Below are 142,964 nucleotides of genomic sequence, written 5' to 3' on the forward strand. Positions count from 1 at the left end.
TAGTTAATATTTTAATGGACTTTATGGGGCCTCAACTTTCCTGCCTTTACAAGTGCATGGGAACTACAATTAACTGAAATGTCTTTGCCTACAGATGTAAAGGAATGTGGGCAATGAAAGTGGGAAGAAAAAATACTTTGATCTTGATTCTGTATCAGTGAAATCTTGTGAACATGGTCTTGAAAGACAGAAAACGTAGGGAAAGGATGTCCAGTGAAAAAAGATCTGGAAATGATGACCTAAAATCATCAGTCACAAGAGTAGAGCATGGAAAGGATCTTTAAAGTCTCCTTAAGGATCAGCCCTGTGAAAACTGCTAAAATTGTCCCAGTCAGGAATGTGTTTCCCTGCTCCAAAGCAGTGTTTCTGTTTCAGATGTTGTTTTCCAGTGGCTCCCTGGAACATTCCAGCATTCCCATCTGCTGCTTGTCAAAATTGGCTGCACTCTGTGCATGGCAAGAGACTCCTCAGGCTCCACTGACGGTGTTAATTCACATTCAGGGCAGTTTTCACTCTCAAATACTTCAAAGGAGATTACTCCTAGGACTGGGTGAGCCAGCACAGGTATTAAATTGGAACTAAGTCTAATTACCTGTGTTGTAACAATTTTGTAATAATGAGCATATTTTTGCATTTCAATGATATTTATCTAATAGTTAATAATATTTATTTCATTGGTCTCTTTTAGGCTTTCATAAATATCAATATATTCCTTAAATTATTTCCCTGTTCTGATCTTCTGTACACCTTTGAATTTCACCCCTTATATTGGTTTGCAAGCCCATAAAACCACAGCAATAAACTCCAGCATATGAAGCTCAGTGTTCAATTTTCCCCTCTTCCTTTCATTTAAAAAAAAAAAAAATCAATTGCTATCCACATTTATCTAATGAAAGAGAGCACCACAGGGCACAGAATCCAGTTCTGGTCCTGCTTGTTAGAGATCACAACCTGAAGCCATCTGTCTGATTAAAATACATTTTCCCTGTTCTTTCTTGTCACCATTTGCTTGTGACTCAGAGTATGGTTCAGGGTTTGCAACAGACAATGATTAAGGATGGGTGAGCCCCAAAAGATAAAACAAGAACAGGCCTGAACTCTTACCTGAATCTCATCTCCTATGGCTTTTTTTTTTTTTTTAAGGCAGGTAAGTGGGTGGAGAATTTTTGGAGGAAAAAAAAATAGTTTAAATTTTGATTCAGCAACTGCTGGCAGAAAAGATTTGGCAGAAAAGCTGCTATTAGCAAATGCTCCCAAAATAAAGCCCACAGGTTGCTCTCCATGGTTTCACTCCAAGTATTTTGTGTAGATTCTTCTGTGTGGACAATGAAATTAAGTGTTTTGCAATTGTTTGTTTTGCAATTGTTTGTGAAAGAACTACGGGATGAGGAACTCTCTTTTCCTGAGTCCCATTCTGCTTTTATTGGAAAAATTGTGTTACATCTCACGTGCAGGTTTTGGTCTCGAGTACACATTTAATTGAATTATAAATCATCCCTAAATCACAGAATCCTCTGAGTTGGAAGGGACCCCCAAGGATCATCGAGTCCAGCTCTTCAGTGAATGGCCCCTGTGGGATCAAACCATCCCAGGGGTGTTCCACAGCACTCTACAACTGGGGCAGAGGTGACACGGGCTGGTTCCAGGACCAGCTGCAGAATATTCTGAGAATTACACACAAAAATTTGAAGACTTACTCATGAGTCCATTCAATAATCCCATTACACGTGAGAGTGGTGGATACGTCGGGAACAAGATGTGCTTGTTATAAATCAGCAATCCAAGAGGGTCCAAAGCCTTTACCAGGAATTAGGAAACATTTCCGACCCTCTCTCCACCACAGGCTCATTTCTCCTCTCAGGGCATGAATGTTATGAAACACAGCATGGCAAAAAATTAACAGAGAAATTGGAAATGAGCGTTCATATTCGGAAATAAGTGAAATTTGTGCCGTGTGCTGAGGGAGGGAGCTCGGTGTGAGCTCAGAGATACTGCTGGACATAAGAGAAAGCACACATGGGGTCAGTGTTATAAATGAAAGCCACAGCAAAGAAAATTTAAGGAGTTCAGTGGGCAAAAGAGCTCTACATTTTACGGTCTCCAAAAATAGCCATTCTGAAAGAGTGAGTCAGAATTTCAGGGCCAGGAATTCCTCCATCCTTTTCTAAACGTGTAGGATGGGCCGAACCTTCCTGGGAGTGCTGGGCTTGTGAAGCAGCAAAAAGGAAAAAATCCTGAACCACGGCATCAGAGAATGTCCTGAGTTGGAAGGGACACACAAGGATCATCAAATCCAACTCCTGGACACCCCAACAATCCCAGGAGTGTTGTCCAAACCCTCCTGGAGCTCTGGCAGCCTTGGGGCTGTGCCCACTGCCCTGGGGAGCCTGGTCAGTGCCAACCACCCTCTGGGGGAAGAACCTTTTGCTGAGATCCAACCTGAGCCTGCCCTGGCACAGTTTTGTGCTATCCCCTCAGGAAGTGCTGTGTGAGCCCCTGGAGCCTGGGAAAGGCCAGTTGGGAGGAGATTCCTTCAGAGTGAATGATCCAAAAGGCCCAGGCAATCAGATTTTATCCTTATGAGTATCTTTGCTCCTGAGTAGGATCCCAGGAGTGGTGGGTTGTGTTTTGAGAGTTCTCAGAGACGTTTTGGGAAAACCTTGCTTTCTAAATCATCCAACACCAGAGCAATTCCATCCTTTGTCTAGAAGACAGACCTGAAAGTTAAAGATTCATCTTCCTCTCTCCCCCTGTGCCACCCACCCCACAACTAAAAAAACTCAAGAGGGACCCCAGCAGTGGGGGGTAGGCAAGGGAGAGGCAGGTTTTTAGTGTCAGGTAGGAGGGAAACCGGTGTTAATGAGGATCCTTTAACTGGGATCTTTTCCTTTTGCCACCAGCCTGAGGTTCAAGGGTAGTCAGAGACAACAAAGAGCCCTGCCAAGGTCCCAGCTGAGCTCTCCGTGTGTCACTGACAGCTCTGGGATGGGAAGCAGGGAAACCAGGAGCCTCACAAAAGTGTTGGGTTATCTTTACACACGGACAGCCAAGTAATCTCTCTTTTTATCAGGTCTGAGAAGAAAGGGAATCCCTCCTGTGTGTTCCCTACAGGCTTTTATCTCTCCTTTTCCTTTTTTTTTTTTTTTTTTTTTTTTCCACAAAGACTCAGGCTACAACTCTGCTCACCAGACTTTTCTCTTGATTTCTGTACTCTTCTCCCTATGGAGTGAAAAAGGATGCAAAGGAGATCACAGGTTTGAAACGATGGGGATATGCCAGACCCTGTGTTTGTGTAAATCTGGATTTTTCAGCTGATTCCAGTGGAGTGGGGTCAATTTACAGTAACCTAACCAAAACCTGCACATGAAATGTAACACACTAATTTGTGTAGGAGTTACTAGAATTTAAACCCTGCCTGTGATTCCCCTGGTTTGATGTAAATTCGCTACTATTTCACAACGCTAAAATAATGGGGATGAGGGGGATTAAAACTCCTGCTAACGTGCTCTGCTGATGCCGTCAGGAAAATATTCTGCTTTCTGAGTCATTCGCCCCGGGCTGACTTTCTCTTTGAATGGTTCAGGGGTTTCCTTCTTTAGCCATAAATTGCATGCAAATTCTTTTTCTCTGCGTGTGTGTGTGCCGTGTATGACAGCGTGTGTCTGGGAGGGTGCGTGTGCCTCTTTCAGAAGCAAAGCCAAAGCGAGGGGCTGTTCCTTTAAAGCAACACCGAAAGAAAAAAAAAATGCCTTCAGGCGTCCTATTACAGTGGAAGGAGCCAAGGATCAGGATTTGCAGCTCAGCTATATAAACCCGGCAGGATCGGGCTGATGTGACCAGTTGGCTTTGCTGTCAAAGCTCTCCGTAAGCACCCGGCATCAGGCAGCGCAACTTCGCCGAGTTCTGACAGGACGGCAACAAAGTCGGGAGCCGGGAGCTGATTGAACATCTTATTTATTTCATGGAGACTGCTCCCAGCGGGATCTAAGCTCCGGCAGAGGCTGGAAGGTAAGGCTGCTTCCTTCCTGAATAACAAAAAATCAGGAGGTCTTCTCCCCCAGTGACCCAGTGTTCTGTCATGACCCTCATCAGGCTGAACCGTCAGGGATCCTCTCAGGGAATGCTTTGGAATGGGAGCACGCCTGGCTTTGAGTTTGTCTTTATTATCCGGTGTAACAATGTCAGAAATGTCCCAGTCTGACCCAATGAATGAATGGAGCAGGAGTCAGATCAGTGCTGGACACCCACAGAAATACAGAGGGAAACCTAATTGACAGGAAGGGTAGGAAAGCAGATTTGGGGCTTCCTCTTGGCTGCTGGAGTGATAGAAATATTTCCCCCATCCTCGCTTCATGAACCAGACGAAACCCACGTGCAGGTCCTCACTCTCCCAGGTAACTCTTCCTGCTGAGCTCTTTGCGACCAGATGAGAGTCGGGCCCTTTTCTGTGTTAATTTACTCTCTGCACACTCCTTTTCACCGAAGCCTTTGTCACCTTCCTCCCCACCCCCTCGGGGCTCCAGTTGCTTTTAAAACTCCGGTAACATCAGCCTGGAGTGGGGAGCAAAAGACAAAGGAAGGTTCAACTGGTATCTTGTTGCCGGTACTTTACCGGGAGGGTTCTGGGAGCAGGGGGGTGAATTGCCCATCATCGTGGAAAAACAGACACTTATTTTATGTCTTGGCTACTTGCTCCCTGGTGCTCTGAGATTTTCTGCATGACTGTGTCTGCACTTACCACTCAGGCTCAAATTGGCTTAAAAAGGAGAAGCTGACTGGGAGAAGGTGAGCACAGGCAGACTCATTTAGCAGCTAAGCCCACTTATTGAAGACTTCGTGTTACATCACCTTTGCAGAGTTTTCCCTGCCTGATTTCCTCTCCTGGCTACCCGGAGAGAGAGTTTTTGGCAGTTATTCTAAACTTCTGTAAAGTCTGTGTGATACAGTGGAGGAGAGTGATATGTTCACATTGAAATGATGGTGACGTGTCCTCTTGGCCAGTGGAGATGTTGTAAAATTAAAAAGCATCATAAAGATACTTAGCAAATTTTTCTTCATGAAAAATTATAAACCAATGAGGTGGATGTGATTCTATAGACTGGGTAAAAGCCATATTGTCCAGCTGTTGTGTTTGGTTTCCTCTCCCAGTTTATTTTTTTTAATCATATTGGGGATTCATTTTACACGCTTCCTGATGAATGTTATACTTGGGGTTTGTTTTATTGTGCTGGGGTTGTGCTTTTGCCTTTTAAAGACGTTTCTCTTGATTTGTGAGACTTGAGTTTAAAGAGTTTTCTCTATGATTTGTGAAATCATAGAATCATAGAATGGTTTGGGTTGGAAGGGACCTTCGAGTTCCTCCAGCTCCAACCCCCTGCCATGGGCAGGGACACCACTAGACCTAGACCAGGTTGCACAGTTTAAGGGTGGGCTGTGGTCTGAGGATGAGCTGGGCAGTGGGGAGCAGTGACAGCCCTTGGAATCCTTGGAACTCTTGCAGAAATGTGTTGTGGTGTGTTTTGGGGTGTTCCTCACTGCTACAGGGAACTCAGGAGCAAATCCAAGCAAATGGACTTTGATCAAATGACACCATTCAGCCAAAGGAGTAGAATTGGTCTGTGGGCAGTTCATCTTCTCTGGGAGTGACTTTGGAAAGTGGCTGGAAGAGTTCTCAGGGTGTTGCCAGTGCAGGTGCCGCACCTGTGCCCAGGTACCCAGGGAAGGATGTTCACCTGAGCAGGGCAGGGACAGGCAGAGTGAGAGGCACTGCCTGCCCCCCTCACTGACCTGTCACACTCACTATCCTCAAGCAGCAAAATTAGCATTATTTTCCCATATTTTTTCCTCATTAATTTTATCCTCTGGCTCCTTTCAGCCCAGAGAAAATTCTTTGCAAGTTCCAGCCCTTAATCCTCTAACCACAGTTACTCTATCAGCATTTCCAAAGCTGAGGGAAAGCCAAAGGATCTGCTGAAAAGCCCCCAGCCTGCAGATGAGAATTTCATGTCTCAACTGGAGAGGAAGCAGAAATTCTGCTAAAGAAATCTCTTCCAGGTACATGGTGGTCACAGGGAGAGAGAATCAACCAGTTCCAATTCCCCTTGTTGAAATAATGATGCCTAAAGATGCTAAAACTTACTGGGAATATCCCTAAGCACAACCTAAAATGTGCTCCATGGATTCTGAGCAACTTAGCTGGAGACTTTTTGTTAGTGGAAATCTATTCTCTTTTTTTATCATTATCATTTCTCCTCAGTGTTCACTTAAACTTAACTATCGTGTTGCTATAACAGCATTTCTAAAGGTCTTTGACATTCAGCTCAGGTGGCTTATTTTTCATATCACTTCTTTTTATAAAATATCTAAAAAAAGCCAAAGTCTATTCATGTATCAAGATGTTCTGACTTGCTATAAAGAGACTGTCAAAGTTTGTTCTTGAGTATTGTTTCACGTTTTGATAAGAAAATGAGATTAAATGGCAGAGTCTGTTCTTCTCGGGACTTTTTCATCCTTTTCAGGAGTGAAGCAGAACCAAAAAGCAAATGTGCAGTGAAACAGTGGTGTTTAAAGCCAGAATTTTAACCCTTTCATCCCTGCTGGTAAAACCATTTGGAAAACTAGACCTTCTTGGGCAGTTCTGTGGTTATTTTCCTGGTACAACCCAATGGTACCTCTGTCCATCCAGCTTTGTGTCCAGAGGTTTGAGTGGTGCTAAATGGCATTTAATGGTACCGGGTTGTATAAGGAGTATCTGATGTAAATGGTTGTCCTATAAGGGAGAAACAGCTCCCATTCAGTGGGATATTTCCATCAGGGAACCCTGGTGTCTGTGGTTGAATACTGAATTTGGAAATAAGCTGGAATGCAGGGAGGGTGGTGTCTGCTTCATTATCAGCCACACATTTACCTCTCCTAACTCTGGGACATGTATTGAAGCATGAGAAATTCAGATTGGTTGAAAAACAGATTAGTTTGAAGCCTGTGGGTTGATAGATTTGTCTTTGGACAGGTGCCATCACAGTCTGCTGAGCTGAGGGGCCATTGACAGTTTTAAGGTCCAGTGGCTCATAAAACTCGAGGCTTAGGAATGGCTGATTTACATCACTGCAAAGTTAGAAATCTCAGCTTTCCAGTAATAAAAAGGGATTTGTTTTGAACAGTGGCAGTTTGAGATATAGGGCTTTAAAACTGGGCTCTGATTTACCAACAGGCACTTTCTCAGACTTAATTTCTGGTGTGAGTTTAGCACACCCTTCTCAAAGACTGAGCTCTGGACCAAACCCCGTGGTTATAAACTACAGGAGTCTGAAACTACTGTGAAATGTAATAGCTCCCCTTAGTTGTTTTAAGGAATTTGCTGATGTAATATTGCAGAAGGATCATTGATGCTGAAGTAGGAAACTAAGGAAAACAGCAATCAGAGGGAATTGAGTAAGTATTTGATCCTCATCCAAGCTCAGAAATTGCAAAACTGGTGCAATTGTAGGACTAGTGAGCTCTGGACAGAAAACATCATAACTTGAGCTCAAGAGCTGAAAAATAAGGCACGTGCACAGATTACTTATGAATGTATAAGGTGCAATTTAATTAATTAAACTGCTTGATATCAAGGTGGACTTGCTGTCCATGGCTTTGGTTGGTTTGTGCAGGGGTTTATGAGGTGTTGATGTAAATGTTACTTCAGCATTTTAGGGCTTTGTTCTATTAGAAGTTTAGACATAATAAGTGATGCTCCCTGCCACAGAGAGCTTACAATTCCTATTATGAGCTGTTCAAAACAAGTTCTTTGCATGGTGGAGAGAAAAAAGGAGGAAGAAGCAGGAGAATGAACAACCCCAAGAGACAATTTTGAGCCGTCGCGGTTTCCAAGTGTGAAACCAACCCCTCACTCAGTGCTCGCTGTCCACTCATGTGTTCAACCTCTGTCCAGTCTGAGCTGAAGTTAAGTACCTTCCACATGTGGGAAAAGTTAGAAACTGGGCATTCTTCCAGCTCCTGAAATCCTTCTGAAATCCTTCAATGGCTGATGTAACCGAGCGGCGTGGAATGGGCAGACGGGGAGGAGGAGTCAGGGAGGGATCCTGCCTGACAAGGGCTGGCTCTTGATCCTGCAGAAAGAGTTTGGGCATTGAGAGAAGGAAGTTTGAATCACTTAATGTCTCTTTTGGACATTGAATGAATGATATGTGCGCCCTTATAACCAGACATGGCCCTGCTATAACATTTTCTGGATTTCTTTATGCATCGTTTCTCTCTCTCTTATATCCTCTCTATCCTGTCGCTGGCAAAACAGCAGCAAAAAATCCCCACCTTAGAGATATCTAGATGTAGAATTGAAAGAATACTAGTCAATATAAACACATGAATTGTATTCCATAGCATGCCCCTCACAAACCAGTGTGAGATTTTGCTGCTCAGCTCGTGGAGTCAATGGGAATAACTCTCCACTTCTGATTTTTGTTTGGCTTCTGCATGAGCGACTCACCCAAGATAAATCCACCCTGAGCTGATCTCGTCACGAGAAATTTCTCCAGATTCACATCCTTAATTGTCTGTAGCTTCAATTAAACCAAGGTGGGATGTTGCCAAGTTTTCAGAACTTCCAACTGGAGCGTCCCAGGGCACGAATAGCCCGTGGCATTTTGTATTCTTTGGGCAGCAGGGGACAAGGTTGCCAAGTTTGCATTCAGTCATCCATCACATATTAGCCCACTGGAGGTCCATTCTTCCCTAGCAATGGGGGAGCTCTGCTTCCTACTTAGAAAGATTACTCACACAGAAAGCCCTTTCCCCCAAACCAGGCAAGAGAAAGGGACCTTTCTTCAATTCACAGAAACGCTCCCTTTCCAAACTCTCCACAAAAATGATATTGTTTCATGCTTAGAAAACATATTCTTTTTAGTAATTGAGTCGAAAGTGCAGGGTGGCAGGACAGAAATCTTTAATACAGATTTTCAAAACAATTCCTTGAATCACAGGCACAACAAAGGTCTATTGTAGTGGGCTGGCTCTTCCCATGCCAGGCTGTGGCATTGACTATATGTGTGCATAGATACTGGCCAGGATACTCCCAGGGCTCTGAAATGGAGAGCCTGGGGAAATTCCACTTTAGTGGTTTTCCTTTAACTGTGCCCAACACGCACCAGAACTTGACAAATCCATAAAGTTAAAATCACAAATGCTAATTTTGTGATTGGGATATATTTCAAATTAAGATATTTACCATAATATTAATCTAAACTGTCACGATTCTTCTTGAAATTGATGTTCTTTTACACCATTCTGGCAGCACAAAGCTAAAAGGGGATATAAATTCTTCTGAATATACATGAAAATTCAACTGTGAGACCGTTTCCCTGTGCGCCCATCAGAACTGGCTAAAGAGTTATTTCCACCATTAAGGAACTCCTGCTGGAAAGGGACTATAAAAAGCTTTATTTCCAAGAAAGGAGGTAACTTTCCACTCCCAAAAAATCAAAAGAACTGGAAGCAGACAGACGTTTTTCAGTGAGTTTTGAGCTTATCTCAGGTGCAGGATGCAGAGTGAGCAGGTGAGAAGAGGCAGCTGGGAGCTGAGCACTCTTGGGACTGTGGTTTTCTGCCTCTTTGGTCTGATGAAAAGCCTTTCTTTGGACAGGAAAGGGTCTCTCTGAGTGTGTGCTGTGCACTTCAGCACAAGCCCTCGGTGGTTATCTGCCCTCTTGGCCAGGCATGATTTCATCTTGGCAGAAGCCAGTTTGTCAGGCTTTCCAAAGGAGCTCAGTGGCCACTTTGCCCCGGGCTCTTTGTTTTTCCTGCTCCTTTGGGAAAGCCAACCTCCTCTGGGTGTGCTGAATCCTCCTAAATGGCTTCTCTGTGCTGTGTGACAAAGGCCTGTGCCAAGAAAGATATAAAGGTAGCTTGTGATGTGTGGGCAACCCATTCCTCTTAGTGAGACCCAGTGTAATGCATATTTTCCCTTTACTTGTGGCTTGTACTTCCCTCCTGCATTGCTTGTACCACAGTAATTCAGGGCTGACTCCCAGTGAATGCTGCACACTGTGGGCTACAAGTCAGAGGAGAACAGGATACATATTAAGGGAAAGGTCCCAGATCATTTTTCTTATTGAAATATTTTGGCAGTGGAAAGAGTTTCCAGGAAAAAAAAAAAAAAGGCTGGCATTTCCCATGGAGAGCACTCCTTATGAATGTCCTATCTATTTTTCCAGTTTGGTGGCCAAGCAGAGTGTTTATAGGAGGATATACCATCTACAAGCCAGGGGATTTATATTTCCACTGCCAAGTGTTAATTATGATGTAGACTCACACACTTTACAGGTTAGCAAGTCAATCATAGGGACCCAGCACTCCAAGTGCTGCACTTCCAGGCAGGATGGAAAGACTGCAGCACCCAGACAGTGCCATTCTCAACTGCATTAATATTATTTGTGCTTTATTGGCATTCTCAGGCTGTTATTTCATGTACTGTTTGTTTGTCTTAGCAATAGTACATTGGGATTTGGCAGGGGTCAAATAGGAAATATAGTTTACTACCAGCCAGAGGTGTGTCTATCCATGTTTTCCCCATCCCTGGATGTGGTGCCTGGGCTCTGGCAACTCTGGGAGCTCAGTGTCACTGTCCTGCCTGTGCTCCCAAAAGCCCCATGCTGAGGGAAGGTCATTTTGGACACAGTTCATTGGCTTTGGTTTGGTTTGGAACCCTCCAGATTTGGGTGATGGTCCCACTGGCATCATGCAAATGGGCAAAGTCTCATCCATAAGAGAAGGGAACTGATCCTGGATAAATACAGTGCTCTCCAGGTTGTGTCCTGCCTCTTTTGTATTGTTTATGCTGCTCAGAACACGTGCAAGAACCCTTAAACTGTGCTGCTGTGTATATACATAAAACTCCCACTTGAGGTGAGAAAAGTGCAATTCCCGTAAATAGAATTGTAAATCATGGAATCCCAGAATGGTTTGGGTTGGAAAGGACTTTTAGATCATCTCATTCCAACTCCCTGCCACAGGCAGGGACACCTCCCACTATCCCAGGTTGCTCCAAGCCCTGTCCAACCCGACCTTGGACACTTCTAGGGATGGAGATCCCACAACCTCTGTGGGCAACCTGGGCATATGCCTGCCTGGGTTATATATGCCCTATATATATATCCTATAATCCTGAATTCTAATATCCTAGCACTAAAAAACAAAAAAAGGGGGCCTTACTGTAAATAAAAACTGAGTTTATGGTGTCCAACTCCAATGGTTTCACCTGGGGAAAGAAATTTTTCTGCTTTCATGAACAATTATTAATTCCCTTTGACATAGGGTATCAAATATACATACAGTACACATGCTTGGTATTGCCTGAGTTGTCCAGCAGAGCCATTTCTTTCTGCAGAGGATGCCTCAGCCTGATCCAGTTTGGTCTGTGCTCATATAGGTCAGGAGTGCTGCTCATGGAGTAACTGGGGATAAACCCAGTGTGCCAGAGGGGGAATTAGAACCCAGCGAGCGTTTTTCATGCCCAGAGTGGCACTTCATTGTCTGCATTGTTCCCTGTCCCCTTCCCTTGGGCTGGCAGTGCTGAGGGGATGGGTTTCTCCCCTGCAGACTCTGGGGGCTGGCAGCCAAATTCCCATGTGACACAATCGCATTGATTTCACCGGGGATCCGCCGCTGGATAATTGAGCTCCACAGCCCTGCTTTTATTCCAGGGCTCCAATTGCTGTCAGCTCAGGCAGGTCTCAAGTCACTGTGGGTTAAGAGAACGAGGTCAGATGTTGGTGGAGGTCTCCTGAGCCTCCCATTAGTGTGCCAGTGCCCAATTTGCTGACGTTTGAAGCGGCAGCTCGGATTTTTGTCCGAGTTCAGTCACCATTGCCACTAATCACTTGCTCAGGGCTGTGTTTATGGCTGTATTTTCCATTACATTACATAAGTTTACATTACATACTCTGTTTTACATCAGACCACTGAGAAACACCCTCAGACTGGACTTTTCAGAAACACTCTCTCTTCTTTATTTTTCCCAAATGCCTCGCTCTCAATTTGTCTCATAGTTTGCAAATCTGATTTCTATTTCATTTTGTCTCGCCAAGATTGATTTTATTCCGTCTTCTCTTCATTACATATTTTGTTCTGTGATGAGTTTACTCTACCCCAGGTTGCCAAAGATGCAAATTCTTGATGCTACCACATGTGACAGAACTAGGCCACGGCAGATCTGTAGCCTGGGGGCGATTACTGGAAGTCAGATTTCAAGGAACTCCTTCTGTGGTCTTAAAAATGTGCACATTCCTGAGTGTTTTGAGTGTTAGTACCAAGGACAGAGGAGTTCCAGCAGGGAGGAAAAGCCGCCTGAGGAAACTAATAATTGGTTTAAAAGCAAAGGATTGCCTGGTGAAGGGTCACCCATGTTTCCTCAGCTTCTTTTAGAACAGGGATGATCTAAGTCTACTCATAACCAGCAATAATATTTCTGGTCCCCAAGAATAGTGCAGGTTTTTATGGCTGAGTTCTGAGGTGTCTTTAGAGATGTCATTTCAGTGCTTTAATAAGTATATTGTTAAACCAAATTAAAATTATAAACGCATGCAAATGTCCATAATTAATTCTGGAATTATCCTGCTGCCTGCTGACCAATGTCATCTGCAGCAGTTCATACCCCCTCAACACTTTTTATTATTCCACACCAATATAAATGTAAATTGTTCATGCTCCTAGTTACAGTAAAGTCATTAAAACAGAAGAATTCCACATCACTCGCCTCTGGACGTGACATTCCTTCGGCTAAAATAATTTCAAGTATGGAAAAGTGTGGTGCTGGGTGTGTGGGGGAGAGTTTTGGCTGACCTCCTCCTCCTGACCTCCTGGAGAAATTGAAAAAACAGCTTCCTTAGAGATGCTGTCTCAGTGCCATTCACTCTTACACTATTAATATGTCAGTAATTTATGGTTCTGACAAAAGTTCCTTATTTCTACCGTGCAGTTTTCACCAATATTTTTGGTAAATACATTCATTTGACATCTGCTTTTTATGGCAGGTCATTTATTTATTCACCTATTCTAATTGTATTTATCAAGAGTATTGATGGCTCATTTCCTACCCCTCATTATCTGATGTTTGATACCTCAATCATGAATTTTTGGGACAAATAAAACTGTCCAAGAGCTGCTTTGTTCTCAGAAATCTTGCTCAGCACGAAAAGAGGGAGAAGAAAACCCAGAAATCCTGAATTTCTGCTCTTCTCATCTCATCACAAAACCACCTAGAACTTTGTGAAAGGGGCTCTGGAAAACCTATAGGTGGTTTTGGAAGAAATGCTGCGGGGAAGGGCCTGGAACCGGAGCCGAGCTTTGCCCGTGGCACGAACACGAGTCGCTGTGATTCATGAGAGCACACAAACCTCATGGCTTGAGGCTGCATCAGCAAAGCCCTCAGAACATTTCAAAGTGAAGCCTACCCAGAAAATAACGAGCTCCCGACAAAGTGTAGCTTGGCACAGAAACTTTCCAAAGGCGAGTTTAGAAAACCGTCGATCTTTTCCAGCTCCGCGTCTTTGGCGGGAGGAGGGAAGAGCCAAGAGCCCGAGCGAATGCTTTTGCTATTAGGAAAGGCTTTATTAAAAGGTACAGGACGTCCTGGAGAGGCAGGAGTGATTTCTGCTGTGAGATTATGCACAGAAGTTGCTTTTGCTGTGAAAGGTTGTTTTTTTTTTTATGTTGGTAAAAGGACTAATTGAGGCTTCTGTGTCCGTGGCCCAGAGTTCTTTTGCCTTCAGAGACTAGGGGGGGAAAGCCACTTCTGTGCTGGAAATGCAAACTGGGGTTTCAGGCAGAAACTTAGTGAAAGGAAGGTGTGAACCATCCCTTCTGCTTTCCGTGGAGTCCCTCAGAGATAACCCATTTCCACAGCTCTGCTGCTGTTTTTAGGACAGTGAGTTTTTCTGAATCCATTGTTGCCTTTGCCGTTCCCATCTCTGGTGTGTCCTGCTGTTCCTAATCCACAGGTTTTGTCTGGGCTGTTACTGCTCGTGGCTTTTTCTTCTTTTTCTTCTACTTTTTTTTGCAGTAGCCCCTCTGACAGCTACTGAGAAACCAGAGATCGCCTTGCAGATGTGAGAAAACAGTACGTAGGAGATGCATAGTCCTGTCTTTGCTTTTTCCCTCCCGAGTTTGTAGCAAATTGCTCTACTTGGCTGATTGCTGTGCCCCCTGCCAGGAGCCTGAATGCAGCTCAAAGGCACCCCACTGACCTGCTTGTTTTGTTTCTCTTTTCCGAGTTCCCATTTCCAGAAACTGATGCTCAAGTGTAGGAGCTCTTAACAAAAAACCAAGCTCCAAGGACAGGCTGAATCCCCTGTTAACTTGTGCCTCGGCTCAGTCACTGCTAGACCAGATGGTCTTGGTGCTTGTTCTCCCATAGTTACCTCTTCTAACTCTCTTTCTCTTTTTAAGTTTACATGTAACGCATTTGAATAATTCTCCTTGTAAAATAACCAGGCTTTATACGAAAACCCTGCTGTGGTCTGAGCTGGATTCTTCTCACTTCCCATCTGCAGGAGTGAATCACTTGAGTTGTGTAAGAGCAGGAGACATTGCTACACAAACAGGGTGTGCAAATGTGTGTGTGAATGATTCCCCTCATTTCATGAAACCTCTAGAGCCTGTTCAAGATGAAAGGCCAATCTACAGACATAAGATAATTAGCTGGACTCTTGTATTTTGGGTCACTTGCAGGATTTTTTTGAATTCTCTGGTGTCTTTCTCTGTGGGTTTTGGTAACCTTATAATTTATTTCCATGGATTCATCTTCTTATTCTGGTAATTAGCTTGGCACATCCTCTGGTTTGGCTTCAGAATAAGTCTGCAATTTTCTGTTGTTACCCTAGAATTTCAAGCAGTTGTGCAGCTCTGTGTGTGTGTGTGTGCTGCACATCTGGGCAGACTTTCTGCTTCAGAGCAAAAGATACTTCAGAGAGTCAGGGAATCACAGAAGGGTTTGGTTGGAAGGGACCTTAAAGATCACCCAGTTCCACCCCCTGCCATGGGCAGGGACACCTTCCACTAGCCCAGGTTGCTCCAAGCCCTGTCCAACCTGGCCTTGGACACTTCCAGGGATCCAGGGGCAGCCACAGCTTCTCTGGGCAACCTGTGCCAGGGCCTCACTGCCCTCACAGGGAAGATTTTCATCCTAATATATAATCAAAACCTACTCTCTGTCAGTATGAAACCATCATTCCTTGTCCTGTCACTCCAGGCCCCTGTAAATAGTCTCTCTCCATCTTTCTTGTTGCTCCTTCATGTCCTAGAAGGCCACAGTCAGGTCACCCCAAAGCTTCTCCTCTCCAGGCTGAACAATCCCACCTCTCCCAGCCTTTCCTCCCAGCAGAGCTGCTCCAGCCCTCTGCTCATCCTGGTGCCTCCTCTGGACTCTCTCCAGCAGCTCCATGTCCTCTCTGTGCTGTTCCCCAGGGCTGGAGCAGCTCTGCAGATTCCCCTGTTTGGGATTCACTTTCTCCCTCCCATTGCAGGGGGCAACACTCCAGCTCTTTGCTTTTTAATTAGGTATTTTCTGACAATTTTACAGCACTCCTCAGGAAGAGGCTTAATTATGGAAATGAGGATTTGACAGTACCTTTCCTGTGAGGTCCTTGGAATACTTAATTCACAGAGACCTCCATTCCCTCTGTGAGGTTTTACCAGTGGTTAATCTGAGACAGAGCAGATGATTTATAAAATAATTTCAGACTGAGTTTCAGTCCTCAGTTCTTACCACAAGGCCACACTATTAATCCCAGGGCTGTGGGCACTTTCTGGAGTCTGCTGAGAGCACAGATTTCTGTGGGAACTCCATGGGCCCAACTCCATTTAGCTTCTTTTCTCATTATGGTTCAGAAGATTTGGATATGGCAGACCCTTGGTCAGGGAGATTTTGTCTCAGCTGCTGTTGAAATGTCATTTTTCCAGGTCTGGGGAATCCATTCAGTGTGAAACCTGTTCATTTCCCACTTTGCAATGACACTCCAAGTCCGTGTCTCACCATTCCACTGAACTATAACTCCCAGGTGAACACATTCCTTGCCTGCCTTATGTGTTGGTTCACCTCAGACTTTATTTTCCTTTCTAATTTCCCATCAATCAGCAGACTTCCACCTGGCAGTTTGTATTCCCAGTTTTCCTAAAGGAGAGTTTGTCCTCTCCACAAAGGTCCATCCTCCCAGCCCCACAAACCAGGGCTCTGTGGTACAGCAGAGGGGAGCTGGGCACTCCCTTACCTGCCATCACCTTCCACATGGCCCTGCAGGTCAAATCCAGGATTTACTCCAGAAGATATTGCTCCTTTCCTAGTGCTGCCTGAGTAGCAGGACCCAAATCACACCAACATACATGGCACTGCTGGAAACATTAGCTAAAACATATTTTAAAAATGGGATTACTCCAAATGAGCATTTATTTGCCTTTTTCAGCTCAGCATCCAGAGTTTCACCTCTTCCCACACTTAAGGGAATAAATCTAATTTGTAAGAAAAACCCTTTGCATTTTATAGATGCAGCTCTTTCATTTCCTGGCCTTTGCACCTCTAAGAAACAGCAACACAAACCATGCAAGAGATTACTGCTCCAGCCTGGGTTATTGCCTTGAACTCCTCATTTTACATGGTCTTGTCTTTACTTTGCCTCCAACAAAAGCCATATTTAAAAAAAAATAATAATAAAGAGACATATTTTTAGCTGTGAATCCCTGCAGTGCCACAGGTCAAATCCACCAGCTGGTCTAACATGCTTTGGAGGAAAAGAGAAAGTGGAGTTGGGTAATAACCCCCAACAGCACAATCCAATCTGAAAACTGGGAAATCTTGGTGTCTGTCCCCTCTGCTGCCCCTCCCCAGCCCTGCTTTCCTCTCTTTTCCCAGTCTTTTCAAGCTGTTTTATATCTCCAGCCAGGATGGTTTCCAGCCAAACATTCTGTGGGGTGCAGGGGGAGTGTTATTTATCTGTAGTTACAATAGTTTTGTGCATAATAGACACGAGTGTATAAATATATATATATAATATATAGTATAATAATAATAGTTTAACATGCTCCTTGGGAACAGGAGAATCTGTGTCCTCAGGGATGGTCATTGGACAGTCAGACATCAAGAAGAAGCTTTTTGGCTCTTGGACCACTATTTTGGAAGTATTTTACTACCTGACTAATTCAGTTTGGTGTTTTAAATGCACTTCAATAACGTGTCCCTCATGGGCACAGCTCTGCACTTTGAGAGGTGTGAGTGGACAGAAGATGAATTCTTTCTCCTCCTGTGCTGGGGTGGAGCAGAGAACCAGCACTGTGGGTTCACTTGCATGACTTTTCACTCAGTAATTGAAGTCCAGCTCTGGATTTTATTAGAAAAAGGAGCAGAAATCCTCTGAAGAAATGATTGAGGTGGTTATTCTTTAAATAGGCCACTTTTTTTCAAAGCAAGCCATTACTGGTTTCAAAGATTTCCTCAAAATGGTTTGTCAGGGATTTTTTTTTTTTCCTTGAGAAAGGGAACTCCTGAAATGCTGCTGACTCTCTCTTAGTTTTCTTTTTTGCTGAGTTTTCAGAATCAAAGGAAAAAAGGGCATCTTTCAATGGCTAAATATGTGTTGGGAAAAACTTTCAACCACTTGCACCTGTTACTTTATCATCACAGTTCTTTTGTAGAGACAACCTTGATACAGTATTTTTGGTTACTCAGACATCCAGTGGAGAACACAGGGAAAAACTGAATGAAACAATCCAGAATGAGAGGAAACAATTTAATGTTTTGTTTTGGTTTTGTTTTTAAATATAGGGGATGGGATCACTGATGCCACCAAATAATTCATCTGAAATAATGTAATTCTAGTAAGTACAGGTATTTATAAGCATCTTGGAATGCTTGCAGATAAATCAGTGCAAACCAGCCAAGTCTTTCTTCAAGTCAAATAAAAATTAGGGGCACATTTATTTTATTTAATGGACCAAAAGCCCCATGTTTTGGGGAAGGAATTCTCTCCTACAGAAGGTGGGCACTGGATCTCTCCAGCAGTGAGAGGCATGGGATGGCTTTTAGGAGGATTGTGCTATTTGGAGAGTACACTGTGGTCCTCCAAGGTGATATCTGCCCCATGGATGTGGATAACTGGTCCCTGCCCCGGGGTTGGGCTCTGTAGAAAATTTGAAAAGAGATGAAGACTTTTGCCTGTCATCTGAGAACAATGAACCCCTTTTTTGTGCCCCTTTCCCATCTTATTCCTCTCCCCTTTTCCTGTGGGGAAAAATGAAAGAGGGGGAAAAAAAAACCCCAAACCCAATGTATTTATTCACTTCTCAATTCTGCCTTGAGACTGTTTTTTAGAGCCCCTTCTTTGTGAGTTTAATCAGATGCTTGATAAGAGAAAAAGCGTTGCTAACTAACCCGGGGTACAAAGAGGGCCCTTCAGGGAACACATGACCTCATCCCCAGGATTACTCTATCACATGAATTCAGACTCCACAGCACACCCAAAATAAATGTTGGGCTCTGTTGGCAGCAAAGGCCTTTATCCACCTCCATATGCTTTGCCAACGTCTTCCTCGGTCGCTGGGATTAAACACGGATGGAAATTCAGCACAAGAGGCAGCTTTTCCTGGTCCCAAACAGCCTCAAAAGCTGCTGGCTGGCCCTGCCTTTGGGCCATTGCCCTCCTGGCACCAGCCAGCCCTGGCACAGCTTTGCAGTCGTGGAGCAGGGCTGGTTTTCACTCCCAGCTCCCATTGTCTGCCCGGGTTTTGTTGGGTGCTGAGAGCTGGGAGCTGACTCTGCGAATGCCTGGGGGGCTCCCAAAACTAACCCTTTGCCAGGAGAGGGCACAAATCCCTCCCTAAGGTATAAGAAGTGCCACCATTGGGTTGTCTTGGTGCTCTGAGGGCCTCTAGCACCTAATACTGGATAGCATCAATATCCTCAGGATATCCCTGTGGTAGGCACTTCTCGGGAAGTTGGTGAATTCCAGCTTGGACATCTCAGTTTGGGTGTCAAGACACAGTTTTTACGGCCCTTGGGATGAAGAGGAGGATGTGTTGGCCAGCTCTGGCACAGGTTTGCAGTCATGGAGCAGGGCTGGTGTTCACTCCCAGCTCCCACTGCCTGCCTGGGTTTTATTGGGTGCTCAGAGCCTTGGGAGCTGGAGCTGATTCTGGGAAAGCTCATGGGGTCACACACAGCACTCCCCAAAGCAACCCTTTGCCAGGAGAGGCACAAATTCCTCCCTGATATCTAAGTGACACCATTTTATTGTCTGGATGCTCTCAGGGCCTCTAGCACCAAACATAGGACAGCATAATTTTCCTCAGGGTATCCCTGTGGTAGGAACTTCCCGGGAAATTGGTGGGTTTCCAGCTCAGAGATCTCAGTTTGGGGTGTCAAGGCATAGCTTTTATGGCCCTTGGGATGAAGAGGAGGATGTGTTGGCACAGGTTTGCTGGTGTGGAGCAGGACTGGTGTTCACTCCCAGCTCCCACTGCCTGCCTGGGTTTTGTTGGGTGCTCACAGCCTTGGGAGCTGGAGCTGATTCTGGGAAAGCTCGTGGGGTCACACACAGCACTCCCCAAAGCAACCCTTTGCCAGGAGAGGCACAAATCCCTCCCTGATATCTAAGAAGTGACACCATTTTATTGTCTGGATGCTCTCAGCACCAAACATAGGACAGCATTATTTTCCTCAGGGTATCCCTGTAGTAGGAACTTCTTGGGAATTTGGTGGGTTTCCAGCTTGGAGATCTCAGTTTGGGTGTCAAAACATAATTTTTACTGAGACTGTGTTTCTTCCCACCCTGGCACACTTTTGCTGGACAAGGTATAGCAGCAGAGACCTTTTAATGCAGGAAAAGCTCCTGCAGTTCTTGAAGTAGAATTAACTAAAATTAACTGTCAAATCCCAAGCTGGACATGCATTCAATATAATTCACATTATCCACAGCCAGGATCTCATAACCATGCTGGAAGGAGACACATCTGCAGCTCCCACTGAGATGTAGCATGTATTTATTTCTGATTAAGCACATTTAGCAGTAAATTACATGAAAGATTAAACAGCACATTATGAACATGGTCTGATTAACTCTGCATTACACATCTAAGTCACTCAGCAATTACCTTCATTCCTTTATAACTTGGGTAATTTTATTAATCCTGGTGTAGCAAAAATGAATTCAGAGCTTTTGATTCCTGTTTTTAGGGTGGGTCTCTTCCTGAGGATGGTTGGATATATGTAACTTACCTAGTGTCATGTTGGATGCTTCTCATTTAAACAACTGCCTAAATAGCTGCAAGGCTCTGACACAGGCCAGGAGAAACTGGGATTTCCTAGGATTTAGCAGATGCCACTTCCTCAGGGGTTGATCCTGTAAATGTGAATTCTGCACAACACTTGTGATACCTGTTGATGGAACAACACATGTTGGAAATCCTTGTTCTTCACCATCAACCCTGTCAGCCTGTGGCCTGATTAGAAGGTGACTGTGATTAAACCTTATTAAGAGCTGTAGCCACTTGGCTCCTCTTGTTTAACACACTTGGGTCTTCCTCTAATACAGGTACTGTAGAAAAGCATGAAGATACAACTTGTAGTATGAAGATCATAGAATTTGAGCAGAAAAATTGAGAGCAAGGAAAGCATTTTCACAGGGGTGAGCTAAAGAATCTCTCTCTAGAGAAACTACTGGAAGCATAAAAAGAAATAGGAAGTTTAGTTTGGTTATTTGTACTTTGTTTAGGGTGAAAATCTCCCATAGACTTGTTAGAAATCAGGGTGATAACGGGCTGGGCTGTAATGTCAGAACTGAGGGGTGATCCCAGATCCCACAGGTGCCAGCACGGTGCCATTCCCACACTCCTGGTTCTCCTGTGAGCTCTTGCCCCTCTGCTCCTGATGGAACAGCAACAGTAATGCTATGCTCAGGCAGAATTTCTTTGTTTTTCTCATCAGCAGCCAGGTAATTCCTAAGAAACATAAATCAAAAGAGCCTGTAGGACACAGGAACTGGAAGGCACCTCTTGTTTGCTGAGCTCAATATCCTGTTATTGCAGGCCCCTCGTCACATAATCTGTTTTTCACTTCTGTTTAATTATTGCATGTTTTCAGCAGTCATTTTCTCCCAGTTGTATCTCTGCCAGCTGACTTAATTTTTCATTTGATTCATGAGATTTGCTCATTATATTTAATACTCCATTGATCAAAGGTGTTACTGATACTGGGAGAAGACCACCTCTGATCCCTGAACTTTTACTCTGCTTTGAAAAACAGCCAAACTCATTGTTTAGCTTGGAAAGGTCTGTTCTCTCCCTGAGATCCTGAACAAGGATAGACCTGGAGAGATTTTCCATGGCTAAGAGCACAAAATTTCTGAAACAAAGTCGTTTATAATGGAATAATCATGCTAATTTAACTCAAAATAGTCACTGTACAACAGAAGGTTTAGTCTCTCATGGGTCTCCTTTTATGCTTATCATTCAGAATTTACCATAGCTCTTTCACATTTTTATGGATGTTGGCTTCAGTGGGTTATTTCTCCTTCCCCTTTGTGGCACTGTCATGCTGATGGCTTTGAAATATGAGCCTTTGCTAAATTCTAAATTGTACACAAAGCAATTAATTAAAATTCCTTCCAAAACAGCCTTGGCAAAGCCCCGTGTATGTGCTGCTTTTCAGCCAAGGTAGGATGGGTGGAGGCTAAAATGCATCCAAATGGTTTTATTTAAAGATGATGTACAGTAGGATCTGTGAACCAGAAATTATCCACTTTCTCCAAAGCAGGAATATCATCTAAGAGCTGAAGCCAAAGATGAAAACTGAGCTGGAGTGAAGAGTTCAGGCTCAGCTGAGTGATGTTTAATGCAGGACCTCAGGGGCTGGATGGGGCAAAAAATATCCATGGATTTGTTTTAATTGCTGCTCTTTGAAAGGGTCTGAGGGATAAATGTGATCACAGTTCTAGTGACCACCAAGATCTCTCGTAGGGTTCATTTGAGATCTAAAACTTCTTTTGTTTTCATTACTAATTCCAGTGGCATGGGTAAGGCCTTTGGAATGGGTGATGGATGCAATCTGGGCTGGAAAACTCTAATCTGTGACAGCTGAGAAATCAATCATGAGTTCACTGTGCAAACCAGTTCCCTTCTCTGCACTCAGAGTGCCCTCAGCTGTGATTGTTCTCAGGCCCAGGAAGGGCAGCTCCCAAATGTGCAGTGCCAGCAGCAGATGAAACACAGGTGGCTCCAGGGGCTTCCATCCCACATCAAACACAAACTGCCAGTCTGCCCCGGAACAGAAGGGATTGAAGTCATAAAGGCAGACACATCCAGAGGAAAGTCTGCTGCTGGAAGTGCTATAAATGCCTTCTGGGAGGTGCTGGGGTTTGAACTGCTGTGGTGGGACTCAGCAAAGCTGGACCAGCTTCCTCAGCCTTGCAGTGGGTAAAATACCTCTGCCTAAAGGCACGGGCTCCTGCGAGCTTGTGACTCAGTGCCAGGCTCTCCATGTCTCAGTTTTCCAAATTTGAAGTGGAGGAATGGCTCCACTATTGTTTGTCCACTACAATTACAAAATCTTTTGAAGAAGGGGCTCTTTGCCACTTCTCCAGCACATGTGGATACCGTGGAGCTCTTGCTCTGGGGCTGTGGGCATCACTGAGTCACTTCTGTGACAGCAAGTGGATTTGTGTAACTTGTACCTTGAGAATTCCTCCTTCTGTAGTTAAACAGAAGTTCTAAATCTTCCTTCCCAGTTGTTTCCTCTCTGCCTCTTTCTCCATGCAGTTGTTCCAGAGGGTGCTTTCCCCCTCTTTTTCACTGCATTGGACTTCCACAGACAACAAGATTATTTTGGTTAATGTTTCTCTGTCTTTTTGACTTCCAGCAGCAGGTTCAGTTTGCAAATCTGGAGCAGGGTGAGGTGGCGAAGTCTTTTAAATCAGTGCCTTTGCATTTTGCTATTTATTAAAGGAGGGTCACCCAGTCTGGATCCTAAGTTGTTTGTGGGATTTCCAGATGGGGGATTTCTCATCTAGAAAACTGCAGAGTATTTGCAGGATGTTTTTCCATTATGACCTGGCCATGGAGGTGGAAGTGAAGTTGTTTGACTGTAGATCAGAGGTGAGTCTTCCCAGTGCAACTGGGTGGATTCCTGCTTGTCACACTGCACTGTATCTGTTGGAAGAAGGTAATCACCTTCTTTCTGTCTTCTTTGAAAGTTGTGACCCTCATTTCACCTCTTCATGAATTTAAGACTTCGAAGAAAATCTCTGAATTATGAAAATTTCCCTTTGGAGCTTCCCACCCTAAGGGCCTTTATTTCATATCCATGGTGTCTAATTAGGGTGAAACAATTCCAACACTTCTTTACACACGTGTTCTCTGGGAGCCTCGGGGAACACAATGGATTTTTCTGAATTACTCTGAATTCAAGCTGCCTTAAAATTCCTCTCCTTAGAATGAATACAATGTAAATAAAGAAGGGGGGGAAAATAAGGCCACAGTCTGGCTTTGATCATTTCTGCTGAAAAGATTCAGGACTGATGGTTTAGGACTGTTATGAATTTCTGCTCTCCGCTGTGATTTAATGTAGTTTGACCTACACTGAGTATCCCTGCTGATTCCTTTGCCCTGCTGGAATTGGGAATGGAAAGAAAATGATTTTGTGCAGTTATGAATGTGTGGAAACAGCAGTGAAAGACGACAAAGTCAGAACTGTTGGTGTTTTTGTCCTGCCATGTCCAAACTTTCAGGGCCACCCCCCCAGATTCTTTCTTTGAGAACATTTCAATTTACTTCAGACTTAATCCATTTTTGCTGGAGAAGGTGCCCGGAGCCTCAGGAATCACATGCTCCTGGTAAAGCCACACGAGCACTTTTGCTTTAAAAGGTTGCATCTTTTGAAGCCTTGCCTTGTAAAAACGCACTTTGGCAGACGGTTTTAATTTATTAATCCTCTGTAAGGGCACTGCTTGTGTTCCTTGTAGCAAATGCACCAATTCTGCAGGGAGAGAGTATTCCAGGTCAGATCTCATCCCTGCTGTGGCCCTTTTGTGTGTATGGCAGGGGATAAAGAGAGGAGGGCTGTGATACCACGACACACGTGCTTTGCTGGGCTCCCCAGGCTGGAGGGAGCAGATGGGCAGATCAAGCCTTGGTGGAAACTCTGAAGTTCCTTCAGTTACCAGATCACAGAAAACTATTTTGGGGGCAGCAATTCACAAACCTCAAAGTGCTCCTCGTTGTGTTCTCCAGGGAGGGCCCTGGCTCTTCTCCAGCTGAGTTTTCCTCTCTGTCACAATCCAGCCCGTTGCTATTTTATGCAGATTTTACACAAGATGTGCTCGAATCCAATATGTGCTGACAATATTTGATCCCCTCCTGCTGTAATGTTGGAAGTATCTGCTTAGAGAGGAATTGTTTCCTTTTTTCCTCTCTCTTTTTAGTCTAATTTCCAAGTCATGACATGTAGAGGGTGTCTGAGCAAATCTAATCAGCCTTCTGCCTCGTTTGAGAAGGACAGCTGAGATCCTCTTTAACACCTCCATTTCTTCATTGCTGCAATCTGTTTTGATTAAAATTGCACAGGGCTCTCATCTGCATATTTATCACTCCACATACCCAGAAATCATCTCCCAGCTCTGCCACTCCTCAATATTCAGGACAGACTAAAGTGCTACACCAGGACTCTCAGCTATGCAGACGTTAATTTAGTTTCTCACACCTGCTGGTTTCCAGTAAATATGTCTTCAGGGGAAGGAAAATATTCACACATTACCTTTGCTTAATATTCCCCAGGAGTCAGAATTACTGGAGGGTTGTTTTTTTTTTTTTTTAGGATTGATTAAAAATTTCCTATTAAGAAACAAATTTCAAATTAAACGGGAAGGTCTTTAAAAAGTTCTGATGCCAGGAGGAGGCCAAGGGGAAGGGGGAATGTCTGAACAAAGAAATAACCCTTTTTAATAACATTTTTGCAGCTTTTGACAGCCAGACTCTGACATGTTTTCAGATCCTCAGATGAAAGGGCTGCAGTGGAAATGAAAATTATTCCTTCCCTTTGTGCTATTGACAGGCCATCTTATTCCCACCACATATTATTAAGAGTATTACTAGCCACTGATCAAGTTTTTAAGGAGTGTTTTCCTGAAACAGTATTTTCCTTCTCTTTGGTTACATCTCACTTTTACATTTAGTGTCTATACAAGGAAATTTTTTTTGCCTGAGTCTCCTTCTGCCCCAGCTGCTGCAGGGATGCCATGATTTGCTTCTCAATTCAAAGTCTCTAATTTTTAATAGTCCAAAGAAAGTCTAAATTGAAGAATAACATACTCTGAGCCAGCCAGGACTGAGAGGAGACTGCAATGAAAATATGTGTGTTATCTTCATACTTTTCTGACTTGAACTTGAATCCAGCTCTCCCTGCAGAGCTTCCAAACTTCCAATACCTCAGTGGCTGAGCCATTGCCAAACATCCTCTTTCCATGTCACATTGATATGGAAATATTTATCAGGGAGAGCCTGACACCTCTGTCCCGAGCATCTGTGTCAGATATACCACTCCTTAGGTTTGTGTACTCTGAAGAAGATTTAAAATGTAATTTTAATTTTAATTTAAAAAAAAAAAAAAAGAAGTAGAACTTGAAAGTACAATGTCAACTGGTGCATCCAAGAGATACACTCTGGGGTCTATTTTTTTTTACCTGGTGCCCATAAGCAACTATTAAGTGACAGGCCTGCAAAATTCAGCCCTGCAGGAAGTCAGGAAATCTCAGATGTGTGAGAGGCCACAGCACCTTTTGTTCTTCTTTATATTGTGGTTGTGCCTCAGGGAGCAGGAGAGAGCAAGACAGAAGTGTTGCCCAAGGAGGGTGATGGCTGTGGGGAGATGCCAATGACCAGATGGGAAGAACATGAGCTCGAGACTTTATTGTTCTGCATGACAAGCTGAACATTTTGCAGACCAGCCACACAGTCACTGCCAAGCTTTTTGAAGCAGTTGGGTTGTAGTCAGGGTGGCATGAGGGGCACAGATCATTAGGATGAGTAATATCCTGTCTTAGACAAACTGCCTGTAAAAAACTGACACATTCCTGGTCATCCAAACCTCTCAACATACCTGAGAGATGTGGTACAGACCTCACCCAGCTCCTCTTATATCCTACAAGGCCAAACTCATGCTGAGAAGGGTCATCTTTTGCAAACCCTTGCTCAAAGGCTTTTATGTGCCTGTAAATTATCCAGCAGCTGATGTCTACAAAGAAAATATAGAGAGGTTTAAAATACAATCTACATGGGCTGTTCTGAAAGGAAGGTGAGGGAAAATGAAGGAATAACAGAGCCTGACAGTTGCTGTGGCTTCCATTTCTCTCCAGGACCTGCTCCAGGGTGGTCCATTGTGGCCCGAGCTGTTGTTTAGATGTGCTTGAGGAATTGGGGTTGGAAAGAAGGTTGTCATCTTTGTTCTTCCAGCCAAAATTATGGCTAATGTATAAATAATTGCCTGAAGCTGCCTTGTTTTGTAGATGTCAGATCCAGGAGTGGAGCTCAGCTGATCCTGCTGGGTCCTTGGCAGGTCGGATGAGAAACACCTGATCTGGGTGGATTAGCTCAGACATCACAGGAGGTGTCACAACACAGAGGTCACAGGGCAGACATGGAATGCTGCCTCTAGACCACCACAATGCTTCTTCATAAACTCCAAAAGGATGTCAGCCAAGAGACATTAAGTCTTCCAGTATCATCTGTAAGCTGAGAGGTTTGGCTGCCTCTAATGCAGGGAGTATCCAGGAAAAATCCTGGTGTTCCTGTGGCTTTCATCAGTAGCAAAGGTAATAGTGTCAGGGCATGACTTGCATGAAGCAGTTTCTTCATTTTCCAGGCTGAAATAACAGTTTGTGCCACCATTAAGTGATCTGTAAACACACCGGTCGGCAGGAAAAAGTGCAATCCCTTTTCTTGGTTTGGGCAAGGCCCATATTCTTGTAGGTTGGGATTTACAAAAGCCATAAGGAAATCGATGCTCAACTCTCACTAAAATTCAGTGAGAATTAGATGCAGAGCTGCTTCCAGTTTGTTCCACTCTCCATTGGTGATCCATCTGCCAAGCAGCCTGTCCCCTGCTCGGGGGTTAGGCACCCATTTTTGCTGCATGACCTTGTCTTGAGCACATGGAATCCCATTTCATGGCAATCAATCTGCAAACCCCGAGTGGGAGCGTTTTGAGAGTAAAATCCCACTTCAAATACAGCCCTGAACATGTTTCATGAGCTGGCAACCCAATTTAGAGATTGGCCTGAGTCGCAAACGAGACCTGGGCCATGTCTGTCTCTGTTATTCTTTATTAACAACCTTGTGATCTCTTCTGGTGCAGACAGGGCTTGCAGACATATTTGAGCAAATGGGGTAAGTGTTAGAAATAGCTTAAAGCTGAATACTTTTCCATGTCAAGAAAAAAGCCTTCCCTGCTGCTTGTTTACTTCTGATTTATTCCCCAGTAAAAAGGGGTGAAGTTTGCTCTTTGTGAGCTCAGCACTGTCTACAAAAAACACCGATTTCAGTGAAGTGTCTGATGTATTGTTGTCATTCTCCCACAAAAGCAGCTGGGGCAGCATGGGAAAAATGATCTCTATGCTTTGGAGGAAGCAGAAGGGTGGGAGAAGCTGGTCTCTCATCTGACAAATGAATTATCATCAAATCAGGGCTATATAGAGAATAAACTGCTGTTTCCCCCATTACTGGCATTTCACTACCTTACAGTCACTGGCCTGACCATTTAACCAAGTTTTGCTGGGAATGGGAAGGAAAACAAATGCTGGGATGACATTTATTAGGTGTGCTTGTTCAGTCAGTCCGTTTGCTGCTCGGGGTTCTCGCTCTACGTGCTGAAGGGCTGATCCTGCATGGAAGTCAGTGGATGTATTTCTGCTCCCTTGGCTCATTCCATTTAAAAGGAACATGAACAGGCTGAGGAGGAAGAGGAAAGATTGAAGCTAATGAAAGGAATGGGTTTCAGGCAGAGCTGTACAGCCCAGCCAGCTTGTGACCATAAGCAGGTTGTGGCACAGCTGAGGAAAGATCAGGCAGTGGGAAATGTTGCCTAGAGAAAAGGTGTGTTGGCTACTGAAAAGACATTTCCACACATGCATTTTTATTGCTGTTTCTGTTGTGTGTCTCCCTTGGTGGAGTCTCTTCTTCTTATGTCTCACTGCCTGTCTGCTAAACTGACACCAGAACCTTCAGCCTGCAGAGCTCTCCAGAGAGATCCATTTGCCTTCATGCTGTACATAAATAATCAGGGTAGCAAAAGTTATTATTGGGCTACAAGGCCTGGAGCTCAGATTCCCAAGCAATTGCTGTCATTTAAAGCACATTAAAAAGGGATGGAATGAGCTTTGTGGTGTTGATAAACCTTTTGACAACGACTTGAGTTTCTCACATGATCCAGCCTCCAGCAGCCTTCAAGCAGTGAAGCAAATGCAGGATTTAACATTAGTTGTATCATAACAGAACATATATTTATTTTACCTACCACAGTCTGACAGTAGTATTTTGAATGGAGATGAGGCTCAGCAGGCTTCTTCACCTTGGTCTTCTGCTTGAGGCAGTTAAACCTTCTGTAATCCACTCAATGTGTTCTAAACCTGATATAACAGTAGTTTTCTCCATGTCTGGTGATGTTTTGTTCACAACCACACTGAGATGCTGGAAAACCAGGTTATTATATATAAACTACTGTTATTATATATATAAGAGCAAGCTCAGCAGCTTGGGGGAGCTTGGGTGGTACACTGGGCAGCACCTCAGCCCTGTTCTCCAAGGGTGCAGCACATGAGCAGTGTCACAGGTTGGGTGGTGTGGCTGTGGTTCACCCCTTACACTGTTCCTTCTTCCTTTAGGGACCAAGTGTGCCAGCAAAGAAAAGGATACCCAGCTCGGCTTGAAGTGGCTCTCCAATTTCTGCTCCAGATTACAAAGGCCAAACAGACATAAGACTCTCCCAGCTGGAAACAGGACCCGAGCAGCGCCATGGCACTGCCCAGCCGGGTTTTGGCCTGTGCCATCCTCGCTCTGCTGTGCCAGCACGTCAGGGGGGGGCTCATCAAGAGAATCATCCGGCACAAGCGGGAGACCGGGCTCAACGTGACCCTGCCAGAGGACAACCAGCCCGTGGTTTTTAACCACGTCTACAACATCAAGCTGCCCGTGGGCTCCCTCTGCTCCGTGGACCTGGACGCGGCGAGCGGCGACACGGACCTGAAGGCGGAAATCGAGCCGGTCCGGAATTCCGAGGAGCACACGGTGAACGAGGGGAACCAGATCGTCTTCACGCACCGGATTAACATTCCCCGGCGGGCCTGCGGCTGTGCAGCTGCCCCAGACATTAAGGATCTGCTGAGCAGACTAGAGGAGCTGGAGGGGCTGGTATCCTCCCTCCGGGAGCAGTGTGCCAGCGGCGCTGGATGCTGTCCCAATTCCCAGGCAGCAGAAGGTAAGGCAGGCCGGGGAGCTGCTCTTGGGGAAACTCTCGTGCTGGCTGTCCAAGTTGTTTAGAGTAGACACTCAAATCTGTTTAAAGAATGAGCGCAAGTCAACCTGTTAAATTTGAAACATAATCAAAACTGGGAATGTGTTTGGCCCGCGTGCAGGGAACATTCATTCACAGTTTCACGGGTTTGTGGATCTGTGGGTCAGAAGTTGGCCTGGGACACTTTGTAGCTGTGGCACTGAGCATGGACAGCACTTGGGCACGGTGACAGCCTGAGTCGAGATTAAAACTCACACAGTCCAAGCTCTTGGCTCCAGGTTTTGTCCCCTTGAGGAAGCTGCCAATGTAACCATCTTCCTTTCCAAGTTTTCTTTATTAGAGACCAATAAAAATACAGCAGGACATAAGGCAGCAGACAAGCACAAATAGTTAGAGAAGTGGGAAAAAAGGTGTCTGTCCAGCTGGTTTTTAAACTGAGGGAAAAGTCTGGTCATACAGGAGAGGAAACACAGGTCTTCTCGGGAGTGATGTCCCTCTGAGCACAGAGCTGCTCTCACAGCTGCTGATACTGACTGTTGTCTGGCTTTTTATGTTCTGGAGTGAATGGATGAGTAACATTTCATGGTGTATTCCCTAATGAAGTGGTCAGGAAAGCTGCTCAGTCAGTGGAAAGAGGATTTTGAGATGGGAGGAGGAATCCAGCATGCTCATTTACCAAGCAGTTGGCAGGGGCTCTTCCCTGGCATTAAGGGATTCCCAGTAAAACAAATCTCGCTGGAGAAAAAAAGAGATAGTGTCTTTCAAAAACTTTGGTGATTCTGGAAATTATATCCTGTGGGGAGTGATAAAAGCAGCAGAAACAAACTTCTTAACACCAATTTGTAGGGGTTAAAAAGGGCATCCTTTATTCAGCACGCTGGACGTTCAGAGGAGAGCTCCTCTAATCAAAGCTACCAAATGACAGATGGACAGGGCTTTTTATTACACATACTCTTTACATGATCATTAGATATTCTTCCTTGCTTTATATGTTTTCATTAGTTTGTTTACATAGTCACACCCCTGTTGGAAGTCCTTCTGGGTCATCTTCCTTGTCTTGACCTCAGTTCTTGAGCAGCCACAGCATCATTGTGCTTCACCACCAAAATTGTAACATTTGTTCTTGATCTGGGCACACAGAGCTTAGTTTACATCCTGTCTGTTTGAGTTACATCCCTTATCTAATTCTCGAGGACTTCTCTAAGGTTATATTGTTCCTTATTTGGCCATTCCGGGCTACTGTGAATGAAGTTTCAATTTTTCCCATCAGGAGTCAGGAAAATCAGAGCCTTTTTAGGTCCTGTGTGTCACGCTGGCCTAAGGCATCCCAGGGCCAAGAGAGTAATGGCTTGTAAGGCTAAATACCCTTTTTGCCAGAAGAGTTCACTTCAAGGAGGCAGGTGTCACGTAGGAAGTCTTCTCTGCCTGGAAAGTGCCTTTCTCAAAGGAATTAGACGGGGTTTATTTTGTTTCCCTCCTGTATTCCAGAGACAGTTGAAAAGCTCTGTGTCTCTGGTATGCAGAGAGATAAGCAGATGTTGCAGGTCTCTGAAGCCAGTGGGGAGAGCTGGGGGGGGAAGAGGGACCAGCAGGCGAGTCTTGCTCAGGCCCAGCGCTGCTTTGCAGCCCGGTGCAGCTTTTCCTTTGGAAGCTTTTACCGTTCTCGTCTTCAGAACAAACCTTTTTGGGATTCCTTCCGCTGCCTCGGGCATTTCTGGGGGGTACCCATGTACACCTCACCCCTCATGGGTTTTCTGGCTCGTTCTACAGGTCGCCTGGACACCACCCCCTACTGCAGCGGGCACGGCAACTGGAGCGTGGAGATCTGCGGCTGCGTGTGCGAGCCGGGCTGGAAGGGCCCCAACTGCAGCCAGGCCTCGTGTCCCTCCGACTGCAACGACCAGGGCAAGTGCGTGGACGGGCTCTGCGTGTGCTTCGAGGGCTACACGGGCCCGGCCTGCGGCGAGGAGCTCTGCCCCTGGGGGTGCGGCGCCCACGGGCGCTGCGTGGGCGGGCGCTGCCTGTGCCACGAGGGGTTCACCGGCGAGGACTGCGGCGAGCCCCTGTGCCCCCACAACTGCCACGGCCGCGGGCGCTGCGTGGACAGCGAGTGCGTGTGCGAGGAGGGCTACACCGGGGAGGACTGCGGGGAGCTCATCTGCCCCAACGACTGCTTCGACCGCGGGCGCTGCCTCAACGGGACGTGCCTGTGCGAGGAGGGCTTCACCGGGGACGACTGCGGGGAGCTCGCCTGCCCCAGCGACTGCCACGGCCACGGGCGCTGCGAGAACGGGCTGTGCGTGTGCCACGAGGGCTTCGTGGGCGACGACTGCGGCGAGAAGAGGTGCCCCAACGACTGCCACCACCGCGGGCGCTGCGTGGGCGGGCAGTGCCAGTGCCACGAGGGGTACCTGGGCGAGGACTGCGCCGAGCTGCGCTGCCCCGGCGACTGCCGCGGGCGCGGGCGCTGCGTGGACGGGCAGTGCGTGTGCGACGAGGGCTTCGTCGGGGAGGACTGCGGGGAGCTGCGGTGCCCCCAGGACTGCAGCAACCGCGGGCTCTGCGTGAACGGGCAGTGCCAGTGCCACGAGGGCTTCACCGGGGACGACTGCGGGCAGCTGTGGTGCCCCAACGACTGCCAGGGCCACGGGCTGTGCGTGAACGGGCAGTGCGTGTGCGACGAGGGCTTCACCGGCGAGGACTGCGCCGAGCTGCGCTGCCCCCAGGACTGCCACCACCGCGGGCGCTGCGTGGAGGGGCGTTGTGAGTGCGACAACGGCTTCACCGGGGAGGACTGCGGCGAGCTGGCCTGTCCCAACGACTGCCACCAGCGCGGGCTCTGCGTGGACGGGCGCTGCGTGTGCCAGGAGGGCTTCGTGGGCGAGGACTGCCGGGAGCGGGCCTGTCCCAGCGACTGCAGCAACGCCGGGCGCTGCGTGGACGGGCGGTGTGTCTGCGAGGACGGGTACATGGGCGAGGACTGCGCCGATGGTAGGTGGCGATGTCCCTTCAGAACCACTTGGATGCACACACTGCCTGTGTCCATCCAGCAGCTTTGGAGGTTCTGTGAATCTTCTCCATAAAGCCGGGCCCTGTTGCTGCTTTTCTTCAGCGTAGTCCAGACACTTGACTCAGGGTTGTAACAACACCATTGCACCCCTTAATTGTCAGGGTTACACAGTGTGGCAGTTTGTGGCGACTTCAGGTGATCAGAAGACAACAGGATGATAATGGTGTTGCTGTGCAATTGTTATCTCCATTTCTGGAGACCTTATCATTCATTTGTGACCTTCTCACTCTCTGCAACTCCCTGCCAGGAGGGGGGAGCCGGGGGGGGTCGGGCTCTGCTGCCAGGAACCAGCAGCAGGACAAGAGGGCACAGCCTTGAGCTGCCCCAGGGCAGGTTTAGGTTGGCCATGGGGCAGAAGTTGTTTGCAGAGAGAGGGATCAGCCCTTGGAATGGGCTGCCCAGGGAGGGGGTGGAGTCCCCGTCCCTGGAGGGGTTTGAGCAGAGCCTGGATGTGGCATCAGTGCCATGGGCTGGGTGACAAGGTGGGGTTGGGTCACAGGTTGGACTCGATGATCTCAGAGGTCTTTTCCAACCCAGTTCATTCTGTGATTCTGCTCCCACCACAGGGTGACTGGAGCTGTAACCAGCCATGCCTGGGATTTGTCACCATGATATTTCACCTTCTAATGGTATCTCTTGATGCTAAAAAAAAGGGCATCTGAAAGAAACTGTTCTAGCTATGGAGGAGAGGGAGATGTATCCAGAGTCTTCTTAATACACAGATGTGTGTGTATTTTACATATATATATATATGTAATATATATATTTGTTTATACCTATACTTATTTATACATATAGATTTATATATAACATATATTTGTTTTATACCTATATTTATATTTATTTATTTATATATATATAATTTATTCATTTTTTTATATGGAGGTTTTATATATACATTTCTATATTTATATGGAGGAGTGTGTATCAGATCTGACAGAAGCTTAGAGGAAAATCATGGAATAGGCTGGAATGGAAACTCAGCTCTAAAGTCCCATGCTGAGTTTCCCACTACCACTTACTCCATGGAAATTGATAGAGGATTTTGGCAGTTGGATAATGACAGGCTTTACACTATAAATGAGGTAGTTTTCTTTAGCAGATCCCAGGGGAGAAATTTGGAAACTAAATTTTTGTAGGGTAATCAAAGAATGCTTTGGGGTTGAGAACACCATAAAAGACAATGAATACCCTTAAAAAGAAATTTCCCATCTTTCATCTCCTCCTTCCAGAAGAGGCCTAAGCTCCATTTTGTGCTCTTGCACGTGGAGATCTATTGGCAGTATTTACTAAAATAACAACGCTTGGTTTTACTTTGGAAAATCTGCGCAAGTCCCAGGACTTGCAGCTCTACAATCACGTGTTGCTGGCAGTTGAATGAACCATCTGAGCCCCTGGGGACGCAGCTCTAACAGTCTTGTGCTGCAGCCACGAGAGGAGGAGCTGGAACACAGTCAGCCAGAGGTTGTGTGCAAGTGTGAGGGTAGGAATTGGCCCCGTGATTTTGGAAATGTCTGTGGTCTTCATCAGCCGAACGTTCCTCTCCTCAGCAGTTAATTTGTGGGCCGTGGCTTCCCCAGCCCCTGTTAGATAATTCTCATGAAATCCCTGGGAAAATGGGAAAACTGGGGAAGTCATTATTTTCCGAGCCATGAAAACTTCTTATAACTTTATTTTCTTTCCCCCTCCACCTCCCAGTGTCTCCTCCAACCGAGCTGACGGTGACCAACGTGACGGATAAAACTGTCAACCTGGAATGGAAACACGAGAATCCTGTCAATGAGTACCTGGTCACCTACGTCCCCACCAGCACCGGGGGCTTGGACATGCAGTTCACTGTGCCAGGAAACCAGACAGCTGCCACCATCCACGAGCTGGAGCCGGGGGTGGAATATTTTATCCGTGTCTTTGCCATCCTTAAAAACAAGAAGAGCATCCCAGTCAGTGCCAGGGTAGCCACATGTGAGTTTAACATTCCCTCAATCCATCCATTCCATAGCATGCATTGATTTGCACCCCTCATTTTGGGGTATTATTATGTATTTTGTGTTTTCTATTTTCAAATAATTTGTATTGATTCACATCCATCTTGTGGGACATTTTATTTTTTATTTTCTATTTTCAATTCATTTATGTTGATTTGCCTCCCTTTTTGGGAACTTTATTTCTTTTTGACTTCTATTTGCAATTTATTTGTATTGATTTGCCTCCTTCTCTTGGAGATATTATTTCTTTTGTATTTTCTAGTTTCAATTCATCTGTTCTGGACAGAGACAGCCTTTTGCACTTTCATTTTTTATTCTTTTCCAGTGCCAATAACTGTGTTAAAAATACAGTTCACAGGCTCTTCTGCTCTTTGCTGTGCCTCCCAATTAACACCATGGGGTCTTTGCAAATTAAGAACCTTGGCTTCTCGATTATAATGTACATTTTAAAATTCTGGTCATTATTCCTGAAAAAAAACTGATAAAAAATGTACAGTGTGTAAAAAAGCAATATGAAATCACTTGAATTCAAACTGGTTTGGTTAAAAGGAGGTTATATTTTATTTTGCATCTTTAGTTTTACCACAACTAGACTTTTATCTGCCTGTCTGTCCTTTTGTTGTTCATCTTCCTCTATATTTTGTGCACATCACAGAGCTTCAAAAGGTGCTCTTTGACTTCTGTCCCTGAGCTCGTTTTTAGAGACCTGGGTCAGGATTCAGCTCACCTGCCTGCAAATGTCCACACCAGGGACAGTCAAGAGGGCACAAAAAAAGAGGTTTCTAGGTCAAAATTCATTTTACTTCAAGGTGACATCCAAACCAGCTCAGAGGAAAGCCTCTCCAAAGACAGAATAACTGGTTGGGAGGTGGTTTGACCAGCTCAGCTGCACTTCCCTACACAGCAGACACTTCTAGTGGTGGAAAGATGTCCCACCCTGTGCCCTATTTATGAGAACTTGTTGCTCATGTGAGGATTTCCCTTTTTTCTGCCCCAGATCTCCCTGCTCCAGAGGGTTTGAGGTTCAAATCTGTTCGAGAAACGTCCGTCCAGGTGGAGTGGGACCCTCTGAACTTTTCCTTTGATGGCTGGGAGCTGGTCTTCCACAACATGGTGAGGAAGCAGCTTCCTGTGTGTTCATGTGGAGTGAAAAATCCTGGCTTTTTTTCTGTTATCCTGACAGATTGTTGTTCCATGTGTTGCAGAAAAAGGATGATAATGGAGATATAACCAGCAGCTTGAAAAGGCCAGAGACATCTTACATGCAGCCAGGTTTGGCACCTGGGCAACAGTACAATGTGTCCATTCATGTAGTGAAAAACAACACCAGAGGACCTGGACTGTCCAAAGTGATAACAACAAGTAAGGACAACCTGTATTTGGCCTGTATTTTTTTGGCCAACAGCAAACGTTGTTTTTTTTTAAAACCAAACTTTTAAATAGAGAGAAACCCAAGCTCTATCCTGTGAATTCATAGGGGTGAAAAGGAAGTAGTGGAGCTGCTAATGAAAAATTAATTTCATGAGGGAGATTTAATTCCTTTCCAAATTACCTACAGAGGAAAGGAAATTTATGTTCAGAGAGAAGGGAGCAGGCAGAATGCACTTTTACTCTTTTTCAAAATGTACATCAACAGGAACTAAAATTTTTTTCATCCTGGTGATGTTTGTATGGAGCTGGAGAAGCTCTCAGGGTTCCTCCTTGCCTTTCCTCTGGCAGCTTCTGATGTGAATGAATGTTGATGAATTTGCTTCTGATGAAATGATTCCATTTGGAGTCTAAACCTATTGGAAGAGAGTAAAGGAAAATAATAAAACTTGGTCAAAGTCACTAATTTTAATTTTGCTCTGAATCAGCAATTAAAAGCATAAGGATGTCTGTGGTTTTTATGGCAAGATTTCTTTCAAAAACCACCTTTTTCTGTCTATTTTTTTTTTATGACAGAGCTTGATGCCCCCAGCCAGGTCGAGGCAAAAGACGTCACGGACACCACAGCCCTCATCACATGGTCCAAACCCCTGGCTGAAGTTGAAGACATAGAGCTCACCTATGGCCCCAAGGACATCCCAGGGGACAGGACAACCATTGAGCTCTCTGAAGATGAAAACCAATATTCCATTGGAAACCTGAGGCCACACACAGAGTATGAAGTGACACTTGTCTCTCGTCGAGGGGACATGGAAAGTGACCCTGTGAAAGAAGTGTTTGTCACAGGTGAGAGGCTGGAGACCAGCATGGAATCAGCACGTTTATAGAGGGACAGGAAAGTGGAGAATGGGTTTTTTCTGTGCCTCATATGCTTTCCTGGCTCGACAAAATATTTAAAATCTAAATATATTTTGAAAATGGGATTTAGGTCATTGTGTCTCGTACCCTAAATCTCTCAGAAACAAGTTCCTCTGGATTATTTTTCTGTCTGCTGAGCTAAAGGTCTTCCATGGCTCCTGTTCCATCTAAGACCTTGTTTCTTGTCTAAATATGTATCAGATTAGCAAAGAACTGGTTTTTTTCCTCCTTCAGTTCTGCAAATGTTTTCTGTCGTGCTTTTATAAATTGACTTTGCTCCTCAGTGCCCCTGGGAATGTTTTTTGAAAGTGTGGGTCCTGTTGCATGTTATCAAGGTTTGATGCATTAAGGGACAAAATGGTACATAGAGAATTATCTCTCTTTTCGTCCTAAAATACAGTTGTTCCTTCAGAGCAGGATTTGAGGTGTGAACAGTGAAGAGCCCATTGAATTTCTACATAATATTCACCCTTTTTTTTTGAGACTCAGAGTTTCTTTCAGCCACAAATGCAAGATATTTACTGAACAGAAACTCTAGAAATGATCAGTTCTTTGTTCTTAGCAGCATTTTTCCTTTTGAAAGCTGAGGCATTTATAAAGGACAATAGTGTTTTCATCCAAATACATTTTTCCACAAGCCTATTTTGTAATAAAAAATATTTATTACCGTTGAAAATGTTATTTTAGTCTGAGGAGACAAAAGTTTAATTTCTTGAAGTGATGTTTTCTCCAAAGCTGGTGAACTCTCCATTTTATGCCAAAAGAAATCTGCTTGGTGTAGTTAAGTCATATCAGGTGAAGAGAAACTTAACTTCAGTGTTGTGGGTCATTTTTAAAAGTACTGTTAGAAGAGACTGTTGTCATAAGAGAAATATTCCTATTTATGTATTTATGTATGTATGTATGTATGTATTTATTTATTTATTTATTTATTTATTTATTTATTTATGGCTTACAGACTTGGATGCTCCCAGAAACCTGAAGCCAGTGTCCCAGACAGACAACAGCATCACTCTGGAGTGGAGAAACAGCCACGCCAACGTTGACAACTACAGAATCAAGTTTGCCCCCATCTCTGGTGGAGACCACGTGGAGATCACGGTGCCAAAGGGCAACCAAGCCACAACCAGAGCTACACTCACAGGTGGGTCACACAGTGTAGAGCAGATGTACTGAAGGAATTGTTCCCTGTGAAGGTGGGGAGGCCCTGGCACAGGTTACCCAGAGAAGTTGTGGCTGCCCCATCCCTGGGAGTGTCCAAGGCCAGGTTGGAGCAACCTGGGCCAGTGGAAGGTGTCCCTGCCCATGGCAGGGGGTTGGATGATCTTTAAGGTCCCTTCCAACCCAAACCATTCTGTGATTCTCTGATTTTTAAGTGCACCCAGTTAAATTAAAACCCCTGGGATGTGTCTGTCCACGCCTGCAGGTGGATGACCAGCCAGCAGAAGGGTTTGTAGCCATTTCCCTTCCACGTGCATCCTTCAATCCCACCAGGCAGTTCCCTGAGTTCTGGGCAGCTCCACATCTCTGGGGAGGGGGCTTCACACCCTGAGTTCCAAAGGTGTTTGCATGTGCCAGGGATGGTATTTACTGGTGCCAGTCTGCAGCTTCTCTGTGTACCTGCAAGTTGCTTTCCCAGCCTGCAAGGCCAGGTCATGGTTCTTCCTCCATGTTGTGTAGGTGCCAACCTGCTTTTCTTTGGCAGAGCTACTCCCACTGCCAGCTCTGGAAAGTAGAAGCTATCTCTGATTGTGCATTTGCAGTGTCCAAAATGCAATGTCAGTCAGCCATAATCTTTGTCCTTTGGTATATAAGTGGAATAAAGATTTATTAACATTAGGTCAGGGTTAGCTGAAACCTCAATTCCCTGCACACTCAGGAAAGCATCCATCTTACCTTGCACACATTGAGCCTTCCTTGTTAAAACAAATGCCTGTAGGTGTATTCCATGCACAGGAACTCATATTCCTTTTCCTCATCTCTTAGGTTTGAGGCCTGGAACTGAGTATGGCATTGGAGTGACAGCAGTGAGGAACAACAGGGAAAGTGCCCCCGCTACCATCAACGCTGGCACTGGTGAGTGCCTGACCTACCTGACCCCCCTTTCTGCTCTGGAGGAAGCACCAAGTCCTGTGGAGCCACTCTTTCATTTCCAAATGATGGAATAAATACTATTTTAGAAAGTTCTTAATTTCAGTTTGCTCCCAATGGGGCATTTTCCCTCAAGGGAAAAATCTTTCCCCTAAAGATCTTGACCTCTGAGTGTGGCTTCTTTTTCCTGTACGAGGATTTCTCAGTGTTCTGGGATTTTCATCTCCAGGTGAGCTCCTCAGTGGTAATTATGCTTACACTGATTTGGCCATCCTCTAGTTGTGAGGGTTTCTGGCAGGAAGTGATGGCCAAAATGTTGATCTGGCCATGAGTGCAGCCTTGGTGATTGCAAGTCCTGACTGACCTTCAAATCCATAATTTTTCTCACAACTCCCCCCTTTTCCCAGGTGAATTCTCTGAAGGCTTTAATTCTGCCTCTCCTGCATGTGAAGTGAGTGTCAGTCGGGGAAATCTGTCCTAGTGTGGTTTGTTTGTAAAGGAGAACTTCATCACCCTCTACCCACCTGGGCTTCACAAACTCCAGAAGGTGGACAAGACCCTGAGCTGTGCCCAGACACCCAGTGGGGATGTTATTCTGTCTGTGCCTGTCCTGGGGCAGTTCAGAGACATCTCAGCTGTGCTTTTTTTCAACTCTTAGATCTTGATAACCCCAAGGACTTGGAAGTCAGTGACCCCACTGAAACCACCTTGGCCCTTCGCTGGAGGAGGCCGGTGGCCAAGTTCGACCGCTACCGCCTCGCTTACACCAGTCCCTCTGGCAAGAGGAGCGAAGTGGAGATCCCAGTGGACAGCACCTCCTTCATCCTCAGGGGGCTGGATGCAGGCACAGAGTACACCATCAGCCTGGTGGCAGAGAAGGGCAGGCACAAAAGCAAACCCACGACTGTCAAGGGTTCCACTGGTGAGTAACAGCTTTTGGTGGGTGCCCTGCACAGGACCAGCCCAAGGACAACCTCACCTGATTTTCTAAGCTGTGTCTGAGGCTTAGAAAATCTGTCTCAGACTTAACTCTGCTTACAACGCCACACTGTGCATTTCCCTGCCTACTGTGTTTAGCTTCATGTTCTCAAGGATTTCTTGCTTATTTTTTGAGAGGCTTCACAAAGAACAGCCACTGGTCCTGCATGAAATGCAGAGCTCCTTTGTTTTACATGAGGCTGGGTTTTTTTGTGTGTTATAACTTGCTTTGTTTTCTACAGCCAAAATCTGAGAGGAAGAGCAACCAGAATGTGTTTAACACTGCTTGTTCCTGCCTAATGAATTCTCTTCACAGCAATCCCTCCACCCATCATGCTTCAGCAGGGTCAGCAGGGCTCTGATGCTGCCCTTTTTCAGTTTTCTCATCCAAAAGTGGGAAAGGTGACTGCCCCAAATCTGGTTCCAGCCACCATTTCCACTGGATACTGTGACTTATATTTATCTTTAAAAAGAGGTCCATTTCTACCATCTCTATTTGTCCAAACCACCCCAACTGACCAGTGGCAGTGGACTCACTGAACAAGATTTTATTTTTTGTGAAACATTTTGACCCAAAGTTTGTTGCACACAGAGTTACACCTTGGTGCAGAACACAAATAAATCCTGAATCTTTATGTGCCTTCACCTCAAACTCTGTGAGGCAAAGCTTGAACTGCTCTAAGTGAGCAGAGACTAAAATCAGGATCAGCTGGGCTACAATTATTGTCTTTAGCAGATATCAAGGTGTTTATCCTTTTCTTCCCAAACACCATCTATGAGGTAAACACATGCCAGACATTGTGGATTTTACAAATTAATTAACTATACTATATACAATTACTATTATTATAAATAAATAAACTATATATAAATATAATAACTATTTGAACTGATCAAAACTAGGCTCATATTCCCTGGCAGTTCATGCCAGCACCACCTCTGATGCTTTATAGAGACAGTAATCCAGGACAGCAGAGGGTTGTATGGAGTGGTGTAAACTACAGGAGACCATCAGCACTGAATTAGTTGTTTGATGCCTCAGGCAGGCAGGGAAATGCAGTCCAAGGCAGGGAAAAAATAGGAAGTCTTTGAGGCACAACATACAAAAGGCTCTGAAGGTTTATGTGGCAGGAGTGAGCAGGCTGCAGTTTTCCCAAAGTTCTCTGTTTCCCTGTCTGTCTGAAGGCTCAGAGGTCTCAAAAGAATTCTGCACAGATGGTGAAAAGGCAGCAACAACCTGCTGTGGAATTTCACAGTCTGCTCTTTCCACCAGGAGCTTGCAAAGCTTCACAAGGTGGCTGCTTTTCCCCGGTTTGGTTTCTTATTTTTTTCTTATTTTTCTTTAGAAATACCTTCATCTGGCCAGTGCATTTGTTTTATGTCTTTGCTCAGAGCAGCCAGTAAACACAGAGCTCCCTGCAAGGGAGCAGCAGTTGAATAACCTGTCTCTGTGACCTCCCTCCTACGTAGGAATGGACAAATCCAAACACGAGCACGGGGAGCAGAAGTGCTCTGGAAGCCTGAGCTGTACAACACAAGTGGGCTCTTCAGTTTGCTTTTCCATCTTCCTTCAAGTCAGTCTTCTTTTTCCAGCACTTGGGAGGTCCTGGAGTCCTCAGGCTGAGCCAAACAAACTCGTTTCTCTTGCAGAGCCCTGGGGGACCTCAGATCCTTTGCACTGCTGAGGAAAGTCCTTGGAGCAACCAGGGGGAGAGAGAGAGAGGGATGATTGAAGTGGGCAATGCCAGCAGCACAACTAGGGCTGGATTGGCTCTTCCCCATGGGTGGAGGAGGCAATGCTGCTGTTTGGAGGGTTCTGTGCCACCCCTGCTGAACAAGAGAGCCAGCAGCTGCAAAAGGGCTCAGTTTTTCTTTCCAGCTTCCTTTGCTCCTGCAGATTGCCAGGTTTTCACCTCATATTCTTCCCATCCTCTGGATGGTTCAGTCAGGCTTCCCTGCCAGCAGGTATCCAGGAGCTTCCTACATCTTATTTTTATTTGCTTGCACAGTGGATTTTATAGTGTTTTAAAGCTTCTTTCAACTCCAGAGCTGAAAATCTTCTCTTGGAGACTTCTCTCTCCTCTCACATTCTCCCTGTTATCTACTTGTGAACATCACCTCTCCCCTCACAGGCAGCTGAAATGTTCAGGATTCATGAACCTCTAGCAGAGGACATGTCACAAAATCTTCTGTACTGTAGGATGGCAGATGTCTGTTGCTTCTGTCTCTTCATGTGGATGAAGTGCAGCTCAAGTGACAGATATTTTTTTTAAACTGATATCCATGATTCTGCATTCAAGGGATGGCAAAATGTCATTTTATTTTGTTGGAAAGACTAAACCTTTCACTCTGCCACCTGCTTGTTTGTCTCCTGTAGCTCTATATAGTGTAACCCTAATTCAGGTAGTGAGTCCTGAGCAAGAGGAGCTTCCTTTCTCTGGGAGTTTTCCTGCTCCAGAGGCATCTGGGATTCAGGAGATGGGCTGAAGGACCTCGAGGTCTTGAGGCTAAGAGGCCACAGCTTTAGTGCCTCGTGGTGTGTGAATACAGGAGTCTGCACTGGTTTTTGGGTGGAGTTTTGGAGCTGTGCCCACTGCAGAGACCTTCCTGCCCAGGGAATCCCTGGCCTCCAAGCTAACACTTCCCATAAAATCAAGGTGTATGGGTTGGCTGGAGAACAGAGCTGTTCTCTGGAGCTGTGGCCCCATCTGGGACCTCCTTTCTGTTCTTAATGAAGGTATCACAAAGGCCCCACCCAGCACTAAGACCTGACTCAGAAATGAGCTTTTTTACTCGTGGGAGGGCCCTTTGTGGCAGCACATCTTGAGAATGTTCCATCAGGTCTCCAGCTAATCTGCAGGGTGAGCACGTCACCCAGCTCTGAGGAAGCTGAGCAGCCAGACTGCAGCTTTGTTCTCCCCTGCTCTGGTTCTGGAGCTCTGCCTGCAGAGCACAATGTGGGGCCTGGGGCAGGATGGATGGTGATCCATCAGGCATGAGAGGCCCAGGGAGACAAATGAGTGAACAGGAGAGAAACCAAGAGCCAAGCTCGAATTCCTCTGCTGAGGGACCCAGATTGTGCAGCAACTGTTGATGGATCGTGGATGTGATACTCTCCTGCCTCTGGAAGTGGGTTTGCACATCCAAGCATGGCTTGGAGAAGCAACTTTTCCATTCTGCTGAATGTTTTCAGGCAGATTTATGCTGTTTACCAGAGGCCCTTGTGTGTGTGTTGTGCGTCAGTCCCTCTTCCTCTCCTGGCTCCTCTGCTCTTAGATTGCACCACCCTTTTCTACACAAACTCAGGGAAACATTAGGAAGAGTGATTAGGTGAACCAGCCCCAGGGGAAACTGCAGTGCTGACCGCTGGGAAACTAAATCTGCCAGGGAAGAAGATCCATTTTCTCAGCTGAGAGTACCTGGAACCTGATTCCCATAGGAGGATTTTAGTGGTAGCTGCTGTAGTATTTCTGGTTTCTGATGCTGCAGTGGCCTCTTCATGAAATTCAGAGGTGCACAGGCACTGTTAGCCCACTTTAATTACTTGAGAGAGGGGAAAGGGGTTTAACAAAGGAGTCTGAAAAGAATGCAAATACCATCATGTGTCACATGTGTGGTGGTGTGAGAACATGGTTGTCTCCAGGTTGCAGCCTGATTCAAACCATGTCTGGGGTGATTTAAGGACAGTCCTTTCCTGATTCAAGAATATCAATGATACATGTGAACATAAATCCCTGTTTGCCTTACAGGCTTCTCTCCTTCCTGGGGTGAGCAGAAAACAATGTTTTTACATCTGTGCTTGCCCTGAAAGTTTATTTTCAAGATAACATTTCTCCTTCTATTTGAAAACATTTCTAATTGATTTTACTCCTCTGAAAATATATTTCTTTCTGATAAATGTGTTCATTTGGAGACAGATAATGAATCCTGAGTACATATTTGTGCTGAGCTGATTGATGGTACTGGATGACTTGCTCTCTCTTAATTGAATGCAAGTGGAGCATGAAAGCAAGGAAGTCACTGAGGTGTGAAATGATGTGGGTTTCCACTAATGAGGAGATAATTCTGCATGTCAAAGAAGTCACCTGCCTCTTGCCTTGGGGCTGTGATCACAAACACGTTCTCTGTGACTCCACACTCCTCAGATTTTCAGAATCTGGCTGTGCTACAGGATAAGTCAGGGATCATTCAGCATGTTGAAGGCCAAGGCTTTTCCCTTTCCATTCCCTGGGATCTCTCTAAAGAAAGATTGCTCAAGTTCTTTCTGCCCTAGTGTTTAACTAAGGTTGTGTGTCCCCCTCCACTTTTTTCTGCATGTATCCCAGTGCCTGTTTTTAATTGATCTTTAACAGGGTTCTGCTGTGGCTGATTTCTGGCTTTGGATGTGTTTGTGACAGTTTGCATGGATTCACTCCTGGTTTGTGGCAGAAGCAGTAACTGATGGGCTGCAGTAAAGACAAAAGGCATGTTTGAGGCTGAGGGTTCAAATCCTCACCGATGTAAATCAGCAAAGCTCTTTGGAGGTCATCAGAGAACTGATTTACATCAACTGAGGATGTGCCCTTTCTCTGCTGGAAGCATTTGAGCTCAGCTCTGGTTGTTGCTCTGGACCTGCTGGTTATTGTGGTTCTGGGAGAACCATGATGTGCTTGGTGCTGCTGCCTCTGCTTGTGGCCTGGATTCAGTCTCCAAAAAAAGGAAAACTCCTCCTTTTTCTCTGCTCTTGGAGCTCCTCAGTGCAAAGCACACAAACTGTGCTGAAGCAGATGTAGTTTGATTTATTTGGGGGTTTATCATGAGGAAATTTCAACTTGTGTTTTACCTTCTAGTCACAACACCTGGAGAATCGATCAGTGCAACCTCATTTAATCCTCTCAGTTATTTAAGCACCCTCAGCACTGATTCTCCTGCTCTGCTTTTGGTGTGCTTTGACCTGCCCAGCTCAGAAGTCACTGAGCTCTTCATTACCTCAATATAACTCCCAAGACTTCCAGAAGTTTCCCCCTGTCCTGGGCAGCACAGGGTGTGAGGGATTTGATCAGTTCTTTATCACTCTGAAAGACCTGAGCAGTTTGAACAGAACACAGGAATATTTTTGCTGGGAAACCATCAAGAAAACAGAAATCCCCAATCTCCCAGCTGGCACAAATTCCAGATTAACCTCCATGCAAGCACTCAAGGCCAGCTCTCTCAGTCCCTGGAAGCCATAGCTACTACAGGTATTTTCCATGGATTCATGAGCCATGTGTTCCTTTGCTGCTTTAAAATACAGACCTTCATTTCCATGTGGCTGTTCCACTGCAGAGATTCTGGGCTTTGTGAGTGATGCATTTCCTCTTAGTTGGTTTATTCTTCCTTTTGCATGGGATAAAACTCTTCTTGTTATGGAATGAGAGCCTTGAGTGATGCAGAAAATGCCCCGTTCAGCTTTTAAGGTGATGTAGCATCAAATCTCTCTTCAAATTGCATGTAAAGAGAGATTTTGATGCATTTGCTATTGGTAAGGCATGTGAGAATAGCAAAATGCTGCAGGTGTTTGTCTGGGATGTGGTTCAAGTACAAGAAATTACAAGCAGTTTGCAGCGTTGGCAGGGAAGTGGCAATGTCAGAGAAGAAAAAAAAAAGACTGTAACACATTGGGAGTTACCTTTCTGAAAATGTTTTTTCCACCTCTTACCTCATTATATGGAATTTCATGAGGAATTAATCCTGTAGACACAGGGCTGAGATCAATAATAATCAAAGTACCAGTGTGTAAGTTCAGATCTGGAGACTAATGACTGCCTTTGTCCATCTCTCACACCCAAACTGCCAACATGAGGTAAAATATTTACATGGAAACACACAGATCATTTCCTACCAACTACAAGGCCACAACAGCCTCATCTCTCAATGGTTTGTTCTCTCTTTTTTTTTTTTTTTAAGTAAGAAACACCATCCCTCGCTATTTATTGTGACAGTGGGTGTTTTGTCATCTCCAATGGATGCTGTAATTAATGAGGCTTTTGGAGATCTCCAGATTGGTTCATGATTTCATGTGAGAATCTCTTGGTGCCTGGAGAGCATGAGGGGGTCGTGTTGCTTCTGTCTCAGATGTGCATGAGGAACAAATGGGAGGAAAAGGGACTCTGCATCTTGAAGAAGAATGAGCATTCTTCAGAGAAACCTGAATTGTTTTAACCGGTGCTGATAATATACTGATAATATACTCATTATAATCAACATCAAGATCTAGCCTTACTGTAACTTTTGTTTCGTTTTCATTTTAAGGGAATGTGTTTGTTTTCTTTGTTTCTGTTGCCACCAACAGATCATTATTTCTGATAACCAGTTCCTTTGTTGTCCTGCTTTCTCTTTTCCAGATAACAGTGATATTTTGACAGGATTCATATTGTACCTCAGTGAATCTTCTTTCTGTTCCTGATAAAGCCAGGCAGCTCTGGATTAATGCATTTTTTTGTTGCTGAACATCATTGTTCTTTCATAAACAATCTCTTTCCTTCCAGCAGGATGGGAAAAACTCATCAAAACTTCTGTGTTCCTGAGTCGTGGCAATTTACTGATTTATTAATGAATCTCACTGAATATAACTGTGATACATGACTGCTCAACCTCTGAAAATCCAACCCCAGCTGCCTCTGAGCAGTCAGACAATAATCACTTTGTTTTTACAAGGAGCAAATTTAGCTGAGTGATGCTGCTGAGCCTGATTTTCATTTATTCCAGAGCTCCTTTAACTCCTGTCATAAAATATGCAGAAAGCTTAAGCTGAAGTTTACAATTGGCAAATCAGATCCACTCCCCTTCATGCAGCACCTCTTGAAATTCTTAGTCATGCAAAATGGGATTATTCAGAGAGACTCTGTTCTTATTATAGTGTTTATGTGTCAACAATGCAAAGAAATAAGAAATGTGCTAGAAAGTCTCTGTAACCCTCAGGTCAATGATAGCTCAGGTAGGAAAAAACAGATATTACTCTGTCATTTCCCCATGTCACTGCTGATGTTAAGGAATCAGTTTTATTTCCTTTGGAACAAAGGACTTTTTATTCTTGCTGAGAAAATGAGCTCAGCTTTCAGATTTAACAACATCAGAGATTTAAGAGCTCTGATGGTTCCCAACTTCCTTGGCCACCCCCGTGGTGGCTTCTGAGAATGTTCATCGCTGTGAATGCACATTTCAATTTTAGATTAATAGCAGTAACTCTGAAAATCCAACCTCCTGTGCCTGCAGGAAGTGCTTTGTGCACAGAATAATGTGATATAAGGAAGACAAATCCATTTATAGACGTGCAAACATGGAGGAATTTTCCTCCTCTTTATTGTTTTGTAATAGAAATAGTTTGGAAGCATAAACAGCATCATTCATGTGGACACAATTAAAAACATAAACATCTGAATCCCAACTGCTCTAAACTCAATGTCTTCCTGTCCTGACACCACAGTTACTTCAGAATGGCAAACATTGAGTTGTTAGGAGTGTAGCAGAGTGATTACAGTAATATTTGTCTCATAGGGAGTTGTTATTAATGTTGGCAAAACACTGACAGGTGTAAGGTGGTTTCTGTGAGCAGTCTTTTTAGTATTAATGTGGGTAATATTTATTATTACAGTTATTATTACAGTTATTATTACAGTTATTATTACAGTTCTTTTCTTACTTTTCTGTTTTGCCATGTCTCTAAAGAGACTTTACTTGTAGTTCTCTCCAGAGAGACTTTACTCACAGCTACCTGGGGCAGCTGAGAATGTAAATGTGTGTGAGGGCATCTCTGTGAAATGCAGTAACCCAGAACATCATTAACCAGTACGACATCCCCCCTGCCCTGTAACCCGAGTAACAGATTGACTCTCTGTCCTTCTTCAGAGGAGGAACCCGAGCTTGGGCAGCTGTCAGTCTCCAAGGCTGGCTGGGATGGTTTCCAGCTCACCTGGACAGCAGAGGACGGGGCCTATGAGAGCTTTGTCATTCAGGTGCAGGAGGCTGGGAACCCCGAGGAGAGCCGGAATGTCACAGTCCCGGGGGGGCTGCGCTCTGGGAATGTCACAGGCCTCAGGGCCAACACCCCCTATAACATCACACTCCACGGGGTGCTCAGAGGCCGCAGGACCACCCCCCTTTCTGTTGAGACCACCACAGGTATCTCTCCCAGTCGCTCCTCCAGCCCCCTGTTCTTCCCAGACAGGGATGGGAGGCAGAGCTATTCCATGTGCATGGGGGGCACTGAGCTCCTTAAAGCTTGGCTGAACAGCTCTGGCATGGAAATGTCTCAAGGTCAGACTTTCCATCAAGAGTGTCAGTGCCCTTCCCCTGTAGGAATGCTTTCCCTCTTCCCAGCTCAGAATGGCTTGTTTTGTTCCCTTTGCTCACTCACCTGCTGGTTGGCACTAACACCAAACCCAGCTGGCTGTTGTACATGCTTGGAAAAGCCCAGGTTGCCTGGTAAAATGATAAAAATCCTTTCTCTACAGCCCAGATTATCAAAACCAGGGAGTGTGTTTAGGTTTTTTTTTCCTTCAGAAGCTTCCTCTGAAATTATGCAGTAGCTTCTGTGTAAATTTGAACTCAGGGGGGCATAGTGTGTGTATCTGCCTCAAGGGCAGGGACAAACATCTTCTATGTGTTCTCATATAGAAAAGAACACAAATTACTTCTTACTAAGAGTAGTATCATATATTAAGTCATCTAAGGTCATTAAACAATCTGATTGGGCTGAAACAAATGTAATGCAAGAAGATCAAATTCAGAACTACCCTGGTATAAAACTGCTCTGAAAGAAGGAAGGCCATCCTTTTGTCATCAGAATGTTGCCTGAAGCTCACCAAGAGCCACAAAAATAATTTCCTGGCTGTTCCTGTGAAAGGCAGCAGTTTTAAATGAGAGCTTGGACTGTGAGAGGTAAATATCTACTTCCATTTATCCTCGTGGCTCACTGCTCCTTCCTGGTGTTCTGATCATGGTTAATGAACAGAGCATGAATTAATTGGCACTAAAGGAGCACCAGTGGCTCTTCCTTCAGATAATTTCTTGTAGACAACATCTACTGCCTCTGGGCTTCCTTACAGACCTTGGCAACCTCCTGTCATTGTGAGACAGCCAGAGCTGGCTCATGCTTGATTTCCAAGCACATATTACCCAGCCCAGAAGGGGATGAAAGTCCATGTAAGAACTAATCAGAATTAAAACATGAGATGCAGCAGAGCTTGATGGTTCCAACAGTGCTTTAGGCAGAAATGTGTCTGGCACCAGGCTCTTGCCTTGGGCTGTGTCCCACTAGAAGTGTTGTGCTTTGAGGGTCCTGAGTGGGAGCTGGTGGCAGATTCCCACTGAAAACAGACCAGCCTGGCTGGAAAAACAAAGGATCAGACATCATGGGTGTCCTGCTTAAATCTGCAATGTGCTCTCTTTCTCTTAAACCAGTGAAAACAGCAGAGGATGCCCTGCTGAGGTTTTCCCTTCCCTTTCTGGGTCTGCTCAGCACCAGGCTTTTCAGAATTTTCCCTTCTAGGGGCTTCCAATTATCAGAATTTTCTGCCCCTTCCTGTGGCTTTACAGGGATGTCCACAGAGAGGAGGAAACCCCAAGGCAGCTATCCCTGTTTTGCATTTTGTCTCCAGCTCCAAAATTACAAACCAGCTTTCACTGGCTTAACCTGAAAGGGGAAGTGGCAAACAAACCCCAACCTTTTCCTTTGGATAAAGCAAATACCTCCAGTTTTACCTTCTCCTAAAACTGACTTTTCCAAATGGATTCAGAGAAGGTTTTTTTGCATCTGCTTTCGTGCTCAGACCTCAAAGATGTGTGGCTGCTCCTGCAGATAGGGGGAACAGCCATGGCTTTAAAGCTTACTTTATTTTTTAGTCTTATTTAACAGTCTGTGCTGCTTTCATTTGATTTCTTCCCCTTAGTACCCATCTGCTTGTAGCAAGCTTTTACTCACACCCCCCGTTGTCCAGCTTGGAGTGCTGCCAGCATGGGCAGAGAGGAGCATTTCTGAGCAGCAGCAGGAGGTGCAGGGCTGTCCCTTCTGACCAGTGTTGTTTCCCTCCTCAGGAGAGCACCCCGAAGTTGGTGAGCTCATGGTTTCCGACATTACTCCCGAAAGCTTCAACCTTTCCTGGACAGCCAACGGGGCCTTCGACGCCTTTACTATTGAAATTATTGATTCTAACAGGTTGCTGGAGCCCATGGAATTCAACCTCTCAGGCAATTCAAGGACTGCTCATATCTCAGGGCTTTCTCCCAGCACTGATTTCATTGTCTACCTCTCTGGGATCTCTCGTGGTTTCCGCACACAGGCAATAAGTGCTGCAGCTACAACAGGTACATGAACCTCCCTCGCTGCTAACTCTCATTTTTTCTAACTCTTCCTTACAGGTTGTGCCCCTTTCCCTGCCCTCAGCTCCCCCACCAATCCACTGCCAAACTCTCTACCTCAATTGATTGACACCTTCTAAGGAAGACCAACCTGGGACCTTTTGAATTTTTTGAATGTTAATCCACCAAAATCCATCCAGCAAAGTCAGTCAGTCAGTCACGTTGGGCTGTGATTTGAGTCACACGATAAGGTTGTTCAAACATTAAGGTTGGGGCAACCTCAGAGGCAGATGAGAAGCAAAACACATTTCCCAAGAACCAAGAGGGAGATGATTCATTATATTCACCCTTCAACACATGTTTGCATCCGTCACACAGCCCAGAGCAGACACTATTTGTCTCAAATAAGCTGATTTCTGCACACAGTTTTTATCCTGAGTCTCTAAATAGATGTCAGGCACGTTTCAATCTGTGCCAGCAGGATCCTGCAAGGCACATTCACTGCTTGAATTCAGCTTCAGTGTTCCGTTTACATTGGATGAGAGATTGAAAAAGTCCATTTGACTTGATGTCAGTGACTGGAATAGGCAGGCATTTAGTTGTTGGCACACTGCACAGCTCGAGGCTTTACAGCTGACAGTTTTTCCAGAAAAGACAGGGCAGTCAAACGTTCAGTGTGCTTTAGCCAAGGACAGTGTGAGAGGCTGGACTGCAGGAACAGAAGGTGCATTCTCACTGTAGGCAGATAAGAGCTCACACTGGGATCATTTCATATCTGTGCCAAGTTTTGTGCCTGCTGACATGATCTTAGGAAAAGTTGCCATGGCAATTTGTCACAGCAATAGGTTAATGTGGTAGATGGAAGCAGAATATCACATCTCAGCTATCAGGTAAGGCAGTTTGAGTTTCCAGCATCAGCAGACTGTGAACATCCTCACTGAATGATGGGTGGCATGTTCAGGGTGACTGCAGGGGTGATGATATGAAAAACATGGAGAAACTCAAGGCTAGATGACCTTTGTGACCACTGGTCATGTAAATTCAAGCTTCTATATGAATTTATTTTGTTGCTTTGGCTTTTAATAATTGCGATACATTTCCGTTTGTTTTTCTTCCCGTAGTAGAGGAACCTCTCCTTAGCAAACTCACTGTATCAAATGCTACCTCAGACAGCCTGTCACTCACGTGGGAAGCACAGGACAATGCCTTTGACCATTTTATCCTAGAGGTCAGGAACTCTGACTTCCCTTTGGACTCCCTGGTGCTCACAGTGCCGGGGGCCTCCCGGCGCTATGTGGTGACCAACCTCAAAGCTGCCACTAATTACACTGTCCAGCTCCATGGTGTAATTGATGGGCAAGGTGGGCAGACCCTGACAGCACTGGCAACCACAGGTATTTCACTGTTTCACCTTCCAGGTTTGCTTTTCATTCTTCTTTCTTTCGCTGTCCACCGAACTGCTCTAAAACGTGGCTCCAACTCGTCATCGTTCCTGTGGTAAATTGTAGGGAGACCGCTCTGAAATACACTGAGAATGCTCAGAAAAAGAAATGGAAAAGGCTGAAAAAGTGCCCCCAGGATTAAGAGAGTGGCAAACCATGATTGGTTTCCTTATATATACACTTCTCTGCAAGTCCTGTGTATATATAATTGACCTGCTCCAGGTGGTTGATGTTTTTCATGGAGCATCTTTGCACTTGATCCTGAATGAAGTTGCTGTTCATCCCACCCTCACTTGCCTTGCTGTGGGTGGGAGGCCTTCATGTCTTTCTCAGCCTGGAGAGGCACCTGCATGTCATTTTTGTTCTTCTTTCTTGAAACCAAATGTCTCCCAAGACATTTGCATCTCTTGTGGGAGTTTCGTGCAGCATGTGAGATGACCAACCAAAACTGCATGGAGTGGTTCTGGTTCTCATGTTCTTCTCTGCCCAGTATTTCTGTGTGTTCCCAGAAGAGAGCAGGGCTCAAAAAGCAAGGTCTCCCTTTCCTGATGGTCATCCCACCACTCTCACTTGCATTGCTGCCTTTGAATCTCTGTGACCTGTCTTGTCCCACTGGATGTCACAGCTTTTCCCGTGGTGATTCCACATGGCAGGAGATCACTAAGACTTGCCTGAAGAGATAACTTCCATTTGTGTTGCATGTAGCACTCTTTGGAGTCAGGTTGCCATGATGGGAACGTGCCTGCCCGGATGCAAGTGGCATGTGAAGGAATGTGGCCGTGCCAGGATGAGTTTGGAAAGGTTCTGTTTGCCCTCTCTGACCTGCATGTGAGGGCTCCGTGCCCCGTTCCCATGGATTCTCCACCCAACCCTGTTTGCCTTGTGGATGTTCTCATCCCCTCTGTCTTCAGGAGTGCCAGGCTTCCATGGTGACACCTTCCTGTCAGCCATGAAGGCACTGATGGTCACTGGTTGGTAGCATGACCTCTGCATGTGTCCTTAATCGGGGCCACTTGCACTCACCTCTTCCTACAAAACTCCAGGGAAGAAGGAGGACTATTATTTAAAAGTCTTGCCATGAGGGACAGGAGTAGAAGTTGGAACATCTTGCAGCAGTTCATGTTTTAGTCAAGAAGAAGATTTCATTCTTTCCTCATTCTCTCTGTTGGTGGGATGCATCTTTCTGGCTTTTCTCCCGGCATGAATCACTTAAATAGTTGTTTTTCTGTGTCTCACTGGCTGCATTTCCCAAGGTGTTCTTGGTTTGTACTCAATTGGCAAGAGAAAAAACAGTAACTCAGCCCAGAGAGCAGCCACAGGATTCTCTGACCATCTGACTGCTGGGTCGTGTTTGTGCTCTCTCTGTGCTTTAATGAATCTTTAATGATTTTATGCTGTAAAACAGAATGGGTAAGGAGCTCTCTCACTCCTGGAGGACAAATTCTTCCCCTGACAGGGGAGAGATGTGATTTTGACTTTCCTCCTGCAGCAAAGTCTTGGCTTCTTAAGGAAGCGACCACTGAAGAATCAGAAAGGAGAGCAACAGCAGGGCTGTTTATTGTCCAGTCTATCAGATATTCCCTGATTGTGCCTGATCAGAGGATGAGGAACACCTTATCTGTGGAGCCCAGGGAGGTTTTGGTCTGAGATTAGTGCTGAGATGATCACTGTTAGGACTGAAACCCTTCATAAACTTCAGGGTCCAAAAATAGAAGTATCTACAACTCCAGGCAACAGAAACACTAAACAGAAGCTGAACTGGGATTTCAAGGATTCCTGCCTGAAATCTACTTTATCTGTTTTGGACTTGTTGAGGGTTTGTATTCCCATCAAATCCCCAGTGTGGAATTCCTGTAATTTGTAAGGTTTAACCACAGAGCTGTGCTCTGTTGGTGCTTCTGTAAATCAAGCCCACATTTCATTAGGTAAATTGAGTTGATTTAAGAAAATTGAATGAAAATATAATTTTAAAGCCAGCACTAATTTCAGTGGCTTCTTTCCAAAACCTGACAAAGCAGCTCTTGGAATGCTTTTATTATTATTATTATTATTATTATTCAACCACTGCAAAGCAAGGCTAAAAGGTTCTGAGCATCTCTGAACCTCCTGTGCTGATTCCCCCAGCCCCTCACAGCGTAACTGTCTCTTCACCTGTGTTCCTTTCTCCCTCAGAGGCTGAGCCACAGCTGGGCACCCTCACCCTCACAAACGTTACCCCTGACAGCTTCAACCTCTCCTGGACCACCAGAGATGGGCCCTTTGCCAAGTTTGTCATTCCCATTAGAGTTTCCCAGGCAGCTCAGGAGCCCCAGGAGCTCACGGTGTCGGGGGGCACCCGCAGCACCCACATCTCAGGCCTCCCAAATTGCACTGGCTATGACATTAACATTAAAGGCACCACCAGGGCAGGTGTTCACACACAGCCCCTCACTGCTCTTGTCCTGACAGGTACCTGCTTAAAGCTTTGGAGTCTGTTTGTTGGCTCGAGGAAATGAATATCCCACTGTGGATAAGGAAAAGGACTCTGCAGAACTGAGCATCCCGTCCAGTTTCTTTGCAAACTTAGGGCAAGGAGGGGTCAGACCAGGCATGTTGACCTTAAAAAAATTCCTAGGAGCGGTACTAGGGTAAAGGGAGTTAAAATGTCAGGTTGGATGGGGCTTGGAGTAAAGGCCTGGAGAGACAGGACAAGGGGGAATGTTTTAGATGGGATATTAGGAAGGAATTCCTCCCTGTGAGGGTGGGGAGGCCCTGGCACAGGTTGCCCAGAGAAGCTGTGGCTGCCCCATCCCTGGAAGTGTCCAAGGCCAGGTTGGACAGGACTTGGAGAACCTGGGATAGTGGGAGATGCCCGTGCCCATGGCAGGGGGTGGGATGAGATGAGCTTTAAGGTCCCTTCCAACCCAAAATATTCTGGATTAAGAGCCCTCTGGAGTCTTTCTCACATCTCTAATAATATTTTTAATGCCTGAGGTTTGAGGGGAAAATTTGCATCTGTAGTTGCACCTGAAGGATCCCAGAGAGACTTGGATTTTAGAAGATCTTTTATCCCATGGTGTCCCCTCAGCACATCCCTTATGTCTGAGTATTTTTGCCTGAGATTTGACTGGGATCAGCCTCCTAAATGATTGAATAAACATCACAGAGTTCACCTTCTATGAATCATGTGGCCAGTGTGTGCTACTGGAAAAGAATCATAGAAACACAGACTGATTTGGAAACTGGGATTGAGAGAGGAGGCTTCCCACAAGGGAAGCAAGGGAAACATGGGACACCGTGCTCAGCAGGAGGATGTGCCAGTGGCTCACAGAAACCTGCTGGTTCAGGGTGTTGGTGTCACCCAACACCCATCCCAGGAAAATCATCTCAGCAGTGTGGGCTCAGTATTTGTTTCCCCACCCTCCCAGAGACAAACCCAAACTGTGAGTCTTTGGGATTGCTCGATTATAAGGGATTAAGATGCAAAAACATCTCAAAACAGAGTGAATTCGAGCTGAATCTCTGGCACCCAAATGTGTAAATATTAAAACATGAGGAGTTCCAAATTATAACACTTCAGGAGGGAGTTTTTATGCCAAATTCCAACGACATCAGTTTCAGTGGTTGTGAAACATGAAAACCAAACCCAAAGCCCTTTTCAGGAGAAGGTTCTATCTTTAACTAACTGGTATTTTCTTAAGTGAGTGGAATTTGAGTGGCTGGAAGATGGGATGAGTCAGGTCCTGAGCCAACAGAGCGGGTTTGACAAACAGTGTAGAGAAACACAAGCAATGCCTGGGCTGCAGGATCAAGGCCAGGGCTTAGCAGAGCAAGTTGATCTTCCTATTTGACCTGTCAGATTTTGAGTGAGAAAAATACACCGAGAATCTTGTGAAATTTCAGCCTTTTTTTTCCCCTGAGTCTTGGTGGATAAGTTTTGAAGAGTTGATCCCTGTCTTTTACCTCTGACTAAAGTCATGCTGATGTGAAAATTAAAAAAAACCCCTCCCTGGAATTTCTTTAAGTTGTCAACATGCCCCACTAGGTGTGACTCTGACAGATTAATGTCCTGCTTCTGGCATCTCTGACCCCTCCACCACTGAAAATTAAAGCTGGGGATATTCATATGAAGTAGAGAGGTAAAGGAGCAAAATACAGGAGCTGTGAGTGCCAAAGTTGAGGCTTGTCCCTGAAGATGGTGGAGATAACTGGAAGGAAATGAAAGGTTTTGTACAGCATTTCTAAGGCAGTTTTGGTCATAACTGTCTCCCAGTGCATGTTAACAGGAGAAATGAGCTTGGAAGGAATTTCAATGGAGCTTGAGTTGAGGTGCTGAGACACCCTTGATGAAAAACAAAAATTGAGCATCTAAGTGGAGACTCCATTGAAAATCCTCATCCTGTGGTCCTGGCTCTGCACTTCTATTCAATCCATGCTTTGGGGGAAAATGTGGTTTTTTGCTTGGTGGAACCTGTGACACTTTCTAATTCACGATATTTTTCACTTTTTTTCTGTGTGTGTGTATATGTGTGTGTTTTTGCCCCTTCCCTTCTTTCAGAGGCCATGCCCCCCCTGGGAAACCTCACTGTGTCTGACATTAACCCCTATGGGTTCACAGTGTCGTGGATGGCATCGGAGAATGCCTTTGACAGCTTTCTAGTGGTCGTGGTGGACTCTGGCAAGCTGCTGGACCCCCAGGAGTTCCTCCTCTCGGGAGCCCAGCGCCAACTGAAGCTTAAAGGCCTCATAACTGGCATTGGCTATGAGGTTGTGCTTCATGGCTTTGCCAAGGGGCACCAAACAAAGCCCCTGAGCGCTCTGGCTGTCACAGGTATTTTGATGTGAACAAATTGTTCTCCTCCACCCTCTCTTGCTTCCCTTCTCCCGTGGGAAACGTTTCGTGCCATCCATTTGCAGAGCAAACCTTGGCTTTTGCATCCTTCTCTGCATCGTGGCTCCACGTAACCCCTCGGGGCTGGCAGGGGCACCAGGGGAACTCCGGGCCTTTTGACTTGTTCTCCTTTTGATTTGATGAGGGGTCCTGCAGAGGAGCATGTTGGGGCTTGAGGGGTGAAAGTGTCCGGTCTTGCAGGTCCTTCTAACCAAAGTCTTTCCAGAAGAATGGCTGCATGTCTCGTTAACAAGAACGGGAGCTCCTCTTGTTAGCAGCTGCTGGGCACATCAGCATTCTCCAACAACATCAGCATCCTCCAACCTGCCAACCATCAGGACCTTCAGGAGGTCATGGATCTCTTGCCATGGCCTCCTTCCTTTCCCTCTCTGTGTGGGTTCCACCCACAGCCTGAGTGTGATCATTGCTACCTGTAAAGCTGGCATCTCTCTCCACACAACAGCTCATTTCCAGCCACATCAGAGCTGCTGTTTTCCAGCAGCACTTGAACTTCCTCGGAAAATCCTTGCAGATCCTCTGGCCCCACAGCCATCAGTTCTCATCTGCACGTGCAGCAGTAAAGCTGGGGGTTATCTGGTTGGAGGTTTGTGAGAAAATAAAGAGGAATGTCTGTCTGTGGAAGGAGGAATTGCACTGGAGATGCTGTAAGACAGTAGCAGCTCCAGCAGCATTTCTCTAGGTAATGAGGCCTGAGCACATTGAGTTAAAGATGTTTTGCAGGTAATTAATATTTTACGGCTCCTGGGATCCTTTTGAGTGGGTTCATTCACTAAAGACAGTAGGTCTTGCATTTGGACTGAAGTGTGCTGTGTGAGGGGTGTGGATTTTCATGATTCCCCTTTACTGCTTCAGCAGTTGTTTAACAGCAAAGGACTCATCTGGCCAGAAGCATCAAGGATGCCAGAAGTGCATGAAAAAAGGGGTTTGCATGGAGAAAAAGACTCTTTCCAGTGGCTTCTGTGTTGTTCTAACAGAGAGAGGCCTGACAGTGTTCCAGGCATGCCTGCAGTTCTATAACAAGCTTGTTTTTATTGTACATGAAGGTGTCACATAGGTAGGGAGGGAAAAATGCACCATTAGCATGTGTAACTTTGCATGTTGGAGGCAAAGGTTGTATGTCCATGCAGTGGATTTGCTGTTGGAGAGTGAAAACTGGAATGGGCCTGCACACACTCACATTTATCCCCTTTGGTATGTTCATAACACTAATAATCTCTTTTATTTTTTTTTTACTAGCTGGCAGATTGTTTCCCTTGCTTTGAACTGTGGTTGGATTCTTGCAGTGTGCTATAGCCAGGCCTCAGGCAGGTCTCTGATCAACTCATTAAACCCCCATTTCTTCTCCCTGCTGCTATCTCCTCCTTTTTTTTAGAAGCAGAACCCGAGGTCGACAACCTCCTGGTTTCAGATGCCACCCCGGATGGATTCCGCCTCTCCTGGACTGCAGATGACGGGGTTTTCAACAGTTTTGTTCTAAAAATCAGGGATACCAAGAGGAAATCCGACCCCCTGGAGCTGATAATCCCAGGCCACGAGCGCACCCAGGACATAACAGGGCTCAAAGAGGGTACTGAGTACGAGATTGAGCTCTATGGACTTAGCAGTGGACAACGTTCCCAGCCTGTAAATGCAGTGGCAACCACAGGTATTGTCTCTGCAGTAGGAAAAGTGTAACCCATTAATTCCTGTTCTTTTCAGCACCTCTCATCTTCACAGCCAGCTCGTGCTGCTCCTGAGCTGTCTTCTGCATACCCCTTATCCACTGGCTCAATGTGGTTGTTTATAACCAGTCTCAGATTCTGCAGCTTCATCACTGTCTGTTTAACAGGGTTTAATTGAATTACTTTCATGATCTGGAATTAGGCAGCAGAGTCTGGCAGTTAAAGCATTGTCTTTGAGGGCCAAGAAATATTGTCTCTGCATCAGCCTTTTTCAGGGATTTCTTGTGGCTAATTACATCTCAGCACTGCACAACAATTTACCTCCCTAGAAAAGAATTATGACAAAATGAATTTACCAGAGCCACTGAGAAGTTTTATTTATGCCTTTTTTAGCAAAGGCCTAAGCACCATTAACTTAGACTGATCTTACTGGGAGCAAGGTGTGCTCAATAATTAAAATTGACTTGAGTTTCTGGCAATATCAAAGCTCAGATTTGGGTTCAAAATTGAAACATTTCATTTTGGCACATAAGAATGAAATGCTTTGGGTTTTTTCCCCACCAAAGTCATGGTTTCATTTTGAAACATATTTAAACCTAAAGCAAATGAATCCGTGTCCCATGAGCCAAATTCACTCTTTAAAAAATTCTGAGCTTGCTGATACGAAAAAGTGGTTAATTCAAATCTGCTTCATTCCAGGAGGAGGGGAACAGGAAGGGGACAAGTCTCTGAGGGGAGACCTCATCAGGGTCTGCAACATCCTCCCAAGGGGCAGCTCTGAGCTCTGCTCTGGGTGAGCAGGGACAGGACCCAGGGAACGGCTGGAGCTGTGCCAGGGCAGGGTCAGGTTGGATCTCAGCAAAAGGTTCTTCCCCCAGAGGGTGGTTGGCACTGCCCAGGCTCCCCAGGGCAGTGGGCACAGCCCCAAGGCTGCCAGAGCTCCAGGAGGGTTTGGACAATGCTCTGAGGAACAGGGTGGGATTGTTGGGGTGTCTGTGCAGGGCACAGGGTGGATGATCCTGGTGAGTCCCTTCCAGCTCAGGATGTGGTTCTAAGTCCAAAGTTCAGTGTGTGAGGAAGCCAACAGGAATCCCTAAAAGGGGTATTTTCCCAGCTGTACCAGAACTGCAGGCAGCACCCAGGGAAAGGGCAGCAACAGCTCAGTATCGAGCAGCCTTTCCTAAAACAGCCTCCTGCTTCCCCCTGATTCTGGGGCCAGCACAGAAAGGCACATTTGTACCTCAGATAAACAGCCAGGGCACACACTCACTCACCCAGACATTTACAGGAAGCAGGACCTGCATCCCTCACAAACCTCTGCTCTCTGGGCTCCTGCAGCTGGACTCCTAATGGAGAGGGATGTTTAAAGTCCACTGCACTTGGGAGCAGCATGTCCCCATGTTCCCTGACTTCCAGGAGATTTATGGCAAACCACCAAGAGTTATCATTTTCCTCATGGCTACATTCTTATTCACTTCTTTCAGGGAGATTTATGGCACCTCCTGAAGCCAATAGCCCAAAAGATGTTTGTCAGCTGGAAACAGCCCATGGATAATTGACAATAGAGCTGGAGCCACAAAAATCCAGCTCAATAATTCACATTGCAGGTTACACCACATTTGGGTGGTTGGGCTGCCAAGGCATCTAACTAATTTCTTTTTTAGGAGTCGATTATTGCACGAACATATGTATATTTATAGCATTTCCAGTGTGGTTGCAAAGAAATATTTCCATCCCTGAAGCGGTAATTCAAACAGGCTTGTATTCAGCCACACTTGATTCTGGCTTTTGTAGAAGTGAGCAAGGAATAAATCAGCTAGAAAATCTTAAGCTTTAGTAGAGGAGATAGAAAATAGCATTTTTCTATGTTTCTTGTGTTGGTCCTGCAGCTGGTACCTTGCTTGGAGGCTGAGGTGATCTCCCTTCCTCCCATCACACCAGGAATGTGATGGGAAACCACTGGGCATGGGAGTTGACACTAAATATCTTCCCACACCCATCACAAGGAGTTCTTCCTCCATAATTGACTCGTGTGTAAAAATGAACAGCAACAGTTTCCCCCCAGAGCTGCTGACAATAATCCTCTTTAGGGTGCTGATGACACCCACTGTCCCTGCCCTCTGCAGCAGCCTGGCATTTTACCTTCATCAATCCTGCTGTGATGTAAAACATTGTAAAATCACTGCAGTGCAAGGCAGCAGCACACAGACCTGCAGGGTCTGACCAAGGTGGCACAGGGGGATTTGCCCACTGCTGCTCTCAGTTGGTGTCTCTCAGAAATCCCTCTGTAAAATGTCAGTTAAAGTGCATTTCAGCCCCACCCTGGGACCACAGCCCAGCTGTGGGCCACTTCATATCCTCTGTAGGAAATATGGGTTCCACGCTGCTACCTTCCTCTTCTCCTGATGATGTTTTGCCACACTATGACAGCATTTTTCATCTGAGGTGATCCCAGAACACTTCACATGCTCTTTATATGTGATAAATGCAACCTGCTGCTTAGGAGAAGAAAGCCAGTGAACAGCAAACTCTAGTTTGTTGGGAATGAGATAACAATTAACAAAACCCATCCCTAATGAATAACAGCCGGGGGGGCTTTAGCAGCCTCCCAGGAAGGTTCTGTCTCTCATACAGCTCTTGGAGAATGATGCTGGAGGATAAAGGTAATTAATTACCTGTACTTGCCCAAGAGATGAGCTGAGGTCCTCTGTGAGTGTCAAACCAGAAGCACACTGGCCATTTTCTCTGCCTGCTTCATTTTGGCTTTCAGGTAGCTCAAGAAGATGATTTTCTTTGCTTCTTTTTAATTTCCCTGTGCTCAAAGGTGTTACTCTCTTACATCTCTGGGACTCATTCCAAGACTGGTGCTCTGATGGTCCATCAATGGACTTTTTTTTGCCAGGTTCTCTCCCAGGAAAGTTGCTACTGTTTGTGGAAAACTCACATAGTCAAAGCTCTTCTCACCACTGTTTGTTATGCACCTGGTACAGAAAACACTCATGAGCTCCGTGGAACTGTGCCCAGCAGAGTCCAAGTGGGATGGATTGGTTATTTCATTTCCTGGGAAAGGCTGGAATTCCCCATGTGTGTGAAAATGGAGTGCTGGTCCATCTCTTTGGTCTCCAAAGAGCACTTTTCTTCAGCCACTCAGGGCACCTCTAATGTGAAGCCAAATCAATATGATTTTCACTTCTCTCTCTTGCCCAGTTTTTCTCTGTGCTCTTCAGCTTCCTTCAGACTGCCCTTCAAACAGGAACACCCTTGTGTGCCCTGTAGCCTTTCCAGCCCCACCTTGCTTTGTTATCTTCAATTCTTTTCTTCCCTTGGCTTTTCCACGTGAGCAAACCCCACAAACACAACATGTCTGGTGAGCTCCGGAGGAATAATTTACATTTCTCTGCAGAGCTCAGTTGTTTTTCTTTCCTTGCCTTCCAGCTGATTTAGTGCAAGGCTGCTGGAGCTTTGGGGACACATGGAACAAACAACCCTCTGACTCTTTCCCTCAGACACGTTCTTTCCAAGCTATTTCCAGCACAGTCCCTTTTTTTCCCCTCCTCTTGCCCCCCTTCCCCTGCCCTCAGCCTGTCTCCACTCCTCTTAACGTGGCTGATGTTTGGTATCTCTCCTCTTTGTGCTGCTCTGTGTATGCTATTTAATTTTTTTTTAACACATCAGAGTTGTTTTGATTACAGCCAAAAAAGCTGGAAAGTTTGGAAGTGTAAATGTAAACCTTGGAGTGACAGGTCCCTCCACCATGTCCTTCCAGAAGCCCTTTCCATGCTTGTTTTAGAGGAGCTTAATTAAGCCTCAAAGTGGAATATTTCAGATATGTGTTGCTTTCATCTTAAGTTTGGGTCACTTTGGTAAAATTTCAACTCTGGGACTCAATGGAAAGTCTAAAAACTATCCAAGTGAAAAGGAGGTAGAAAAAAACACTAAATACAGTATTTCCTGGGTAATAGAATGGCATTTCTGTACATGTTCCTCCATGTTTTGTTCTAACACTGAAATCTCTGTGACTTTTACGTAGGTACATGTTGTATTTTGAAGTTCTGTACTGCTGCAATGGTCCTGAAAACAGGAGAATTTAGACCAAACAAGTTATTGCTGTAATAAAGTCGTATTTGTAAGTTCTGTACTACTGCAATGATCCTGAAAACAGGAGAATTTAGACCAAACAAGTTGTTGCTGTGATAAAACCACGAGCAGTTTGGTGCTCCCTGCATTAGGGTTGTTTAGGACAGAGTGTTGGTAACACCAGCTCTTGGGATAGATGGATGAGACAAATCAGTATTCCAGCAGTAAGGAGTGATGAACAAACGTTTCACCTTCTCTTTGTGTGTGGTGTGTTCTCCTCTGGCAGTTGTGGGGGCTCCCAAGGGAATTTCTTTCTCGGACATCACGGAAAACGCTGCCGCAGTGAGCTGGACCCCGCCCCGCTCCCGCGTGGACACCTTCAGGATCTCCTACGTCCCTGTCACGGGGGGTGAGTGACCCTGAGGAGGGACAGCGAGGCAAGAGGGGGAGCAAAAAGGGTTTGCTGTGCTGCCATCCCCCTCTCAGTGCACATCTCAAGGGATTTTACTCTTTTTCCTGCACCCCAGGAGGGTGGGTGTGTAACCAACAGCACCCACATCCCATGGACGAGGCTGGTGAGGGAGGTGCTGGAATGGTTGTACTCCTAAAATGTCTCTGTCTGAGCCTCCTCCCGGTTCCAAACTGTCTCATTACTTTTCAGGCACTTTATGAGCTGAGCAGATTGGAAAAGATGGCCCTTGGAAATCATAATCCATGGTTATAAGAGTTTTCCAGCGTAGTGATTTTACTTAGTACTCCTCAGGGTTGTCTCATCCCACCCATTATAGCTCTGGTTTAGTGTTCAACTTTAAAAACTCCCTAAACTTAAACCAATTTTTAGCATAATTTAGGGACATCTCTAAAGGGAAACAGCTAAAGAACAAACACTAGAGATGTCAGGAAAAAAATAGTCATGCTGCTGACAGAGACAATTAAAGATTTATGCCTTCAGACAATACAAACTATAATCACATGTTTAATCTTAAATATATAGTGGTTCCACAGAAGAAAAGGAATCAACAGTCACAGAGTTAGGCACTTGTCTAAGTGCTTCCCTGGAATAAACCCAGAATTTGAAATAAATATGTGTCCTAGAGTCTTCACCACACATACAGCACCTCTTAAAATATGATATATCCTTATTGAAACAAAGCAGGTCTAAACTTCGAGTCCTGTCCTTGCTGGTGCTTGAACTTCCATGTGGAGAGTGCTGTGTTTTCTTCTTACACCTTGTTTTTGAAATTAGATTTTTCTGAACAGAAATCCTGAAATCACAAACTGGTTTGGGCTGGAAGGGACCTTAAAGCTCATTTCATTCAACTCCCTGCCATGGGCAGAGACACCTTCCACTAGAAATGTCACTTTTTTCTTCCTGAACACAGACCAATTTCTTAGATTTGGGCATTATTGCATCAGTATTTTGCCCTGAGGCTGCTCTTGGACATCAGTGGTTGTAACTAACTGGAAAAAGTCTCCTCTTCCTGTACAAGGGCATAATGTCTTTACCTAGAAACACATCCTTCAAGCTTTTCCTGGAGTGTTGTGTCACTAATCCCGTGGCATTTGGCCTCTTCCCAGGAACTCCAAACGTTGTTACAGTTGATGGAAGCAAGACAAGGACCAAGCTGGTGAAGCTGGTCCCGGGTGTGGATTACAATGTCAGCATCATCTCTGTGAAAGGCTTTGAGGAGAGTGAACCCATCTCTGGCATCCTGAAAACAGGTAATCCAGAAGGAGGAAAGAGCAGGTTTTCAAATGTCTCACCTGCAGACCCACTGAGATCCCATTTTTGCTGCCCACACGAACCCTGAGAAGCTTCTTGCCCACTCCTCCTTTGTGCTTTTGCATTTTAGATGAGCGTAGAACCTGTAAGTTTGATCAAGCTCCCACTTCCTGAGTGCTAAACCAACTTGTTGGAATACAATTCATGTATTTACAGTCCTAATTCAGCAGAAAAAAACCCAGGAGTTTAATTAATGCCATTTTTGAGATGAGGGAGCAACGATGAGACCAGTTTCTGCTGTGGAGTCAAACTCCACATCTCCCATGTTCCAACCTGTTTTAAGCATAAAAACATTCTCTCTCCTGGTTTGTTTTTTTTTTTTCTTCAATGAAGCTTTAAATATCCCTGCAGGAAATGAGGCTCCACTCTGCTCCTGCTGACCCCTCCCTGCACCCTTCATTCTTTATTTTTGGGGGTCTAACAAGCATCCAGAGAACTGAGGCAAGGAGCAAGATTATGAGTATTGGATAGTAACAGGAGATTTGTAGCCCATTCCAGGTGTACTGGAGGCAGAGATCCATCCTAATCCTGGGAAAGCATAAACCCATGTGAAAATAGAGTCCCACAAAGAGTCAGGGAAGGACATGGGGGGATTTTGGGTGGTTGGCAGGCTGTGGGATTGATTTATTTCAAACTTGCAGAGCAAGCTGCTGGAAGGTCACAGTGGCCATCAGTTATTGTCACTTTAGTTATTTTTCCCAGCTCTGTCTCCTGAGTTTGCTCCAAAAACAGCCCAGATTTGAGAGTGTGGAGAGAAATACGTCAGCTCTGACAGGGCTGTTAAGATTGATGGTATTGAGGCTGATCTGAGAACATGGTTAGTTCTCTCTGTTCCCAGTGTTTCATCTCCCCAAGCATCGACCTCCCTTTCCAGTGGAGGCTTTTGGTGTCTCTTTATAGGCACTGACGTCTTCCCTGAGGAGCTCCACAATTCCAAAGGGGATCATAAAAGCTGCACCAAGGCATTTTCCACCATATATTTACAACAGAGTCAAGAATATTTGTCAAATTTCTTCAATCTGTTTTTTTTTTCCAGCTCTGGACAGCCCCTCAGGCCTGGTAGTGGTGAACATCACCGACTCTGAGGCTCTGGCAACCTGGCAGCCAGCAATTGCTGCTGTGGATAATTATGTGGTGTCCTATGCTTCTGAGGAAGGTGAGAAGAGTCAGGGGTGGCTGGGGAGATGGGGGTTACAGCTCTCAAAGTGTGCTCAGGAGTAGGTGCCAGGAAGATCAGAGAATCACACAATATCCTGAGTTAGAAGGGATCCTCCAGGATCATCCAGTCCAACTCCTGGCCCTGCCCAGGACACCCCAACAATGCCACTCTGTCCCTGAGAGTGTTGTTCAAACACTTCTTGAGCTCTGGCAGCCTTGGGGCCACAACCAGATGACAGGGGGCTGTTATTTGAAGGAGGTGCCTTGCTGGGAGCATTTTAAAAACGGTCGTTTTAGTTGAGCACTTTCAATTTAGCCACAAACAGAGAGAACTGAGATTCCTGCAAAGCAAAGGTGGTGTTATAATTCCTGTGAACGCTAGAGAGTGCTCATACTTTTGGATAAAGGTTTCTGGTGTTAATTCAGAGCCAGCAGAGGTGTCAGCACAGAGCTGGGTTCTGGGCTTTTACTATTTTGCAATTGCACCCAGCCAGTAAAAAAAACAAATCAGTGAACAAACCAGCGGAGTTGAGCGTGGCATGAACGTCTGAATGATGCTTCTCTTCTCATTTTCTTCTCTTCATCTCTTCTGTGTTTTCCTCTCAGAGCCAGAAGTCACCCAGATGGTGTCAGGGAACACAGTGGAGTATGACCTGAAGGGCCTGCAGCCTGCCACCGAGTACACGCTGAGCGTCCACGCGCTGAAGGACGCGCAGAGGAGCGAGACCCTCTCCACGCAGTTCACCACGGGTGTGTCCCACCCCCCTGCAGGGACAGCTGCCACCCCTGCCAGTCCCACCTGCCACCCCTGCCAGTCCCACCTGCCTCTGCCTGCCTCAACTCAGGCAGCACATTGTGCTTTTTTCACTGCAGACCTGGGTGTGGGCAGCGTTTGTGTCTCGTTTGCTCTGGTGGAAGCCCAAAGGTGGTTTTTGTGTCACCAGCTCGAGAGACTCTCACACAAAGCAGGAGCTTTTCTCTGGGGGCTGATGTTGGGGTGCCACTGTTGAAGGGGCCCAGTTGATTTTCCATGAGCATCAGTGAAATCATGGATATTCTTCATTTTCCTGACTGTACTTGGCTTGTCCCAGGGCATTAACTCGAGAGCCAAGAGCTGAACCACCCCAGTCTAGAGTTATAATCACAGTGAGAAGGGAATGTGTAGCCAGACCAAGTATGAAAAGTTTTCCTCTTCAAAAGTCATCATTAGTACCAAAGTTTAATTTAATTTAATTTAATTTAATTTTTATATTCTTTATATAAATATATATAACATATCGTATATATATTGTACAAATATATTATATATAAATATATAATAGATATGTATATATGTATATAAAATATGTATATAATATATACATATATAATGTATGCATATATGATGTATATATAAGTATAATATATACAATATATGTGTATATAATATATATGTATATAATATACACATATATAATGTATACATATATAATGTATAGGTATAATATATACACATACATAATGTGTATGTATAGATTATATATTTATAGTATATACTATATAAATACATAATATTTATATAGTATATTATATATAATATTATAGAATACAATATATAGAGTATATACTATATAAATATATATTTGTATATAATTTATATAAGTACATACATATTTATTTACATATCAATACCAATCTATCTTCTTGTGTGAAATAATGGCATGCACAACTGTGTTTCCAAAAACACTTCAGTGCAAGTGCTTATAAACTAAAAAGCCTGGGAAAAGCCAATATTTTAACTTAGATACAGTAAATACCTTTATGTTTAACCCCCCAATGGCAAAATCGCTTTTTAATCACCAAATGTTTTTTTTTTAATTTCAAATTTCCAGGGAGGAAAGGTTTGCTTTCCTGGCCTGTTTGAATATGCTGCCCATAAGATAGCCAGTGTGTTCAGTTCCTCAGAGATGTGACTGTGATTGCTCTGGTGTCTCCCTCAGGACTGGATGCTCCAAGGGATTTAAGTGCCACTGAGGTTCAGTCAGAAACAGCTCTGATGTCTTGGAGGCCTCCACGTGCTCCAGTCACTGGGTATCTCCTGATTTACGAGTCCATTGATGGCAGAGTCAAGGTACAGCACTGGCAACCAAACCAGAGGGGTTTTGCCTCAAAACTGGGCAGCAGAAATGCTCTGAAGTGTCCAGCAATGAGCCATAACCACGTGCCTTAAATTAAATATAGTAAAATGCTAATTATCTCTTTCAGGGCCAGACTGAACACAAATGCATTTAGAACCTGCTTAAATACTTTCCTACATTATTCCCTGGAACAGGAGCTGAATTTTGACACTCATCTCTCCACAATGCAGATAAAAGCACAAACAAGGGTTTTCCCTCATTCCAAACCTGTGTCATGGAATAAACTCACACACCCCAGAGGATGGCATTCCCCTTTCTAAACTCAGGAGGATCCATCCCTGGGGTCTTCTAAGGCAGGATGAGTCACCTTTGGAAGTGCCTCTTGTTCTCCAATGATTTGATTCTGTTCCTACATAATTAGATTACACTAACTGCTTAAATATGAACCAGGTGAATTCCAAGGAAAAAAACACCCAATTTTGGATGCCCAGCCTGGTACATCAGAGACAGTTCTGAATTCCAGGAAGGCAAATTCCCTAAGCACTCTGCACATCAGTCTTTTACTGTGAGAGAAAAGCAGCCTTTGGAGGACTGGAGTGTGACATTTCCTTGTCCTAAAGGATGATTCTTCCCAATTTTTTATGAGTTTGCACATTCAAGGCATGTAAACATTCCTGCTGCCTTGCTTTTAAACCACACAGCTCGTGTGTTATGATGGAAAAGACTGATTTCCAGGCAACTTCTACTGAACTTTTAGGGAAAGTCAGCTTGATAAAAATCTAAGAGGAATGAGTTTGTATTAATAGTTTTGTATCGATAGATTTGTGCTAATTAACCTAGATGGTTAAAAATACCATAAATAATTGCCACAAAAAATGATGTGACAGCCTAAAATATGTAACCATTCTGGTCATTTTGCTTTTCATTCTCTGAGATCTCTCTGTATTATTTTTCCTCTCTCTAGGAAGTCATCCTAAATCCTGATACAACTTCCTACAGCCTGGCAGAGCTGAGCCCATCCACTCAGTACACAGTGAAACTCCAGGCCTTAAATGGATCCCTGAGGAGCAAAACAATCCAGACTGTTTTCACCACAAGTAAGGACTTTAGAGCACATGCACAGCTGAAATAATCTAAATTACTGCTCTCAGGACAGAGCTGAGCTCTGCAATAAGGACAAACAGACCTCTTAGAAGAGTTTAATCCTATTTTTATTATGCACTTGTAGTGTTGGTGCAAAGTCTCTAAAGTTCCCCCTGAGTTGTCATCTGCTTTTCCCAGACTGGCAGGATGAAATTCTTTACTAATATTCACCCTCATCACCTCTCTCTGATGAAACATCCTACCTTTCCCATGGAAAATATCAAAAGGAACTCTTTAAAATCCAGCTGACACCCTGATTTGCCTCTGAGCTGTGAAAACAAATCAGAGTTTTGAGCTGCAGTGAAGCAAACCACGAACACAAGTGAGCTCAGTGGTCTGAGGAGATGAATTTCTGGGCAGTTTGTCCTCCTCTTTCTGGGATGGGTTTGTCTCAAAGCCACACTGCTCCAGCCCTAACAGGACAGCTCTCCAGGGAGCTGGATGCAGGAATAAATTGGTTTCTCTGAAGGTCACTTCCCAGCTGACACTGAGAAAAAGGAGCTGTTCTGTACTAGCTGTGACACTCTGCCTGTCATTTGTCTCACTTTTCACAGTTTCCAGCCTTCCAGGCCCAGCAGGACCTTCAGCCATTCCCATTCCCCCTCCTCCTGCTCGTACCAGCCTCAGCCCAAGGACTGATGAAGTGCTGATAAAAGTCACCCAGCCCAAGTGTGCTCAGTCACTGCTTGTGTAGAGCAGGAGGAGCTCCACCAAGAGCCCCCAGTGCACAGAAATAGGAGGAGAATTAAATCTGGGGCTATTTAGCTGATGTTTGGTAAATTGATCACAAGCAGGGACTGACCAGGGGGACTTCAGGCAGGTGCTTAAGCCTGGCTTAAACTCTAAACATGCATTTGTGTGCTCATTAGTGAGAGGGAAGCACTGAAGCAGCTCCCTGCAGAGCCACTTCCCTCCAAATCCCAGCAGTGGTGGGAACTTGCCCAGCCTCAAGTCGCACCAGGGGAGGTTTGGATTCACTCTTAGGAAAAATTTCTTCATGGAAAGGGTTGTAAGGCTTTGGACCAACCTGCCCAGGGAAGTGGTGGAGTCACCACCCCTGGAAGTGTTCAGAAAATGTGTGAGTGTGGCACTTGGGGCCGTGGGTTAGTGGTGAACACAGTGGTGGTTCTGGGTTGACAATTGGACTTAAAGATCTTAAAGGTCTTTTCCAACCTTAACAATTCTATGATTCTCTGAAATACTCTGTAGCTGAGGAACAGGCAGGGAAGGGCAACACACTGGAAAGGACCAACAGCCACTGTGTGAGCAGCCACAGTTAAAACCTCTTCTGTGTAACATCACTTAATGGAACCATTGGCTGAGACAGTTAATGGCCTGAGAGAATTGAAAAAAAAAAAAAAAAAGCTTTTTTGTGGTTTAGAAATCGTTCTGACTGCAATGATGCTCCTGGCTCATTGTCAGAAAGAAATGCTTAACATTTCCCTGTAATTTCAACTCTTACTTGGGTTTTTAAAGCTCAGTTTTATATCATATTTAGTACTGTGCTTGCTAGCAAAATACTCCCAATTAATTTATTTTTGGTTGAAAGCTTGTCTTTATATTCCCCCTCCCTTTTCTGTCCCGTGATCAGAGATTGGTGGGTTTGGTTTAACCCAGAAGTTGCTGTACCAGAGCTGAGGACATTTCAGTGTTTAGCTGGAGATGCACTCCCTCCTCGTAGGGACTCACCTGGCATTCCCAGCGCTTCCCAAAGTGCAGACAGATGGGCCAAAGAACATCCAAAAGAAAAATTTACATCATCTGCTGTTTCCTGTGAATGTTTTATAGGATGTAATCATAAACCTGCTTCCAGGTTCTGTTCCTGGCTGTGCCATTGACCCACAGTGGATTTTCCTCATCTGTATTAGAAATTCCTCGTAACTGCTGATTTTTTTTAAGCACTGCTCTGTCTTTTCTCATGTGTGCAGCTGGGCTGCTCTACCCTTACCCCAAGGACTGCTCCCAGGCCCTCCTGAATGGAGAAGCCACCTCTGGGCTCTACACAATTTATGTGAATGGGGACAAGGCTCAACCTCTGCAGGTCTTCTGTGACATGGGCGAGGACGGGGGCGGATGGATTGTGAGTATTGGGCAGCAGATCCCACCCTGCTCATCTGGGGCATCCCTCAGAATGTTTATTTGATCAGAGTAGGGCTCACTTGTCCCTAAATCTGGGGAATTTTATCCTAAAACAAGGTTACTAGCTCTTCCTGTAGCTGGAGGAGAGAGAGGTGTCTCCAAAGGATGGGTCACATCAGTGGTTCCAGCACCTTGGAAAGGCACTGATCCCTCTCCACTGGCTACAGGGGCTGCTGGAATGACCATCTTAGATTGATACACACCTTCTAAATAGTTAGCAAGGTGAGGGGAGGGTGAACTGACTCTATTTGGATGAGAGACAGTGAAGGAGGTTAAAGCACAAGCCAGAGGAACATTTGTTCAGCACGTGGAGTGGTGGCCAACAAGTCTTCCCAGGCCACTGTACAAGGGACAGTAAATGAATGGCATTAAAAATATACTGATATCCTCAAACCTGAACGTGCCAGAGGGACCCAGGGCACAGGAAGGAAAAAGGAGCTGGAGAAATGCATGGCTAGGAGAGAGGGAATGGAGAAATCCTTGGCCGAGGAACACAGAACTGCAAGAGGTTGTTAAAAGGGCAGAAAGCAGGAACTGAAAGGCAACATCATATATGGGAGCCTGGGAAGCCATCAGAGAAACCCAACAGAGAAACCAGAGACTTAAAAAACCCAAGGAGCATCCAACAGTCTGGGTATAATTCAGTAATTTCAGTGAGACTCTGCTTTGGGTGGTATAAGAAGGGGGAAAGGAGTGTGAAGGTCTGTGTTTGTAAAAGCCCCAGGGCTTGTCCCCTCTCTGCCCAGGGCAGTCTGTCCATGACACTCGTTCCATGTGGGGTTGTAGGTGTTCCTGAGGCGTCAGAATGGGAAGGAAGATTTCTACAAGAACTGGAAGACTTACGTGGCAGGTTTTGGAGATCCCAAGGATGAATTCTGGATAGGTGAGTGGCAAGAATTTGTCTTTTTTTTTTTAATTAAAAAAGCCCCAAAGATTAGGAACCACTTAGAAACTTCCATTTATCTGGCAAGAGTCTTTGTAAAGGGGAATATGGTCTGGGGGAAGGAGGGCAGGGAGATCCTCTGTGAGGTGGACTGAGGTCCAAACCTGTCCCTGCCACTGCAGTTCAGAGATGTCATATTTGGGTCACCAAAGGTACCCACCCAATGCCCACTGGTGCTCTGGAAGAAATCACAGGTGACCTGAGAAGCAACTGCAAACCACTTTCTTCCTGTGCTCCTGGGACACCCCCAGCAGCAAAACCCTGTGATTCAGAGGAGCCAGGCATGGAAAATAGATGTGGAAAACCAACGTTTTGGAAAAGAGAAGTGAAACCCCCACATTTGGGAAAATAGAAGTAAAAACCCCCCACATTTTGGAAAATAGAAGTAAAAATCCTACATTTTGGGAAAATAGAAGTAAAACCCCCACATTTCAAAGGTTGTGCTGCATTTTATTTGGTTGTCAGTGAAAGATAATGATGATCACACAAAACAATTTTGGTTGCTTTTCCCAGTGATCTTCCTGCTTCTCTGGCTGCAAGATAAGAGCTCTCTCAGTCAGCCTGGGTTTGTTTATTTGCTTTTGTGCTGACACCCCCCTCCAGCTGAACTTCCCTCCCCGGTGTTGAAAGTTCAGTCCTCACCTGCTTTATTTCTATAGCCCACTCTACTCCCATTTATGGGATGGCAGAGACACATACCCAGAAGGACAAACAAACTGTGCTTCTGATTCAGAGAAACCAAGCAGAGAAAACAGAGGTAGAAAACCAACATTTTGGAAAATAGAAGTGAAAAAAAAAACCCATTTCTGAAGGTTGTGCTGCATTTTATTTGATTGTCAATGAAAGAAAACGATGATCACACAGCAGGACTTTGGATGCTTTTCCCAACGAGCTTCCTGCTCCTGTGATTGCAAGTTAAGAGGTCTCTCAGTCAGCCTGGGTTTATTTATTGAAAGGGAAGGGGTCTCTCAGTCAGCCTGGGTTTATTTATTGAAAGGGAAGGGGTCTCTCAGTCAGCCTGGGGTTGTTTATTGAAAAGGAAGGGGTCTCTCAGTCAGCCTGGATTTATTTATTGAAAAGGAAGGGGTCTCTCAGTCAGCCTGGGGTTGTTTATTGAAAGGGAATTGTTTATTGAAAAGGAAGGGGTCTCTCAGTCAGCCTGGATTTATTTATTGAAAGGGAAGGGTCTCTCAGTCAGCCTGGAGTTGTTTATTGAAAGGGAAGGGGTCTCTCAGTCAGCCTGGAGTTGTTTATTGAAAGGGAAGGGGTCTCTCAGTCAGCCTGGATTTATTTATTGAAAGGGAAGGGGTCTCTCAGTCAGCCTGGAGTTGTTTATTGAAAGGGAAGGGGTCTCTCAGTCAGCCTGGATTTATTTATTTGCTTTTGTGCTGACACCACACCCTCCAGCTGAACTTCCCTCCCTGGTGTTTGTGCCCTGCCTTCTTTCTGCAGCCCGTTTATGGGAGGACCCGATGGCAGAGAAACAAACACAGGGAGACAAACAAACTGCTCCTTTTTGTCCACAGGCCTGGAGAACCTGCACAAAATCACTTCTCAGGGGCAGTACGAGCTGCGTGTGGACCTGAGGGACAAGGGGGACACAGCCTATGCTGTCTATGACAGGTTCAGTGTGGGGGATGCCAAGAGCAGGTACCGCCTCAGAGTGGATGGGTACAGTGGCACAGCAGGTGAGAGCAAATATTGATCTTTTTCCCTTCTCGTTTATGATTTCTCCCCCACTGACTCTGTAATTATGGGTGTGTTGATCAGTTCACAGCAGGTACCTTTTCTCTGTGCCAGGTGTTTGAAAATAGGGATGTATCAATGTGGTTTATGTTTCCATTTTAAACCCTCCAGTCATTTGGGTGCCGCATTTCATGCCATGCTTGTGACAGGATTTAAACAAGTATATTAAACCACAGGATGTATCTCATCTGGCCAATCTTGACTCTCCTCTATGATATTGATTGTTTTACTTCTCCTTTATGATCTTCTCCCCATTGGCTCATGGTAACTGTGTGTATGATAATCACCATCACAGCAGGTACCTCCTCTGTGTTAGGTGTTCCAAAATATCAGTATATTTTATGTTTCCATTTTAAATCCTCCAGTCATTTCAATGCCACATTTCATGCCATGCTTGTGACAGCATTTAAACAAGTATATTAAACCACAGTATATCTCATTTGGCCAATCTTGACTGTCATTTATACAGCCAATAATAGCTTGGCACAGCCTCATTCCTTGTCAGTAGAATTTGCAGCAAAGTCCTGCTATAACATGATTTATAATTTTGCTGAACAAATCAGCTGCCTTTTGTAATCATGCTGGGGCAAACCCTGCAGCCCTTACTGAGTCCTCTTCAGGGCTTCAGAGGATTAAGAGATAAATCCAGTTTCACAACCTGTCTTAGAAGGAGATAATTTCACGCTGCTGGTGCAGGGATGTGTGTGGGCTCTGCCCTGTGACCAGCACAGGAACTTTGTGCACAGACTGTAGAGATACAAAGGATATGCAGCAGGAGAATTAATGTCTGTTTAGTTTAGGTGGGATATTGGGAAGAACTCCTTCCCTGGGAGGGGGGGAGGCCCTGGCACAGGTTGCCCAGAGAAGCTGTGGCTGCCCCAGCCCTGCAAGTGTCCAGGTTGGAGCAAGCTGGGCTGGTGGAAGGTGTCCCTGCCCATGGCAGGGGGTGAATAAGATGATCTTTCAGGTCCCTCCCAACCCAAACCATTCCAAGATTCTATGATTTAAGGCAAATACACTGGTGCAGGTTGGTAGCAGCTGCTACAGCTAGTAGGGTTTGATCAATGTGGAGACTCCTTTGGTCTTGATTCCCTTCTTGTGACTTGCTCTGTCCACACTGTACAGGGCCAAAATCCAACTTCCAACTGAGCTGCATAAAAACAAAAACCCACTTGATATGTTCAGGGTTAGAAACCCCCTGGAAAAATATTTTGATTTGCCTGCGACGACAAAAATTGTGTATTTCCTTCTGTATTAAAACAAGTCCAGTTTTAAAAACTTAAATACACATTCATGATTTAGGCAGTGCATGGCACAGTCCAAACATTTGCTCCAGATTGGGCATTCCCATGAAAAACCAGGCAAAACACTGACCTTGCTCTTTCATCTCCTCCCATCCAGGTGACTCCATGACCTACCACAATGGAAGGTCCTTCTCCACCTTTGACAAGGACCATGATTCTGCCATCACCAACTGTGCTTTGTCATACAAAGGTGCTTTCTGGTACAAGAACTGCCACCGGGTCAATCTGATGGGCAGATATGGGGACAACAGCCACAGTCAGGTGAGTTTGGGGTTGGAAGCTTCTGTAATCCATGAGAAAAAGGAGAATTGCAATAATGGACCCGTCTGATGGTTCAACCGGATGTCAGAGCACCAACCCATTCTCCAGGATCATAGAGAAATATATGGGCAGTTGCTCACAAAATAAGGATTTAACATCAGCTGTTGAAATATTACTGGTTTTGTCTGATTTCCCAAGGGAATATCCCAACGTGCAGGGAACAATTTGAGTTTTCAACATGTGAAACAAAATGTTCTTCCTGCCCTGAAAGCCAGGCAAGGAGGGACAGCTCTGGGGGGCAGAGGTTTAACAGGACCAAGCTCAAGGTGCTGCACCTGATCCAGGGCAACCCCTGGGTCAATCCAGACTGGGAATGGGCAGATGGAGCAGCCCTGGGAGAAGGACCTGAGGGTGCTGGTGGGGGACAGGCTGGACATGGCCCAGCCCAGAACCCCCCGTGCCCTGGGCTGATCCCCCAAAGTGGGCAGCAGGGCAGAGGGGATTCTGCCCCTCTGCCCCTCAGGGGAGACCCCCCTGCAGAGCTGCTCCAGCCCTGGGAACAGCACAGCAAGGACATGGAGCTGCTGGAGAGAGTCCAGAGGAGGCCCCAAGAGGATCAGAGGGCTGGAGCAGCTCTGCTGGGAGGAAAGGCTGGGAGAGGTGGGATTGTTCAGCCTGGAGAGGAGAAGATTCGGGGTGATCCAATTGTGGCATTTCTGGACATGAAGGAGCTACAGGAAAGATGGAGAGAGACTATTTCCAAGTGCTGGAGTGACAGGACAAGGGGGAATGGCTTCACACTGACAGAGAGGAGGTTTAGAGCAGATATATGGAAGAAATTGTTCCTTGTGAGGGTGGGGAGGCCCTGGCACAGGTTGCCCAGAGAAGCTGTGGCTGCCCCAGCCCTGGAAGTGTCCAAGGCCAGGTTGGACGGGGCTTGGAGCAACCTGGGCTGGTGGAAGGTGTCCCTGCCCATGGCAGGGGGTGGAATGAGATGACCTTTAAGGTCCCTTCCAACCCAAACCATTCTATAACAGCCTGTGGGTGGGTCTGGACAGGTTGTACATTCCCTGGGCTCCCCAAAGCCCCTCCTCGTTGTGCCCAAACCAAAAAACAACCTCAGGCTGAAGGGAAAGCAGCAAACCTGACAACAGCAGTGAAACATGTGACCTCCCACTCTTCATCTTCTCCTCCCCAGGGCGTGAACTGGTTCCACTGGAAGGGCCACGAGTATTCCATCGAGTTTGCGGAGATGAAGCTGAGGCCCTCCAGCTTCCGGAACCTGGAAGGCCGACGGAAGCGAGCGTAGAGCCCCGGGGAGGGCAGGGGGAGGGCAGGGGGAGGGGGGGACGGACGGACGGACGGACAGGGGGGTGTGGGGACATCCTCTGGCTGGGGGCTCCAAGCAGTGTCCCCAGGCCCGGCTGACCCGCGGCCCCGCGGAGGCTTCGCGGCCTTCCCGACGCCAGGCCTTAAATCTTCCAGCTCCGACATTCCAGCTGCCCGCCGGTGACGTCCTCCACACCAAAGACAACCATCTCAAGGGTTGGATGTTGGGGTCATTCATTTTTTATTTTTGTTTTTTATTTTTTTTTCCCCCCCCCAGAAAGGCTCTGGGGTCAAAGTTCTTCCGCGTTCTCTGAGTATCTCTCGGGTGGCCCAGGGGAGGGGAGGGAGAACAGCTTTGTACGTTGGTAGTTTGTTTTAGAACCAGCCATATTTTACACACGGAAAGGTGTAAGATTAATTATCATCATCATCATTATTATTATTATTATTATTATTAGTTGTAATGGAAATTCGTCGGTTGTTTGAAAGCCTTTTTTTATATATATATATATCAAGCACCACAGAGGAGGGGATGGGAAGGGGAAAACAGTATGATTTTAAACTAAAGCATAAGATTAATATTATTAATATAAAGACAAAGTAATAATAATAATGATGATAATAATAATAATAATAAGCTACATTTTTGTCATTTTGAAGAGAACCATGCTTTGGGAAACACAGCAGGACAGTGTCTGATTGTAAATTTTTTTTTTATAAATAAAAGCACAATTACTTTTAAATAAATTTCTACCTTTTTTTTTTTTTTCATACATGTTGAGTTTGTGCATGTCCAGGATATATTTAGACGGGGACATAAAAGACAGGCTGAGAATGATAAGGCTGCTGAGCCCCTACTGAAAACTGTTCCTTTAGTCAGTGACTGGTTGTAAGTATTTTGGTGGGTTTGTTACAGTGAAATGCCCGTTGCTTTCCAAACATCATCCTTATTTTTCCTGCCCAAAAGCTTCTTACATGTTTTCCTAAGTGTTACTGACCAATGTTTGCTCCATCCAGGTGGGAATAACTAACAAATACAAGGAAAATACAGAGTTGTTGTTAGGAACCATTGGCAGCTTTGAACACTTTGTGTAAATAAAGGGCTCTCTTTTTTTTTATATGATGAAAATAAGTGTAGTTCCTCTGTATCACCCTCTTCAATTGAAGACAATAAAAGACCTTTTGTTTTAAATCAGTCTCTCTACCCTACTTCAAGGTTGCATTTTTCAAACAGAACAAGTGTTTCTGTCTCCTCCTCAGTGCTGTGTAAAATATCACTAAAAACGTTCTGAATCAGGAGGGAGGAAACGAAGGAAGGAAGGAATCATGTCCCTTCACTCTTAGGTCCAGTCTTCCTAATTTATATATATATATATATATATATATATATATATGTATATATATTTCATTGTAATATTGTTGTTATTTTTAATTGCAGTCCTTCCCTCATTACATTTCTGAACTGTAGCTGAGCATCTTGGGGATGTTGGAATGAATCCAGAGAAGGCCATGGAGATGCTCCAGGAGCTGGAGCCCCTCTGCTCTGGAGCCAGACTGGGAGAGCTGGGAGTGCTCACCTGGACAAGAGAAGGATCCAGGGACACCTCAGAGCCCCTTCCAGGGCCCAGAGGGGCTCCAGGAGAGCTGGAGAGGGACCTGGGACAAGGGATGGAGGGACAGGACAGGGGGGAATTGCTTTAAAATGAAGGAAAGGTTTAGGTGGGATATTGGGAAGAAATTCTTCCCTGTGAGGGTGGGGAGGCCCTGGAACAGGTTGCCCAGAGAAGCTGTGGCTGCCCCATCCCTGGGAGTGTCCAAGGCCAGGTTGGAGCAACCTGGTCTAGTGGAAGGTGTCCCTGGCCGTGGCAGGGGGTGGGAGGGATGATCTTTCCGGTCCCTTCCAACCCAAACCATTCCAGAATTCCATGCTCATGTCCCAGGACCATCCTCCTGTTCACAGTCTTGCTGAAACCTTGGCAGTGCCCCAGTGGGAAGAGCCTGGGGGGTGCTCCCCCAGTGCCAGGGTGTAACTGGGACCCTCTTCACTGTGAGAGGGCCCTGGGACAGCAGGAGTTGTTGGGTGGGGACACACAAGGTGCTGCCAACAGGAGCCCCAAAACCTGGGTGTTTTGCTTTATTGATAATCAATCTCAGCAACAGATTCATGTTCAAAAACCATTTGAATGTGGCAGTCAAGGACAAGATTTAACAGGGAACAGGATGATGCTTGTTTGACTTGATGATCACGAAGGTGTTTTCCAGCCTGGATGATTCTATGATTCTACATTTCAGAAATGTCTGATTTCTTTAGGTATTTACAGCTCATTTCCCAGGAAGTGTCTCACACCAGGCCCAGCTCTCCTTTGCCGGGCAGGGCTTTGGGAGCAGGGACTGAGGCACACAGGGGGGGTGCAGGGCATTTACCCTCTGGGAACAGGCTGGGGGAGTGGGAGAATTCACTCCTCCAGTGAGTATTCCAGCATCCCTGGGCAGCCCTGCTCTCTCCTGCTCCATCCTGAGCCTGGCTGCCAGCAGATGGCACGAGGGGTCCGTGTGCCTTGGGCTCTGGCAGCACCTGGGAATCCTGTGGATACCCAGCATCACTCCAGACAATGCCACTCCTCGCTGCTGCCTCCCCCCGTGCTGACATCCAGCACTCTGAGCTCCCCCCCTGCTGTTGGTGTCTCTACAGCAGTGGTTTTGTTAGAAAAACTATCTGTATTTTGTAAACCATCGCCCCATGGCCACACAGCAGGAGCTTTGCAAGCATACCCATAAGATAAAGTTAATTTTTGGCTTGCAGGAGCAGAATCTGAGTCACAGCAAAAGCAAATATCAAAGAGAGACTTCCTTCATTAATATTATTCCAGGTAATTTGAATTTCTTTCTTCCATCCCTTCCTCCCAATTGAATTTACACTACTGAATATTGTTTGTTTTGCACAGGGAACACAAGTCTCCTTTGACCTTTCAGAGCACTGGCAAGGGTGTGAGCTGCAGCACTGTATTAAATTCATTCTCTATGATTAATAGCCCTCCTCTGGTGTTTATTACAGTAAATGATAGGCAGCATAAAAAAGAACAAATCCAATAATGAAGAAACACACTCCTCTCTCAGAATACTTTCCAAGTTACTGGGAAATGGCACTAAATCCGTGTAACTGGGCCCTTGGAAGCTCTTGCAGTCTGTTTACAGACATCCAGGACAAGAACTGACATTTATGAAATGATTTCCTCATCCCCAGTCCCAGCCCAGAGCCACCTGTCCCTGGCTCTGGTGCCATTCACCTTGGCAGCTCCACGAGAGCTGCTGGAGACTGCTCAGGTTTGTTCCTCTCTCCAGCACAGACTCTGCACAGGAGCAGGATGATATTTCCTGTAATTACTCACTGACAAATGCCCCGTTTGGTATTTTTTTTTATAATTACCAGTGCGAGAGAGGGACTGGCACATCCTGGGAGTAAAACACACCAAGACACCCCTCAGAGCTGCCACGAGCTTGCTTTGGTACCAACAGCTCCACCAGGGGCTACTGGGAGGGAGGGATGGATATTCCCTGTCTGCTTTCTCTCTCCTGATTGCAACTTGTGAGAATTAGTTTAAAAACACCCTCAGTTTTGAAATCCATTTATAAACCTGCCCAACCTTAGTGCTGGTTTTAATCCTCAACATGACCAAGCAGTTTGGGAGCCTTGAGGGGGCAGGAGAGGAAGGGCTTCAAAAACATTTAAGCAGCGAGATTGGAGGTCTCAGAGGCACTGAAGGAGGTATTTGGGAACATGAGGGGGATTTCTAGGGTTAGGACTGTGTCCATAAGGTATTTTTGGGACAAAGCATCTTTTCCAGTGTCACTGTCCTGCTCTTACTGCAGTCTCAGCAAGATATAAGGCCTGAATTTCTTAAGTATGGGTGAGGTGAGTGCTTAAACCAGTTGGGAAAAAGTCAGCTGGATGGATAAATTTGGAGCACTGAGGCTGAAGCTGATGGCAGCATTTAAGTTAGGAAGTCCTCTGGCTTTTTGTGAGACTTGGACTGTTGAGTGATGTGTTTTTCCTGAATCCAGGCACAAGTGTGAGGTCCCACTGAGTGAGTGACATCTGGTGTGTTGTTGGAGATGACAGATACTTCAAATTCCTCCATCTGCCAGAGTAACACCTTGGTATCATCTCAGTTTGACCCCAGGAGAAGACCCTCCTCTGCTGCACCACCTCTGGGTGCAGCTCCCTCACCTCCCTGCAATTCCATTCGTGGGAACTGATCTCACCTATTTCTGGGCTAAATGTAACCACAAACCCAGGGAATCTTGCCTGAGCCTGCACTGGTGAATAAACCCAAGTATTGCAGTGATTTGTGACAAAAAACACCTTCTAGTTCCCACCTTCCCTGTACAGGGATGTCACTTCATTCAAAATTCCAAGTGTGACTTGCTTTACTTTAACAGCAGTTGGACATAATTGTGGGTTAAATAGCATGAAAACCAAGAAATTGAGTATGGAGTGATCAGCTGGCTGCCCCTGCCACCCGTTTGGTCTCAGTCCACTACCTGACTCCAAAACTGAAGCCTTGAAAAACCAGCTTGTAGCTGCCACATTAACTCTGAGGGCTGTTAAACTCTGCAGGAACACTACTCTTCTTTTCTTTTCTTTTCTTTTCTTTTCTTTTCTTTTCTTTTCTTTTCTTTTCTTTTCTTTTCTTTTCTTTTCTTTTCTTTTCTTTTCTTTTCTTTTCTTTTCTTTTCTTTTCTTTTCTTTTCTTTTCTTTTCTTTTCCTTTTCTTTTCCTTTTCTTTTCTTTTCTCTCTCTTCTCTTCTCTTCTCTTCTCTTCTCTTCTCTTCTCTTCTCTTCTCTTCTCTTCTCTTCTCTTCTCTTCTCTTCTCTTCTCTTCTCTTCTCTTCTCTTCTCTTCTCTTCTCTTCTCTTCTCTTCTCTTCTCTTCTCTTCTCTTCTCTTCTCTTCTCTTCTCTTCTCTTCTCTTCTCTTCTCTTCTCTTCTTTCTCTTCTCTCTTCTCTTCCTGTTTTTCTTTCCTCCTCTCCCATCCCTTCCCTTCTCATTTTCTTTTCTTCTTTTCTTTCTCTTCTCGTTTTCTTGTTTTCTTCTCTTCTTCTTTTTTTCTTCTTTCTCTTTCTTAGCACTCTTTAGGCTTAATCTAATGAACTTTCTCTATCCCACCCTGATTAGTAGAGAGCTGAATAGAAATATTTAGGTGTCATCAATAAGCAGCAGCTTCATCCCCCACCCAGAAATGACAAGGTGGTGGCATCAGCCTGGTGGGTACCTTGCCACTTCTGCCTTCTGCCTTCCAGGGATGTGGAGAAACATCCCAGGGCTCTGGAACAGAGCTGGGATTGCTCTGATGGTGCTTGGATTGTGGCTGCTGGATCTCTGCACTCTCAGGAGCTACAGGCAGACTGGAACTCAGGAGCAGATGGAGACACCTTCACAGCGTGTTAAAAATACAGAGACTTGACAGAAATGATCAGGTAAAATGTATTTCATGGGAAGTGGGGAAAAATAATGTAAAATTAAACCAAAGAAGACATGAACCCTTTGCTTGGTGGGGACAGCCCCTGTTCAGTATTTGCTTTGAAAAACATCTGCCCCAAAGCCCTCCTGCCTCCAGCCTTTATTCCTTTATTCCTTTATTCAGGTGCCTTTTTCTCAGTGATTTCAGGCCCAGGAATCTCAGCCTGCAGTGCTGCAGCAGCTCTGAGTGGATACAACACATGTTAGTCCTGCTCAACAAGGTGTGTTTTGTCAGCAAGAGACTGGGAGAAAATATCAACCAAAGCTGCAGGGAAGGGCTTTGCTCTGGGAGGGCTGAAAACCTCCCTGTGAAAACACATCTTAATCACACCTTAAATCTGGAGGTGAGGGAGCTGCTTTAGGGGAGGGGGAAAGACAATTTTCAGGAAAAAAAAAAAAAAAAACAACAAAAACCAGAATAAAAGATGATGTAAGAACCTCTCTGCTTTTCTGGGTCATCCTTGGCTGCTCACAAGCTGTTCCTGGCTCCATCCCAAGGAGTTTAGGAGTAGCCACACAGCCTGATGACTTGCAGCCTTGGTGAGGAATTTCCACAAGGCTGAGAATGAGTCTCCATCCAGGCTCGAATCAATCCTGTTCCTTCTGCAAAATGAATCAGTCCTGCTGCTTTTTGCAGGTGGAAATGACATTCCAAGCAGAGGGGAGCAGGAAAATATCACCACACACCTGCATTTCAACAGCTCTGTCAGCTGAAGGAAAGTTTCCTGGAGGTGGTAGGAGAGGAAGTTATTACACTATAAAGAGGCTGATGTTGTACCCAATTATTCAATCTCTGTCTGTCCTTCATCCCTTCCACTCCTACTTACATTTAGACACACACATGCTAAAAAAAAAAACAAAAACAAACCACTTCAGCTTTAATCACTTTAAAAGTGTGGGGAGCTCATGGTCTCACTGAGATGGCATCTGCAAAGTTACTCACTTGTGCCCTTTCAGGTGACATGGAGGATAAGGATGGGTTTTGTTTTGTTTTGTTTTGTTTTTTAGGGTAAAAGTCCCTCTTCAAAACCCCTGAAACTGCAAAAATCTGGGCTGAGCTTTTAAAAGGGGTCTTTTAATGTAGGAGGCCCAGTCACATCCCTTAGTGCTGATGTTTGGCTTTCCCAGTTTTGGCTTCTGAGATGTGGAGAAGGGTTAGATTTGAGAAATGGCAGCTTTGACCCAGAGACAGGAGCTAAAAAACTGCTTCCCCCTCCTCAGTCTCCTCATTGCAGCTCCCCAAAACCAACCTGGCAGCCTCTGGAGACAGAGAGGAGCCTCCAAATCACACACTCTGTGGGCAGAAGGACAACATCTCCTGGTGGTTAAGAGGGTTTTTGTGGTGTACAGCGTGCAACATCACAAACAGCTGCTGTTATTCGCAAATTCGAGACTCTCCAGACTTGAATTGCCACGGGGAAAAATCCAAACCTCCTGCCAAAACCACTTCAAAGGTGTCTCACTCCGAGATAACATCTCTGCCTGAGAGGGTACTGATGAAGTCAAAGGGCCTGATGATTTTGCTCCTTCACCTCTTCACAGTCAGGTACTTTCCTCAGAGGAAATCATTCAGCTTCCTGTGCTTTTACTGTAAATTCTGTGCTGCAAAGAGGAAAGAGAGACAGAGACCAGCACAGATCGACAGAGTAGGAGGGAAAAAACCAGCACGGGATGGTTTCACTGCAGATCATTCCTTTCACTCCCACTTTTGTGGCTCCTTTTGCCAAAAAAAAATCCTCCTTCTTTATGCTTGTAGAAAGGGTTGAAACCAACAGCTAAGCTGAAATTTTGTCCACTGCTTAAACTGAAAGTACTTTCAGGACTCATTTCCTCCCCACCCTTTCTCTGCCTCTTTACTTTTACTTTACTTAGTGCCTTGTCCTTCTATTTCTGTGATTCTGTGAAAGTGAGAGGAGAAATAATGTGAAAAAAGGTTGGGTTTTGGTGCAAGTGAAAGAAAGGATGCCTGGCTGTGTCACTAGAGAGCACAAGCATTCAGGTTTGGTCTCAGAGATAATTTCCACTTTGTCATCACACCAATTGTGAAAGTCTCAGCTTTAGGAAGAGTCGGGACTTTTTTATTAACAACATGTTCTAGGCTATCATGCAAATAGGATGCTGCTTGCAAAGCAGTTAATTGGCACAAAAATAAAAGCTGCCTTCCCTAGAAAAAGGTTTAAAAGGAACATTTTGAAGTAGCCCCCCCCAGAGGTGTTTCAACTCCATTATGACCAACCCAAGAAGTGAGATAAACTGAAGACAGAACTAAAAATGCATCGCATTCTGAGTTGGCTCATTTCATTTCCCTAGGGAATAAATAGTAAAAATTAAAATAGACCCCTGGGATGACAGTTTTTATAAGTTTTTAGTGTAAGGTTTGTGCATCCTCTACTTTTTAGTAACCAGACTGCCTGGAAATATAACACACACACACACACACTCTGCAGCACTGGCACAGCAGCCAAAATAATTGCAATTTTTTATAATAAGAAGTTCATTGGACCAGTGATGCAGGTGGCAGTTCTGTGTTTGGGCAGTGTCACATCAGCCCCAAGGATTCTCCTCTAAAGCCCTTTGTGGGAATATGTCCCAGCCTTGGTGTTGTATTTGGAAACATGGATTGTTGGGGGGGTTAAGGAGAGGATACCCTGATTTCACAGCTCTGTTTGCATCCAAAGCCTGATCTTTGCTCTCCAAAAAAAGCTTTCCAAGCCCTCCCAGCTCCAGCCTGTGCTCTGAACTCTCCTCACTGACATGGATAAAGGTCTCTGAGCCACCAAAATTTCAGTGTCCCTGAGCAAAACCTCAGTTCTGAGTCCTGCTGCACCCCAACCCATCCCAACATCTCATCTCAAACCTTCCCAAACCTTCTCATCTCACTTGCCCACGGAGTGAGAAGCAGCTCTTGGCTGTGGTGCTGCTTCCCCACCGTAGCAGGGGAGGAAAGGAAAGAGGATTGCCCTGAGTGCAGCTCCCACTCACAGCAGAGCTGGCACAAGTGTGTGTGTGCCTGGGCACAACTGGGCAAGTGCCTCCAGCTGTGCCAGCAGAGTGAGGGAAGAATTCAGGCTGAAAAGAGGGAAGAATTCAGGCTGGAAACTGCCCTGGTGAAATCCTGTGTGCTGGAGGGGGTGACAACCCCCTGCAGGTGACACAGCCCTGGTCCCTCTGCAGAGCTCAGCCCCTTCAGCCTGTTTGCTTTCCTGTCTGCCTTGCACAGCCTTGGGAGAGCTGTTGGGGGTCTGGAGAAGCCCTTGGGCTGTGGCTCTGCCAGGGCAAAGCCTCTCCCCGGCAGCTTTTGGGGCTGGTTTAACATCCTGCACCCTGCCAGCCTTCTGCCTTTTGGGTTAAATGATGCTCTGAGGGCAGGGGGTGCAAATAATTTTATCCTTTTCCCACTTCGACAGGTGGGAAATATGGATGGATGGATGGATGGATGCATAGCTGTGTGCACCTGTGTATATGTAAAAACTATCCCTGTCTTTATGTGTTTATAGGATCATAGAATGTGCTTAGTTGGAAGAGACCCATCAGGATCATCCAGTCCAACTCCTGGCCCTGCCCAGGACACCCCAAAAATCTCACCCTGCCCCTGAGAGCTTCATCCAAATGCTCCTTGAGCTCTGGCAGCCTTGGGGCCGTGACCAACATCCACCTGTCACATGGTGTGTTCATTGTGCAGATGAGCACGTACATACAAATACATATATATTTATATAACATTATAACAGTTTCAAGGCTGGAGCACCACTGGTGCACAGACCATAAAGTTCTGCCAGCTCAGCATAAATATCAATGTTTCTTTGCAGCTTAGAAAGTGAGAGGAAACCACGGAGGTTTCAGGTGGCAGCAGGCACTGGGATCTCACAGGGATTGCTGCCTCCTCAGCCCCACGCTGCAAAGGGGGATCACCAGCACTCCCAAATATTTTTAAAAGGGTTTAACTTCCACTCCTCTGCCAGTGTGTGATGAAATCATGATTATCTTTCTAGTTATGGCGTGTTTCTGAGTAGGAGTGCTCCGATTTCTGTAGCAACCTGCTCCCTAACTGTTGTAAGTGCTTCAAAGCACATTAAGGAAAGGTAAAAAAGGGAGAAGCAGGGAGGTGTCTGTGCTGGGGGGGATCCATCTATCAGAGCTGGCTCTGTGTGCCTCAGGCCTGAGCAGGTGGTGAACATAATTAAAGTAAAGGAGCAGTAATTGTGTATTTCCAACTTTAAAACTCCTGGCTGGAAACTTTTGCATCACCCACAGAAGAATCTTAACAATTTGTACCCTGGGAGCTTTTCTCCTTGCTACAGTTTGGCAGTTCTCAACAAACTTCCCATCTCGATAGAGCAATTCTTTGGGAGGCTCTGGGGACACCCTGACTGCTGGAGAATCTGTTTTCTTTGTCTTGGTTGAACACTGAACAAACACCACCTGATCAGGTTCCCTGTGTGGGTGCCCAGGGAATGTCACAGCACAGCCAAAAAGGAGACACACTGAGGCAAGGCAGGAACTTTTTCCTCTAAATGGGAGGCGGGAAAAATGAGGATTTTCCCTCAGCTCCACCACAAAGGCAACAAAACCAGGCAGCTGCCACTGCTGGGCTGTTTGGAGCCAGAACAAACAGGTAGTAAATCCTGGGCACACTCAGCTGGCTGAACAGCAAGTGCCCAGGTGAAAAGTGGGTAAATTGAGTGTATATAAAGTGAATACAAGATAATAGAGTGTGTTTTTCCTTCTAGTAGATCACTTCTATTTCAGGCAAATGGGTTTATAATGATAGTTTTTCGATCTTTTAGTGATGACCTGCACGTGTGGGTATGTGTAGGTACATGGATGTAGATCTAGATCTAGATCTTGGAGAGAGACTCTTTATAAGAGCATTCAGAGACAGGACAAGGGGGATGGTTTCACACTGAAAGAGAGGAAATGTAGGTGTTATACCAAAGAAATCCTTCCCTGTGAGGGGGGAGGCCCTGGCACAGGTTGCCCAGAGAAGCTGTGGCTGCCCCATCCCTGGGAGTGTCCAAGGCCAGGTTGGAGCAACCTGGGCTAGTGGGAGGTGTCCCTGCCCATGGCAAGGGGTTGGAATGAGATGTTCTTTAAGGTCCCTCCCAACCCAGGCCATGGTGTGATTCAAAGGATCTCACAGGCAGTTTTTCTCCATCTCCTGTAAACAATGAGGTGAGAATCGCCCCATCAGCACAAAGGTGTGAGGCATTAACAGCGCGGTGAAAAAAAGGCGCTGCCTGGAGGGCAATTTCACAGAAGGCTTTAGCTGATGTGATTGTTATTTGTCCTGCAGGGCTTCCCAGAAACTCCCACTGAGGAGGTGCAGCTCTTCAGCAGGAGGGCTGTGTGAGCACCTCACCCCTGGCCTGGCACCCAGCCCACTGCCCCGTTCTCAGAACAGCACCTCCCGAGAATGTGGGTGCTGTGTGCCAGCCTTCAGGGGACCAGGGCATCTGTGCTGAGGCGTTTTTGCACTGACAAATCACCCAAATGCCCGGGCTGGTGTGGCACTGCCACGTTGCTGGGAAAAACAACCTGTCCTTCCTCGAAGACAAGGGATCCATCACTTGGACAGGCCAGCCAAGGGTGTTTGCAGGGGCTGAGTGGAGGTACCTTTTGTGGTCATCGCTGCTGACCCCAGGAGGAATCAACAGAGGAGGTGGCAGGTCTGCAGTGGGCAAAGTGAGAAAATAATAAAGGAAGGCAGGCTGTCAAAGAGGATTTTTAGCACCCTGTACTCACGTTAATCCTCTGACCTAGTTTCTGAAAGACCTATATAAGGAAGAATATTCTCCACTGAGCAAGCAGCTAATAAGCAGTGCCAGCATTTAAGGGTTTGGAGCTCATCAGTTCTGAGATTCAGTTATCTCTTCCTGGAAAAAATTAAAGCACAGAAAACAAACATTCTTAAAATCATTTAAAAAAAAAAAAAATCCGCACTTTCATCTCTTTCTAACGAAGGTTTCACAGCTCAGCAGGGCTCTGAGCTGGCACCGTGGCCCCAAAGGCACAGCTGGGTTTGTGGTTAAACTGCCCAGTGGACTTCACTGGAAAGAGAAATCCCTCCCCTCAAACTGCCACAGATTATTTTATTGAGATTGTTGCAAACATCCTTCCGAAGCACATCCACGTGCCACGAGTGCAGGCTGGGCACCAAACCCTTCCAGTTCCCTCGTGGGGTTGGAGCAAGTCCCAAGGAGGCCACAAAGCTGGTAAGGGGATGGGAGCACCTTCCCCCTGGAGCACCAGGACCAGGAGGGATGCAGCCCTTCCTAGGAGCACCCCGGCTGGGAGGCACTGAGCAGCTCTGCTTGGCCTCGACAGGAGGTTTATCCAAGAGCAGAAAGTTCCAAAATTACTAAGAAAAACCAAAATGAAACAGTATTTACTCGCCAAAAGAGCTGAGGCAGCTTTAAGGGTTTGTTTTCATGTCAGCTGTTGCCAGGTCAGTTCTAACTTTGATCTGTGTTGGTTCCCCGGTCTCCAGAGATGCAGCCACGGTGAGAACTCACCTCAGGCTGATAGATTTCTGGTGTGGTTTGCTATGGTTTCCTGAGAACCAGGGGACATTTCTTGTTTTGCCGTTTCACAGAAACCCACAAGTGCTGCCTGAGTGCTTTGGAGCCCCAATAAACAGCTCTGAGCACTGAAAGGTTACCCAGGGACAAAGGACTGTGGCACTGCCCTGGTCAGCTCAGGGAACAAACCCCCCCTGAGGGTCCTGAGGGGTGCAGTGAGACCCCTGAAGTGTGTGGATGAGGAGGATGCAAGAAGAATGTGGTTAACTTTACAAGCACCTGTGGCAAATTCCTCTCAAGGTCCTCCCACGGGTCAGCCTGTGCTGTGCAAGATGATGCAGAAAAGAGCAGGAGGAGGGAGATGGTTGTGTCATATGTTCCCCTGGGGCTCGAGGTTTTATTTTTGAAATAAAAAGAAAAACAACAAACCTTTAGAGGCACTTTTTTGTTGTTGTTGTTGTGTTGTTGTTGTTTTTTCTTTCATTCCGTGGAAATTCTTACAGCAGAGCCAGGCAGCCCCTGTGTGCCTGCTGAGCTCATCCCCATCCCTGTGCCTGGAGGAGCAGAGAGCTGAGCACATGAAGCAATGGGGAGGAAGGTGATGATGATTTTGGCTCTGGCAGTGATTTGCTGTCTCAATTCAACTGGGTGTTTCGTGCCTTGTGCTTGGGTTTTGACACAGGTTAACTGGAAATCCCCAGGGGCACAGAATTCCATTGTGGGCCTGCTCTCTTGGTGTGTTTGAGAGGTTCCAATTGGAAGGGATTTCTAGATTTCTCCATGAGAAGAAGCATTTAGTGGAAGAAGAGGAAAGATTAGGAACACTTATTTTGCACTGTTCCCCCTTGCCCACATGGAAAACACCTGTACCTGGTTCTGCTGGTTTGCAATTATTCAAGCAAAGATATAAGGAAAGGCTTCTTCCATAAGGAAAGGCTCCTTCCTTAAAGAAAACCTTCTTCCATATGTGGAAGAAAGCAAGAGGAAAGAAAGAGAGAGAGAAAGAAGAGGGAGAGAGAGAGAGAGAGAGAGAGAAAAGGGAGAAAGAAAGAAAGAAAGAAGGAAAGAAAGAAGGAAAGAAAGAAAGAAAGAAGAAAAGAAAGAAGGAAAGAATGAAAGAAGGAAAGAAAGAATGAAAGAAGAAAAGGAAGAAGGAAAGAATGAAAGAAGGAAAGAAGGAAAGAAGGAAAGAAAGAAGGAAAGAAAGAAAGAGAGAAAGAACCAATGACACTGAATGATTAGTGAACCAAACCATCTCTCTTGTCCCAACCACAACATCACAAAATGGGTTTTCACTTTCTCCCAGAGGCCTCCCAAACATCCCCATCCTGAGGATCAGGTGCTTTGAGCTGATGTTTCTGTACCTCAGACTACAGGAAGGGACTTGGGCTCTTCTTCCCAGGAAAGGCACTTATATGTAATTCTCTTCTTTCTCTTGATAGATGGATAAGATGCTTTGAAACACCGTGGTGTTCCTCTTGGAAGGATGAAGACATGAAAAATAATCTTGTGGGTCTTACAAGGACAAAGTGTGTAGCCTTCAACTTAGTAAATCATGAATAACCCCAGTGCCTGCTATCACTGTGCACTCACCTGGAGCAGTGCCAGCAGTGAAATAAGAGCTGCCAGACGTGAAAAGTGGCCAAAAATGACCATTTTTGGACCACAGCTCTAGGTTTCCTGCTTTTTGAAGTCCAGCTTGATCAGCTTCATAAGGATGTGCTGAGTACCTTCAGCCACACTGGAAGTCAAAGGGAAGGTCCTGCAGCCAAGACTGGCTGAAGGAAAAGGCCTTGAAATGTCTCACCTTGGCCAAGTGGAAATGAAGGCTCCCAAAGTCACAGGTGAGGTCACACCAGCTGAAGGGAGAGCTCTTCCTGCCCAGCTTGGGCCTCCCCCCCAGGTTTGGAGGCTTAGGGCTGTTTACTGTTTTAAATCCTGAAAAAAAGAAAGAGTAATAGAATCACAGGTCGGTTTGGGTTGGAAGAGACCTTAAAGATCATCTCATCCCACCCCCTGCCATGGGCAGGGACACCTTCCACCAGCCCAGGTTGCTCCAAGCCCTGTCCAACCTGGCCTTGGACACTTCCAGGGATGGGGCAGCCACAGCTTCTCTGGGCAACCTGGGCCAGGGCCTCCCCACCCTCACAGGAAGGAATTTCTTCCATATATCAACCCCAAATTTCCCTTCTTTCAGTCTGAAGCCATTCCCCCTTCTCTGTCACTCCGGTTCCCAGTGAAGGTCCCTCTCCAGCTCCCCTGTAGCCCCTTCAGACACTGGAAGGTGCTGTGGGGTCTCCACACAGCTGAACAGCCCCAATTGCTGTGGAGCCAGAGATGAACCCAGCTCGTTATCTAACAAATCTAAAGGGCACCCCAGGAAAACAAACCCTTCAAAACACTGGAAATGAATGAAAAGAACATCTGTTTTATAAATTTCATGGGTGTTTAACTGGACTCAATCAAGGATTAGGTAACTCAGGTGAATGTCCACTGTGTTTTGCCTGTTGCTCATTCTCTCACCCAAAGCATCTTGTTCTTAATTATGGTGCTTGCTGATGATGCATTGGGTTGGATGGTATTTGGGATGACCCTGTACAGTGCTCTGGTTCATTGCAGGGTCAAAAGATAGCAGATGGTGACCCTGGAAATGTTCAAGGCCAGGTTGGATGGGGCTCTGAGCAACCTGGTCTAGTGGAAGGTGTCCCTTCCCATGACAGGGGGTTGGAACGAGAAGATCTTTAAGGTCTCTTCCAACCAAAGCATTCCATGATTCTATTTGATGTTTCATTAAGTGTCTCTTGATGATCTCCATCCACTGGCTCCAGAATGGTTTCCTTGTATGCATGGAGCACATCTTTCTGTGCTGCTGCTGCTGCTCCTGGTATAAAATAAAAGTTATACCCTTATCTTTACCCAACTAATATTGAAAGGGTCATTGATCTGTTGAGTCCAGGCCAGAAGTGTTTGAATTCACAGACTTCTCTAATTTGTACTCATTCTGTAAAAGTGAGTCCCAGACAGGGAATTTTTACCTGCAGTTTTCAGGGAATTGTTACCGGGTATTTTCCTCCACTTTCATTCAGTTTATGGTATTCTGGTTTGTGCATGCTATTTAAGAGTGATGATTTCTCGAGGATGGGGGAAGATTGCTCAAAACTGTGGTTGGAATTAGTCAGAGAGGGAGATCATATCTGCAGTTATTATGGTGTACTTTGGTAACTTAATCAGCCAGTTAATGGATGAGGAACAATGCCTCCCTCACGTGTCTCAGGTTTTGGCAAGAACAAAAAGCTTTCAGAAGTATAAACCTGATTAATCTGGCACATCAACCACTGTTTAATTTCGCCTAATTCTGGTGTTTCAGCACTTCCAAAACTTTTCAGCTCTTGTGGTTTCACCTCAACCATTCAGCAAAATCCAGCTCAAACCCATTAACAGGTTTGGTCAACCTGAAAGTGCCTTTTCCAATGAATTGATGATTCATGGAACCACTTGGTCCCGGTTTTAGAGCCCCAGCCCTCCATGGAAGGCAGTTGTGTGCTCAGAGATGGCTATCACAGCCCATTCCCCCGTGGGAGTGTTGAAAGCACAGGCTGTGGGCTGTGTCTAGGACTGTATCCTGTGGTAACCTGAGCACTTGTGGTGCCTCCTCCTCCTCCTCCACCTAAATTAATCCAACAGATTTATTGCCATTCAGTGGCTGCACCCAGTGAACTATTCACCAGGGTTAAACTCAGCAGACTCTGCACTCTCCTTATAATTGGGATGGGCTTTGATTTCCGCCACCATCATGTGCTCTGTCACTTTGCTTTCCACCTGGCTGGTTTCCTTTCCTTTCTGCTGCACAGTCAGCTGTAGGTCAGGCTAAATATTTAGATTTTGACATTACAAAAATAGAGACATAACAGTCTCAAAGGCTGCCCGTAGAAAATTCCCCCTTGTGCGGAGAACCACCACCCCAGCCACTGGTTTTAGTCAGAGAAATGGTCCCCAAAATAATTTCTCAAAGAAATACACTATCTGTTTGCTGCTTTGCTGGGGTACTCACCAGAGGAGCTGCCTGACTCTGCCTGTCTCCATCCCCTGGGGAAGGGTCCTGCAAGGATGGGCTCTGCTTCTCGTGCCCAAATCCCATGGAACTGTCCGAGCTGTGCCCGAGTTCATCCCTCCTTGCTGCTGCTCCAAAGCAGGAGGGTGAGCAGCAGTGCTGGGCTGGGTCTTCTCCACATCTCCAACCTCATCCTCTACCAACACAATGACTCATGGTTGTACTGTCCAGTGCCAGTGTCTGTTCAGGTCACACAGCCCCTGCTGTGCCCACTGTGCTGCTCTTACCCCCAAAACCCTCATTCCACCTCCACCGTGCCCGCTGTGCTGCCCTTACCCTAAATCACCTCATTCTGCCTCCATTGTGCCCACCACACTGCCCTTACCCCCAAAACCCTCATTCTGCCTCCATTGTGCCCACCACACTGCCCTTACCCCCAAAACCCTCATTCCACTTCCACTGTGCCCACCACACTGCCCTTACCCCCAAAATCCTCATGCCCTGTTCCTCTTCAGTCCCCTGCTGCATGTAGACATCCTGTCCAGTTCTGGACCATTTCCATACAGTCCCTTCATCCTTGGTTTGCCCCCTCCATCCCTACCTGGACTCTCATCCCAGGCACCCCGTGGCTATGCCATGCCCCAGCTCCCTCCTCCAGCCCTCTGCCACTCTCAAGTGCTGCCTCACAAAGGGCACAAGCTCTTCCCTCTCCAGCCAGGCAGCCCAGCCCCCTGTTGCCTTAGCAGAGTCCCTGGTGGTGCAGCAGATCATATGGGATGTGTGGTGCATCCTGAGCCATCCCTTTAGGGGCCCTGTGCTCCAGGGACAGCACCCAGGGAATGGCTGGAGCTGTGTCAGGGCAGGCTCAGGTTGGATCTCAGCAAAAGGTTCTTCCCCCAGAGGGTGGTTGGGCACTGACCAGGCTCCCCAGGGCAGTGGGCACAGCCCCAAGGCTGCCAGAGCTCCAGGAGGGTTTGGATGCTCCTCTGGGGCACAGGGTGTGACCCTTGGGGATGGTCCTGTGCAGGGCTGAGGGTTGGACTGGATGATCCCTGGGGGTCCCTTCCAACTCGGAGTATCCTGTGACTCTGTGCCATGGCAATGTTCCCAAGTGAGATGTAGCCATGGCAGAAGTAGGAACCCTGGCTCTAGGCCATGTCATGGCAGAGTTGTCTTCATGACAAACATCCTTCCCATTCCCTTGGAAAGCTTAATCTTTTAGCCACCAAATCCCTCCCCTATTGCTACAACTCCTCACTTGTCCAGCTCTTCCCACATTCCACCTCCTTTTTCCACCTGCCCCCTCTTGTGCATCATCATCCAATCCTTATTGCACTGAGGAATTCTTGGCTTCTCCAAAAAACAAAGCAAACTGATCCTTTTTCAGTGTGTTATGAAATCTGTAAGACTGGCAGTGAGGGAATTTTCCCAAATTGATGAACGGAAGTGCTGACAGAGTTTGCTATCGCTGGAAAACCACCAGACATGCAAATATGTCATCAGGAATTAGCTTCTGTATTTGGGTCATAATGCTGCAAACTTCAGAATAACTTAGAGAAAAAAAAAATATCCTAGAAATGGATCACAAAGAAAAAGTCCCTTTCTCTGTCACTACAACGTAGCACACGGAGATCAAAGGGTTTAATTTTTCCCACAGTTTCGAGCTGAATAAATACATCGAATAAATAAAATAATAACAAGTGCAGTGTTCCAAAACAAAACGTCATTTTTAGAGAAATACGAAATGATTCGATTCCCGAAGTGCTGAACTTGTGTCTTTCTTATTAAGGTGCAAAGTTATTTTTTTAATCTTCTGGAAAGTTTTATCAGAAGCGCCGTCTTTCCAAAATCCGGTTTTGCTTTTAATGTAACGGCATTTTTGAGAGGAGGGGAATCCACTGCTGTATTTCATAGAATCACAGAGTGGAAGGGACATTAAAGGTCATCTCATTCCACCCCCTGCCATGGCCAGGGACACCTCCCACCAGCCCAGGTTGCTCCAAGCCCCGTCCAGCCTGGCCTTGGACACTTCCAGGGATGGGGCAGCCACAGCTTCTCTGGGCAACCTGAGACATTCCTACTGGTTTCACACCAGTTTGGACTTGGAAATGCAAAAGCAGATCCTCTGACCCAGTCCTTCAGTTGGGCTGTCACAGGTTGAGGTTGCCCTGAAGGTCACCCTAAAGCCAGCACAGACCCCACACACCCCAAACACGCCATGGCTCCTGTAGGGTCAAGGTTACCTTGGGTTTGGTGATCCAGCTGGCACTTGCTGTGACTCTCCCCCGTGCCTGGAGCCCAGGGTGTGCAGGAATACCTGGGGCAGCTCTGAGTCCCAACTCCAGCTCCCTTTCCCTCTCCTCACAGCCAGATCCATTCAGGCACCAGCACTGAAGAGCTTTGCTGCCCAACCCTGGGGATGCTCCGGGCAAGAAGGGGCAGTCCCTGCACTTCAGGGTGGCAGACAGAGCCTTAAAGACCAGACAACTGGCAGGTTTTTGCTCCCTCTCAGCCTTTGCACGCCCTGCTCAGCCTGCAAATTCCCCAGGCTGCCTTGTAATGCATTTGTACAGAGCCCAGACCACATGTTTCCACTGCTGGCTGTTACCACGACACAGGAGAGGCTTTGCCAAGGCTGAAACGCTTTCTTAAGTGCTCTGCTAACCCTCCTGAGCTGCTTATCGATGCCTTTATGTCTCACTGCTAGTTTTTAGACTTTCAGATCTCTGTGTGCCTGCCTAAGTTGTCTCTTGGCAAGAAAACTGCTTGTAGAAATATAGATAAAATCACAAATCAGCAACAATGAGAGCCACAGAGCAGTGGTTCTGCTGTGCTGGCCCTCTCTCCCTGTAGTTGAATGACAGGCCTATATTTGGCTTGTGGTGAGCCTGAATTTGGCACATCAGGGCTCAGCCCCTGCCCTCCCCTGCTTCATATTGACTAATAATAACAACAACTCCTTTGTGAGCTGTTTACCACCCACACCCATCTACCCCCAAAAAGCCCCAGAGGAAATAACACCAGCTAACATGTTGGTTTTTTCTATTTATAAACAGCAAAACTACAATTCCCAGTCACAAGAGAGAGAGAGAGAGAGAGAGAGAGAGAGAGAGAGAGAGAGATGTTTATCTGCCACGGCAGAAATGTCGAGTTGACTTTTTGAAATTCCAAACGTGAGGTTTCCTTTGCTCGTGTCAAAGCTGCTTCATCTTCTCTCACAACCTCCTCCACCACCTCCTCCTTACCTTCACCACCCTCCTTCCCTCATTCCTGGCCTTGCCCAGCTCAGGGAAAACCAGGACAACCCCCTGTGCTCCTGGAGCTTTCCTCTGGCTCATAATCCTGTTGGAGTTCAGGGGGGGTTCTCCACGGATGTCACTTGTCCAACGCATCTGGCAAAGGTTTTGGGGTGTCTCTGCTCCATTAGTTACTTCTCCATCACCTGTCTCAGTTTTTCTGTCCATAAAATGGTGGAAATCAAGACCTTTCTCGTAAAAGAATTTGAGCTCTGGGGTGGGAAAGGCCGGATTCAGGTATGTTTTAATACTCAAAGACCTTATCAGGTCCTTCTACTCAGTGCTGGCTCCAAACATCTCTTCCCAAGGTGCTCCCAGAGCAGCAGAGAAGTGCAGGGCATGTCTTGGTGGCTTTCCTTGCAGGGTGGTCACTGCTCCTCTCCCACCCTCTTCCCTTGGGCTTCTGGCCTAAGGAACTCCAGGAAAGTCATGGAGATCTTGTCTGAAATGATCCTCCTGGGTGAGCTGTCACCTTCTCCCAGAGCCAGCAGGGTGGACATGGAGGTGACCCAGCCCTGGCCAGGCAGGAGGGCTGTGGTAGAGGCCAGATGGGAAAGCAGATTTCCTTTCAGTCTGAGTTTTAACTCCTCCAGAAAACAGCTCAAACCAAACAAACCCAACAAACCCAACACATCCTGAAACTGCCTCGTTACATTTAACAGTGGCCACAGAGAAAGGGTTGTTTTTTTTTTGCATTTGAGTGGGTGCCTCTAACTTTCAATCATTTGCTGTGTTTTTATTTAATTCACTCCAAACACTGGTTGAAGTTGCACTTTCCCACCCTGCCTTGCTTTGAGAAGTTATTCTCTCTGTCAAGCAGGGAAAATCAGGTTTTCCCCGTTAAAAAGTTGCAGGGGAAGGAGTGAACAAATGATGGGAGGTCTAGAAAATGCCTTTACCCAGAGTAATGTGAGCAATTTGATTTATTTATTTATTTATTCATACTGGGGAAAGGAGGAAATTTGAACCTGGGTCTGTGTGAATTCAAGTTAAGAAAAAGAAAGTTTTGACCAGCAGAAGTGAGAGTTAATGACACAAGAGGTGAGGGGGAAAAAAAACCAAACCACAAGTCTTTCCTTTTTCTCTCTCTCTGACTCTCTGTCAATCCAACAGAAAAGAGAAGCAGATCCATGAGACTGGATTTGGTTAAACAGTGTCACAACTCCTTGGAAGTGGCAGGTCCATCATGACTGGGTGTCTTTGAGATGGAAGCTGGCTGTCTTCTAAAATGAAATCTTCCAGTCTAGTGCAGTTTCCTGGCTCAGTTGGGCTCAAGAAGGTAATTTCTAAGGAATTCAGCAAAAGAATTAGTCCTGATATATCCTGGATGACAGAATTGGCTCAGTAGGTGAGCCACAGCCTTTGGAAATGCATCCAGCAAAAACACACACATTTGCTTGGATATCACTAAAAATGAGTTATAGTTCAAGAAAATTCTCTTCAGTATGTTTTTCTTTTATCTACTATTTGACTGGCACAAATTCAAGGCTGAAATCACCTGTCCTGTGCACCACACTCACCTGTGTGAGCAGCCTGAGCTACCAAGGGCTTGAGGACTTCCCTGGCCTGACTTAGAAATGATCCAAGTTTTAATCTCCACTGGGAAAAGCTGCTGTTAATCAGTAAGAGAGAACAATACTAAAGTCATAGCATTTTCCAAATCTCTTTAAACCCTGAGATACAGAAGATGTTTGCTTGACTGTGCCATGGCTGCACTGATTTCACACTGTGATGAAGAGAATCCATGACTTTTTTTGTCTTCCAGGTATGTAGCCAAGACTGAAACCACATGCCAATACTGGGTGAAACTGGAGTTTCACACCCTGCATATTTTGAGAATGCATCGTTTCTGCTGATGCAAAATCAGTTACAGGTTTTCTCTGCTAAAAACTTGTACAGACAGGAGTGCAAATTGATTTGAGGTCTAGAAAATACCTTTCCTGAGAGAAATATGGCTCCCAAATCTGGTTTGTTTGTTTATTTATTTATTCAAACTGGAAGGAAATTTACTCAAACTGGAAGGGTCAAAAGCAAGTCCAAAGCTCAGGAGCCAAGTAGGGCCATTAAATCTATTTATTTTTATTTAAAACTAGCTGGGGGTCCGTGTGGGGGCACAGAACTGTCTCTTTTCAGCAAAGATTTGCCTTGCCAACCATTATATTCCCAGTAGACAGAAGTGGACAGGCAGCAATTCAAAACACTTCAGCATCGTGTCTGTTTTTTTTTTTTTTCAGGCTCCATGAAACTTTCATAATGAAACCCCAAAAAAGCTGGTGAAAAGTATGGTTTGGTCTGGAAACCGTGAGCAGGTCTGTGGTTTTGCTCAGGTTTGTACTGAAACCAGTCTGAACTAGGTAGGTTTTTCTCAGCTGAGTTTTACCTGAAGATTTTGAATTCCACCTGAAACTGAGAGTGGAATTTAGGGGAGGAGAAAGAAGAGAAGAGAAGAGAAGAGAAGAGAAGAGAAGAGAAGAGAAGAGAAGAGAAGAGAAGAGAAGAGAAGAGAAGAGAAGAGAAGAGAAGAGAAGAGAAGAGAAGAGAAGAGAAGAGAAGAGAAGAGAAGAGAAGAGAAGAGAAGAGAAGAGAAGAGAAGAGAAGAGAAGAGAAGAGAAGAGAAGAGAAGAGAAGAGAAGAGAAGAGAAGAGAGAGAGAAGAGAGAGAGAAGAGAGGAGAGGAGAGCAAAACCCTCTGTGTGTGGTGTGCCCAAGGAATTACTAAGATAGTTGCACAAAGGCATCAAAGAAAGGAATAAGAGGGGGCAGAATTCAAGAATGGACAAGAATTAGTTTTTCAGCCTCAGCCTGAATAAATTGAGAGTGACATTGTGAAGATTCCCGGGTTGAATTAATTCAAGAGAAGCTGAAGTAGAAATGATGTGAATGTCAATGGGAATGCACAGAGCTTTTGTATTCTGAGATTGGAATCAAAGAAAGAAATGCCAGATTTAATTCCACCGAGGGCAAACCACACAGGATCCATAGTGGATGTGCCCTTCTTGTGGATAAGAAATGCAGCTTTGAAAAGGCTCTGGGTATTTTTAGGGTGACTCTTGTAGTGAAGGGGCTGGCAGAGGCAGCAGTTTGCCTGACAATTACCTCTGTAAGGGCCAAGCAGGACTGTCACTCAAGGCTCAATATTCTGATTTTGCTTTTTCATTCTCCCCTGATTTATGTATTTTCTCTGGCTTATGCAAATGAGCCAGTGATGATGCCCTGGCAGCCGTGGCACAGTGATGCCTGGCACAGAGATGCCTGGCACAGAGATGCCTGGCACAGTGATGCCTCCATTCCCTTGTCCTGTTGTCACCAATCCTCCCTGGAGGCACCAGGCTGAGGTCACTCTCAATCCATGGGTTGTCCCTGCTTGATGATGGCCTTCTATAATGTCATCCCCAGGCAGGGTGCATTATGCCTGTTTGATGACTCCCACCTTCAGCAGGGTGATGGGGGTGATTTTGTCACAAGAGCCACAATGATTAATTGTGCCTGCTAATGAGGCTCCTGCTCCCAAATTAAGTCACCTCACAAGTGCCCTCAGTCATTGCCTTTGGCTATCTGGGAGGTATCCAGACAAAACAACTTGTCTGGGCTGTTACTAAATTCATCCCTGATGTGGGCTGGGGGTTCAAACATTGCCAAACTCATCCACTCCCCCGCAAGCAAAGATTTTAAGCCAGGATGAATCACTTACTGAGAAAGAACAGTCTGCTTTGCACAGATGCTGCCTCCACAACTGGCCTGGGGTGCCCAGAAGTGTTTAATCCAACATATTCACGGGAATCTTGCCCCTTGCCAATGAGTGGAGCTCGTGAGAAGCCCAGCAATTCCAAAAAAACACTGCAGACAAGTGCTCAGCCAGAGCTGAACATCGGCACATCCCAATTAGCGTGGCTGTTAATTGATGAGGGCTGGGAGCTCTCTTTAGGGGTGTTGGTGGCATCCAGGTGCTGCAGTGCTCCAAGGAGGGGACTTGCAGCTTTTTTTCATGGTGATTTTTATCTTTAATATGGTGATGGGTGACCTGAAATCAGCCCCTGCTTGAAGACACCCCAGGATGGAACCAAAAGCTGCCTCCAAGCTGATCTTGTGCTAATTGCCATGAATACAAAGCTCCAGGTGACATCCAGCACTTAAGGTATTTTGAAATATCATTCTTGTGTCATCCTTGGGACTTTCAGCACTTTCACCTCTGGACAGAAAGCTCCTGTCACTCTGAGGAAACAGGTGGTATTTCCTTATTTTAACACTGATTTTGTGTGTGTGTGTGTGGATTTTAACTGATCATTTAAGCTCAAACACCCCTTGCTGCAGCTTTTCTGTGTGTCCTCGTGGTCCTTGGTCATGTCACATCAACTCTGGAGAGACCTGGAGAGACCTTCAGGAAGCCTTTGTGGGCTGAAGAGGCTCCCAGACCACGGGGAGCACAGCTGGATTTAACCCCCAAGCCTGTACAGGGCCACTTTCACCTTCTGAAAGTGAAGGTTTCTTTACCAAGGAGATAGAGAAGTGTGAGAAATAAAAACCCAAAGCCGGGTGATTTCCAATCAGAATTTATTATATGATAAAAGCAAATTCAGCTCTGGGTGATCAGGGAGGGGTTTTAACAACTCCCAACGCCTGTCACACCCAAAGAAGACAGTTGTTCTACATTTATTTCCAGCTACTTTGTGAATATTCATTATACATAAACATAAACATTACACATTGTTAAGTCAGACATTCAACAGATGTTTTTCTTAAACAAGAATATTATCTGTAAGCATCCATAATATATTGTCAAGTCAGACATTCAACAGATGTTTGCTTGTTACCTATACAAAGTTATAAATTTTTAAGAAAGGTGTTATTAACTGGCTAACTAAACGAAATTCCTTCACTATAAATCTTACACAAGGTAAAAGGGAGGTAACTTGTTCTATGCCTTTGTAGGGGCCCAGTTAAGTTTTACGATTTGTTTTTCTTTTCTCTCTCCAGGTTACATTGACCTGACACTGTTTGCTTTTTAATTAGCCCGAATCATCTCTCAGTTTATCACAGGAGCAGCACCGACACTGATCCACCTGGAGAGGTGCTGTGAGGATAAACCCCTCCCAGGCTGTGAGGGACAGAAGGCAGCTCTGGCACCCGAGGCAGCTCACTCTGCCACATTCACCACCGTGGAAATTGTGAAAGCTCTTCCCTTCTTTGTCCTGCAGGGATGGAAAAAAAATAAACGATTTCACAGTTTCTTCCCCGAGAAGAAAAGTGATGGAGTTTTCTTATTTTGAGAAAGGTGAACTGACAAAGCCTTTCAACCTGCCAGAATCATAAATACACTCTCACCCTACATTCCTGCTCTTCCTGTGATGTACAACCACATTTCAAAATAGTTGTGGCTTTGGCTTTTTACTGGTTCTCGTATTTTTACCCACTAGGGGTTAGTGTATGAAAGCCATGCTAAGCAGACCATATATTTCCCTGTTGATAAGGTTTAGAAGCTGTTTGTGGGGTCTTTATTTCTAACCTGGGTGCCCTGTACTGCCACCTGAACTCAGTGGTGATGTGATTCAGCTCTCCCAGTGAAGTTCTAACCAGGGATGGGGCGGCCCCTGTGGAGGTTTGATTATTTTCAGTCTGACCTCAGATCACTCATCTCTCTACTGTCAAAAGCTTTCCACACAATCCTTAGGCACAGGGAACACAAATAATAGATTTTGACTCAAATCAAACCAACTAGTCTTTAGTTCATGATTCCACATCTTACTCTGAGCAGTTACTAAAAGTTTCAGACTCACACACTGGAAAATTCTTATTGTTACAGCCCAACAATTCCAAAGCCATGCCTTTCCTAACCTAGACCCTCATACCTGTGCCTCCAAAGTTCCTGAGTTCCCCTTTCCCATCCAAGAGACACTTTTATCCCTCCAAACCCCTTCCTCACCTCCATCCCCAGGTGCCCACACACCTCACACTCCCTTGGCTGGGTGGGAGGGCAACATGAAGATGCAAAACTCGAGTCTGATCCTGTCCCACAGCTCAGCCCCCACCTCAAGTTTGTTTTTTTTTTCCTGGCTCATCAGCATTATGATTTCCCAGATTTTGGGGATAAAACTTTTCCTGAATAGCCTGTCAAATTGTTTCATCTAAAGAACTTCCTCCTCCATCCACCTCGTGGATTTTCTCAGGCCAAGATTTTCAGGTGTGTCCAGAGACTTTAAGAACCACACTCACACCAGCAACTGGAAATGTCCTTTTTCTCTCTCTTATTGAACTTGAAATTGATACAATCCTCTTTTTTTTTTTTTTTTTATTTTATTAGACCCCAGAGTAGGCAACAGAATCTGAGTGGCTCAATTTTTCATTATGCTGCTGGAATCACATAGAAATAGCCTGATTTTCAGGAAATTATGAGAACCACGTGGGAAATGAATGTCCTTCTGGTGTCCTGCAAAAGAATAACCGGTATTTCACAGTTATTTGAAATCTCTGGACGTGCCTGAAAATCCCATCCTAAATATCCCTGCATTTTTTTTAATTGAAATTATCTTATTAATTAGCCCATTTCTTCCAGCTTTGAGATTCACACATTATCTTCTTCATCTTATTCCCAAGGCATTAATCAGAATGCAGAGGGGTTTAATACCCAGAAAAGAGTTTTCCATGTTTTCCACTTGGATTGACTCTCACAAGCACATACTGCAGAAAGGTTCCAAAGGTTTTCCAGGAAGTCAGGCAGCTGCCTTGTTTGGGGGATGCTACACAGGAAGAAGTGGGAGTGCTTGGGCAGACAATAATTCCTACTGAGCAAATAAATTTGTGAAAGCTATTGCACTTCTATAACTGTTCCACTTGTATTGTTTTATTCTTGCATTTTATTATCTATCTCAGTGCCTCTGCACTCCAAAAGAGATGGATGGTGCATCTCACCTACAGTATTAAAAGGTGGTTTTCCCCCAGTTTCAGTTAATTTAATATACCTGATTTTCCACTGCCTTACAAGACTGAGAGATACAATTCTTTTGAAGAAGTAAGGCGGCTGCACAGCATGAATAAATTCTGTGCAGCTTCCCAAGGAGATAACACTGTGCAGTGGCAGCTCTAACCTTTCCTTTTTGCTCTCATTTTCCTCCTGTCTGATGTCTATTTTTATGCAGTAATCTTATTCAAGAAACAAAATGAAAAAAGAACATTGCTATTCTTGGAAAGCTTCCAATATGCTGGATGAGAGATAAGAGACAGGCAGCATCTCCCTCAAAGGGTTGTTTTATGGTCACAGGCAAAGGTGTCATCCCAACAGTGCTGGGAATGAGATACTGGGGTGTCACTTAATCAGTCAGTGATCAGGCTTGGATTGGGAACCACGTGGGTGGTTCCTAATAAATAGAATTACAAAATTCTAATAAATAGAATTAAAAAATCCTAATAAATAGAATTAAAAAATCCTAATAAATAGAATTAAAAAATAAAACCAAACAACTCTTCCAGCCCTGGCCCAGGTTCTCAGCTCCCTTGGTTGGGGCTCAGAGGTGGGGAACAAACACAACCCCCAGTGCAACAAGGGGATGATTCATCAGAGGAAACTTAGAGCCTCCAACAACAAGGTGATTCATCCTTTGAGTGCTAATGGTGTTTTGCAGAGAGCTCAATTGATTGATTTTGATTTTCCAACCCAAATGGTTTGCAGGCATCCACGTGTGTGCAACCAGGAACCAGGCATGGAATGGGGACTCTGGTTGAAGAAAAGGGACCTCAAAGATCATCTTGTTCCAGGCAGGATGGAGCTCTGAGCAGCCTGGTCTAGTGGAAAATGTCCCTGCCCATGGAAGGGAGTGGAATGAGGTGGTCTTTAAGGTCCCTTCCAACCCAAACCATTCTGGGATTCTGGGATTCCATAAGAAATCCAGCAGGGCCTTTGCTGAGACACAATTAGGAGGGTGTTAAGAATCACTTGGGGTGATAAAATACACATTATTGAGCATCTTCTCTGAGTTCTCTTAGACCTTGAAAAGCAAAGGCTGAGGTTCTGGTAACAAACTACAGGGATGTAAACATAAATCATTGTTTTGATGAAAAATGGACCCAGTTCCCACTGGGGATAAACCCAGAAATTTCTAAAGGCACCTGCACACTTCACCCCCCTGGATTTCAGGGGCAGCTGGGTAACTATGTACCCTTGAAAAACTGGGCATTAATGTCTTTTATAAAGGTTTCAGTTATCACAACTTTCATCGAGGGTGAATTTCCACTGACCACATAGGTGGGGTTTTCAGTTCTCTACACGTTTATTTCCTTTCAGCAGAGGAGGAGATAAATAAATATTATTAAGTGGCTGGGATATTTTGTATTTTTTTTAGTACAGAGAGTCACTTTCAATGTCTACCAAGAAATAATTCGAACTGCTGGGTTTGTGGTTTGCTTGTTTTCTCCCTCCTTGCCCTTTTATGCAAAGCCCTTTGCTGCAGCACCGTGCCAATGCAAATGCAGGGCAGGCACCTGCTATTTAACCTCTTGAACCAGGGCTGGTGAGAATTGCTGCACCATTGATCAGGAGGCACAGAACAGCGAACTGTGCTCTGGGAATCAGCATAATCAGGCAGATGATGGCGTGAAAGTGTTTGCTGAGTGATGTTTTCAGGAATTAGGGGGTGACAGGGCGTTGCACTGAAGTTGTGTGAAATCACATCACGACCTACAAGCCAGGATGGACAGCCAGAGTGCCCCTAAACCACTCATTTAATGGGGCTTTATCCACTGCCTAAGACAAAGCTCTGAGGAATCCACTTGTTCTGTACTGTTACTGTTTAAAAATTGCTGTCTGCCTGAACAGTCTGGCTGTCTGAGCTGAGCAGGATTTCAGGGCTGCATTTCAAACTCTTTCACCCATCACGAAAGGGGAATCATTCAAAGATCCTGCTCTTACCTGGGGCCACCTGAGGGGTTTGCCTTGGCTGTCCTGGAACACTGTGAAGTGTTCAGTGTGAGTGTGCAGAGCATGAGGGGATGCTCTGTGCTCCTACATGTTATTACAAGGGGGAAAATGCCTCCTAACTGAAACTAAGTTTAGATTAAATTTTTGGAAATAATTCCTCCCTGTGAGGGTGGGGAGGCCCTGGCACAGGTTGCCCAGAGAAGCTGTGGCTGCCCCATCCCTGGAAGTGTCCAAGGCCAGGTTGGACAGGGCTTGGAGCAACCTGGGCTGGTGGAAGGTATCCCTGCCCATGGCAGGGGGTGGGATAGGATGATCTTTGAGGTTCCTTCCAATCCAGGCCATTCTGGGATTTTATGATTCCATGATCTTCCCAGCAGATTTAAGCATTCCCAACTCCTCTTGTGAGTTTGTGCTCATGGGCTGACCAGATTCAGATTAGAAAGCAACACGTTTTTACACAAGGAATTAATTCATCCCACTTTTCCCTCACTGGCCTTCACTGATCTCTTTTTCTTTTGGAGCCATCACCACTGCCTGGTTGTCTCCCTAGAAGTAGCACAAGTGTTTTGCAGTTTGCAGAGCTGACCTGCACATCCTTGTGTGGCTGTAAAAGCCAAAAAACTCCCCGAGAGCTTTGCCCTCCTCATGACACCAAACATGACGTGACATCCTTCAAACCACACCACCATTATTTTCTTAAAATCACCTTCCTCAGTGTATCTGCTCAGCCACGAGCAAGAGATGCTGAACTGCCTCTTCAAGAGATGCTGCCAGTCACTGCAAGATCTTTTAACTTGGATTTCCCCCCATTTCAGAATTGTTGCCAAGGAGATTTGGGGAGTGATGACAGTGTGAGGGGATCCACATGTTCTGCTTCCCAAAGGCTGGGTCTGCTGCTCTGCAGGACTGGCTGCTTGAGGGGTCAAATGAACTCTCACAGGCCAGACTGTGGAAATCTTTATCATCAAGATTAATTTCCAAATAAATCCAAAATTATTTCCAAATCAGGATGAGTGAGAACCTCTGGTGGTCGTGGCTGTCCAAAGCTTTTGCATCCACCAAGGAGGATGCAGAAGTTGATGATCCACCTCATCCAACAGGTCAGCCTTGAGCAACAGATTTGCTGAAGGAGACCTGACCATTGTCTCATCCTCAGGAGAGGAGGCTGTTCCCTTTGCCTCTGGTTAAACAGACTGTGCCTGTTTCCATGGTGATAAGGGACACACTGAAAAAACACTACTTTGCAAATCTTTAGAAACCTTTGCAGTGCTGTGCTCCAGTGATTTCATTAAAGACAGTGGTAATGATAGTAAGATGTCAGGACTTTGTAATGTCAGAGGTGTTAAGAAGAATTGCATTAAAATAGGGAGTCCCACAAGCCCAAATCAGAGGAAACTGGAGAGTTACACCCAATAGTTTCTTTTATTCTGATGTTCTTCCCAAGGCATTTCTTGTTGCTCTCTACTGAAGGCAACATGTTAAGCTGGATGGACCAGTGGTAAAGTCCTGTTTGTCCTCTCTGATGTCCCTGTATTCCCAAACCAAGAGCAGCTGAGACAAATTTGTGTCTCTTAACACATGGATTAGTGGTGGGCTTGGCAGTATTGGATTAATGGTTGGATTCAATGTACTTAGAGGTCTTTTGCAACCTCAGTGATCCTATGATTCTAAATAACACTCCCAGAAATTTGGATCATGTTGCACAAGTTGACTGGCTTGTACAGATACAGTTCAAAAAAGGACACCCATCTAACTGTGAAAATTCTCAGAAACACTCAAGTTTCATTCGAGCTGGACTGGCCAGCAAGGCAGGAGTCACCTCACATAAAACATGCAGGGATAGGAATGGCTGGTCCATCAACACTGGAATGAAGTAGGAATGTTTCCAGATAAACAGGCAATGAAGATGGGGAAGAGCCTTAAGGGGAAGCTGTTTGAGGAGCAGCTGAAGGCACTTGGTGTGTTCAGTTGGAGAAGAGGAGACTGAGGGCAGAGCTCATGGCAGTTCCAGCTTCCTGGGCAGGGGCAGAGGAGGTGCAGGCCCTGAGCTCTGCTCTGGGGGGACCAGGGACAGGACCCAGGGAATGGCTGGAGCTGTGTCAGGGCAGGCTCAGGTTGGATCTCAGCAAAAGGTTCTTCCCCCAGAGGGTGGTTGGCACTGACCAGGCTCCCCAGGGCAGTGGGCACAGCACCAAGGCTGCCAGAGCTCCAGGAGGGTTTGGATGATCCTCTGGGGCACAGGGGGTGACCCTTGGGGATGGGCCTGTGCCGGGCTGAGGGTTGGACTGGATGATCCTTGTGGGTCCCCTCTAACCAGGTGTGTTCTGTGACCGTCTGTGCCGCAGGAAGGCAGAGCCCCGGGGCCGCTCCCGGTGCCACAGTGCAGCTGCAGCGAGTAGGAAATGAAAGAGCATTTGCATATCTCCCCATTTCACAGAAAGCCGGCGGAGGGCGGGGGCCGGCTGGTCTGGGGAACTGTTCACCTTCTGACATCAGACACCTCCGTGCAGGGCTCCGAGAGCCCGGCAGAAATCCCGGAGCAGGAACATGAGGCTCCTGCCCCTGCTCGCAGCCGCGTCCTGCCCTCACGCCCCCGGGGCCCTCCTCGCCCTCTGTGCCGCGGGTGATGAAGGTTTTTTTCCGGATCACATGAGCCAGGATGAAGGGGGAAAATCCTGCCAGGAGCAAAGAGATGGGCTGCAACTTGAACCCGAGCGAGGGGAGATACAGGGCAGCGCCTCGAGAGCTATATAAGAATGTGCCAGGCACAGGAGCAAGCAGTTGTTCAGGTGAGGGACTCGCGTGAATCAGCCATGCATGGGAATGAAGGCGCTGTTCCGAGGAGGCTCGGGGGCACCAACAGAATCTATTTGTATTTCATCATCGCCACCCTCGTCGCGTTGCTCGTCTTTGCTCTGGCCACCATCATGATCCTGGTCGTTCAGAGGACGGTAAGAGGCGTCTTCACTGGATCTTTTCTTTTTCCCTTCCCTTTCCCTTTCTTTTTCTCCTTTCCAAAATTTACCGGTTGCTCCCTCTCGTTATAAATGCACGCACGTGAATTAGGGGAGAGAAAGGTGAAACTAAGAGGGAGAGCAAAGCACTTCAAAAGAAGATGACTCTTCTCCATGGGCAGTTTTAATCTCTGCTCTGTAAATGGGAATAGAAAGCTCATGATCCAAGACGCCAGCCAGCCTCTGTCCTGCCTCCTTAGGAGAGATGGAGGGAAGTTCCATCGTGCCTCAGTGTTTGCTCCCTGGTTTTGTGTGTCACCTGTTCTTTCTTTGGAGAACAACCACGTTTTGAGATGGTTTGGTCTGGTCTGGTCGTGCCTACCTGTGTTCATCCAAAATAGGGATTAATTCCAGCCATGGTTGTGCCACAGGACACCTCCATGTGACCCAGGTGGTGCTGTGGGTGCGTCCTGGCAGATGCAGAGCTCTCCTGATCCACCCAGAGCAGTGGATGGGGGCAAAGCAGCTCGTTCCTGCTCTCTGTCCTGTGCTGGGGTGTGATTTTTAATGCACAACTAGAGCTACAGCAAGGAGTGCTGAGGATGTGAGACGAGGTCTCACAAAAACAACTGTTCCCTCAGCCCACAGGCATTATTTCCTCCTTAAAAGAGAGGAGAGCTCTCGAGTGCCTCTGGGGTTGGGTGGGGAATCAGTGAGACGGTGACAGAGCAGAGCTACAGGTGCTTGTGGGTATAAAAAGTGCATTTTTAACCTCACCAGGAGCATTTCCATCAAATTCACCGGGGTAAAATGCCAGGTTGGAAGTTTTACAGGCTTTGGAATCTCATTGCAGAAATGGAAGTGCTGAAGTACTTCCACTCCTGTTCATACAATGCAAGCACCAGCAAAGGGCTGCTGGAAAACAAAATATGATCCTTTGACTCAATATTTTCTCTTCCTAAATTTACCCTGTGCCATTTGTGTGCACATTACCCAGAAATGAAACCATGAAGGCTTGACTGATACTTCTTTAAGCTCCACCAGAGAGGAGTCATTTACCTGTAATCAGTGTTCTTCCAAAAGAGAAGCAGTTTGAGGGCAGTTAAAGTGAGACATGGGGATTTTTAAGTGATAAATAGTGGCATATTAAGGGAGATCTTTAAAATAACAAGCTGGGTAATTACAGACTTGCCACAGCTTTTCTATATAATGAGGCTTTTATTTGTACTTATTATGAAAGTAAGCAGTAAATTACCTCTCCACCAGGAAAACACAGTTACACCAGTAACAATATCACTGAAAGAGTCAAGGTTTTGACTTAAAAGAGTAATGACACCGTTGCAGCTGCTTTGAAAATGAGCTTGGCTGAAGGAGGAAATAGGAAGCTGAGGTGTGTGAAACAAATAAAATCAAGCAGCAATTTTCTGCTCTGAGGAGAATTCGGCAGTAAAAGCCACAAACTGTGCTCTTGCTCTCAGGGAGATGCACGACCCCGAGTTCAGGAGCAGTGTAATCATCCTCCATCCATGACTGGTTTGGATTTCCAGACCAGGGAACAAGTGTTGATTCTGTGGGACAGAAACATTTCAGCTCCTGGTGGCACCGTCAGGGGGAGGCTCCTTTGGAAACACAGCTGGGGTTGGGCTGAACACCTCATAGCTTTGACTTCAGCAGCTCCAGGAAAAGGGACTGGAGAGTTTTGGAGCCCTGTGGATGTTGAATCCTGTTGCTGTAGGGATTAGAGCATCATCAAGGGTCAACCAGGCCAAGGGCCAGGTCCTGCACTGTGGCCACAACAACCCCCTGCAGCCCCATGGGCTGGGACAGAGTGGCTGGAGAGCAGCCAGGCAGGAAGGACCTGGGGGCTCTGACTGACAGCAGCTGAACATGAGCCAGGGGGGTCCAGGTGGCCAAGAGGGCCAATGGATCCTGGCCTGGATCAGGAACAGGGTGGCAGCAGGAGCAGGGAGGGGATTCTGCCCCTGTGAGGCCCCCCCTGGAGTGCTGTGCCCAGCTCTGGCCCCTCAGCTCAGGAAGGACATGGAGGGGCTGGAGCAGGGCCAGAGAAGGGCAACGAGGCTGGGGAAGGGTGTGGAGCACAAGTGCTGTGAGGAGAGGCTGAGGGAGCTGGGGGGGCTCAGCCTGGACAGGAGGAGGCTCAGGGGAGACCTTCTCACTCTCTGCAACTCCCTGCCAGGAGGGGGGAGCCGGGGGGGTCGGGCTCTGCTGCCAGGAACCAGCAGCAGGACAAGAGGGCACAGCCTTGAGCTGCCCCAGGGCAGGTTTAGGTTGGCCATTGGGCAGAAGTTGTTTGCAGAGAGAGGGATCAGCCCTTGGAATGGGCTGCCCAGGGAGGGGGGGGAGTCCCCGTCCCTGGAGGGGTTTGAGCAGAGCCTGGATGTGGCATCAGTGCCATGGGCTGGGTGACAAGGTGGGGTTGGGTCAAGGGTTGGACTCCATGATCTCAGAGGTCTTTTCCAACCCAATTGATTCTGTGATTCTGTGATCAATTGACTTAATTATTCTCTTTGCAATTCCTGAGGAAGGGACCAATTTTTGTGTGATCACCCTCTTGGGATGGTCAGGTTTTCTCTCCAGATGTTCCCAGCTGGATTATGTGAGTGGTCCTTCACCTCAGGGGCAACTTCACGCCCTCCTTATGCTGAGCAGAGATAGAAGCTTTTCTTTTCCTCTGCTCAAAGGGGTGTTAGAGGGTTGTAGGGACAACACAGGTGTTGTGACACTTGTCTTGGGTGCCACAGCATTAAAGGGAGGCTTCTGGTGGCAGCAGATCACACAGCCCCCTGCCCCCATCACAGGTTACAAGTTGGCTGCTCGTGTTCCTTTTTATAAATTTATACTTGCCTATTTTAGGATGAAGGAGGACAGACTGGAAAAGGAAAATCAAACTGTGTAGAAACAAAGCATTTACATCACCCACGACCTGGGTGCTCTGCATAAGGGAAACACAAGATGAAAGACCAAATTAAAAAAAAAAAAAAGGCAACTATGATTCAAAGCTGCTTCTCTGAATTTCTAGTACACATTAACACCCCTCCCTCCCATTTTCCAGCACCCCAAGAAATTTCCTTTACGCCTTGTTTTCAAGAAGGGTGGCACAGCACGTTAGTGTCACACCTGGGAAGTGTCATTTTTGGAACTAAACTACGTTTTTTGGAATTAATTACATGTGGTGCTGAGGTCAGTTCGTTTCTTCAGCTTTCATGTGCAGAACCCCTTGGCTTCAGGCCATTCTTGATCTTTCACAAGTGACTTTGTTTTCCTGTGGAATAAGAATAGTCTGGGTAAGGTGGTCTGGAGCCTTCATTTTGCTTCTTAACACTTTTATAGGTGTGTTTAAACCTCCACCCTTCTGCCTGCTGTTGAATATATGTATATATATATATATATGTATACATATATATATATATATACACACATCTCTGTAGGTAATTATGTGTATAGAGAGACAGACATAAAATCAGGGAAAGAGAATGGGACAGAAAGGACTGGAAAAATGTCATTTTAAGTCACACAGACCCCAACAAATCTTGATGTGCTGTGTGAGACACCTGGGCCACTGACCCCCACGAACAAATTCTGTGTGAATGCCCAAAATCCACGACCTGGGGCACTCCATCAGTGCTCTGGAGTTTGTTCACTTCGTATCTTTAACCTAAATCATGTGGGCAAATCTTTTCACCACCATTAAGGCACCTGTGTGGCAGTTGCTGAGTCAGAGCAGGGATTTATATTTGCTGATCTAGCCTTGAAGGCTGTTAAAAACATTGAAAAAGTGGCTCTGCCGTGCCCGGGAATCTCCCCTGCAGCCCCCGGTGTGATCCTGCACTGTCTGTCGGGGATTTCTGTCTGCTCAAAACCAGTTTTGTCCCAGCTGCCCCAAGCGGTGCCTGTTGGCCCCCTCTGGTGGCAACCCCGACAGAAAGGAAAATTAAATTTAAAATAAAATAAAATAAAATAAAATAAAATAAAATAATAAAACAAAATAAAACCTGGAATTTTCCCCCTCAAAGCAGATTTACCACTGACTGAGCAGGACAGGAAACCACTGAGGCACTTTAGAGGAAAACTGCACTGGTGCAGCTCCTGCTGTGGGTGTTCTGGGCAGGGACAGTCCCCTGTCACTTGGACAGGTTTGGGCAGTGCTGGAAAAACTGATTTTCACACAGAGCTGTTTCCTGTGATGCTCATCATCAGATCAGTTGTGGAGATGATGCTCTGCTCTCTGCAGTTTCATGTCTGGTGGCTACATTTGCACCTCAAGGACACCCACCTGAGGTGCCAGCAGCTCCCTTTCTCCTCAGCCAGGGCTGGGGCAGAGAATAGAATCCCAGAATCATTAAGGTTGGATGAGATCTCCAAGATCAAGTCCAACCTGTGTCCAATTCCCACCTTGTCCCCCAGCCCAGAGCACTGAGTGCCACGTCCAGTCCTTCCTTGGGCACCTCCAGGGGTGGGGACTCCACCACCTCCCTGGGCAGCCCCTGCCAAGGCCTGACCACCCTCCAGTGGAGAAATTCCTCCTGAAGTCATGATGGTTTGAGGCTGAGCAGAAACACAGGAGAGCTTCTTTTCAAGCTGAAGAACTTCCTTTGAGGACAGAGGAGCAGAGAGCTGCTCCCCACAGGGCTGCCATGGGCACAGGCTCTTGGAGAACTCTGGAGCTGAGCCCAGCCCTGTTCTGGGGGGAGTGTGGTTTGGAAATGTGTTTTCTTGGACTTTCTAGAGGTAGATACACATGTCATAGAATCCCAGAATGGTTTGGGTTGGAAGGGACCTTAAAATCATCCAGTTCCACCCCTACCATGGGCAGGGACACCTCCCACTAGCCCAGGCTGCTCCAAGCCCCGTCCAACCTGGCCTTGGGCACTTCCAGGGATCCAGAGGCAGCCACAGCTTCTCTGGGCAACCTGTGCCAGGGCCTCCCCACCCTCCCAGTGGTCAGAGATGTCAGGTTGGATGAATATTCACCACTCAGACACAGGAATTCACAATGACCCTTTAGCAGTCCCACTCTGTCTCAGGCAGAGAAAATTCCTTGTAAAATGATTAAGAGAAACAAGAACGAAATTACTTTCACTGACAACTGATTATTTTCTCTATTAGAGCAAACTCATATTATTCTGCTTGCTGAGTAAAGACTGAGATCCTTCCTCATCAGCACCCAGATCACTCCAGACAGGGTGGAATTCACTGTCAGGAATTATTTCTGAGCTGCCACTGTAGAATGTAATCTATTTGGGCTCCCACTGGGTGATTTTTTGCATTCCAAACAACAGCATTACATGCAACATTTCTGCTGTTAGAAAAGACAGAAGTAATGCCAGTAATATTTCAAAGGAAGTTCTAAAGTTTTATTTCAATCTCTACTCAGTTGTCACGAAAATAAATTGCATTAGTATCTGCTGGTTTCACTTGCTGAGAGACTTCCCAGGGGAGAGCACAATAAATTAGTGCCTTTTAATTTTGTTTCTGTTGCCCTGACTACAAAACAGGCTCTGGGATATCACCCTTGTCCCTCACACCAGCTCTGAGGGAGGTTTGCAAGGTGACCACCTCACTGCTGGCAATGTCTCAACTGCTTTACCAAACACTTCTCTATTAAATGATTTAATGTAGTGTAATCTCGTTGGGGACAGAGTATCTCCCTCCTGTCATGTAAAAATTCCTTTTATTATCCACAGAGGGCAGAAATGCTCATATATTACATTGAAAAATAACCCTGTGCCCTGAGTGTGTGTGAGAGGGGTAGCCCAGAGCAGGGGGCAAAGAAAGGTGTTGAGAGGTTCTGGCAGAGGGTCCTTGGGAGGCTTTTCAGCCAAAACTCTCCTCAGTCCCAGATGTGATGATCTGTGTGCACAGAGTCCAGGAGGGTTTGTGAGGGAGGATGTGGGGTAGGGGACAAAAAGCTTGGAAGCACCTGGTTTTTCAAACCATACCTCTCAGTTTCTGTTCATCCCCTACCCCAGCAGCTTTCCTGCACAGCTTAGGAAGGTCACCTGGAGAAATCCTGTCTCGACAGGTAACTCTGCCCATTCCTTACTCAGGCGTGGGAGGAGAAAAATGCACAAATGACTTTTTAGAGATATCTAATTCGCTGGAGAACCACAGAGTCATTTAAACTGGAAAAGAGCTCCAGTGTCATCGAGTCCAAGCATTAACCCAGCACTGCCAAGCCCACCTGGAAGCACCTCTGTCCATCCCTGCAGGACACAGAATTTGGCATTAGACCAAAGCATTGCTTTGCTGGGAGCAGACACAGCTCTACACTTCAGCATGGCTGAGAACATGGCACATTAGGCCAAACTCTAATTAAAACTATTCCTAAACATTTAAGACTAAAAGATGAAGTACCACAAACTGGCCCAACGTGACTTCTCTCACTGTCCAACCATCTTCCTTCTCCCCTCACCACCTGCTATTTAATTCACACACAGAAATAAAGTGCTCATGTTGTGAGACCACTACACAGAGCACTGAAGTTGTTTCTCGTGATGGGCCTCATTTCTCCCAGAAGATAGCAGATGTTCTGTTAAAGCTGGCACCAGGTTCCCAGCTTTCTTCTTCTTGGACATGCTGGTGGGAAGAGGCTCCTCAGGGGAAGTGGTCACAGCACCAAATCTGACAGAGCTCAAGGAGCAGCTGGAAGCTGTTCTCAGTCAGATGGTTTAGTTTTAGGTAGTCCTGTGAGGACCAGAGAGTTGGTCTTGATGATCCTTATGGGTCCCTTCCACCTCCAAACACTCTGTAGATCTGTGGTAAGCTGGACTTAGCCTGGTTAGTCCCCACACTTGGTTTGTACCCAGGTAAGAGGAGCTGTTTTAGCCTCGATACCAAAAATCCCGGTGGGATCACTTGGTGTGTGACAGTGAAAGGATGTGACACAGAGTTTCCAGCACTGAGGGACTCTCAGGGTCTTTCCTCAGCTCTTGAGAGAACTTTTTGCTCCTGGAGGGCATCGCTGGAGGTTTCTGAGCTGTCAGGGACTTCACTTGTGTGGAATAACATGCAAGCAAGCACAGCCCTCGGGGCCCTGTGTCTGGTGGCAGAGCTGTGATGAATCAGAGGCAAGACCTCAGAGGAATCCTGCTGCATTCCAGCCTTGGAGCTTGTTTCCTGGGAAGTTCTCATGTCACACTGATTGAGGGCAATCCCCTGCACCATTTTGACCCCTGGTTTTACATCCCAGCAAAAAGTAGGAGCAGAGGTGAGGCAGGACAACATTTTTATGCTCAGACCTGTTTGGGGGCTTCAGTTATCACCCAGCCTTGTCTTCCCAGGGGCAAACTCTGGTTCTCAAGGGTGTCCATCCCACTCTGGCCACTCCATGGAGGTTTTCAGGGCTTGTTCCTCTGAAACAGCCCCAAAAGAACCCACACACATTTCTTACTGCCCTGAGAGAGTCACTGACTGCATCAGAAATGTTAGAAAACATTCTGTGTGAGAAAAACATGTTAGAAAAACAGATCTGTGGTGAGGGAAACACTTTAGATGCACTTTTAAAGCAGGGTTGCACTTGAACATGGCTATGCCCTACTCCCAGGATAACCATCCCTTCTCTTTATTCTCTTTCAGGCACCTGATCCTGCCATGGAGGGCATCAAAAAACCCATCAGGACGGGTAAGACCCCTAAACAATACGTGTGATTTGACTCATCTCTAATGCAAACACCGCCCAGGGTCACGAATAAGCCAATTGTGCACATCTTAACATTTCACATTAAGTCTCCTCTTGGTGAAGAGCCAAAGTAGTGGGGAAAAAAAAATGAAACTAATAAGAAAAAAGCTTTCAAATTACTCAGTACATCCAGAAGCCATGGCTGAGGAAATAACAAATATATGTGAATGTGCCCTGGAGGAGCCTTTTTGCCAGATGATGTGAACATCACTGTGACTTTTAGGTCTTATTTTAAGGGCTGCTCTTACACGTGTGTGTTGTGTCCATATCTTCACAAGGCAGGGGGGGAAATGTGTTGCCACATATTTCAGAACAGCTGAAACTCCTCCTGTGCTCCCTCTGACCTGGAGCAGTCCCGTGTTTCCTGCTGGTCTGTGGGGCAAAGGGAGATCCAGAGGGGACAAGTGTTCTTACAGCACCAAAAGGCACAGGCAAGGAATTGAAACAGGCAGAGTGTGAGCACAGGGAGCCCAAAATAGGGAAAAAACTGCCTAGCAGAGACAGTGTACCACGGTTTTGCTTTTGCTGAGTGTAAATCAGGAGGAGAACTATTTATTGCACTGACATTGGCTCCCTGGGCACACGGCTCTCAGCACCAAGGATTTGACTTCTTGCAAATCTAAGTTCATGTTCAGACCCAGAAGAGAGAAGATACCATTGTCTTCTGCTGCAGATGGGAAAAGTGAAGCCCAGTGTTCATCTAAAAATGGTGCAGAATGGGAGATTAAAGGTCACTTGGCTTGTTCAGCTGGAGGAGACAGAGGTCAGAGCTCAGCAGGGTCTGCAGCTCCTCCCGAGGGGCAGCTCCAAACTCTGCTCCCTGTGAGCAGGGACAGCACCCAGGGAATGGCTGGAGCTGTGTCAGGGCAGGGACAGGTTGGATCTCAGCCAAAGGTTCTTCCCCCAGAGGCTGGTTGGGCACTGACCAGGCTCCCCAGGGCAGTGGGCACAGCCCCAAGGCTGCCAGAGCTCCAGGAGGGTTTGGACAATGCTCTGAGGGACAGGATGGGATTGTTGGGGTGTCTGTGCAGGGCCAGGAGTTGCACTGGATGATCCTGGTGGTTCCCTCCAACTCAGGATATCCTGTGATTCCATGATTCCAAGTAACAAAAGTTCAAGGTCCAGAGAATCCCAATAACAACCTTTCCTGCATCACTTGGGAAACACTTACTCTATTTTGGATAATTTTTGAATTCTTGGCTCTCCCATACTGGGCTTGTTTCCTAGCCCAGGGGGCAATTTCCTGAGGCCCTCTCACAGGGAACTCTGTCATCTGCTGCCAGCTATCACCTCCTGACCACTAAGCAAGGAGCTGTGGCAAGTGCTGCAAGGTCCTACCCAGAAACAGAGGTAGAAGAAACATTGCAGGAGGGGGACTGTGCTGAGGCTGAAGCTGCTGTGGACTTAGATTTGGATCTGTCTCTGCCCAGGTGTTGATGATGTGGTTTGAATGTGTTTTGTGCCCAAGTTGTTCAAACCAGAGCTTTGAAGTTGTTAAAATGGGCAAGTTAAAAAACCAGCATTGCCCACTTGCCAGCTGGGTGCTCAGCCTGGCACCAGCCCTGGGTTGGTACCTGCTGGTGCCAAACATCTCAGAGATGCTGGTGGGGGATGCAGGACTGCACCCCATCCCTGGGAGTGTCCAAGGCCAGGTTGGACAGGGCTTGGAGCAACCTGGGCTAGTGGAAGGTGTCCCTTCTCGTGGCAGGGGGTGGAACTGGATGATCTTCCAGGTCCCTTCCAACCCAAACCAGTTTGGGATTCTGTGGTGCTCCAGTTCTATGGTGAGATGAGCTGGAGTTCACTCAGGTAGAGACTGAAATGCCAACGGGCACAAGTCCAGACCCAGCTACAACTCTGAATTAATTTTGTCTTATCAAAGCAGGAAAACACGATGATTTCATTGAGATTTCCAACGAGATTATGTCCTACTGTTAACTAAACACCAGCAGGCACTAAAGCAGATTTATGGGAGGTTTATGGCCCTGACTCAGCTGTCAGCCCTCAATGGATGGGCCTGCAGGAATCTGCAAGCACAAGCTGAGGGCGATGCCATGTCAGCTAATTAAATGTTTGTGTGAAAAATGGCATCAGTCTCCTCAAATCCCCCCTGCCACTGTCAGGGGAGCACCTGAGCAACAAAATCCATCACCCACTAAATGGTTGTGAAATGTTCTCTGTGGAATTATTACTCTGTGGAAACTCATCCCTATTTTGTAAATATTGGATCATATTTTAATATGGGCTAGAGGGGTGTTGTGGTTTGGTTCATTTTTCAGAGGGAGAACTAAGTCACAGAGAAACTTATAACCTTCAGACTTTGGAGAGGCTCAGCCCTCATCATCTCCTTGTTGTCCTCTCCAAGCCTCACTTCCCCACGAATCCTGGGCTGGTGGCTTTTCTTGTTATTTGAACTGCAAAGATTTGGTGCTTAAATATCTCCTCATTTGCAAAAGGAAAAAAAACCTGCAGGTACATATCCACACACACACTTTACAGGTATTTTTGTCTGTCAGTAAGATCCATTTACAGATGATGGAGAGACCAGGAAAGGAAATCCATCACCCATCCAATCCATTCACAGTTTCAATGGCAAATAGGTTCCCAAATCAAAATCTGGCTCTGAGAAATTAATATAATACAGGTGACAGTCACATACTTGATACCACAAAGTAAATCAGGCTGAAACCAGTGAACCAAGAAGCCTTTTAGGATTTGCAGCAATATCTCAGAGGGCACCTTGGTCTTCTGCAATTAAATCTGATCTCTTCCAACCTGGAATTCTCCCAGTGCAACACTTTGGGAAGCGGCTGAGGGAGCTGGGGGGGCTCAGCCTGGAGAAAAGGAGGCTCAGGGGGGACCTTCTGGCTCTGCAACCCCCTGACAGGAGGGGGGAGCTGGGGGGGTCGGGCTCTGCTCCCAGGGAACAAGGGACAGGAGGAGAGGGAACGGCCTCCAGCTGGGCCAGGGGAGGCTCAGGTGGGACATCAGGAGGAATTTCTCCCTGGAAAGGGTGGTCAGGCCTTGGAAGGGGCTGCCCAGGGAGGTGGTGGAGTCCCCACCCCTGGAGGTGTCCAAGGAAGGACTGGCTGTGGCACTCAGTACCCTGGGCTGGGGGACAAGGTGGACATTGGGCACAGCTTGGGCTTGATGGTCTGGGAGGGCTTTTCCAACCTCAGTGACTGTGGGATTCCGTGATGACACTGCAGGTCATCAGTCACTAATCCCATGACAGAGGGTTCTTCAGAAACGGAGATTTCACCCTTAGACCATAAATATTTTTGCCTTCTCCCCCTCAGCAAGGTGTCTGGGTGCACATGGGTGACACTGTCTGAGGTCTGTCTGCTCTGGGAAGGTCAGGGCAGGGGAGTTCTGTCTCTCACCTTTAAAAATTCGGGCAAGCCTGGGCTTGCACATGCTGGAAAGAGAGCACAGGCAGGAAACTGCAGCCACACACATTCCAGTTAGTCATAATGGGAGCTGGTTGCTTGTTTAATTGATAATGGGATGATTGGTGTTGCTCAAAATGCTAAATGTTAGATCTTCCCTCCCACCAATAGTTAAAACACAAGTTATTGATGAATATATATATATATATAAATAGCTCATGAGACTGTCTGACCTGTGCTACACTGATGAGCATGTTAGAGATTTGAATAGTTTTGACCTTAAACACAAGTTATTGATGAATATATATATATGTGTGTGTATATATATATTATATATGTTTATATGTATATATGTATGTATATATATGTGTATATATGTATATATATGTTTATATGTATATATATGTATATATATGTGTATATATATATGTATATATGTTTATATGTATATATGTATGTATATATGTATATATATGTGTGTATATATATACACATATGAATAACTCATGACATTATGTGACCTGTGCTACACTGATGAGCATGTTAGAGATTTGAATAGTTTTTTCTTAAACACAAGTTATAGATTAATATATATATATGTCATAATGTCATGAGCTATTTATATATATGTATATATATACACATATGAATAGCTCATGGCATTATGTGACCTGTGCTACACTGAGAGTGTTAGAGACTTGGACAATTTTGGCCTTAAACTCTACAAGTTTTGCAGTGGTCAGGTGTGCAGTGATGAATTCATAAGGTATTCCTCCTAAATTTGGGGGGGAAAAAGGGATATTTCTTTAGTTTATGCTTTTGGGAAGGAGGGGAAATTGGCAGCTGAGTTCAGTCCCCTTTCAGTGCTCAGGAGCAGAGACAGCCTTGGGCTCTAAAGGACCAAAGGACTCGGTGTGTGGGTGCCAGGCACAGCCAGGAGCAGAGCCCAGCTCTGTCCCTGAGCCCAGCTCTGTCCCTGAGCCCAGGAGGGGATGTCACCCAGCTGGAATTGTCACAGCATCGTGGGCTGGGACAGTCCCTGAGCACCAACCAGTGCTGTTTGCAGGGCACTGAGCTGGGAGGAGAGTGCTAAAGACACAGGGACTTCAGAGAGTGGCTGCTGAGAAATGAAATTAGGCAAATCCTGCTAACTCTGGTGTGCTGACAGAGATGGATGATGTCCCCTTGCCTAATTTTATAAGCACTTAAATCCATGGGGATTGCAGAGGAACTGAAAGCTGCTTGTTGCCTCCTTGTACTTCTTTACTTCACAAACCACATTCAGGTTTTTGACCTGCTCTTGTACCTGCCATGCTCAGCCTCCAGCCAGCTGTGGTGCCACCCACAGGGCACTGGGATGTCACAGCAAGGGCTGACTGGGACCAGGACACCTTTCAGAAGCCCCATCTGAGGGGCTTTCCATGTCTGGGTAGCAACACCCTCCGTGCTGAGATGCCACTTTCAGCTCTTGGTTTGTGCCCTTTGGTGGCACTCCCGTCATGCCCATCTCAGAGTGGGGAAACAGAGGCAGCCAGCAGTGAGGAGAGTTGTCCAGGCAGAGTCACATCCTCGTGGACCTGCCTGGCACCAGCCCATCCATCCACCTGTCCCAAAGCTGTTCTTCCTGGCTGGACAAGGTGCTGCTGTGTTTTGATGAGACTCTTTTCAGTTTACACCTCAGGGGGAAATCCTGAGGGTTCAGTGAGGCTGCAGCTCCCATTTCCCAGCCCTGCTGTGCATCCCTTTGGCTTGGGGAAGAAAAGCTGCATTAAGCTCATGGAAATAGCCTGGCCCTTTTTCTCACCCTCTGGATGCTCATCCTGTGGTAAGAAGGGTCAGGGAGAAAAAAAGGAGTTGTCACCTGCTTCTTTAGGGCAAAATAGCTTAAGTGGCCTTGCTTGAAGCAGATGATCTCCAGCTTCTGAGCATCACACCACCAAAGCAGGGTGGTCTTCTTGCTACTTAGTCCCAAATGTGGCTTTGTCTTTCCTCCTCCTCACAGTATTTTTAAGCTCCTATAATCCTATTGATTTCGGAGGGATTACTCCTGATTTCCACAGTGAACAGTGCAAAGCCAATTAGGTGATGTGATCGAACACATCCATTGATCACTCCTGAAGCTCTGCTAATTTCAACCTCTCTTGGCTTGAGCTGAAATGTTTCAGATAAAAGAAATTAACTTGAGAAATAAAAAACCAGTTATAAGCTGCTTCAGCAGAGCAAGAACCAGAATAGCCTTCATAAAATGATGTATTTCTTTTTTCATCACTTGCCTTCTGGAAAACACAGGATAAATGGTTTAAACGCAGACACACGAAATTTGCTGACAGCAATAAATGTGAGTACAGCTTTGGAAATGCAAAGTGCAGCCAGATCTGCCAGGGGAGATCTCTGGAGGTGCCACGAGACAGCTCAGGACTGGCCAAGCTCGGGGCAGCTCCAGGCTGGTTGTGGGCAGGCTCAGCACTTTGCTGGCCTGGCAGATGTTGCAGCTTCCAAGGTCTGCTTGTGCAGCAGGGGATTTTCAGCTTTGTAGGGTAAACCCCCTAAATGCCACTGAGTTTCTGCAGAGAATCCCTTCTGGCCTTTATTTCAAACTGAAGCTGTTACAGTGTTATCAAGCCTTTGGTAACACGGAGTCAGCAGCCTGAGCTCACTCACACTACTTGTCCTGCCAGGAAGGTTCTCTCCCGTCCTTTGCCCTATCTCCCCATCTCTGCAGTGCCTGTGCCCTCCCCAAAACACTATAGTGACATGACTAACACCAGGAAAGCAGGGTTTGTTCTTTCTTTGGGGATTTCCAGCGTGTTGAAGGGACTTTGGTGCATGGCTTACTCATTGTTGGAGCACTGGGAGCTCCTGCTTTCCCCAAAAGTGTTTCAACCATGAAATCAGAGAAAGATTGCAATTTTTCCAAGCTATCCACAGCCTCCTTCTCCAACAGAGAATGCAAAGGCTGCAATGCACACACAAACACACCCAGACAGGGGACTTGGGTGGGAGCAGCTTCTCCCTGATTTATCCATCCTCCTGACCAAGTCTCCCTTAGAAATCAGGCCAGGCAGTTACTGCGGGAGTTTGGAGATTTTAATCTCTTTTTATTACCCTTAGTTTCAGGAATCCTAGAAAACTTATGATTATTGTCTCACTCTGCATTTAATAGGCTGCTTCTTGTTAGAATGATTGAATCACAGAATATCCTGAGTGGGAAGGGACCCACAAGGATCATCAAAGTCCAGCTCCTGACCCTGCACAGACACCCCAATGATCCCAGCCTGGCCCTCAGAGCGTTGTCCAAACCCTCCTGGAGCTCTGGCAGCCTTGGGGCTGTGCCCACTGCCCTGGGGAGCCTGGGCAGTGCCCAACCACCCTCTGGGGGAAGAACCTTCTCCTGAGATCCAACCTGACCCTGCCCTGGCACAACTCCAGCAGTTCCCTGGGTGCTGTCACTGCTCAGAGGGAGCAGGGATTGGAGCTGCCCCTCGGGAGGAGCTGCAGACCCTGAAGGGACACCTTCCACTAGCCCAGGTTGCTCCAAGCCCCGTCCAACCTGGCCTTGAGCACTTCCAGGGATGGATGTTCAGTGCCTTTAACTGAACGCTCAGCACGGTGAGAGGAGGGAAAGCTCACCCAGAGGAGATGGAAAGGGGGAATGCGGCTGGAAAGGAGGTGAAATGCAGGAGCGAGTGGTGGGGAGCGGGGTCCAGGGAGCACGAGCTGAGTCACCGGGATGCAGCGCCGGGACGCAGAAGCTGGAAAACCGGGATACGGCGCCGGGATGCAGGGGATGGAACAGCGGGATGCGGTGCCGGGATGCAGGGGATGGAACAGCGGGATGCGGTGCCGGGATGCAGGGGATGGAACAGCGGGATGCGGTGCCGGGGTGCAGGGGATGGAACAGCGGGATGCGGTGCCGGGGTGCGGAGCTGTTGGCAGCCCTGCGGTGCGATCGGCACCGGCTGCAGTGCCGGGCGCGGCCGTGGGATGGAGCCGTCCCCGCATCCCGGGGGATGTTCCCGTCCCCGCATCCCGGGGGATGTTCCCGTCCCCCCCCGCCGGGGCAGCCCCGGCGCCTCCCCGTCCCGGCGCTTTGGATTTGGGGGTATTCCCGTGACACAGGGGCTGGCTGTGGCCAGACCCTGCCCTCGGGTTGGGCAGCAGCAGCTTTCGGGTCCCCAGTGCCCAGAGAAGCTGTGGCTGCCCCATCCCTGGAAGTGTCCAAGGCCAGGTTGGACGGGGCTTGGAGCAACCTGGGCTGGTGGAAGGTGTCCCTGCCCATGGCAGGGGGTGGGACTGGATGGGCTTTGAAGTCCCTTCGACCAAACGAGTCTGTGATTCTATGAACAGTCTCACCTAAAGTCCCGGTGAAATCCACATTTTGACCATGAGAGAACAGAACAACATTCCAAAAGCACCCAAAGAGCCAGAAGTATGCTCCAGTGAAATGTTTAAAAGCTTCCTCTAATTGCAGCATAAAAATAACTTGGATAAATTAAGCTTACCTGCACACAGTTTGTATTTCATATAACCATAGAATCCCAGGATGGTTTGGGTTGGAAGGGACCTCAAAAATCACCTCATTCCACCCCCTGCCATGGGCAGGGACACCTTCCACTAGCCCAGGTTGCTCCAAGCCCTGTCCAACCTGGCCTTGGACACTTGCAGGGATGGGGCAGCCACAGCTTCTCTGGGCAACCTGTGCCAGGGCCTCCCCACCCTCACTGTAAAAAATCTTCTTCCTTACATCCAATCCAAATTGCCCCTCTTTTAGTTTAAAAGTTTTACCTCTGTTTGTAAGAAGGAGAATAAGAAATCTAATTTGTTTGGCCGAGAGCTGCAATCTGCCAGAGCTTTGAAATGTTACAGATTTACCAATAGAGTTACACTGCTGTGAATTCCCCCTGCAGATCAGATATTATCAGCCAAGGAGTAAGAACCAGCTCCTCCCTGCTGCTCCAGCTGCTGCTGTGCAGTTTGTCCTTAGCACAGGTAGAGCAAATAACTGGAGTACCAAATGCTGATGGCACTTTACAGTACCAAAGAAACCCCCCAAAAAAACCAAAACCAAAACAAAAAACAAACAAACAAACAAAAAAAGCACAAAAAAACAAACAGAAAAAAAACAAAAACAAAAACAAAAAACCCCCAACAAAATAAACAAACAAACAAACAAAAAACAAAAAAAAAAAAGGAAAAAAAGAAAAAATGAACAAACAACAAAAAAAAAACCACAAAATAAAACCCACTAATGATCACTTAATCTGTTGTTTCCTTCAGGGAACACCTTTGAAGACTATTCCAGAATCCTACAGCGTGTCCCAACCAAGGGAGCTGCTGCCTACATGAGAGGTCAGTGAAGGGCAAGAGCTGGCTGAAGACCTGCTCCTGTTACTCAAACTGGGTTTAGTGGTAAATAGTTTTGATGACTAAATGGGCATTTTATAGGAAAATAAATCCTTAGCTTTCCTGGAAGGTGGGTTTGGTTGGCAAACCCCTGTCTGATGCTATAAACCATTTTTTAATTTGACTTTAGAAAAAATTAAAAATAAAGAGCTATGTTCTGAGCACACACATGAATATAAATCTCCATTATTTCCTTTCAAATACCAAGTGGGAAATAATGGAGATGTACATTCAAGCATCTGCCTGGTTTGGATTTCCTGAGGGCTACTTAAGTCCTTGGAAGTTTTTAACTCCCCATTTCCATGTGTGACTTCCCAGCTGCCTGGCTTTTTCTCAGAGTTTCCTATAGGGAATTACTGAACAGGTATCTCCTTTTCCCAGCCAACACTCTGCTGGAAGTCACCTCGGGCTGAATTCAGGTCCCTGGAGCTCCTGGTAACACCTCTCTGCTTTCCTTTCCAGTGGCCAACCCAGGGAACAGTTCCAAGCTGAGCCTGGTGCAGAAGGGGATTTGTGAGGACATCCAGTGCAGGAATGAAGAGCTGGTGATAAAGGAACAAGGTGTCTACTTGATCTACTGCCACCTGAACTTCCACCTCCCCAACTGCTCCAAAAGCCCCACTGACCTCAAGATAGAGCTCCTTGTGAACGACAGGGTGGACAGGCAGACGTTGTCCACGTGGTGTGAGTCAGAAAGGTGCCAAGGGAAGGCTTTTAAGACCTTGTTCCAGCTCCATTTGACACACCTGAAGGTGGAGGACCGAATATCAGTGGCACTGAATCACCCTCAGTTCCTGAATGAAGATTCCCTCCCCAACGAGAACGTCCTGGGGGTGCTGATGTACAGCGACCAGATGTGAGCAGCTCCCTGACCTCCCACCTTGCTCTGAACATCAGTAGCCTGCTTTTACTAGGCAACACCTTGGTTTTAAATGTCCTGTCTTACCTCAGCCCCAGGGTAAACAAGGAACTTTGTGAGTGTCCCAGAAAAAACAACAAAACCAACGAAACAAAACACTGCAAGAGCCACAGCTGGCAAAGGTTCCTGAGTTTTGGATCCAAGTGGGATTGTTGGACTATCCAGAAACAACCCACGGGTGTACCAAGCTTAAAACTCAACCAGATTATGGGGAGAATAAGCAATGTGGAGACTTTTAGGGTAGCAGGCTGTTGGCTGTGCTGAGGAGATGGGGAATGGAGCAGTGTTTTGACCTGGTCTTTCCAAACAAAACTAGCAGTCAAAGCTTGTAATCGAGGCTTTCTTTACAAACCACAACTCTGGAGTAGATTTATGGATAGATTGGATGACAGCCAAGGTGATGAAATCATTGACTCTTGGGCTGGCAGCTGAAACTCTGGGACAGGACATAGGAAACATGGGATTTACAGGATATTTCTGTGCTGTGTTCTGCTATGGACTTTATGCAATTTACTTCAAGTGTCCTCCTTTTCCCTATTTATCCATCTTTCCTATTTAAATATAAAGCTCTTTGGGACAGAGACTTTGTCCATGCACAGTGCTCAGGCTCTGTTCTCACCCGGGGTTTTTAGACCTTTTCACACCAAATATTAAAGTAACAATCGAGATGCAAATCCAGCAAATAGCAAAGTTCCTTGTGATACCTTTTCCTTGAATCCTGCCCTGCCTGTCTGACAGTTCCTGTGTGACCCAGACCACACTGGGCTCTAAACACACCTCCAACACTTGCTGACAAGCCAAGAGTCAGCTCTGAGGTGCAGACTTTCCCAAATTTCGGGCTGGCCTCAGCTGAGAGCTGTGGTGTTTGGCAGCCCAGGGGATGGATGGTGCTTGAGCTTTTTTTGGCTTAATGGAAAGTTCAGAACATACAGGATAAAAGAGGAATCTCGGGCTCTCTTATTCCATGAATTGCAGCAACACATGCACTTATTTGAAGTTTAATTCTTACAGTGTGGGGAGGGAAGGGACCAAAATTTCACCGAATCTGGTATCAATTCACTCATTCCTCTCTTCCCTTCATCCCTGAGCCTCCACTGAGGTCTGTATTCACCATGATGCAAGTTTTTCCCCTTGCCTGGCTGACATTTGTTACATGACTAGAGCTTGGCAAACTCTTCCCGTCAAAACATTTACTCATGGATTTAGTTTTTGGCTTCGGAACCCCGGTGGTTTATTACTCAGCCTTAGCTGATGTTGTCGAGTGATGTAGCTCAGGCTGTGTGAGCACACTCAGGTTATTCCTCCTGGTGGTAATTTGTTACTTGTGTTATGTCACCAGGAACTGAGGGAGCACATTAATGAGGTTTTGTCTCGTCGACCAGGTGACTTCAAAACACACAAGGCACTTTCTAAAGGTCAGGAGTAACTGATATGGTTCGTTGCTAGAGATTATCTACTTTCTGTTTTGAAAAACAGTGATTAAAAAAAAAGATTCCTTTTGTTATTAATGGTTTTGGGGCAGGGAAAAAAGAGAAGGGAAAAGAAAAGAAAACTAAACCCAAGAAAAATGAAAACAGGGATTTCTTTTCCTTTTCTTTCTTTTTCCCTTAACAAAAAGAAATTTATTTTTATAAGAGTCAGCTTGCCCTGCCTATGACTTTATAACCTCCACTGGGATCTCCTCACCCTTCTGGACTCTCTAAATCTCTCATGTCTCTGAACAGGGTTTTTAACCTCTATTTGCCTCCACTTTGATCCACATAACTGATTTCCAGAGAAGTTTAAGCCAGCCTGGCCGTGGGAACTCACAACTCCTGAGTGTAGCAAAGGCAGCTAATGAATGAAAATATGAATTTACTCACACCTCCCATAGCCCTGCTTTTCCTGAAGGCTTTGAAAAGAAAGAGAAAGAGCATTCTTTACAAAATAAAGCAGCTCTCTGCTTAGGGTGATTTTATTCTATTATTTTGCCAGATGGAGGAAACTCTGACAAAGCAGTGCTAAGCTCCTCAGCCCCAGGCTTTTTCATACCACAGGATAAAGCAATCTGGCCTCTACTCCGTTGCCTCTGAGAAATAAGAATAAATTAGAGCCACAAAGAGAGCCCATTAATAGTGCCCAGTTTCCCCAGCAGTTATAGAAATGTTAAATAGCTTTCACTGAAGCAAGGCAGGCCCTGAGCCAGGCCTTGGTTTCTGACAGACTCTGAGTCACTTCTTTCTGTCATCCTTTTTTCCTTTTTTTTTTTTTTCCCTAAGTTTTTTGAAGCAGGTGATTTTTAACAAATTAAAAAAAAAATAACTCCAGGCTGGTCCTTCCCCAAAATGATGTGTCTCTTCAGCAATATCAGGAGCAATTCCCTGTGGGATCTGTCCCCCCCCTGTGCAGCAGGAGGGTCCTCACTCTGCTGAGGAGCATCTTCTGAGGAACCAGCCCTGCTCTGGTTCCCCACCACGGGGCTCAGCCCTGAGAAAAGAGGGATATTGAAAGCACTGAAGTCATGGAGAAACTGTAAAAATCCCTCCCCTTGTCCTCAGATGAGCAAATGTGGGGATTTCTGTGCCTGTGCTCCATCATTAACTCCACCAGGCATGGGGAGCAGCAGCAACAACCTCACAGCTCTGCTCTCTCTCTCTCTCAAGGTTTTTTGGCTCCTCCCAGACACTGAGAAAGTTGCACTTTTAAACTGATATCTGCTTGGCTAAGGGGCATTTTTAGGAGTTATTTATAATCTCGGTTGATAGGGAGAACATGCTTAATTCTGGCTGTTAATTGCTGTAGAAAACGTTAATAGGGGGACTTCACAAGAGCAGCCGAGCTGATGGAACACAATTCCAGCCCAGCTCACCCGGGGGCAGCAAACCAAGACCTGACCGAGTTTAACACCAGAGATTACAGAGCTGGGAAGGCTTTGAAACCAGGCCTGCAATTAGATTTCACAAGGCTGGATGGCACCTCCCCTGAAATTGGCCCCAACCCAAAACTCCTCAAAGCTCACGTCTGAAAATTAGACCATGGCTTATCTGGCACAGATTCGTTTTCACTGAGGGACTTTCACATTCACTCCTGGTTTTGTTTCTTTGCTTTTCTTCAGCCCAAGGGGAAAATATCACAATGACTTAGAGAGAAATCCCTTGTTGTTCCAGGGGACAACCCTGCTAACCTAAAAATGCACAGCAATCCCTATTTAAAGATCCCTCTTGGATCAATAGTGCATTGACCTTCTGCAGGACAGCTGCCTGACTCTGCACTCCTCTCATCCACTCAGAGTCCTCTGAAGAACAAACAGCATTCTGCAAAATCCTTTGGATAGTCCAATTGCTCATGCTCTTAAACTTATATTGTTATTCATAATTTTATTAGATGAAAAAACTCCAAACATCTCTGCTGTTTTCGAGCACCCTGTCTTGAAGATAAAGTAAGAAAGGGACTACTCAACACAAATGACCAATCAAAAAGAACCAAAATAAATAAGAAGCCTTTGCTTTTTGGGACCTTCAGCTGGGCCTTATTTACTCACAGGTCTTGAAAAACTGGAAGTGATACAGCTTGTGTTTGGTGTGAGCAGCAAGCGAAAACCTCAAAGCAAAGGCAGCTGCTGAAGGGAGAATAACTGAAAAAAATGCAAATTCTGGTGAGCAACACTTGTGGCAGCAGGAGCTGCACTGGGTGACCTCAAAACCTCTCCCAGCCTCGGCTTTTTACAGCTATAATAGACTCAATTTTAAGACAGTGTGATGGAATGTGAGGATGCAGGGCTTGGAAAAGCGTTTTGGAAGAGCACTTTTTGCAGCCACACGTGGACTCACCACCCCCTGACTAGGGGGGCTCAGCTGAAGTGGTTTAAATTCCCAATTTCTTTTTTTTTAGGAGCTTGCAGAGTTGGAGTGGAGGAGGGTAGAGCCCAGAGAAGGACAGTCTGAAATTCCGGTGTTTCCAAGGAGAGTGGTGGTTGTGAGACCCCCAAAACCTGACCTTTCCATCAGGGACAGAGCCTTTGGCCCCTCCTGTCTCAGCATCCCCCCGGAATTCCGTGGGATCCCTGCAGGCAGCAGCCACTGGCTCTGCTGTAAGGGGAGGGAGCCAAGTCATCAGTTCTCCCTGAGCTGACATATCCTGCAGTATTAACATACCACTTCCCTTCATGTCAACAGCAGCTAAATTTAGGCTCCCTAATTCCCTCTAACAGCCAGTGTGAAACAGGAACCTCCAGGTGAGTCAGAGCACCCAAAATAGCTGCCCGGAAAAGACAAACTCAGCTGCTCTGGGAGCTTCTACTCCATCCTGTCACCGGGTCCTCCGTCCCAACAGCTTCATTCAACTCCAGAGATAGAGAAAAGATTATTTAATATGGGGATTAATAATTTATGGACGATTTCCTGATAATTTAGGGACAGTTTCTACAGCTCTCCAGGGAGTGCTGCCTGTGCTTGGGGGCTGTGTGAGGCCCCGGGGAAGCCCACAGCTCTCCAGGACAACATGCTCATAAAATAAAACACAAGAGACCCCTCAGCAAGTTGTTATATTTATGGACACAAAAGAATAAGATTTATGGACACAAAAGAATAAGATTTGCCAGCCTAGGCAATTCTTATTCCCACCTACTCCTTGGCCTTGTCCAGACCTGACAGAAGGAGAGCCACCTTTTGGAATTAAGCACCAATTCAATACTTGAAGTCACTTTTGAAGGGAATGTTTTCTCATCTAAAACTGTTTAGTAAATATTCGACTTTTTTTCTTTCCTTCAGTTTCCATATTTTCAGTTTCCTTGTTTTTCTGTCATTCTCTTTCTTCCTCTCTTTGCTTCTATTTTTGCAGCTCTGTTTTTGCATAGAAGCGGGTGGGAAAAGGAAATAAAACATGAAGGGGGAAAAAGGAAGGAAAGCAAAGTGCACAGAGGAAAAAATCCACACCTATTTGAACATGAACATTTAAAATGATCTCTAGGCAAGCTCTGACTCCAAGGATGTGAGTGAATGTAGTTGGATGAGGCTTGGAGCAAGCTGGGCTAGTGGAAGGTGTCCCTGCCCATGGCAGGGGGTGGAATGAGATGGTCTTTAAGGTCCCTTCCAACCCAAACCATCCTGTGGAATTCTGTGACTGTAATATTGACATGTGGAATAATCTGAAACCAGCAATTTATACATCTCATGCTTTAGAGCAATAACAAGTTTAACGCTTAAAAATGCTAATTTTATGCAATTTTTAAATACTTTATATGAATGTAACTCCAGGGGCTTCAACCAAGTTCCTCAAGCTTGACAGTGGTGGAAGAGCAGGACTTTTGCCTCTGGCAGGCAGAACTGTGTCAAGTATAGAAGAGCCTTTATATTTAAAGGGAATATTTTTCATGTATAAACCCAACTGTGTTGTGAGACAGTTCACTGGGGGCTTTAGCAATAAACACGTATGAAATGTCCAGATAATTCTGCCATGTACAGTGAAATCTTTCTGTGTTAATTATTGCAGTTTAAATCTCGGTGTTTTCCTAAATAAACACAGCTGATTCATGGCACAGTGGTGAGAGTGTCTTTAATCATCTCCACACAGATCACAGGTGAATATGGGCACTGACTGATCCTGCAGCCTAGAAAACATGAACCTATTCCTTATGGGATGGTGCTGGACCACAGGGACCTTTGGAAAACCTGCTTGGGCAGAGGGAATTGTCCTGTAGAGCTGTAGCAGAACCATGGAATGGTTTGGGTTGGAAGGGACCTTAAAGACCATCTCATCCCACCCCCTGCCATGGGCAGGGACACCTTCCACTAGCCCAGGTTGCTCCAAGCCCCGTCCAACCTGGCCTTGGACACTTCCAGGGATGGGGCAGCCACAGCTTCTCTGGGCAACCTGTGCCAGGGCCTGCCCACCCTCCCAGGAGCAGAAGGAACACGTTTGCACAGGTCTGGTTGGCCTTTCCCGACCAAGGTGCTGAGGAGAGGGAAGTGCTTATGAAATTTTGGCTTGTTCAAATATTCTGTGAGCTGAAACATGCCCTGGAGGTTGGCTGCTGGTCTCCTACTCCCCAGTTCAGAGCATCAGCAGTGGGATGAGGCTGAGCAGCAGTTTCTGGAGCACCAGGCTGGGTCTGGCTCTGCTGGTCTTGAGTCAGTGACATCCAAGCAAAGACAACTGGAAGGACCACAGTGTTCTCAATGTTTTAGGGTGCTGATGAGAGGCAGATCTGGCTCTGGAAATGAACCACAGCTTCATAGGACAGGTTCATGTTGGACTCCGTGGCCTCAGAGGTCTTTTCCAACCTAACTGATCCTGTGATTCCGTGTGATCCTATGATTCATTTCAGAGAAGTTTGCAGAAAGTTAAGAGATCTCTCAGTGCTTGGCAGGATTTTTGTTTTCTCCAGTGACAACAGAATGTCTGTGTGACGATATAATGGTTTAAACTTCAGTTGAATGCTAGTTAAGGTTTTGGAATTCAGTCCTGGGAAGTGCCCCCACGTTAGCTGTGACTCAGAGGGACACTTCACTGGAGACTCTGCTTCAAGCAGGTGCTTAATGGCCACCAAAAGCCTCTAAAAATATCCAGCCACTTAAATTCTGGAGTATTTTTAAGCAGGAACAGTCATAGTGCAAGAGTTTAGGTGCCAAAGAACTCAGGGTCACAGCATTATACAAACAACTCAGTAAAATCCATTTGTCTGGTGCCAAGACTTTTAATGAGTCATTTTTATCTATTTTTAATGAGTCACTTGATATTTTCCTTCAACTTTGATAAAATAATCACGGAATTGTTTGGGTGGGAAGGGACCTTAAAGATCATCTCATTCCACCCCCTGTCATGGGCAGGGACACCTCCCACCAGCCCTGTCCAACCTGGCCTTGGACACTTCCAGGGATGGAGCAGCCACAGCTTCTCTGGGCAACCTGTGCCAGTGCTAATCCTTCATTACAATATAGATTAAGTGTGTTTTAAGGTGCAAATAATTTCAAATTAACAGGTGTGAAACTCAATAAGCAACAAGCACTTCAGCACACGTGTTCAGATGTGACATAAGTCACTCAAAGGATAACAGGAATTGAAAAGGCAAAGGTAAAAAAAAAATTTAAGCTGATTTTTTAGAAAGAAATTAAATAAAACTAAAAAGGAAACTATAGTAACTGTGGTTTTGCATAAGAAAACACAACAGAGATGACTCATCCTACGAGTCCTCTTGTGTTAAATTCGGTGAGATCAGACAAAGCAACTCCCTCATTGTAAAAGATAAAGACATTAGAAGATAACTCTGTAAATAACTGCCCCATGAGGTACATGCCATGTGTAATTCAAAAGGCTGTTTGTTTTTTTTTTTTTAATTTACCAGAGTCTGAGGTTTATTTTAATGAAGCAAGGCTATGATTTATTGCAGCAGATCCTCTGGGGTGTGATTGCCAAGGGTGCTCTTCATGAGCAGCACTGCCAGCTAAGAGCTTGGGCCTTTTAAAAGGTGAAGTGAAGCCAGTTTAATACTTCAGAAGAAAGCAAAACTTGCTGGTCTGAGTCAAATGCAAGAGTATCCCCCATGGTAAAAGGGCAGGACCATCCCACCAGGAGATCACCTGGAGCTCTGACATGGGATGCTACAATTATTCTGAACATGCTCTGTGTGTATCAACACCCCCATTGCTCTCAAATATCACATTAAAACCTTGTAACTCCAAACTCCTGAGATGTAATAACTGCACACTAATTCTTCAGAAATGTGAAGGGGGAAAAAATCACTCCTCTGGGTTATTTTTAATTAATGCCTTTTTATATCAGGCTGAGACACAGTTGTTAGGCTTTCCTCATTGTGGCCCCAAACAGAAGTGACTCACTTGAGCTGATTTTGTTCAAATTTGCATATTTTCTCCCCTGCTCCTCTCTGAGCCATCCACAAAAACAAAGGAAAATCCAGGGATCTGGAACTAAACCACATGGAGAGGAAACTAAAGGACAAAAGGGAAAACAACAAAACGCGGGGTGAAAAACATCCAAGTCATCCCCTCCTCTGCATAACTGGTGAGATAAATCAGCTAATCTGGTTTCATACATCTTAAAATTCCTTAGACATTGTCTATTTTAACCATTCATCCCAAATCCTACAAAAAGGACGAAATGAGTGTGTTGAACAGCAGTCACTACCACACCTAATCCAGGAAATAACACTCCACTCCCATCCACCAGCAAAAATCCCAACAGCAAGGACCTTTTTCCCCTGATGGTTTTTAGAAGTTCCCTAGCTACAGATTTATTTATATTCCAGGATTCTAAAATATTTGGAGCCTACTCAGGTCAAATATGGGTTCCTGTTTGATGGGGACCTGTATTACTGACTACGTAAACTCAGATCATTCCTGATTTATTTTCTTTTTTTTCTGGAAGAACAATCTCCAGAGAGATTTGTTTCTCAGTTCTTCGTTGGTGATTGCTCACCAGAGAATCAAAATGAATGGATTATTTTAAAGGAAAAAGGGAGCAGCACAGAAAAGAAACCGAAACAAATGTTTTGTTTGTTTTCCCAAAACTTTCCCCCCCCAGGGAAAACCAATGTCCCAGAAAGTGCAAGCAATGGATTTTTCAGCAAAGACACGTTATTTTCTCGTTTTTTTCTGGAAAGTACCAGTTTGACTGAAACATGTAGCAACAGGAGCTGCTAAGACCATGGGTGGAATTTCTGATTGAAACCACAGAAAGACCAAGACACAAACATAAAAGACCTGGGACAAGGAGGACGTGGCTGCAAAGCCTTCACCAGCAGACAGCCCCAATCCCCTGTCACCACCACAGCTCAAAGCCCCACAGCTCAAATTCCTGACAGTTAACCCAAGGATGTGATTGTGGATGAGAACATCCCTTCAGGGTGTCCCTCTCCTTGGCTGCAGATTTGACACTTCCTTGTTAATTCCTGAAAATCCCAAAAGCACAGAGCAAGAACCTCAGTGCTGAAATCCAAATCTGGGAGCTGCTGCCGGGGATGGACCACTAGAACTCCACTGCTGGAAGGGCTGGTGGTCCAAAAATCACTGATTTCACCCAAGGGAACCAGGATGGCACGTCCTTGTATCAGAGGTCTGGTAAATGGGTTTTGGTTGTTGGGTTTGGGGTTTGGAAGGTGATGGGAGAAACTCTGGAGAGAGTCCTGGAGAGCTTCAAATACTTGTCACACACACAGGAGGAATTTTCAGAGAGCCACAGAATATCCTGAGTCAGAGGGGACCCACCAGGACCATCCAGTCCAACCCCTGGCCCTGCACAGACACCCCAACAATCCCACCCTGTCCCTCAGAGCGTTGTCCAAACCCTCCTGGAGCTCTGGCAGCCTTGGGGCTGTGCCCACTGCCCTGGGGAACCTGGTCAGTGCCCAACCACCCTTGGGCACTACCATCCAAGCTGACCCTGCCCAGACTCACTATTTACAGTCCAAAGTTGTTGGAGTCCTCTGGAAAACCCATCACTCTGTAACTCCCCATCCTTTCCAACGTTGTGGGACATTCCCTTGGAGGAGCACCTGGAACAGCACCAGTCAGCTACAAACACTCACCCTCCTTCACACCCTTATTTTCCAGCCATGCCTCACTGTCTTGTTGACACCAGGTTCTTTCTTCCCTCTTAAAAACAAAGAATTCCCTGGAAATCTTTTGCCAGGTCTTTTCTTTGCTATTTTCTCTCCCAAGGGAGAAGGGCAGGAAGCACAAGGTGTTGGCCAGGGCTTCCTCTTTCCATTTCCTTGAGTTCATTTCTCTCCTAAGCTGATTTTCTTCGTACCAGCTGCAGTTTCTGCCACCTTCTCCACGGGGAAGGTCATGCCCCTGGAAGGTTCTCTGTCTCAAAAACACAGGCAGACAGAAACCCTTTAGTGGAAGGGCACTGGGACACCCCTGCCCGCTTCCTCTTCTCAGAAGAAACTCTCGTGGGAGGAAGAGAAAGAAGAAAATCATTTGGCAAGTTGAAAAAAAAAAAAAAAGATCTATTAACTTTCCAGAGCTCAGGATGGATTTTGTCTGGGGTTTTCCAAGGAGTCTGAGGCAGTGAATGCACAGCTTGCTCAGGAACACGCTGACATTTGGAGAGCAGCTCTTTAAAATGATGACATTCCTGTTCCTTCCCAGCTCTCCTGCTGGCTCAGGAGGGCTGTGCCCACCTGGACTTGAGGGCAGGGTTTGTCTTGGGCACTGGGCACTCTCTCAGAGGTGGATGCTGATGGTACAACCTCCATGGAAGGTCAGGGTGTGACAAATCCCATGCCTGGACCATCCAGGAATGACTCTGGGAGCAGTGAGGCTGCTGCAAGGCAGACACTGGGGTCAGATTCACCTGCAGGCAGGTGCTTTCCTGCCTGTTTTTCCTGCCACTTTTCCTTCCCACCCCTTCCCAAACCTCGCAGTGGGTCCTGCTGCTTGTTTCTGGGTTGTCTGAGCCCCTGCACTGCCAGCCCAGGACAAAAAAGGGGCAGCAAAGCTGCACTCAGGATCCTCTGTGAGCTCTGGCAAGTCAAGGGCAATGATTTCAGGGTGTCTCCAATTCCACAAGCTCTGCCTGAGGTGTATCCTTGCACCCACCACTCCCCAAAAGCACTTGCACAAAATGAGCCAGCATCCAAGGAAACATTTGCCATTTCCTGTCTGAGGTTTATTTTCCTGAGGCACAATAAAACATAAACATCACTCCAGCTCTCCATCATCAGCCAGATGCTGAAAAGAGCAGGAATAATGTCAACAGAGAAACTCCAAACAATCACAGATGCATTTGGAGAAGGCACAGAGGACTTTAAAAGGCAAGTTTTCACTACTGCATATGTTTGAACCACCCCCAGGAGTCACAGCCCCCGGGAGTAAAGGGATCCAAGGCTGTTCCCAGAGGATCATTGATCAGGATCCAAATGCTATGAAATCAGAACCCATCCAGTGTGGCAGCTTAGGCTTTAGATACTCTGGAGACACTTCAACTGTACATCACATACTGGATTATGTGTTTAAACCACAAATCACAAAATCATAGGGGGTTGGAAGGGACCTTAAAGAGCATCTAGTCCCAAAACCTCCTGCCACGAGCAGAGACACCTCCCACTAGACCAGGTGGCTCAAGATCTTACCCAATTTGGCCTTGAACACTACCAGGGATGGGGCACCCACAAGCTCCCTGGGCAACCTCTTCCTGTGTCTCACCATCCTTATAGGGAGTAATTTCTTCCTAATATCTGCCCTAAATTTCCCCTCTTTCACTTTGTACTAATTCCCCCTCCTGTCACTCCAGTTCCTGATGCAGAGTCTCTCTCTGGCTTCCCTGTAGCCCCTTCAGATACTGGAAGGTGCTCTCTGAGGTCTCCACACAACCTTCTCTTCTCCAGGCTGAAGAGCCCCAGTTCTCCCATCCTGCCTCCATAGAGGAGGTGCCCCAGCCCTCCCATCAACTTTGTGGCCTCCTCTGGACTTACTCCAACAGTTCCATGTCCTTCTTATGGTGGGGACCCCAGAGCTGTGCAGGGGACTCCAGGTGGGGCCTCATAAGAGCAGAGCAGAGGAGGAGAATCCCCTCCCTGACCTGCTGGCCACACTCCTTTGGATACAGCCCAGGATCCCGTTGGCTCTCAGGGCTGTGAGCCCACACTGCTGGCTCATGGGGAGCTTTTCATCACCCATCACCCCAAGTCCTTCTCCCAGGGCTGCTCCATCCCCTTTTCCACCCAGCCTGTGTCTGGAATTGCCCTGAGCCAGCTGTAGGACCTTGCACTTGGCTTTGTTGAACTTCCTGAGGTTCACATGGTCCCACCTCTCCCACCTCTCCGAGTCCCTCTGGATCCATCCCCTCCCTCCAGCTGTGACTGCTCCACACAGTGTCATCACTGAGGTGCCTGAATCCCACTGCCCATGTCATGGCCTGGAGCAGCCCCCCACTGGGACACCCCCTGTCCCTGCTCTCCCTTTCATCTTCACCCACCAGCTCTCAGTTGGCTCCTCATCCTTCCCCAGGCAGAGTTCCAGCCACTCCTGGACACAGAACTACACCCCCTCCTCATCTCTCCCCTGTCCTTCCTAAAAACCCTCAGACCTTCCCTTGCAATGCTCCAGTCACAGGATCCATCCCACCTTGTCTCCGTGATGCCAATGAAATCATTCCCCACACGTCTCCATTCCCCTTGTGAGCTCCCCACACTCTCTGTGTTTCTCCGGAGGCACCTGAGCCTCCCCTTTATCCCTGGATAAATCCAACTCGCTGGCTGGAGTATCTGGAATGCCTTTGCACTGTTCCAGGCATCCCCTGCCTGTGTTGGCACAGATTTGGATGGGTAGGAGTCCCCTCTGCCCCCTCTCCTGACAAATTAATTAAAGCATGAACCACCCCCATGGGACACAGCCCCTGGGACTGAAGTGATCCAAGGCAATTCCCAGAGGATCCTTGGTCAGGATCCAAATGTTATAAAAGCAGAACCAATCCAGAGTGGCAGCTTAAACTTAAGAGAGTTTGGAGACATTCCAGCTGCACACCACACATAGATTATGTATTTCAACCACAAATAAAGAGACATCTCCCCAGGAAAGGTTTGCTAAAGGAAGAAGTTTAATTCTGCTCGTGTTTTCTATTCCTAAACTGAAAGTGAAATTTCAGTGCACCCCTCTGTTCCAAGTGTTGCTATTTAATCATGATTTCTGATTTCCAGAGCATTTCAGTTTACTTGAAATACTTTGATCTTGACATGTGGGGTATTAGAACTTAGGGCTCAATATAATGAGATAGAAGAAACGTTCAAAAAAAAAAATCTAACCTTATGCTGGAAAATAATTATTTGCCTCATATAATGGAAAGTCTTTTAAATCCTCTTGTAATTATTTTCTAGAAAACATTAAGAAAAATCAATCACAAGTCTTAAGCAATCATGGACTCTCATCAACTCCCCCTGGAACTGCCCTGCACCTTGCAGATGACATTTTTGCATTTATTCATGTGCACTGGTCTCATTACTTTCCTTTTTGTGATGAGAATGGACACGCTCCTCTCTCTTCACAGCTGCCAGATATGAAGCACAGTTAATAAAGTAAAGGACCATTGTGACTTCCACCCTCCCTCAGAGTCCTCAGGCTCTGGTCTAGGAGAGCAAACACAAACCCAGTACGTCATTTGCTTGTTTGGGCCAGGCACTAATGAACTCATAGTGCCTGATTTTCATAACAGCCAGGCCTGGACACACCAAGGCCATGGGGAGTCAGGGAAACCCCCTGGAATTGTACCTAACATTCCCTGATGAGGTCGATGCCACCACCCAGAGAATTTCTTTGGGACTAGTGGCATTTCTCCCACTGCTGTTGTGGCTCAAGGAACGAACTTGCAGCTCCCTGTCCCAGCAAAGAGGTGCAGAGAGACAAATAGAGCTGCAAGATTTGGTGGTAAATAAGTTCTAAAGCTCTAAAAGAGACCCTGAAGGTTTTCAGATCAGCCAACGAAAAAAAACCCAGGCTCTGATTCATCCAGCAAATCATTTTGGTGGGGAATGGGAGGAAATCACTCCAGGCAGTGATTTTACAGACATTTTATCAGGTATTGAGGTTGTTGGGACCCACCACAGTTCAACAGCAGGGCTTTGGTGGCAACTTGCACACCATGCAGGGGAGGACACTGTGAACCTGTCCAGAATTTCTGATCATCCTACTGCTGGAAAGGGGTCTATGAGCAAACCTTGTGCAAGTGGGAGATGTGTTTGATCACAGGCACTGAAGAACCCTGTGGAAACATTCAGTGTTCCCAGGTACTACCCAGCAAAAAGCCAAAAGTGACTTGAGGCTGAGTGTGCCTCATGAGACAAGAGCCAGCAAGTGCTCTCCAGTCTAATAATAGGTTAATTAAATATGATCACTGCTTTTCAGGCTCTGTTCCATGATGGAACAGGAGGTGAGTGATACCATCTTTGCCACCTTCCTCTGAAACTCAGCAAGGAGTTCCAAGAAGGGGGGTGAGAAGCTTCAGGGTGAAGACCACGGACCCAGGAGCTAAACCAATTTGCCTTGTATTTTCCATGCTGCCCTTTTATGCCTTCCTTCTGGCTTGGGATCAAACAAAATAACTTATGTAACCCCACAGTGACGTCCCAGCGGGGCTGAGCCTTCTGGTCCCCATCTCACATGTGTTCAGACATGCCCATGAGGTACAGCCTCCAGCTCCTGCTGCCTTCCACCACAGCCACGGTGCCCTGAAACAGCTTCTCCCCTTTTTAAGGGGCTTGAAATGTTAAATAAAGAAGAATCTTCACTTTAATCAAACACGTAGAGGAATGACCAGCAGCTCACGGGTCGTTGTTTTACGTTACTCTTTTCATTAACGTCAGTGCAAGACCTCAAGGTCTGGGGAGGTTTCCCATCATAATTTCTTTCCTTCGTGCCTAAATCTGCATTTTGAATGTCAAGGGGTCCTGCACACGCTTTCTGCTACTACCAGGCACTACCAGGCATTGCAAAATCCGTGGGACCTTGCCAGGGAGCTGAGTGACTCCAGGACTTGGGCCAAGCCAGTAAACAGTTGGGCTGCTTCTGGCAGGAAGGGAAGGCTGGTTTTCTGGGAGAAAAACTTTTAGAAAAGAAAAGCTGGACGTAGTCAAATGAATGACTTGGCACAGCCCTTGGGGGCAGATCCATCCCGAGCAGAGACACAGCTCAGCACGTCCTCCCACTGCGCCCACTGGAGAGGGGAAAAAGCAGAAGGATGTTTTAATACTGGAAACATGTTTTTTCTGTCTTGTCTGACCCAGCCTCTTCCACACTTCCTTTTCTGCTTCAGGGAACTTGATCTGAGGGCAAGCACAGATCTGGAAGCGCTGTGGGGAGGACTGGGCTTCCCCTGCCCCAGAGAATGCTCCTCTCTACAGCTACACTGGGATGTTGGGACAACCCCTTCCCACATATTCCTGTGATTCTTGCAGTCCCCACTCTCATGTTCCTGGGCACTGCCAGCCATGGTATGTGGGTTTGACACCACAGAGCCAGGGAAGTCTCCTGGGTCTCTGGACCTGCCCCATCCTTGGGGAGGGCTGGGTGTGCTCAGTGTCCATGAGGTGAACATCTGCCCTGACTCAAAGAGGTCAAAAGGAGGTGAGGTACCCCCTGTCTCTGCAGCAGCTCTGCCCAACACACACTCCCAAAGGCAGAGATATCTCACCTGGCCTCTGGATGTCCTCTGCATGTACCCAGGGGTCCCTGCAGGTCTGCCAGCTCTGCAGGCAGAGCTCCACCAACTCATGTCTCTGGTGACTCACAGCAGTTGCTTTAGTCTTCCTTCTGCTTTCTCCACCTCTGCTCATGGTCATCATTTCAGAATTAGAAAAATGAAACAGTGACATTTGTGAGGTTCCACTGTGCTGCCTCCTCTGCTGGCCTGTGTTGCCTCACTCTCACCCTTGTCCTCTCCCAGTGGCACGTGGCCATGTCCCTTCTGATGTGGAGAAATTACAGAACCACAGAATCACAGAATCTGTGTCTTGGAAAAGACCTCTGAGATCATGGATTCCAACCCTTGACCCAACCCCACCTTGTCACCCAGCCCATGGCACTGATGCCACATCCAGGCTCTGCTCAAACCCCTCCAGGAACAGGGACTCCACCCCCTCCCTGGGCAGCCCATTCCAAGGGCTGATCCCTCTCTCTGCAAACAACTTCTGCCCCATGGCCAACCTAAACCTGCCCTGGGGCAGCTCAAGGCTGTGCCCTCTTGTCCTGCTGCTGGTTCCTGGCAGCAGAGCCCGACCCCCCCCGGCTCCCCCCTCCTGGCAGGGAGTTGCAGAGAGTGAGAAGGTCTCCCCTGAGCCTCCTCCTGTCCAGGCTGAGCCCCCCCAGCTCCCTCAGCCTCTCCTCACAGCACTTGTGCTCCAGACCCTTCCCCAGCCTCGTTGCCCTTCTCTGGACCTGCTCCAGCCCCTCCATGTCCTTCCTGAGCTGAGGGGCCAGAGCTGGGCACAGAACTCCAGGGGTGGCCTCCCCAGTGCCCAGTACAGGGGCAGAATCCCCTCCCTGCTCCTGCTGCCACCCTGTTCCTGATCCAGGCCAGGATCCATTGGCCCTCTTGGCCACCTGGGCCCCCCTGGCTCATGTTCAGCTGCTGTCAGTCAGAGCCCCCAGGTCCTTCCTGCCTGGCTGCTCTCCAACCATGAATTGTTATCATTGCAGTCGTGTCTCGAAAGGCATCAAAACATCTCCCTCGAAAACCTCAGATAAAGCAAGTTATGTGGCATATAAACTTTTATGCAGTGATAACTGGACCCATCCCAAGCCAATAAATAGAATTATGTGTCAGAAAATCGTTTTGCCACTCACTTCTCCCTGTTGAGCAAAGCTGGAGAAAGTTAGCTCAGGAAATAGCAGGAATTTGGTTACACAGCCAGGGATTGTTTCATTTTGCACAGTATCTGGGATATGAGGCAACTTGGCACTACAATGGTGCTATTGAAATTATTATTAATAACATTATCTAATATAATTAATTGGAGTCCTTGGCTAGAAGAATTATATTTACATACATATGTATTTTGGCTGAACCAGATATTTGGGGTTTAGAGCCAACCCTCCTGCTCAAAACAAGACTAGCACTGGCACAGGATCAGTTTGACCAGGCTTTGTCTGCCCAACTCTTGACATCTTCCCCAGGAAGGGATTTAAGCACAAGTCTGATGGTCTGTTCCTGTGCTGAATCACCCTCTGAGTGAAAAAGGTCATCCTAACATCCCTCACCAAGGTCCTAAAATGCAGGTGATGGCTGTGAATAGACCCTGGGTGTATTATCTGGCACTGCCAAGGCTTTTTGACTCCACTTTGCCAAACTAAACCAGCCCAGCTTCCTCAGCCTCTCACAGGCTGTGCTGTTCAGGACCCAGAGCATCATCATAGTGCCCATAGGAGGGGGAGAGGGAGGTGCTGATCCCTTCTCCCTGCTACAGGACAGTGGGAATGGTTCAAAACTGCACCAGGGGAGGTTTAGACCTGACATTAGGAAGCATTTCTGGGGTCAAACACTGGAACAGGATTCCTGGAGAGGTGGCCAATGCCCCATGCCTGGCCATGTTTGGGAGGCTTTTGGACAATGCCCTGAACGATTTCCTTTAACATTTGGTCAGCCCTGAAGTGGTCAGGCAGTAGGACAAGATGATCCTTGTAAATACTTTCCAACTATTCTATTCTATTCTATTCTATTCTATTCTATTCTATTCTATTCTATTCTATTCTATTCTATTCTATTCTATTCTATTCCTATTCCTATTTTCTATTTTCTATTCTATTCTATTCTATTCTATTCTATTCTATTCTATTCCTATTCCTATTCCTACTCCTATTCCTATTTTTTATTCTATTCTATTCTATTCTATTCTATTCTATTCTATTCTATTCTATAATTCCATTCCATTCCATTCCATTCCTATTCCTATTTTTTATTCTATTCTATTCTATTCTATTTATTCTTGTCTACTCTAGTCTAGTCTAGTCTAGTCTAGTCTAGTCCAGTTTCCTGAGCCAGAAATGGACATTATATTCCTGATATGGTCTCACTCTCACCAAAAGGAGAGGCCTGACAATGCCCTTGCTCTGCTGGCCACTCTTCTCCTGACTTTTAACAAGATGTAATAAAGAAAACACCTTGGTTTGTCATCACACTTAATTTGGGTTAAGGAGCCCTGAGTCAAATCTTTACCGAAAGCTGGAGAACACCCTCCACTTATTTGGTGGATTGGGAACAAGCCCTCCTGTTTTACTGGCATTGCCACAAACCCCACAGCTGCCTGGCAAGGCAAGAGCTGCAATTCCTCTTCCCTGGATTTTGGTGGTTTCCCCTCCCTGGGCCAAAGGAGCAGTGCCACCCCCCGTGACTGTGGAGAACGTTATCCCTCCTTGCATTCCTTTCGAGCACAAGGACGTGGAAAGGAGTTTATTCCAAATTCCTTTTCCCTTTTTGGCAGCTCCCCGAAGCTGCAACACCCACGTCATTCCTCTGTGCCTTTTGGAAGGAGCTGCAGGGTAGTTTCTCTCTGTGGGGGAGGCCTTTTTGGCCGCTTCCAGACGTAGTGGAGGAGAAGAAACACTTTCCAGAGGGTGTATTCAAGC

At 46.2% G+C, this 142,964-nt stretch overlaps 2 protein-coding genes across 5 annotated transcripts; both read left to right on the top strand.

The window, feature by feature from the left end:
* The first annotated feature begins 3,716 nt into the window (after positions 1-3,716).
* On the top strand, positions 3,717-77,451 carry TNC (tenascin C). Of its 4 annotated transcripts, XM_051807866.1 has the most exons (24): positions 3,717-4,008; positions 28,905-29,497; positions 31,304-32,524; positions 34,302-34,565; positions 35,586-35,701; positions 35,794-35,950; positions 36,533-36,802; positions 37,833-38,018; positions 38,861-38,950; positions 39,624-39,887; positions 47,810-48,082; positions 49,997-50,266; positions 57,966-58,238; positions 62,618-62,740; positions 63,910-64,053; positions 65,151-65,270; positions 65,879-66,022; positions 67,252-67,382; positions 68,354-68,486; positions 70,461-70,612; positions 71,458-71,554; positions 73,141-73,302; positions 74,762-74,925; positions 76,124-77,451. In XM_051807866.1, exons 2-24 carry the CDS (start codon positions 29,035-29,037, stop codon positions 76,232-76,234), a joined length of 5,328 nt encoding a protein of 1,775 aa, XP_051663826.1. In that variant the 5' UTR covers positions 3,717-4,008; positions 28,905-29,034; the 3' UTR covers positions 76,235-77,451. The 4 variants fall into 4 exon arrangements, with proteins under 4 accessions (XP_051663826.1, XP_051663827.1, XP_051663828.1 ...); XM_051807867.1 differs by lacking the exon at positions 47,810-48,082 and having other exon boundaries at positions 3,719-4,008; XM_051807868.1 differs by lacking the exons at positions 47,810-48,082; positions 49,997-50,266 and having other exon boundaries at positions 3,720-4,008.
* A 29,734-nt stretch (positions 77,452-107,185) lies between these two features.
* On the top strand, positions 107,186-125,110 carry TNFSF8 (TNF superfamily member 8). Its single transcript, XM_051808050.1, has 4 exons — positions 107,186-107,498; positions 115,098-115,143; positions 123,867-123,938; positions 124,455-125,110. The coding sequence occupies exons 1-4, from the start codon at positions 107,304-107,306 to the stop codon at positions 124,850-124,852; spliced, it is 711 nt and encodes a 236-aa protein (XP_051664010.1). The 5' UTR covers positions 107,186-107,303; the 3' UTR covers positions 124,853-125,110.
* Positions 125,111-142,964: the final 17,854 nt, after the last annotated feature.

This window comes from Manacus candei, unplaced genomic scaffold (assembly GCF_025592945.1).
Source record: "Manacus candei isolate 608988 ecotype Guabito, Panama unplaced genomic scaffold, ASM2559294v1 h1tg000071l, whole genome shotgun sequence".
NCBI lineage: Eukaryota > Metazoa > Chordata > Aves > Passeriformes > Pipridae > Manacus > Manacus candei.

Excerpts from the sequence above, each read along its gene's own strand:
- TNC (XM_051807866.1), top strand. The coding sequence starts at position 29,035 with ATGGCACTGCCCAGCCGGGTTTTGGCCTGTGCCATCCTCGCTCTGCTG. Across the intron at positions 32,525-34,301 it reads GGGCGAGGACTGCGCCGATG|TGTCTCCTCCAACCGAGCTG; the intron begins GTAGGTGGCGAT and ends TCCACCTCCCAG. Across the intron at positions 68,487-70,460 it reads CCAGACTGTTTTCACCACAA|CTGGGCTGCTCTACCCTTAC; the intron begins GTAAGGACTTTA and ends TCATGTGTGCAG.
- TNFSF8 (XM_051808050.1), top strand. The coding sequence starts at position 107,304 with ATGTGCCAGGCACAGGAGCAAGCAGTTGTTCAGGTGAGGGACTCGCGT. Across the intron at positions 107,499-115,097 it reads TCCTGGTCGTTCAGAGGACG|GCACCTGATCCTGCCATGGA; the intron begins GTAAGAGGCGTC and ends ATTCTCTTTCAG. Across the intron at positions 115,144-123,866 it reads CAAAAAACCCATCAGGACGG|GGAACACCTTTGAAGACTAT; the intron begins GTAAGACCCCTA and ends TGTTTCCTTCAG.